This window comes from Suncus etruscus, chromosome 11 (assembly GCF_024139225.1).
Source record: "Suncus etruscus isolate mSunEtr1 chromosome 11, mSunEtr1.pri.cur, whole genome shotgun sequence".
Classification (NCBI taxonomy): domain Eukaryota; kingdom Metazoa; phylum Chordata; class Mammalia; order Eulipotyphla; family Soricidae; genus Suncus; species Suncus etruscus.
The window spans coordinates 93,817,575-93,961,753 of NC_064858.1; the positions used below are offsets into that span (position 1 = coordinate 93,817,575).

The 144,179-nt window shown below is 40.6% G+C and overlaps 1 protein-coding gene across 1 annotated transcript; it reads left to right on the forward strand.

Moving 5' to 3' along the window:
- Positions 1-10,896: 10,896 nt before the first annotated feature.
- Positions 10,897-71,253, forward strand: TBC1D30 (TBC1 domain family member 30). The gene is made up of 12 exons (XM_049782742.1): positions 10,897-11,278; positions 15,923-15,984; positions 17,059-17,124; positions 19,252-19,377; positions 23,792-23,977; positions 28,998-29,166; positions 32,325-32,493; positions 38,941-39,046; positions 57,929-58,041; positions 61,415-61,554; positions 65,337-65,543; positions 70,325-71,253. The coding sequence occupies exons 1-12, from the start codon at positions 11,083-11,085 to the stop codon at positions 71,116-71,118; spliced, it is 2,334 nt and encodes a 777-aa protein (XP_049638699.1). The 5' UTR covers positions 10,897-11,082; the 3' UTR covers positions 71,119-71,253.
- The last annotated feature ends 72,926 nt before the right edge of the window (positions 71,254-144,179 follow it).

The window sequence follows — 144,179 nt, forward strand, 5'->3', positions numbered from 1 at the left end:
CCGATCCAGGACCAAAGGTGGTTGGTTCGAATCCCGGTGTCCCATATGGTCCCCCGTGCCTGCCAGGAGCTATTTCTGAGCAGACAGCCAGGAGTAACCCCTGAGCACCGCTGGGTGTGGCCCAAAAACCAAAAAAAAAAAAAAAAAAAGGGACCTGTCCTTCATTGAAAGGATCAACTCTAATCTTTATTGATTTTAAAACATTTTCATTCTAAATTGTAACTTATTCCTTATACTCATTTTAGGTTTCAGTTTTTAGTTTTCTAGTTCTTCAAGATGGGAAATTAGATTTTTTTTAAGGTTTATTTTGAATCACTGTGAGATACAGTGGCCAAGTTATTCATGATTGAGTTTAAGTTATACAATGTCCAACATCCATCCCTTAATTAGTGCATTAGTGCACATTTCCTGCCACCAATGTCTTCAGTTTGCTTCCTGCCTTCGCCAGTCCTTCCCCCTCGTTTGCCTGTGACAGACATTTCTCTCTCTCTCTCTCTCTCTCCTCACTCTCCGTCTTACTCGCTCTCTCTGTCTGTTGTGTGTGTGTGTCTAGTCTCTCTCTCTCTCTCGTCTCTCCTCTCTCCTCTCTCTCCTCTCTTTTATGCACTCTTTTTCTCCACTTTTTCCTTCTGAACACTGGTTTGTATACAGTTACCGAAGGAGTATCCTGCATATCACTTTACCTCCTTTAGAACCCGAGGTTCTTTTCCAGAGCATCGTTTCCCAACTATTATTGTCCTAGTGATCCCTTCTCTGCCCCAACAGCACTCCTTGCTCATTGTAGCAAGCTTCCTACCTATCTTTCCTGGCCTCAGAGGTTAGATGCTTTTGTAAGATTTATATTTTTGTTTCCTGGGTAAGACTGTATTATCAATATTCCTTTCAGTCTTACTTTCGTTATGTCCCAAATATTTGGAGAGCTTGAGTTTACATTTTCATCTGTTTCTAAAAAAAAGTCTTTTATTCTTTGCTTTCATTATTGATTCATTAGGTATTTAATAGTATGTTGCTGAATCTCTAAATGTTTATGTTTTTCTCATCTTTCTGTTTGTGGTTGATTTCTACCTATCATCATGATATGAAACAATACTTGATATATCAATTTTTATAATTTTGTTGTTATTGGTTTCCCTTGACCATCTCATCTCTATCCTTTAGGATGTTTTGCGTGCACTAGAGAAGGATGTATATCTGGCTTTACTGGGACGTATAGTCCTATAAATTTCATTAACTCAGCTCTTTCAGCTTTTCATTTAAGGGTGTTGTTTCCTTATTGATTTTTTTGTTTGATCTATCAAGTGGTGAGAATGTTTATTAGTCTCCTACTGTTATTATGTCACCATTGATGTGTCTCTTCAGGCCTATTAGTGGTTACTTTATATATTTGAACTTCCCTTTATTTGGTGCATATGGTAGTAGATGTCTTCTTGATGTATGGGTCTCCAAATTACTGTATCATGTCCATTTCTGTCTTACTACCCTTTTAAGTTTGAAATATAATGTATCTTATAGTAAAGATGGCGCATCTCTGCCATTAAGGATATCACTTGTTTATATAATTGTATTCTAACCCATTACTTCGAGCCTGTATTTGTTACTGAAGCTCAAGCTCCCACAAGATCCCACCAGCAAAGTTGTGAAGTTGAGCATCTGTTGGTGACCATTACTGTGACAACTGGAATACAATAAGGTCTTCCACTAACAAGGTTGAGGAGGCCAGGGACATCGCTCAAAGGGCAAGGGTGCATGCTTAGCATGTAGGAGTTATAGTTGCTTTGTGAGGTGTGGTCCCAAAATAAAAACAAACAAAGTCATAAAAATAAGGTGACACCTGTCAAAAATTAACTTGTGTTTTTGTTGTTGTTGTTGTTGTTGTTGATATTTTATCTTGGGGACACATCTGCCAGTGCTTGAGGGCTACTCCTCACTCTGTGCTTGGACCCTGATGGATTGAATAGGGTACTCTCACACATAAAACATGCTTTTCATGTGCTCAGATGAGCATCACTGAGCAGTTGATCTCTTTGGCACCCTGACCTTTGCTTATGTCTTAACAGGTTTTTGCCTTGTCATTTAAGTATTAGGAGTAAGATTAGGAGAGGAGATTGGAGAAGTAGTATAGAATTTTGTCTTGTGTTTGAACCTGTGTTTGATTCTCAGCAACCCATAAGTTTCTCTGAGCTTTATTTGAAGTGACCCTTGAGTTGCTGAGCCAGGCATAAGACCTGAGCACTGCTGGGTGTGACTCCAAAACAAAGAAAAGTAGGATTGGGGAGCTAGTTCATGGTTTAAACACACACATAACTACTGTTTTATATGGAATAATTCAATATTATAAAAGCTTCTTCCAACAGTAGCTTGAGGGGGTCAGAGAGATAGTACAATGGGTAAGGCAGTTGCCTTGGATAGGTTCAATCCCTGGCATCTCAGAGTTCTCTGTGTTCCACCAGGAATGATCCCTGAAAATTAATACAGAAGTAATTCCTGAACAGTGCTGGGTATGGCCCCAAAACAAAACAAAAGAAATTAAAACTAAACAAAATAAACAGAAAGTGAGTGAGGCTTGAAGCTCCATAGGTGACATGGTTTCTTTCTTTTTTTTTAATTTTTTTATTTTTAATTATGAGAACAATGATGCAAAGAAAGAGGACAAGGTAAAGTTACAGTGGAAGGACAATCACCCATAAACAGAGTTCTCAGAAGAAATCCCCTTGCTGACGCCTACATTTTGAACTTACAGTCAAAGAACATTAAGAAAAATAAAACAGAACCCATGTACAATTACTTTGTTCACAAGTCCCCAGATTGTAGCACATTGTAACATTTCTTAGCAGTACACAAAGCAATCTAAAGCCATGAGATTTATGTAACTCCTTAAACATTGAAGGCATAGTGAGTTGTTTTTTTTTTTACATTTTCATGCACATGCATATTAGTTTAAGTTAACATCAAAAGTTTAAGTGGTTTTTTTTTTAAGGTTTAGAGTCAAAGGAGCACAGTAAAATGGTGGTAGAGTGGCAAATATTGTTTGCATAGGCCCACCAGAATATGGGGGACATGGAAAGGAAAAGCCTTGGCCTAAATACAATGAGACCCTACCCCTAAAGTTTCCTGGCATAAGACCAACTCTAGGCTCCAGGCAAACTAGTTTGTTCAATCCAAGTCATTGTCTGTAGTGCCAATACAGTTTTATTTTTCATGCAGTCTCTATTGTTGACATCAGGTTTTTGTATTAAAGATCCTGGAATCTGCACATCCTACATTAAAGTCAGGCTGGTGTGGAGCATCTGCTAGTTTCACCTCACAATTAAAGGGCAATGCAGAAAGCCCTGTCCAGTAAGCAGGTCATTGTTGTTGTTAAGTCTTCTCAGTGTTAAGGGAAGTCTCTTTTGAGTAGGTTGATGTCAGAGCAGCGGTAGGGTCTTCCCTGGTAGAGGATTGCTTCCAGGTGATGTTATAGACAACCTTGGATGTTTCGTAGATGGCTTCTTTAGATCAGGGGTGAATGGAGAATGCCTATTCTTCTGAGGCCTGTACCAGATCATTATGTCAATGTTCAGGGTGTAAGGTCCCATTGCACTACAAGATTTGTGTGTTCCTATCTCTATTAGATAAGAACTTATTTGTATGTATAGTATTTTTCCCATTTTAATGTGCCTATGCAAACAAGAAATAAAGCCACATGGCGTTATCAGTGCATATGGGGGCGTAAGAACACATCCAACAATACCCGTGACTTGGTTCAAACATAAGCATTAAACTGAGGGACTCTTTCACCAAATTCCCTATTGAACAGTTCACAAAGAGAAGATAAAAAAATGGGGAAAATCGTCACTGTATAAGAAAATATTCAGCAAGAGCTATAGCTGTCAAAGAAAACACACATAAAATGTTGAAAAGACATACGAGGGGCCGGAGAGATAGCATGGAGGTAAGGTGTTTACCTTTCATGCAGAAGGTCATCGGTTCGAATCCCGGCGTCCCATATGGTCCCCCGTGCCTGCCAGGAGCAATTTCTGAGCACGGAGCCAGGAAAAAAACCCTGAGCACTGCCGGGTGTGACCCGAAAACCACAAAAAAAAAAAAAAAAAAAAAAGACATACGTGTTCATTTTATGCCTTTTGAAATAATTAGGGGGGTGTTAACTCCAGTGCACACTTTGGTCTGTGACTTAGGACTCTGCAGTACTGAAGTTAAAAAGGCTAAATGTGGAGGAATGATGGTAGAGGGTGAGAGAGTTAAAGAGAAAAATGAGCTTTTGTAGGGGTGTGTGAAAGGGCAGAGTACAAAATGGACATTCTGCATACACAAAAACATAATTCAAGGATAGGGAGTACTATTCATGTATACTGAACATATAGACTGGTAAGAAATTACCAGTGACTGCTTTAGTGCAACCGAGCAACTCTCAGCACCCACAAGTTAAGCCTAGGGTAACCTTCAAGCTCCTCCAAGGGACCCACCTCGCTGGCTTGCCCAGGCATGTGGCCCAGGGGAAGCCCTGGAGATCTGGAGGAAGGCGGTAGAGGGGTGCTGGGGTCAAGTGACATAGTTTCTATCTTGGCAAGGACATCCCTCTGACTCCAGCTCATCTTAGAGGTCCCTTCTTGAGTTTCAAGGGCTTTCAGGGTCAGGTTTTATGGCTAATATGCTGTGCTTGTTATGGATTTTGCAGTGATCGAAGGAGGTGCAGACTCAGGTTCTCACTGTGGGGCCCTCTTTCCTTCTTATGTAGAATTTTCATTCAATTTTTAGTGTGATGTTCTGAAATGGGTTTTCTATTTCTGTGTGAGTTAAATGATTATATAAGCTTTAACTCTTTTCTGTTTATAAAGAAAACTAGTTATTCTCAAAATACTTTAGCACATTGTGTTGTGTTTGGGGAATACAAGGAGTGACTGCTTTAGAATAAGTATGTCTGATTCAAGGACAGGTCCTGAAAATGCATATATAGGAACTGTTGGGAAATAGAAGAAAATGCTGATTTAATGTTAGAAATGCAAAGCTTCTCCATTCCATGCAAAATGCATGTTTTTAGCTTTCTCTGTCATAAGAAGGACAGTGTGTGGGAGACACCATACCTGGTTCTCTTTAAGGATACCTATGTTACATTTTGCTTTTGTTCTTCTCCACCTTAACACACACACACACACACACACACACACTTATACACACACATTACTCAGGGGCCATTCCTGGCTCTGTGCTGAGGAGTGATCCCTGACCATGCTTGGGCCATATATGATACATGGATTCAAACTGGGGCCTTTAGGATGCAAGGCAAATAAATGCCATAATCCATATACTATCATTTTGGCTTAAGTATGCCCACCTTTCAATAGAGAAATCAATTTCCATGACTCAAGAGAAGAAAATAATAGAAAAAGAAAATGCCCTGTATATATAATGTGATATGCTAGATCATTTGAACATTTTTCTTCCCTCCGGACCTCCATTCTTTGTTCTACCCTCTGCTGTGTTTCTTCCATAAGGGGAAAATAAAATGGTCGAGTTGCTCTTCAATTGGGGTCCTGGTATCTGTGATTGTAGAATTAATGAAGTGTTCCACTCTCCAAGGTCCTCCCAGATGGAACTGGGGGGAGTGTTTGCTTCAGAGGGCATTGGCTATAGTTACTGTCCCTTTAGTGTTTGAGAACTATTTAAAGACCTTCAGAAGTAGAGGGACAAGCAGAGAAGAGAGGAGTGGTTTTATGCCAGCAGACCCTTGTTTTTTTATTGGCAGGTGTGCAAACATGCACCCACCTCCTGCCCTCTGTGATGACAGCTGTCAGCCTGACGCCTGGAGAGAGTTCTGACCCGCAGGGACTTGTGTGCTCCTGGACAGCTGCCAGTAAGCTCGGCAGCTGGAAGGATGGTTCCAGGCCCCTTGATAATTATCACCATGAGTTCTGTTTAGTCCCTGAAGAGGAGCACGTAGGCTCTCTTTAGCTCCAGACTTGACTGCTAACAGAAATAGCTGCAGGAGGAAATCACAAATGTTCCATACCTACTCGATTTCTTCTGGAAGTCTCTCTGGGACACAGCATTTTTTTCTGACTTTCTTTCCCCTTCTGCCTTGAAAGGATTTGTTTTCTCTCCAGAATTAAAGATGCCAAGAGAGCCCAGGGATCCCTCCTGCTTTCTTGCAACCATGGGCTTCCATGGCTGGATTAAGAGGTCTTGGACTCAGACTTCCAGGGTGTTCACTCTAAGCACCCACTTAATTTGCTTCCAAGGATCAGGTACTCAGCCAATAGAAAGTTTCCTTTCCCCAAATCCAGTCTAAATCATAACTGCCTGGGCCATGCCAAGGCACTATGTGGACAAATGTGAAATCACTGATAATATAGGATTTCACAAAAATCCTTAGATTAGAAAAGGGGGAACTACATTGATCTGGTTGGAACACTCCACAGCTGAGATTCTCAAGTAAAGTCCATGTTTTCTTTGCAGGTTGACTTTAGATGACATCTTTTGCTTTTGGAAAACAATATTTCAGACATGAATAAGAAACTATGAGTCATATAATAAATATAATTCAAGGCTTGTGCCACGACTGCTTTTAGAGCATTGTATTTTAGGGTTTGTTTAATTATCTGTTTGCTATAAAAGTTGGCACTCTTGACTTGTCCTCGCCAGTGTAAACAAAATAAGATTATTAAACCTCTCCTGTAATAGTAGAAGCTTATTATTATTATTATTATTATTATTATTTTGCTATGTAGTTTACATTTCTATGTCATTTTAAAATAGTAACTTTGCAAGGAAACTCCTTTTGTTTTTTTGAGGGGAAGATAAGGGAAGGGGACTACTAGTGCAGTGGTTAGGGTTACTCCCAGTGTTGTTAGAGCTGTGCAGTACTGTTGTTTATTTATTTATTTATTTTTGGTCACAACCGAAGGTGCTCTGCAGTTACTCCTGGCTCTGTGCTTAGAAATCGCCCCTACCAGGCACGAAGAACCATATGGGATGCCGGGGTTTGAACCACTGTCCGTCCTGGGTCAACTTCATGCAAGGCTAACGCCCTACTGCTGTGCTATCTTTCTAGCCCCAGTACTGTTGTTTAAACTCAGATCCAGTGGTGCATGTTTTACCCATGAATGCTGAACTGTTTCTCACAGGTCTCATTAAGAAAACATTTTCATTTAACAAGTGAGTTTTTCTTGGAAATATCGAGGGGAGGTGTAATAGAATTTCCATCTAGAAAAGTCCACAAGCCCCTGTCAGCCAAGGCACAAATGAGGGTTGCAATTGAGAATCTAGACCGCAGTTTTGGCTGTTCAGGAATTTGCTGAATATAGCACATTTGAGTGGGGGCAAAATTGTGGATATTGATTGTTGGTAAATGGTCAGTATGCTCTGTCCTCTGTAGCAAAGACTATATAGAAAGTCAATTGACAGTCAAGTGTGTGCTTGGTAAGCACAGTCAGGACTGAAGGAGGAAGGAAGGTTGGAGTAGCCTAGGTCAGCCAGTCCCAGGGCTGATCCAGCTTTGGTGAGCAAGGCCCATTGTTCCAGCTCTTGGCTGTTGAGGTTGTCTTTCCTGCTTGCACAGAGCCCCAAAGGGAGTGTCAGTAGCCTCCCTTGTATAAAAGAGAACAGAATCCTCTATAAAATTCAAGTGGAAAAGCATTCTGGGAGCTGAGACTGTGTGTAGTTACCAGGTTATTCTTATTGTCCTTTTTCCTTCCACGCTTAATCTCCCTTTAATTTTGGAAACTTTCATTCTCAGAGATCTATTGTGCTTTAAAAACTTGACCCAAAATGTATCTGACCAGGCTCTTCTCTCATACTCATCACAGGTAGGATAGCCCAGAACATTCTGTGGGCAACTTCTTAAGAGAAAGCGAAAGGAGAACAAATATGTACTGAAAGTATAAAAGTGTCAGGCCACTGAGGCATAGATTCCATACCTGAGCATGGTGTAAAATGTTGGGAAATCGAAACTAAACAATGACTTCATCTCCGAAAGTGATGAACTGAAAATTCCTCTGTTGGGATGATGGAAATCTTTCAAGAGGTGCTTAGTGGGCCTGGTAGATATTTAAGGGCAACACTCTTGTAGTGATAATACCAGCAGGGCTTGTGAGCCTGCAGGAAGACAATATGGTGCTTGAGATAAACTTGTTTGGTTACATGTAGGGCAAATGACCTAACTCCTATCTCCTGTCCCTGGAAAAGTATTTATTTTCAGGTTTGGAACCATACCCAGCTGTTTTCGTCAGGATTCTGAAGAATTTACATATTTCTTATCAGCCTAGTTTACTTTTGAAAAGGACTATATTCAAGAAATATACTTACATGTGAAATATATATTCCATCGCTATAATTGTACCAATCCTGGCATTGCTATCTCTATCTGGAGCATTTTACAAAGCCCAGAGAATATTGATTGAAAATACATATGTCAGAGTCACAAGAATGACTTTTTGGGAGATTCTCTTAATTTAGACTTCTTCAACCTTTTTTGGACCCATGGACTGGAGCCTTTCTTGTACACTGGTTCATAGTGTGGTAATTTAATTAAGGTGACAATTCAGTGACTTTCGATCTTTTTTATGAGGTATACTTCAACCGTATAGTTTGGTCTGTTGTAGCTCATGGTTTTAGGATATCATTAGGATTGTATTGCATTTAAAGGGTTGGAGTAATGGTACAGTGAGTGGCCGACTGTTGCAAGTCAGCCCCTGAAAAGGTTGACTGATGGAGGGATGGAGGATGAAGTCTTTCCCCTCCAGCTCAGAGCACACATCTGACACCCTGTCCAGCCAATGGTTCTGAGGTGAAACAGCGGGTAAACAGCTCGCAGACAGTCAGGCTTGTGGAAATATTAGCTTTATTCGGTGGACAAGACTGAAGTCCAAAGTCTCAGCCTTAGTTCCAGCAAAAAACCTCTCGCCTTCCACAGACCCTTGTTTTTATCCCCTAGAATCAGGTACCACCCAATGGTGGAAGCAGAATCAGGTACCACCCTAGGTTCAAACCCAATACTACATATGGTCTTTTGAGGCCCATCAGGAATAATCCCAAGTTTTGCTGGTGTGACACAAAGCCAGGAAAATAAAAACAAAATGCATTAAGAAGACAATAGTTTTCAATCAATTATTATTGATGTCCTTATTGTTCTATCTTTCACTGGTAGTAGCTTATGTAAGCCTTTCTCATGTCCTTTTGACATCACCTTTTAATCATTGGGCGCTTCTATCCTTTCTTCAAGATGTTTCAAACTTGTGATTTTTGGCAGTGGTGGTTGGGGCCTGCATACTCCAAAGGAGAAGAGTGGGGAATGGTTTTTAGAGATCACAATCTGGGATATAGGGATACTTATTGTTGCTAGATTGTCCTCAGTTCTAAACCTAAAATATACATCAGTGGATGTATATATATATTTTGAAAAGACAAAAGATGAATTTACAGTAATTTCTCATTTAATTATGCTACTATAGAATTAACAAAATTTCATTTCTTGATTTCACACTTGTCATTTCTGTTACAGTAAAAACATTTTGGTTGCTTGACATTGATTAATTATTGGCTTTATTCTTTAAAATATTCATGGACCATAATTTTAAACTAATATCAATATTAACAGAAATAGTGTGACTGAATGACATACAAGCTATGTCTACAGATTTTTTTTAAATCTTGAAATAGGTACCAAATTGATGTACAGGATAATATAACTGTTTTATAAAGTAACTTATTTTTGTGTGTATTTATGTTATCAATGTGATATAGATTTAGGTTCATTTGTCTTCACTTATATTTAGTCTTTTTATTTATTAGTATTAAAAGTATAACGTCATTTATGTATCAAAACTACGCTTACACAACACTTTGAAAAGGTCTGTTTTCTGGGGCTGGAGTAATAACACAGTGGGCCTTTGCCTTAAGCTTGTCCTATCAGGGTTCGATCCCTGCATCCCAAATGGTCTTCAGAACCTACCAGAAAATACTTTTTTGAGTACAGAGCCAGGAGTAATCTGTATAGCCCCCAAAACAAACAAGATGAAAACAAAAAACAAATAAATAAGAAAACCTTTGTATTTCTCCCTACATTTATACCCTCTAAATTCTCCCTGTCCTTTTCCCCCCTGTTGTGTGTGTGTAAACTTAGGATCCCATACAGGCAAGACATGTGCTCTATACTGAGCACTCCCCCGCCGCTTCATTTATTTTTTATCTTATTTCTTTTAATTATTTTTGTGGGGACTATCCCCTGAAGTTCTCAGGGTGCTGGGGTGGGGTACCCAGGATCAAACCCTGATTGGCCTTGCAAGCCTTTCTTGCTCTGGCCTTAAAACTGCTTTGAAACGGGAGCCCCCACTCCACCCCAGTTTTTATTTTGTCTTCAAATCCATGCTTCCAAGAACAACCACCAGGATTTCTTTATTCCTTAGGTGCTTCCCAAGCCTCTCTTGAAAAGCTAGCAAAGGGCACCCATGGTAGGCTGAAGCTTAGACCATGGAGTCCACCTCTGCCTGCACGGGCCTCAGGGTGCTAGCTGTGCGTGTCTATCTATCTATCTCGTCTGTCTGTCTGTCCATCTGTCTTCTGTCTGTCTGTGTATTGTGTGTGTGTGTGTGTGTGTGTGTGTGTGTGTGTGTGTGCGTGCGCGTGCTGCGGTGCCTTCCTACCGGAGCATCATCTCTCAGCACCAGAGCCATGCTTCCTTGGGTCTTGGGTGCCTCCCTTCAGGGATGCTGCCTGGACTCCGAGATGGTCCTCGCAGGGTCGGAAGGGCTCCCAGATTCTACAGATCTAGGACCACCCGGCTGCAGGTGCTCAGCCCCGCCTGCACACAGGGGTGATGCTGGGATTGGGGGCGGGAGCGCAGCCGCTTTCTCCTCCCCTTCCCTCCCCTCTCCTTCCCTCCCCAGCTCTGTGCTGCCGAACCCTGCCACTCCGCTCCGCACTGCAGTGCCCGCTGCCAGCCTAGGCGCTCGGAGGGAGCGGCTTGCCTTCCCCGAGGCTCCGCGCGCATCGCATCCATCCAACCTCTCCAAAGCGCTCGCTGCGCGCACAAGTCCCCGGACCCCCAGCCACCTCGGGCGGGGTGGCTGGGCCCCGGAGCGCGCTCCGATGAGGCAGGACAAGCTGACCGGCTCCCTGCGACGCGGGGGCAGATGCCCGAAGCGACCGGGCTCCGGTGGTGGCGGTGGCAGCGGTGGTGGTGGCGGCGGCGGCGGCGGCGTGGGCACTATCCTGAGCAATGTCCTCAAGAAGCGCAACTGCATTTCTAGGACCGCTCCCCGGCTGCTCTGCACCCTGGAGCCGGGTGAGGCTAGGTCCCGGGGCTGCAGAGACCCTGGGGTCCCCGAGAGCAGAGCGGGTGCGGCTACAGCCTCTCTGCCTCATTCGATTGCACCTTGGCTAGGCCGGGGAGCGTCCGCTGGGAAGCGGGAGTGTGGGGAGAGAATGGTTTGCTGGGCTCAGAGAGGCGGGGAGGGCAAAATAAAAAACACAGCCGGGCACCCAGCTGGGCAGCAGCGACCCACTGAGGCCGGACTCTCTGCTGCTGCTTCCTCTGCACCTCTCCAGCTGGTGTAGACAAGGGGATCAGCTGGGAGGTGGTGGTGGTGGTGGTGGTGATGGTGGTGGCGAGCTGCGACTGAGCTGGGCTGCAATGGTGCTCTGGGCTTGGAGAGAGAGAGAGACGTGCAGAGGCATACAAGGATGCATGCTTGTTCTTTGGAGAGGAGGCAGTGGCTGCAAAGCTAAACTCAGGTGGTGCATTGTCTGGGGTCTCTGGTTAGGAATGCCAGGTCAGCAGGGTTGGAACTCTATCATGGAATATGTATGTATGTATGTATGTATGTATGTATGTATGTATGTATGTGTCTGAGCCCAGCAAGCAGGAATCTCTCTTCGCAGGTAGGATCTTAGCTGCGGGGTACAGGAACGGGCTGGCCTTGCAAAATTACCGCTCCCCAACCCCCATGCCAGCAGCCTGTGTTTACACTTCTCTGCTTCTCTAAGCTGCGGAACTCTGCTCTACCAGCCGGCCTGGCTTCTTTCCCCTTGGGTCTGACGAGCCGCAGCCCTGCCCTGCACGGGTGCCTGTGCATTGAGGTTTCTGGCCTCTGAGGGAGCTGCATGTGCTGGCATCGGTGTTTCAGCTCATCTGTCCCTGGAGGGGCTCCCCACCACCCTCCCTCTGCCTCCCAGATCCTTGGGGGACCCGCTATCCCCGAGGCTGCCTGGGGGAGACTCTGCCCAGACCCTGAGTCCCGAAGGGTGCTGAAAGCGTCACTGCTTTTCCGAGCGGCACTGCTTTTCCGACCTCGTGGTTTCTGTGTATTGTTATTTTTTTCGTGTTTTTTTTTTTCTCCCCAAGGAAGTGTCTAGTTACAGAGTAGGTTGTATTTATTCACTGCCTTCCTTTACTCTTTTAAAAAAAAATCTTCCCACGTTCAGAGTGTTTTGTATTTCTGAATCCAGAGCAGTGGTCATTATCAGATGAAATGTAAATCTCTGTTCCCTTTATCCAGGGAGAAGAGGTGAGGTGAACATGACCTGATTTTAGCTTTTTATTTATTTATGTTTTGCATGCCGGCAGCGGCAAACGATCAATCCCACTTAAATCCAATCCCAATTAAACCTGGTGACTCATTTTTTTTTTTCTTTGATCATGAGAAAAATAGTTTGTGGTTTTGACTCACCCCAGCCAGGTTTCAGCAAGGTGAACAATAAGATTCCCAGCAGGTGCTCTGCAGAAGTCAAGGGAGTGTATTGGGGTTTCTGTGCAGGGAATCCTCAGGCATTTAGGTGAGTTGAAATAAATCAGAGCAGGGCCGAATTTCCAGGTCTTTGTTAGAAGAGAAAGCCAACGTCATGCCTTTACGCGCCTCCATTCAGCACCCGGCATCTGGACAGCAACCTCACCAGGCGTCTATCTCATTAGGCTTTCGATCCTGCGCCCCAATTGGAGGCACTGTATTGCCATTGTCCTGAGGCAGAACTTTTCATCGAAAGCTTCTCAGTGGCGAGAATCTCTGGAGCTATTTAATATACCGCCAGGGGAAGGCAATATTGCCTAAGTAAACTGCCTTGAGGCTTTAAAGCTATGTTTTGATTTGAATAGGTACCTTTGCTACCCACACTCCACCCCATCCCACCACCTCCACTCCTGCCAGAGCTGTGAGGCCTCACCTCTCCCAGACAACCACTGCCCTGAAATGTTCCACCTAGAAATTTGGTACAGGTTGGGCCTTAATTAAGTATGACCTGGGAACTACCGGAGTTAAACCCTGGATGGGGCTGGGGGGTAGGTGGAAAGTGGAGAATAAATGGCCCTGGTGTTTTGAAAAATATCAAGGCATTGATTGTATGTCTAAGATTCTCTACCATAGCTTGATTTGAAATTTTAGGATTCAGCTCAGGTATTCAATTTCCAGGACTCCAAGGAGGGTTTCTGAATACTATGTTGGGTGTAGGCAAGTCAGACACATTACTTTCCAGTTTCTTTTTTTGGGGGGTGAGTGGGTTTCCACATCTGACCATTCTCAGGGTTTACTTCTGTCTCTGGTATTACTCCTAGTAGTACTCAGGAGACCATAGGGGCTGCTTGGGATGGAACCCGGGTCTGCCACATGCAAGGCAATCTTCCTGTGCACTGAACTTTCCTCTAGCCCTTCTTTCCAGCTTCTTGACATGATTTTAAAAAAGACAAATCTATTATTCTAATTTTACATATTCTGGAGAAATTCTAGTTGTAGATTAACTCTGAACAGTGAAAGTTGTGGAGCATGCCTACTGCATTTTATTGCATAATCCTTGCAAATTTGTTTTTGGTTTTGGGTCACACCTGGCAATACTAGAGGGTTACACCTGGTTCTGCACTTAGGCTTCACTCTTGGTGATTTCTGAGGGATCTATGGGATGCCAGGAATAAAAGCAGGGTCAGCTGGCTGCTTGTAGGCATAACACCTTACCCACTGTATTATCTCCTCTGGCCCCCTTGTTGAAGATTTTATGCTCAATTTATTTTGCAAAAAATGTGGGATGTAACCATTAGATGCTTTTTTAAAAGATGTATTACTTAAAAACAGGATGGGGGAAGTTATGTGGTAAAAATATAATAGTCTGAAATCAATACCATAGAAGGAAAACAACATGAATGAGAAGCTAAAATTATAAAACTTACTATTATTCATAATACTTGGTATATATTGGTCCATAGCTTTTAAGTAATAAAACCTTTTAAAAGGTAAACTGAAATTATAGAAGAAAAATATGTTATCTTTTCAGATTTAATTCTATTAAAATAGATTTTAAGCGGGAACACTGTTCTATATTTTCACTTGAATAACTTTGATATTTCTAATGTGAAATTCTGAAAAAGTTTAATATTACTGTACATTTATAGCTTTTATATTTCTTTTTTTGTTTTATTTTTGGACCACACCCATTTGATGCTCAGGGGTTACTCCTGGCTAAGCACTCAGAAATTGCCCCTTGCTTGGGGGGACCATATGGGACACCGGGGATCGAACCACAGTCCTTCCTTGGCTAGTGCTTGCAAGGCAGACACACTACCTCTAGCGCCACCTCGCTGGTCCCACTTTTATATTTCTATTAATTGACTTTATAGGCTTTGAAATTGAGTTAAAAAAGTTTATCTATAGCCATATATTACTTAGAATTAGAGTCCAGCTCTATTTTTAACTTGTAGCCTGTAAACAATCACATATAGCTTTATCTTCAATGAATAGTTATATAAGGCAGAATTTAAAGACCTATGAAAATATACAAATTGAATTGCTTAAATGGATTAGTCTATGAGTGACATATTATTTTCATAACCTCTGATAGGCTTCAAAGTATGCTTAATAGACATATTGACCTAGAAAAAATCTGTATAGTGTTTTACAAATGTTTTACTGTTTTACAGATATTTCTTGTTTGGGTTTTGGGCTACATCCATCAATGCTTAGGGGTTATTCCTGGATCTGCACTCAGGGCTTACTCCTGGCAGTGCTCAGGAGATCATACGGGATGCTGGGGATCAAACCCAGGTCTCCCGCATACAAGGCAAGCTCCTGACCCACTGTTCTACCTCTTTAGCCCAGTTTTACAAATATTTTAAAGACTGTGCTAGGTAACTTATACTTTATTGTCATAATAATTCATGAAAATAAATTATTATTGTTTTTAATTTATTATTTTGGGAGTCATACCTGGTGGTGCTCTGAGACTCTCTATTTTCCTGACTCTATCTCAGTGGGGACCAAATAGGTGCTGGGGATCAAACTGATTTCTTGCATACAAGGCAAGTGCCTTAACCTCTGTACTATTACTCTAACCCCTACATTTTAAAGATAAAGAATAGGACTGGAGAGACAATATAGGGGCTAAGACACTTAACTTCCCTTGCCACTGACCCCAGTTTGATATCCAGCACCACATGGTCACCTAACGTTGCCAATATGAACACTGATCACAGAGCCAAGAGTAGCCTCAGAGAACCAACAGGTATGGTCCGTAAATAAAGACAAACAAAAGAACATATTCCTCCATGCACCCCACTAAACAGAATCAAGATGGAGACTAAACTTTTGTTTAGTCAAACTTTTTGTTTGACTGTGTGAACTAAAGCTGAATAGAGCCTGTGTGACTCCAAGCCCATGGTGTCACTTCTCTGTTTTGCCTAAACACATGCGGAAGTTGCTCTCCTATATGATTAGCTTCATGCTTTTGTTTTATGTGCTCTCAGAACAGTTGCCAGACCCATCAACAGGAATGCCAAAAAAATTCTTCATTCTGTGGCTATCATGTCTATTTCAGTTAGTAATATTTATCTTTTAACAAAGTTGGTGCCATTTAGTCAAGAAAAGTTTGAAAACTTTATGATCATGGTATAAGGCTCATTTAAAAAAAGTTATGTTCCCCTAAATTAACATTTATCTATCTTTCTTTTTAGGAGTAGACACAAAGTTGAAGTTCACTCTTGAGCCATCTTTAGGTCAAAATGGGTTTCAGCAGGTAACATTTTTCTTTTCTTTTTTAAAAATATTTTTATTTGGGGATATTTACAGGGTGCCTGAGATATAGTCTCAAAGTGGGAAAATTAACATATGCATACAAAGTTGAACCTGGTTTTTTAAATTATAGCTAAAAGTAATATGCAAGGGCACAGATATCCTGGGCTTATACTTTTACTATATTTTTTTACCTTTTTAAAACTTCTTTGTGGGCCACACTCTGCAGTGTTCAGGGATTACACCTGACTCTGCTCAAGGAACACTCCTGGAAGGGATTGGGGACCATATATGGTGCCAAGTATCAAACTCAGGTTGGTGGCCAGCAAGGCAAGCATCTTCCCCTTTGTTCTGTATTTCCTGCCCAGAAATTTGCTCTTTATAATAATAATAATAATAGTGCCTTTATGGAAAAATATTAAAACATGAAATTTTTGTTATTTTGAAATTATAATACTTGTTTCAGTTTCAGAATGGGGGCCGCCAAACCATTATATATACATCTATCTATCTATCTATCTATCTATCTATCTATCTATCTATCTATCTATCTATCTATCTATCTATCTATCTATCTATCTATCTATCTATCTATCATCTATCATCTATCATCTATCTATCTATCTATCTATCTATCTATCTATCTATCTATCTATCTATCTATCTATCTATCTATATTCAAATGACTCACAGAGGTGTTAAGGGTACTTTAGAAATGGGCCTGCGGGTAGTCAATCCATCAAACTAGACTTATCTAACTGAAAGTAGCTTTGACTGTTTACCCCAGTGTGTTGTAAACATTGCGCCATACTCTGCAGGTGTCAAGATGGGAAAAGGGTTGGGGCTAGAGGGGTAATACAGGAGGTAAGTTTCTTACCTTGCTTGCCACCAACCCTTACATGATCCCTGACACTGAGTTGGTCTCCCAAGCATCACCAATGGCTGATGCTTCCAAGCACAGGGCCAGGATTACCTCCAGATGTCCCCCCTCTCCCTGTGGAGTGGCCCAGAAAAAAAAGTTGAAAAAGACTTATCCACATTAATTTAATCACTTTACTATTATTTCTTCTGTTTCTAGTGGTACGATGCTCTCAAGGCAGTTGCCAGGCTGTCAACAGGAATACCGAAAGAATGGAGGAGAAAGGTAGGCAGAGGCAGAGGGCTAAAATGCAAAGGGTCATTGTGTCTAAATGCCCTAGTGTCTAAAATGTCACATAGGATAATGTAGGTTGAGCCATGTGTTGCCCATTTTTCTTCGGTATTTATAGACTGAAGTATCGACTGAATACTTTTTCTCTATATTTATGCCACATACTATTCTGGAGATGGGGGATACTAACACACAGTGAAACAAATATCCCCAAGCTTTTGTCTTTGTGGAGTATATGTGGATTTAATATAAAGTATGTCAGATGGTGATATATGCAATGGATAAAAATAAAGCAGAGAAAGGAATAAGGCAAGTGTGGGAGAATGGGAGTGAGGAGGTGGAATTTTAAATAGCAAGGTGACATTTGAATCAGGCCCTGAAGGGAGTGAGCTGTTGGTCTTGCCTCAGCTTTGGGGTGGAGTACTCTAAGCAGGTGGGGAGATACCCTTAGGTATTTTTGCCTTTCAGACAAATTAGATCAAAGGGAGAGATGAGCTTGGGTGACAGCTGCCTAGTGAACAAAGGAGAAGCAATTGCAGAGATGGTGTTAGAGGTAAGGTGATGAGACTAGGGAGATGCAGTTTTGAAGGACCTGGAAAGTCAGAGTTGAACTTTCACAGAGTGAAACATGGGAAGGATTGGGAATTTGTTGTTGTTTTTTTTTTTTTTTATCAGTAAAGTGACATGGTACAATTTACATTGGAATTAAAATTAAATTTTCACTTAGGTTTTTAAGTGTGGCTAACTTGAAAATATGAGGGATAAGAAGACCAGTACTTTCAGTATTTGGCAAGGGATAGACCAAGACTGAGGTCATGGATTTGGAGAGTCATTTGGTTTTAAGATACTGTATACTTGATATACTTTTAAGATATACTTAAAAGGCTGAGATGGCACAAATTCTATTTGGATTGAATATAAGGTATAACAGCAATGACTTTAAGAGTTTTATCTGTGCTGCTGGGTATGTAGAATTATTGCTCTTTACTTAGATGGGAAAGCAGGTGTGTGTGTGTATGTGTATATTGTTATGATGGTGATTGATTGGGCGATTAATTTTTGGATCTGTTAAGTTTGAGATGCTTAATTCATATGTAAGTTGAAGGCATCCTGTGGATATTTGAACATGATCTTGGTAAGAGCCTAACTGATAGGTTTCAGAAATTTAATCAGTGTTATTCTTTGTGAATTAGATTCAACTACTAAAATTTGAAATATTCTCAACTTAAGAGTATGACTTTAATACTTCTAGAGTTTGCAATTCCTTAAAATAATACCTGAGAATTGATATAGAGACCAAAAGAGATAGTACAGATAGCACATAGCCAAGTGACCACCAAATGATCCAGTCAAATGACCACAAGGAGTGATTCTTGAGTAAGAGCCAACAGTAAATCCTGTGCACTTCTAGATGTGGCCTCTTCAAAGAAGGATATTATTAAGTATTGCTTTCAGAAACAATTTTTGAGGGGCCGAAGTGGTAGTGCAGCGGTAGAGCTTTTGCCTTGCAAGTGGTTGACCCAGGACAGACCTGGTTTCGATCCCCTGGTGTCCCATACAGTCCCCCAATCCAAGAGAGTTTTCTGAGTGCATAGCTAGTAACCCCTGAACATTACTGGGTCTGGACCAGAAACCAAAAAAAAAAAACCAAACCTCTTTAAGTGTGGTTTGCTTTGTGCTGTGTGTGTGTGTGTGTGTGTGTGTGTGTGTATAAGAGAAAGAGAGGGAGAGAAACAGAAAAAGAGGTGTGTATGTGTGACACTTGTCTGAGTATCAATGTTAATTTAAATATAAATTAAATTTAAATATAAAGTTTATAATAAGCTTACCCAGATAATATAATGAATGAAGTGAAAAAATTATTGAAAATTTTTTCAATAGCATCTCTACTAACCAGGTCAGTGACACATATGTAGAACTCAATATATATTAATTTAAAGAAAGGCTCTAACTGGTACTGAACTGGTACTCGAACATTTTTTTTACGTTCTGGTAGATTTTTACATGAGAGCTATTTAGGGTCCAGTTGTCATTTTTTTTTCTTGAATGTAATAAGTATTATCTAATTAAATGGTGAAATTATGTATCTTACTTTACTTTTTTAATCTATTAATATTTTAGGTTTGGTTAACTCTGGCAGATCATTATCTGCACAGTATCGCCATTGACTGGGACAAAACCATGCGCTTCACTTTTAATGACAGGAGTAATCCTGATGATGACTCTATGGGAATTCAGATAGTCAAGGTAATGGACCCAAACCTGGCCGTATTTTCCCAACTTGGAATATACACCTATCTGTTTCCTAGACAGGGGGTTGACCTTGTCTACCTTTTGATCTGCATGTCTATATTTCTTCTGTTCTTCATTAGCTAGTAGCTTTTTAGTGAAAAAATTTGACGAGGTCTTGTTTCATCAATTTAAATGCTGCCAATTGAAAGAAATATTTATTCATATTTAAAAATAGATTTTGTTGACAGGGGTGGGGGCTGGAGAGAGAGTAGAGCGGTTAAAGCACTTGTCTTGAACGAGGTCAAACTGGATTCAATCCCCAAGATTTTATATGATCCTCTGAGCACCTCCAGTAATGGCTCCTGACCACAGAGCCAGGATTTCAGCATACTGTCATTCCTCAGCATACTGGTGTAACCAAAAAACAAACAAACAAACAAAAAAATCCCAAACAAACAAAATAATTTTGTTTTCTCTTATATAACAGAGACTGATATTCTTTTCTTCCCCTTTAGCATGGTCATTGTTGTCAGCTAGAATTCTGGGAGGGGCTGGGGCCTTGCAGTGATGTCAGGAGGCTCCAGCAATCTCACCTCTCAGACAGATAATTCGTTCAAGGGTTTAAGGATGTGGTGCTGCATTGTTGGGGATTACCTCAGTGGTGCTCAAGAGCTCTGTTCAATTCTTTTCTTTCTTTCTTTTCTTCTTCTTTCTTTCTTTTCTTTCTTTCTTTCTTTCTTTTCTTTCTTCTTTCTTTCTTCTTTCTTCTTTCTTTCTTTCTTTCTTTTTTCTTTCTTTCTTTCTTTCTTTCTTCTTCTTTCTTTTCTTTCTTTCTTTCTTTCTTTCTTCTTTCTTTCTTTCTTTCTTTTTCTTTCTTTCTTTCTTTCTTTCTTTTCTTTCTTTCTTTCTTTCTTTCTTTCTTTCTTTCTTTCTTTTTCTTTCTTTCTTTCTTTCTTTCTTGGTTTTTGAGCCACCCCTAATGGCACTCAGGGGCTACTCCTGGCTATGCACTCAGAAATCACTCCTGGCTTGGGGGGACCATATGGGATGCCAGGGGATCGAACCGTGGTCTGTCCTAGGTTAGCTCATGCAAGGCAAACGCCCTACTGCTCCAGCCCCGAGGAGCTCCCTTCAATTCTTGAGGCCTATTTAAAACTGGGGTCAGGCATGCATCTTTTATTTTGTTTATGTTTTTGGGTTTTGGGCCACACCTGGTGGCACTAAAGGGTTACTCCTGGTCCTGCACACAGAAATCACTCCTGGCAGACTCGGGGAACCATATGAATTGCTGGGGATTGAACTCAGGTCAGCCATGTGCAAGGCAAATGCCCTACTGGCTGTGCTACCTCTCTGGCCCATTATACATATTTTATTTTATTTTGGTTTTTAGGCTACAACCAGCAGTGCTCAGGGCTTACTCTGGCTCTGTGCTCTAGGATCACTTCTATTGGTGTCTGGATGATCATATATGGTACTGGGGAATCTAGACAGGGTTGACCATATGTAAGGCAAGTGCCATAACCACTGCCTATATTGTTTCTCTGTTTATTTCTTTCCTTTTTTTGGGGGGGGGGCACACCTGGCGATGCTCAGGAGTTACTCCTGGCTGTCTGCTCAGAATTAGCTCCTGGCAGGCACGGGGGACCATATGGGACACCGGGATTCGAACCAACCACCTTTGGTCCTGGATCGGCTGCTTGCAAGGCAAACACCGCTGTACTATCTCTCCGGGCCCTATTTCTTTGTTTCTAGGCTTTTTTATTTTATTATTTTTCTGGTGGGGAGGCATACCCAGATATGCTCAGGGGTAAGTTATTCTTGAATCTGAATTTAGGAATTACACTTGATGATTCTCACACACTTGATGGTTTTTAGGTGACCATTTGAGATGCTGGGGATCAAACCCAGGTCTGCCATGTGCAAAGCAAGTTACTATAGCTCCAGCCCCTAAGCTGAGCTCTTAAAAGGAATGTTGTCTTTTCTAAATATTGAGGACCAGGGTTTGTAGGGAGAGTACAGGGTGTTAAGGCACTTGCCTTGCATAGGGTTAACTCTGGTTGATTGTGGCACTACACATAGAACCTGGAAGGGCCTCTAAGAGCAAAATAATGTACAGCAGGCTAGCATTTACCTTGCATGCAGCAACCCAGGTTGAATTTTTGGGTACAGAGACAGGAGTAAGCCCTGAGAACCTCCTGGTGTGTGGCCTCTCCCCTAAAAAAACAGTTTAATAAATTTTGACCACCAGAAAATGATTTGGAGATACTTTTTTTTTTTCCAAGGGGTCAGAGTTAACTAAACCTGTTAGTCTTTTTTTTTTTAAGATAAATTCTGGGGGAAAATAGGTTGTTTTATATTTCAAACTGGCAAAACCTTTGCTCTATAGATATTTCAGCTGTTTATGTGGTTTAAGAATGTTTATCAGGGCCTGGAGAGATAGCACAGCGGCGTTTGCCTTGCAAGCAGCCGATCCAGGACCAAAGGTGGTTGGTTCGAATCCCGGTGTCCCATATGGTCCCCCGTGCCTGCCAGGAGCTAATTCTGAGCAGACAGCCAGGAGTAGCCCCTGAGCACCACCGGGTGTGGCCCAAAAAACCAAAAAAAAAAAAAAAAAGAAAAGAAAAAAAGAATGTTTATCAATATGAGCTATTCCACATTTGAAACCTTTTTCTCTAAGCTGTGAATTTAGGCAGTGTACATTTTTTTAATGTTTATTTTGTTTTTTATTTAAACAAACTTTATTACATACATGATTGTGTTTGGGTTTCAGTCATGTAAAGAACACCACCCATCACCAGTGCAACATTCCCATCACCAATGTCCCAAATCTCCCTCCTCCCCACCCAACAGTGTACATTTTATAAGAATCGCATTACTTAGATCTTGTATTTTGTTACTGAAGTGAATGCTATGTCAGTGAAAAGTGACTTCAGCTTCTAAAAGCCATAGTCTCTGCTTATAATTAAATTATAGATATTGTCCACATTAAGTATTAAAGTATAGCAAATGTTCCGTACTTTGTGCATAAATTTATAAAACAATTTGGATAGAATGTTTTTTTAATCTTGGGTAGAAGGATTTTTCTGTTTTTGTATATGATTTGCTTTGCTGTTTAGATTTTTGTCCTTAATATGTGGAGTTTTAATATTAAATATCATTTTTAGTAGAAAGAATACAGTTAGCATCTAAAGTACATTGTAAAAGGACTTGTATCTAAGTATATTATTAAATTGTCCACTTGTATGTAATTCTAATATTATTTTTGTTAGTTCTGAGTCATTCTTTGTATTAAATCTGAAAATCTTTAAATAGATTTGCCTGATAGATTTTTCTTTCTTGTTTTTTTTTGGCCCACATATGGCAGAGCTCAAGGGTTACTCCTTTTTCAGTGCTCAGGGCTACTTCCAGATCAGTGTCAGCGGTTACTCTTTGGTGCTGGAGATCAAACCCAAGTCTCCTACATGTAAAGTATGTGCTCAGCCTGCTGTACTATCTCTTTGGCCCCAAATTTGCCTGATGAAAATTTCCCTTGAAAGCCTCCTAGGGACTGAGAATATAGCTCAGTGGTAGAATAGTTGTTTTATATGAGGCCCTAAATTTTGATTCTCAGCACTCACATATTTCAAGAAGAGCAATCAATTATATTTCAATAAAACTGGGAAAAAGATATCTTCCTCAACATATGAAAAAGCATTAAAAAAGTGAAAATTGGGGCCGAAGAGATAACACAGTGGTAAGGCATTTGACTGACCTGGGATGAACCTGGTTTGATTCCTAGCATCCCATATGATCCCCTGAGCTTTCCAGGAGCGATTTCTGAGCACAGAGCCAGGAGTAACCCCTGAGCATCACCGGGTGTGGCCCAAAAATCAATCGATCAATAAATAAACTGCTAAAGAAAAAAGAAAAAGAAAATTAAGAAAAAATATTATTTTACTCATCTATATAACAGGCTTATGCATTTGTAAAAGACAAATCACACCATTTGTTTTTTTTCCTTTTTTAATAATATCTTTATTTAAACACCATAATTACAAACATAATTGTAGTTGGGTTTCAGTCATAAAAGGAATATTCCCCCCAAAAAGAGAATACCCCCTTCACCAATGCAACATTCCCACCACCAATGCCCCCTATCCCTCCCCCCACCCCCTGCCTGTATTTGAAACAGGCATTCTACTTCTCTCACTCATTCTTAACTTATCAAAGCCAACCTAGAATGAATATTATATCACTTAACACAAAATGTAAAAATCTTACAACACTATAGATGCATATATTCCTCCTTTGAACTAGTAATGTCATGAAATCACACCATTTGTAAAAAAAACGTTTGTATTAATAACTTAATGTTAGAGGCAAAGTAATAAAGACACTTAATTTGGAGTGGCTATGAGAATTTTAAAAGAATGTTTCCTTCCCATTTTAGGATCTTCACCGCACGGGCTGCAGTTCTTACTGTGGCCAAGAGGCTGAGCAAGACAGGGTCGTGTTGAAGCGAGTTCTATTGGCCTATGCCCGATGGAACAAGAATGTTGGGTACTGCCAAGGCTTTAACATCCTGGCTGCACTTATTCTGGAAGTGGTGGAAGGTAATGAAGGCGATGCCCTGAAGGTGAGAATTAGCCCCCGTAGAAGGCAAGTGAAGGATGCAATATTGCTTGGTACATGCAACACACTGGGAATTGATTACCTACACCCCAAGCATGTATGTAGGTGCAGCTAAGGGACAGAGCATTTGTCTTACCTGTGGGAGGTCCTAGTTGGAGTCCCCACAGCACAAAAACAAAAAGAGGGAAAAAAAGGATTAGAGGGTGCTGAGAAACTGTGTATTTATATTTCTGTCTCTAAGGAAATGAACTGTGGCATGAAATGACATTATCATCAGTTGTGACTCTAATGGTTATACATTCAATATGCAGGGAAGGTTGGGCTCATGAAACAGCTCTGATGCAAAGGAAAATATTGGCTGTCAGTGATTTTTCCAGCAGCTATTTTGGCCTCTGCCAAAATGTTATGCTCATTAGGGAAATAAAAAGCGTTTTCACTGCTTTTCAGCACTTTCTTGCTTTTATTTTTTTCTAAAAATTTAAATATTAAAGCTCTCTCGTTATTTTATGAAAGATACATATCTGAGCGACAATATAGTGGATAAAGTCACTTGCCTTGCTTGCTGCTGACTTGAGTTTGATCCCCAGCATTTCATATGGTCCCCTATTGCCCCTACCCCAATTCGCCCCCCCCCCAAAAAAGAAAAGATACTTAATTTGTGATGGAGAGTGTTTGATCATACCTGGTAGTGTTTATGGCTCTATGCTCAGAGGACTAGATGTAGTTTGGGGATCTAACTGGAGTCAGCCACATGCAAAGCTTACCCTCCTCTATACCATCTCTGGCTCCAACATTTGGATTTTGACAGGTCATCTTATTGTTCCTTGGGTTTGCTTTTCCTGATGATCATGAAGTGGAACATTTTTTCCCGTGCTTTCTTGCCTTTATCCCTCCTTTAGGTCAGATGTCTGCTAAGGTTCAGGTGTTTCCCTTTTTTGATTGCCATTGTGATGACCAGTCACATGCTTGAATCAGGTATTCACCAAGGGTCACACATGTACACTTTAGTTGCAGTGTTTGTGAGGGTTCCATAGTTGATGCTCATGATTCAGATATGATGTGTTGGAAATGGCACAATGTCTCCTGCAATGCTGGTAGGCTCAGACCGGGCTTCAGGGCAATATCCTGGAGTAGACTTTAGTCTAGGCACTTCACCACTGTTGATCAAGGATGCCTTTGGTCTCTTGTCTTTGTTTATTTTGTGTTTTGGGGCCACATCTGATGATGCTCTGGGATCACTCTTTTTTTTTTTTTTTTTTTTGGTTTTTGGGCCACACCCGGCGGTGCTCAGGGGTTACTCCTGGCTGTCTGCTCAGAAATAGCTCCTGGCAGGCACGGGGGACCATACGGGACACAGGGATTTGAACCAACCACCTTAGGTCCTGGATTGGCTGCTTGCAAGGCAAACACCGCTGTGCTATCTCTCCGGGCCCTCTGGGATCACTCTTGATAGCACTCAGGAATCACTCCTGGAAGCATTCAAGGGATCATATGGAGCTTGGGGAATGGAGCCAGGTGTAAGACAAGCATCCTCCTGCTGTACTATCTTTCCAGTCCTGACCCTAATCTTAATTTTCTTGACATTTTCTTCACAGTAAAGAATTAAAAACATTTTTAACAGACTAGTTTATTGAAGATTTCTTTTTGGTTAGCTTTTTTGTGCCACCCCTGGAGGTATAGTCCTGGTTCTGTGCTCAGGGATCCTTCCTGATGTTACTTGGGGGACCATATGCAGTACTGGAAATTGAACACAGTTGAGCACAGGCAAACAAAACAAGTGCCTTATCCCTGGGACTATCTCTTTGGCTTTTTGGCTTTTAGATTTTTTTTTATATAAGACTTGGAGATGTCTTTAAAATTTTTTTAGTGCCAGGACTTCACACATCAAGAGTCTAGTTAGATATGTGAGATCACTATATCACATCCTAGGTTTTTGAGATACCTTTAGTCACAAAAATTAGCCTAATTGAAAATATTTTGTTTGTATTTATGAAATTTTGACATACTTATATATTTATTATATTATAATTAATAATATTATATAATATAGAATAATATTAATATATTAATATTATTATATTATTTCCTTGAAAGTTTATTCAATGACTTAATACTCTTACAGATATTTATGAGAACTGAGTTATTCAAATTTTTTAATAATATCTTTATTTAAGCACCATGATTACAAACATGAGACTATAATTTTTTTTTTTTTGGTTTTTGGGCCACACCCGGCAATGCTCAGGGATTACTCCTGGCTGTCTGCTCAGAAATAGCTCCTGGCAGGCACGGGAGACCATATGGGACACCGGGATTCGAACCAACCACCTTTGGTCCTGGATCGGCTGCTTGCAAGGCAAACGCCGCTGTGCTATCTCTCCGGGCCCGAGACTATAATTTTTTTAATATACTTTTTGTTGTTGTTGGTTTTTGAGTATCACCCAGTGATGCTCATGGGTTACTCCTAACTATGTGCTCAGAAATCGCCCTTGGCTTTGGGGGACCATATGGGATGACGGGGATTGAACCAAGGTCCATTCTAGATCAGCCGCGTACAAAGCAAACGCCCTACTGCTGTGCTATCGCTCTGACCCCAAAACTATAGTTTTTTGAACGCATGCCTTTGGATTATTTTGGGAGCCATAGTTGGCAGTGCTCAGGGCTTTCTCCGGCTCTGTATTGCTGCTTGTGCTCAGGAGACCCTGTACAGCGGTAGGGATAAAACCAGAAACACCTTATTTCTGTACTCTCAAGGCCACATTATCTTTTGATTAAGAGTGCAGCACCCGGCAAATGGTCACCTTATATTTTTGCCTTTATAATACTGTAAATTGAGGCCGGAGCTGTAGCACAGCGGTGGGGTGTTTGCCCGGCACGTAGCTGACCTAGTATGGACCAAGGTTTGATCCCCGACATTCCATATGGTCTCCCAAGCCAGGAGCGATTTCTGAGCGCATAGCCAGGAGTAACCCCTGAGCGCTGCCGGGTGTGGCCCAAAAACCAAAAAAAAAAAAAAAAATGCTGTAAATTTCTTTTTTCCCTTTTTGGGGAAATATGAGCTTTTCATAGGAAACTTCTCCTGGAATCTCTCATTAAGTGGCTTAAGTGGCTTAATTAAGTTCAGGCCCTCCTCCTTCCACACAGATGGAATATATTCCTATTGCTTAGCGAATATTTCTAAGGTCAAGATACATTTGCTTGTTAAAGTCTATTGTAAGAAGGCTAAGAGGCTCCCTACTCCTGCCCATTCCTGTAATAATTGCCTCAGAAGAGCTTTCTCAAGAGGTGCTTTCATTCTTACTTAGTCCAAACTATCACTGTCAGTGTAAAAATTAAAAGAAGGTAAAATGAGACCTTGGTGAATTTGGGAGTAAGCTTTATTTTTTGAAAATAGGATTTTTGAAAAATGTTGAAAACCAGCAGGTAAGACAGCTGCTTCAACATATAATGACAGCTATAATTTTGTTCTTGTTTTTTTTTTTTTTTCTTGGTGGGGCAGGGCAAGATATAGTGGTATTCAGTTTTTATTGTTTTTTGGTTTTGTTTTTTTTTTTTTTTTTGCTGGGGGTTCTAATTCTTGGTTAATTTGGGATTGTGGGCACCTGAGTTTGTACTGCTTCTAGAGCCCTGTATCAAGCTTTACCTGGGTCACCTAGGTGGTCCTTGGGCTACACCTGTTGATGCTCAGGAGATCATATGATCCTAGATGGCTATATGTAATACAATTTTTAACTCCTGTACTATCTGTCTGGCCCCTGTGGGTTTTTATTTATTTGTTATTTTAAAAATTATTACATTTTTTTAACCTAAATATTTTTTTAAGGGGGCACACTTGGCAGTGCTGAGGGTTTACTTCTGACTGTGCTCAGAGATCACTTCTGGTGTGGCTTGGGGGACCATTTGGGGTGCTGGGGACCAAACCCAGATTGGCCTCATGGATGGCAATAATGCCTTTTCTGCTGTACTACTATCTTTTTGCCTCTCTCTTATGATTTTATTTTATTTTTCCCCCATGGTGCTGTGGGCTATGAGTGAGTCTTTTGGGGGAGGAAGACAATAAGCAGTGGTAGTGAACTGACAAGGGAAAGGACCAAAAGTTGACATATAAAACATGTGTATCTTGCTGGCTCAGTCTAAGTGGTTCTTAACATTTTAGAAAATGCAGTACAAATAGAAGTGTCAGGATGAAGTAAAGAATTTGAAGAATGTCTGAGACAATTTTATGAAAGAAAATTCAGACTTTAAAAAATGCCATTTGTTCAAATAAAATCTTGTTGCTGAAAAGCGAACAAAGAGCCAGGAGCACTTTTTCTGATTATCTCGGAGGATGGTGAATGAGCTCCAGGAGCTGCTTAGGGGAAGGGGGTGGGTGTTTCCAGACAGCCACTTAGCTCAGGGATTTTATGTTAAGGTTGTAAAACTGCTGGCATCAAGGAGCCGATATTGAGGCTCCTGCTGATGGAGCATGTCTCCACATCTCCTCCTCGGAGTGAGGCCAATGTCTGTGTGATCAGAAGCACCACGGGTGGTGGTAAACTCAGGGGTGAGTAGCCTGGTGAGTGGCCCATCTAGATAGAAATTTCCGTCAGCAGCAGAAATTGGAGTTTGAATGACTTAGATAATTATGCGGCTTGCTCCTTTCCCAGTGAGATGAGGCTTGAAAATTCAGAACATTTGGTGCTGATACATTTGAATGCTTTGGGCTAACTGCATTTTAAGTCTATTTCAAGATGTTCTTGAATATATTCCATTCAGCGCATGTTTGGATACTGGCTTTATTTATTTTTAAAGTTTAAACTTTTTTTGGGGGGAGGGCACACCCGGTGACCCAGGGGTTGCCCCTAACTCTGAGCTCAGAAATTACTCCTGGCAGATTCAGGGGAGCATCTGGGATGCTGGGGATCAAACCCTCGTGGGCTATTTGCAAGGCAGATGCCCTGCCCACTGTGCTATTGCTCTGGCCTGGAGATTGGCTTTTATGAAATAATGTGTCTTGTTCTCTGTCATTCTCTCTTCCTCCCCAGATTATGATTTACTTGATTGATAAAGTACTTCCTGAAAGTTATTTTGTCAATAATCTCCGGGCATTGTCTGTGGATATGGCTGTCTTCAGAGACCTCTTAAGACTGAAACTCCCTGAATTATCTCAGCACCTGGACACTCTTCAAAGAACTGCAAACAAAGAAAGTGGAGGTAAGGATGACTCGGTGCTCTTAGCATTGAGAATATTCCATTCCTTTGATTCCTGTATGTGTGAGCCTATACCTAGTATAAACACAGTATAAACACATATTTTTAGGGTATTTTTTTTAGTGAGAGTTTGGTACAAAGAAAACAAAAACAAAACAGAAAAAATAGATAAACAGGGACACATATTGTGTCTCTAAATTGTTATTGTTAAGAATTCAGTGAAAAACTAAACAAACAAAGAAACAGAACAAAGGTTAAAGAACTTGCCATGCATACAGCTGATTCCAATTCTAATCCCTGGCACCACACATGGTCCCATATGTACTGCCAAAAGTTATTTTATTTTGTTTGGTTTGGCCTCACATCCAGCGGCGCTCAGGAATTACTCCTGGCTGTGCACTCAGGAATCACTTTTGTAGGTGCTCAGGGGACCATATGGGATGCTGAGGATCGAACCTAGATTGGACACATGCAAGGCAAGAGACTTAATTGATGTGCTCTCTCTCTGGCCCTGCCATGGGTCTTTCTTGAACAGAGTTGGGAATAGCTCCTGAACACTGCTGGGTGTGGCCCTGGCAGCCCTTCTCCCTAAAAGTAAAGAACTACTTAATGAACATTGATAGACCTGTTTAGACCTATTGCTCTAAACCGGATCAAGAGGAATTATTTAAACGCGAGTTGCCAGTGTGATTAAGCACCAATGGTTTCTCTGAAATCACTGAGGTGGAGGGAAAGTGGAATCTATCTTCTCCAAGTTGTGGGAGACAGACACTCCTCCTTTAGACTGAAATGTTTAATGGGGCCCTTTATTTATTCATGCTGAGGGCATCTGGCTTTGCTTGAGAGGAGTGCCAGGTCTCTACAGAGAGCTCCTCAGGAACTCCACACAGCGCCTGCCCTGACTGGGAGGCTTCGGATCGGGGGTGGGGGGGTGGGGTGGGGGGTGGGGGGGGAGCTGAGATGGTTGAGTGGCTATATTGAGGAGCTCTCGGTGGCTTTTGTGCGGTGGGCATCATGCAGCTCGCCACCACATCTGAGCTGTGATGAGACTCACTGCTTGCACTTCTCAACCTGTGCTTAGGCTACCAGAAAGAATTGTTAGAGGTTTTGTTGTGTTTTCTGAAAGTGGCCTCCATATCTTGACCTGCACATTTAAATTGGACAAATTAGTAAAGGATTTTTTAAGATTTTTTAATCTGTGCTCAGAGAACCTGGAAATTTTCATGACACCTGAATGTTTCTCTAAACACAGCCTTCTAAGCCATTGCATAGTTCTCATTGAACTGGAGTCCGGAGCATACCTGAGCAACTCTGTGCATTTTATATAACTTTCAGAGACTCACATCAGGCTTAGACATACATTATTGGCTCCATGTGTCCTCTTCTATATCCTACACATTGTCATTCTACACTTGTCACCTCAGATTGGACTCTGAAAAAAATAACAACACTCCATTCCTTACAGAGAAGAAAAAAAAAATGAGTGAGTACAGGAAAACAGACCTGCTTTTGTTTATGTTTAGGGATATGCATATTTTGACTCTAATGTAGGAGAGAATCATTCCAAATATATAAATACTTCTATTTATTTATTTATGCTCACATCTGGCAGTGCTCAGGGGTTACTCTTGGCTCCGTGCTCAGGAATCACTCCTGGCAGGCTCAGAGAACCATATGGGATGCTGGGAATAGAACATGGGTCTGCCACATGCCAGACAAATGCACTCCACTCCCCACTGTGCTATCTCTCTGGCCCAAACAATATTTTTATTTCATAAAGTACATACTTATGTCATCATGGAAGTGTGACTGAGTTCTCTGATTCCACTGAAGTCAGAAACTTTAAGGTGAGATATAGTCCACATCTTTAGATATCTATCTAGTTGGCCCGAAAAGATAATACCAATACTAATATGCTTGCCTGGCCTTCTGCTAATCTTGGTTCATAGTGGTTCAGCCCCAGAGGCAGTAAGGGGTATCCTAGGATTGCGTCTTGGATACTAGTGTTTTTAGTGTGACTTTGGAGTAGAGTTCTTACATGGCTACCAATGTGAGTCTGATGTATTCAGACTCTGGAGGATGAAGTTAAGATTCTGTTCAGTCCCCTTTGGGCTTCTTGATGGCATTGAGGTTGGTTGGACAAAGCTGTAGGTAGGTGATGATACCTAGGATTTTTCTTTGGGGCTTTAGTCTGGGGTCCTGGCCCCCCTCCGGTTTGATTACTGTACTATATATGGTTCCCCCAAGCATTGTCAGGGGGGGTCACTCCTGAGCATAGAGTGTAGAATAGCCCCACGGCACTGACTGGAGTGACTCAGTCCCCCTGCTTTGGAGACGTGTACAATGGGCTGAGCATATGTTTTGCATGCGGGACGGCTATTCCTATCACCATATGGTCTTTTGAGCACTGCCACAAAAAGAGCTGGGAGCAGCTTCTGAACATTGCTGGGTGTGGCCCCCTAAAAGCACAAAATTAAAAACACTCATGTTATTCAATTTTTGTTTTGTTTTGGGCTTTACCAGTTGGTGCTCAAAGCTTACTTTTGTATTTAGGGATTACTTCTGACAGGGCTCAGGGTACCATATGGGTCAAGGGGACTAATCCCAGGGCTATTTTGTACATGGCAAGCACACTGCCTTTGTAATATCTCTCTGGCCCTGACTTGCTCAAATGTTTTGGGATTTTATAGTTATTTTTTCTGTTATTGCTTAATTATAGCTTAATTCCATTGTGATCTGAGACCTGTGTGTAATTTATGAAGTAGACAAGGCATTGTAATGAGCAATTTTATCAGCAGTATTTGAATAAAAGTAGGCTTCATGAGATTTTTAGTATCAGCATTCGCTTTTGAAAGGCTAAAGTCCCGTTTAGGGGTCCTGTCTTTTGTCAAGAAAAACATTTTTGGTTTTTAACATGTTCTTATAGATAGAGTCAAACTAAAGTCTAGGTTAAAATTTCTGGACTATTAAAAAGAATTTGTAAAATCCACTTATGCTTTTCTATGAAGCAGGAAGGATTAAAGGGAGAGAGAACCAGAATTTAGAGATACATAGAAATCAATCCAGAAATCGAAAGGGTGTTTTTTGTTTGTTTGTTTGTTTGTTTGTTTGTTTTTACCTTGCATCAGTTTTGAAGAAATGTGTTCTCTGTTTTATTTCAGGTGGCTATGAGCCCCCACTCACGAATGTCTTCACAATGCAATGGTTTCTCACTCTCTTCGCCACCTGCCTGCCCAACCACACTGTCCTAAAGATTTGGGATTCTGTCTTCTTTGAAGGTTCAGAAATCATCCTAAGGGTGTCATTGGCCATCTGGGCAAAACTGGGAGAGTAAGTGACTTTTCTCCATTGCTTCTGTTCTGTGGGACTGAGCACAGGCCTCAAGAAATTTTTGTACTCTGATATGTAAAGCATTGAGATTTCAGTGGGAGGAAAGAGAAGGTTATGAAGTTTGCTCAATCATTGTTGCCATCTAAAATCTTGGCTGGCTCATTCTTAATTCTTGTGATGGGAAAGACGGAATCTATTTATTTTGTTTTGTTACTGAGACACTCAAATATACTGAGGGCCTACTCTCAACTCTGTGCTCAGGGGCCACTCCTGGTTGCATTGGGAGCCACATGTAGTCTGAGGGATCAAATTTGGGACTTTGACATGTGAAAGCCCATGCTATCTATTTCTTTATTTTGGGGGGCAGGAGAAGTTTGTGCAACACCCAGCAGTACTCAGGGACTGCTCCCAGATATGTGGTGGGGACTATGTGATGCTGGGGATGTGATAGGGGTCAATCACATGCAAGACAAGAGTCTATCTCTGTATCCTTTCCAGCCCATGAGTCAAATCACAACTTGATTTATTTGAATATTTTGTTTTCCCTTTAGGTCTGTGATAAATGTATAAGTATAAGATATGATGCTTGGTACATAAGAAATAGTAAACATGATACTTCTTTCTTTCCTCAAAAATTAATTTTTGGGGGCCTGGAGAGATAGCACAGCGGTGTTTGCTTTGCAAGCAGCCGATTCAGGACCAAAGGTGGTTGGTTCGAATCCCAGTGTCCCATATGGTCCCCCGTGCCTGCCAGGAGCTATTTCTGAGCAGACAGCCAGGAATAACCCCTGAGCACCGCTGGGTGTGGCCCAAAAAGCAAAAAAAAATTTTTTTGGGGGGGCCAACAAGGTTTAAGATGCTTGCCTTCCATATGACCAACCAAGGTTTGATACAGCTTTCTATGCACTGCATTGTTCTTGCCAGCAAGGAGTAATGCCTGAACATAGAGCCAAGAGTAAGCCCTGAGTGGCCCAAACGCTTAAAAGAAGAATCTGTACAGAGATGTTTCTTTTACGAAAGAGTAATTTTGTTAGTTTGCTTGTTTGGGGGAAGCACCCTGCTTTGCTCAGTAGTTACTTCTGGCTCTTGGCTCAGAAATCACACCTGGCAGGCTTGGGGGAACCATATGGGATGTTGGGAATTGAACCTGGGTTGGCCACATACAAGGCAAACATCCTACCCATTGTTCTATTGCTCTGGTTCCCTGTTTCTTTTAAATTGATTATTTACATTCTTTGCTAGTAGTAGGTTTGAAAAGTCTAGACTTTTTCCATTTAATATTATGACTGTTATATTAACATTCTACCTCTTAAGGTAGAAGAAACATTAGGATAAAATTGTAATGGGTATCTTGAGATACAGAAAAGATTTTAGTGTTTCTTTCCTAGAGCTATAAATCATTTGTGTGGGCACTCATAGAGTGCCTAGAAACTAATAAATCACTGTCAGTATTTTGTTTCACAACTCTTTTAACTAGTCTTTTTTATTTATGACAAGTTGTTCCCTGGGAGAGTTGGAATAGTTTTTACGTCTTATAAGTAGGATTCATCAACTATCAGAGGACATGTGGGAGCCCTGGCTTTGACCCTCACATGTCATTGTCCACAGTTTTGTTAGGTACAGAACCTCAGCACCCCTGGTGTCACCAAAGCAGACCAACAAAATGATTGTATGTATTTTTTCTTTTAAAGTACTATACTAGATACCATGATTTACAGTATTGTTCATGATTGGGTTTTATGCAGACAGCATTCATTTTTAAATATAAATTACTTCCTTGCATGACTATGATAACATAGTTAACACAGTCGATCATAACACACTTGTTTCCAGACAAGTGGGAGCAAAATTATTAAAAAAAGAAAAGAAATAAAAAATAAAAAAGTGTACAGCAACAAGAAAATTTGTGAAAATTATTGTATCCACATCATTGAGTATGATATCATTGAGTCATTGTCAGAAGGTTTAGTAAACTTTTGTTGCTGGTTGATCATTCTGTTACTTTTTTTGTTTCTGAACATTAGGTGGCTTCAGATATACATTGGTGTCTTAATTGGGTGTGTTTCTATGGACAGTATTAGAAAAAAATAGACTTGTCATGCAGTCGTGATGTGGCCACACAGTACAGGAATTCCAATCACTATTGTTGGTACTGAGGCTTTTGTGAAACATGTTTTTGGCCTCTATAACTTCAGGAAGTATGAGACTGTAGGGGGAAGTCTGAGAAGTAGGGCTCAAAAAAGACCTGGTAATGTCAGTCTAAATACTGACATACCTGGAGTTTTGGTCAGAGACTCTCTGCAGAGAGTTATAGATGAATAGTAGTTGGGCCATTGTTGAAGAGGCAGTTGTGGGTGGTGGGTGCAGGTGGTGTGACTTTGGCAGGGTGGGGAGTTGGCTCACCCTCTTCTCCTGAGATTGCCATTTTTAGCTGTGTGGCTGGTGTACCCAGGATTTTTCACAGCTTGGTATACATCTCTTTTGAGAATAGTGTCAGTCTATGGAACTGGCTGAATGTAGACATGGTGTAGTTAGTTTTCATATAAGTATTTTCACACCACACCCTCAACCAATGTCCACTTTCCTTCACCTTTATTTCAATCTTGTATGTATTTTAATTTAACTTAATTTGGTATCTCTGCTGTGCTCAGGGCTTACTCCTGGCCCTTTACTCAGGGCTCACTCCTGAAGGGCTCAGGAGATGATATGTTGGTACTAGGGATTCATCCCAAATCAGCTGTGAGCTTGCCCCCTACCCACTGTGTTATCTTTCTAGTTCAGTATTGAATGTATTTTTGCACATCACATACATCCTTTGCCTTTGTTTTTATAGTGCCTGGCTTTAAAGTTTTTTAGGTAAGTAAATTAATTTATGTGAAAAATGGTATGGTCTTTGCTTATCTTTTCATATTCCCCCAGTGTCTGCCTCTTGCTAGTCCTGTATGCCCAGCCTTGTCATTACCTTGTAAAAGGTGAAGTCACTCAAACTATTGAGCTTGATAGTTTCAGTGTGGAGGAAAGGCAGTTACTAACTAGTTTCTAGGTTTAGCATAATCAAGCAGCTTACTAATGACTAAACTCAATCATATTAATTCTTATGTGTGACGAGAATGTGGGACAGAAAGGAAAGGATCATTTCTCATTTTATATACTCACCTCTGAACTATATAGGGTCAGACATTGACCATAGTCATCCCAAAGATGTCCCATCCATGAAATAGCAACAATCATACCTATAATCTAATACTCATGGGGTGTTTACAATAGATAAGGCACTGTTTTAAGCATTCTTTTTTTTTTTTTTCATTTTTGGGTCACACCCAAGTGATGCTCAGGGGTTACTCCTGGCTATGCACTCAGAAATTGCTCCTGGCTTTGGAGACCATATGGGATGCCAGGGGATTGAACCACAATCTGTCCTAGGTTAGCACATGCAAGGCAAGCGCCCTACTGCTGCGCCACTGCTCCGGCCCCTGTTTTAAGCATTCTAAGTGTAAAACCTACTCTTTTTGTCCTGAACTATTGTTCTACAAGGTATAAGGACTATTAAGTTACTCATTTCACAGGTGTGGGAGCTAAGATACAGAGAAGTAAGTTTGCTCAGTTAGCAGATAGAAGTGTCTGGTTTTATTTTCTTATTTTTCTGAGGGGTTTGGGGGCTAATCCCAAACAGAGGACCCTGGGGGTCACATTGACCAATCAAGTTGGATAGTTTGGTGTTTAGTTTAGTGCTGAATTCTGTGCTGCTGGAGGTTACTGGGCATCACCAGGGCCATGCCACTGTGCTGGGAGGAGGTGAGGATTAGGTTCTTCTTCTTCTTTTTTGTTTTTTACTTTGAGGAATTCTTTATTTAAGCACTATAGTTACAAAGTTGTCCATACTTGAATTTCAGTCATAGAATGTACATTACTCTTCACCAGTGCCTTTTCCCCATCATCAATGTCCCCAGTTCTGGGAGGGTCAGATTTTGAACCCAGGTTCAAAAATTCTTTTGGAAAATGCTTCATATGTGGATCTACCAATAGTCAGCTACTGTTTAGGACATGTAGGGGAAACATGAACAGACTTTTGAAGTATTTAGTGCTTTTGCTTATTATAATTTGATTTTTTTTTGAGCTCGCCAGTTGTTAGGGGAAAATGAAGTTGGGCAGCAATCGTCTCAAGTGCCTACATGTTGCAATTCTATTGAGCAGTTTAAACACATGATCTCACTTAAGTCTACCACAACCCTGAGAAGTGGAAGCTCATTCTCTCTTTTCAAGTACAGTATCTATCTCAGGAGGTTAATTAGCTCGGACAAGACCAGACAGGCCATGTGTTGCAGAGCTGGGACTTCATTCTGGAATTCTCTGTTGTCTTCTTCCCTACAAATTTGTCATTTGGGAAAAATAAGACAGAACAAAATAGCCCAACACATAGATAAGTTCTCTTCATGTTTACCTCATACATGCCTCTTGTATGGTTAGTCATGGGACCTCTAATTTCATCTTGCTTCTGCAACTTGCAGTTTCTTCCTCTCCCTCACAAAGAGCATGCCATGAAGTATGCGAACATACACTTTCATTCATCTTCATGGGCATTTCCTTTATGTCTCTCTCCTCTGCCCCTACTGTTGGACTTGTTTCCCCATGACTGACCCACTGCATTATATTCTTGCCATTATACCCTTTACTTACCATGTCATCTTGAAGCTGAGCCTGACAGCTTGGCTTCTTGAAGCTCCTTCCTGCCTTTTAAAAGCCTTTCTGTGACTCTTATTCTGAGAGGGGTCACCTGGTAGATGACGCCTCTGAGATCAGCTGTCCCCACAGTCACCACTCTACCTGAACCCCCCTGCCACATATACACTCTGGTTTTAGCGGTTCTGAGTGGGGTCTGTAGACTCTTGCATCCCATCTTTCAAATGTTTTTCTCTCTTGTCAATCTGGAGAGTATTTTTCAAAATAGTCTCAAAATAAAAAATACTCATACAAAATACATAATACCCGTACAAAATTCAAAATACTTATCTCTGATATTTATTTTTTTCCTTCCCCCTCACCCCAGAGTAAACTTCCTCACTTTTAAATTTTTATCCTGCATGCATTCTACTTTTTAATAAGTGCTCTGTACTTTAACAGTTTATTTCTGTGATTGTGGCAGTGGGATTTGGCCAGAACTCATCCCATTTTTGTCTGAATGGCTCCCCCAATATTTATGAATGTCAACACACATTTATGAGTAGAGTTATCTTACTATACAAAGAATACTGAACTAGGTAAAATGGGGTTATATGTGATCTTTGCTTCCTCTCTTTCTTTTCTTGCCTCCTGGAAGTATTCAAGTCTAACCTGTCCAACAAGTGACAGATGCCTTATTTATAGGTAGAATCAGAGGCAAGAATGGGGTGTAATCGCAACTAGAAGTACCCTGAGAAGAACTGGAAAAGTCTGCCTGTGAAGACATCCTGTGCACTGATAACACATGCAGATAAAATTTCACTTGACTGGTTTCATTTCAGTCTATCAATGATCTCACTTTTTGTTTGCAGATTAAAAGCAATAGCTGCTACAGTGGGTAGAATGCTTGCCTTACACATAATTGACCTAGGTTTGATCCTTGGCACCTTATATGTTCCCTGAATCCACAGAAGTGATACCTGAGTGCAGAGTCAGGAGTAACCCCTGAGCATCATCAGGTGTGACACACACACACACACACACACACACACACACACACACACACACAAACAAAAGCTTCTCTACAGAGATCATTGTTCTTCAATACAGAGTTGTGGGGGTTATGATTTGGGGTCCCTGGTGGGAATTCTGGTGTGTGGAATGTATCACATGGAAACAACAAAGATGTCACAGTTGTGATGGTAAATCTGGGGGGCCACATAGGAAAGACAGGAATTCATCCTGTAATAAGTACCCTTAAGTTGCCTTTGGTATGTTTTTATCTTCTCTCTGTATACAATAGGTGATGTTGAGAGTGTCTACAAGTAATTTGATTCTTTTTCTTTTTTCTTTTGGGCTATACCTGGTCTTGCTTGGGCTCATTCCTGTCAGGACTTGGACAATGATATATGATGCTGGGGATTAAATTCAGGTTGACTGCATGCAAGGCAAGCACTCTCCTCACTGTACTATCACTCTCATCCCAGATTTTTAATTTTTTTTGTTTTGGTTTTTGGGTCACACCCAGCAGCGCTCAGGGGTTACTCCTGGCTTTACGCTCAGAAATCGCTCCTGGCAGGCTCGGGGGACCTGGGATGCCGGGATTCAAATCACCGTCCCTTTGCATCCAAGGCAAATGCCTTACCTCCATGCTGTCTCTCCGGCCCCCAGATTTTTAATTTTTATTGATTGTTCACCAATTTGATGGGAAGAAGGAACAGATCTATCAGTTAACTGATGGATGGTTAAAATATCTAAATAGTTTCCTTCTCTTTCTTTCTCTATCAGGCAGATAGAATGTTGTGAAACAGCAGATGAATTTTACAGCACCATGGGACGTCTTTCTCAGGAGATGCTAGAGAATGACCTGCTGGAAAGCCATGAACTCATGCAGGTGAGTGAATTGAGGTGCCCCACCTCAGTCCAGAGGTGTAGGAACAACAGAGCTGGAGCAGATGTCCTTGGAAAGGGATCTGGCCATCCTTCTTCTGTAGTTTTGCAGATGTCCAAGTCCACATATAAAGTGATAAGAATATTACTGTGTCACAAAGGTGGAAGAGGAGGAAATAAACCATAAGTATTTGTTTTGCTATGACTTCCAAATGTTTAAAAATCGTAAGGTGCAATTCAAAAGTAAATGAAAAATGAAAACAGACAAACCAAAGCTCCTAAATCACTAAGGGCTAAATCTGATTCTTGATCTTTTTAAATAGATGATTGTAGGATAAAGTGATTTTTTGGGGGGAAGGAAGGACTGAGGATAAATGAGATAAACAGGATAAATAAGCATTTATTTCTTTTGGATAAGTTTATTTTTATTGCTAATTCTTTTTTTTTTTTTGGTTTTTTTTTTTTTGGGCCACACCCTGTGATGCTCAGGGGTTACTCCTGGCTATGCGCTCAGAAGTTGCTCCTGGCTTCTTGGGGGATCGAACCAAGGTCCGTCCTAGGCTAGCACAGGGAAGGCAGGCACCTTACCTCCAGCGCCACCGCCCGGCCCCGCTAATTCTTTTTTGAAAATATCTTTATTGGGCCCTGAGAGATAGCACAGCGGTGTATGCCTTGCAAGCAGCCAATCCAGGACCAAAGGTGGTTGGTTCAAATCCTGGTGTCCCATATGGTCCCCCGTGCCTGCCAGGAGCTATTTCTGAGCAGACAGTCAGGAGTAACCCCTGAGCACCGCTGGGTGTGGCCCAAAAATCAAAAAAAAGAAAAAAAAAAGAAAGAAAATATCTTTATTTAAGCTAATTCTTTTTTAAAAATAATATATTTAAGCACTATGATTATGAACATGATTGTAGTTGGGTTTCACTGATAAAAGAACACCTCCCTTCACCAGTGCAACATTCCCACCACCAATGCTCCCCCATTTGTGTCTTGTTGTCTATATTATTGACATATGAAACATTTGAAGAGTAGTGGTGTTTTCTGGCATGTTACTGTATCTCTGTATCATATTTGTAGGTTAGTAAGATCAGTCACTATAAAATAGGCAGAATCATGTTAACATTCATTCTTTTGTTTCCCCTTATTTGTTGCCCTCATTTTCTCTCCATGTTGCTGGTTGCTCTTTCTTTCGTTCTTTCTTTTTCTTTTCTTTTCTTTTTTTTCTTTTGGGACCATACCGTCGATACCCAGGGATTGTTATTCCTGTTCATTTGCTCTAAAATGGCTCCTGGCTCAGGGGACTGTAAGGGATGCTATTTGTCCTGGGTCAGCTGTATGCAAGGCAAACACCCTATCACTGTGCTCTCTGTCTGGTTCCTTCTTTCAGGTACTTATGCCTACTCGTTGATCAGTGGTGAAATTTTTCTTGGCCTTTAGTGCTTTCTTTCTCTCTAATTCATCTCTCCTTTCTCTTGGTTTTAGACTTATATTAGGTTTCATCCCTCTGGTCATTTTGCTATTGGGTCTTTGTCTAGCAGATCAGAAAAAAACTCAACATCCTGATTTGGGATTTAGAAAAGGGAAACTCACATCTCTTTGCTCATTGTCCTTTGTTTTTTCGAGAATCATTTCTTTTTTTAAGCTTATTTAAAGAAAATTTGTCACATAGTTGATTATACATTTGTTTCCAGATAAGTGAAAATAAAGGTACTAAAAAGATAGAAAGAAAAAATAAAAAAATAGGGCTGGAGCAATGGCACAGCAGGTAGTGTTTGCTTTGCATGTGACCAAATCTGGTTCAATTCTCAGCATCCAATATGGTCCCCAAAGCTTGTCAGGAATGATTTCTGAGCACAGAACCAGGAGTGTCACTAGGTGTGGCCCAAAAGTAAAACCCAAACAAAAAATAGTAAGGATGAGAAGAAAGATAAAAAGAAAATAAAGAAAAAAGTACAGTCACGAGCACATTTGTGAAAACAATTGTATCTCCAATGAAGTCATTAATACAATGTCAGAAGGTTTAGTGAGCTCTTGCTGTGAGTTGTGCATTCTGTTAAATGGGTATGTTCCTATCAGGATGACAGCATCAAACAATTGAAATAATCCTATATATTATTCAAAGTACTTTTACTGATATTATGACTTTTAGGAGCATGTACTCAGCTGCCAGGCCTTCTGGAAGAAGGGAGATTTGGGGCTTGGTGCTCACACTTATTCCAAAAAGCCTTGGTGATATTAGCCCCCAGACCAGTTTACTTAGAATTTGGTCAGATTGATGTCTCTGAAGGGAATTTAGAGGGTCAGTGATGGTGCAGGGCCACAGGAAAATGGTGATTGTGGATGATGAAGGCAGCAGGCGTGGCTTTGGCAGGGCTGGGGCTTGGCCCATCCTCTCCTCCCAAGATGACCAACTTTCTGCTGTGTGACTTGGTGTACCAAGGATCTTTCATGCTCAGTTTACAGCTCCTTTGAAAAAAGAATGAATCTGTGGAGCTGACCCTGTTCAAAAATGGCAGCTCTCTGTTCATTTTCTACTACTCCTTCTCAGAATCCCTCGCTTTTTTTTTTTAAATCTATTTATTTATTTATTTTGGTTTTTGGGTCACACCCAGCAGCACTCAGGAGTTACTCCTGGCTCTCCGCTCAAAAATCGCCCCTGACAGGCTCGGGGGACCACATGGGATGCTGGGATTTGAACCACTATCCTTCTGCATGCAAGGCAAAGCCCTACCTCTATGCTATCTCTCTGGCCCAGAATCTCTCACTTTTTTTTTTTTTGTTTTTGTTTTTTTGGGCCACACCCTGTGACGCTCAGGGGTTACTCCTGGCTATGTGCTCAGAAGTTGCTCCTGGCTTCTTGGGGGACCATATGGGACGCCGGGGGATCGAACCGCGGTCCGTCCTAGGCTAGCGCAGGCAAGGCAGGCACCTTACCTCCAGCGCCACCGCCCGGCCCCCGAATCTCTCACTTTTTAAAAAGTTTTACTTTATATAAAGACCATGTATCACATAGTTGACAGGTGATTGTAATACATTTGTTTTCGGATAGTGAGAGCAAAAAAAAAAAAAAAAACAAGAATAGAAAAAATAAAGAAGAGAAGAAAAATGAAGTATAGAAACAAGCAAATTTGTAAAATTATTTTATTTCCAATAACTTCATTAAGTCATTGTCAGAAGGTTTAGTAAGCTCTTGTTGCTAGGTAACCATTCTGTTACTTGATTTGTTCCTGAATTTTAAGTGACTTCAGCCACTCACTGGCATGTAAATTGGAGTATTCCTATGGGGGTGACAATATTAAATGAAAATGAAGTTCTTATATGCCCATGAATGTGGTTTAGGAATTCAAAGCACTTTTACTGAAATTGAGGCTTTTTGGGAGAATGTTTTTGGCTGCTAGGTCTTCTGGAAGTATGAGAAGATGGGGGAAGGGTGACCACACTCACTCCAAAAATGTCCTGCATACATCAACCCAAATATCTGCATATTTGGAATTTGGCCAGATTGGTGCCTATGCTGAGAGTCATAATGAGTGGTGAAGCAGGGTCATAGCCAAAGAGGCAATTATGGGTGATGGGAGTAGCAGATGTGACATTAGCAGTTGAGGGCTTGGCCCACCCTCTCCTCCTGAGATTGCCAGTTTTTAGCTGCATGGCTGGTATACCCCTGAGAAGCCCTCATTTAACCAACAGTTACTGACTCATCATTGAGATTATTGACTATCTGATTGAAGTTCTTAGAACATTGATTTTAAAATCTCCATTTGTTTGCTAGGTCAGAGGAGAGACTATTCTTTCGTACCCTCCTATCTGTGCTTCTATTCCAACAGTTTGGGTCTTTTTCTTGCTACTCAATCTGTCTCCTGATGGAACATGCTATTTATTTAGCTTCACTCTCAGAAGTAGATTCATGTTGACATTTCTCAAATATAAAGTCTTTTATATGCTAAAGAATGGTCTGATTCATGTGTTCAAAGCAGTTCTGATGTATCATCCTTCACTCATGAGATTTCAATGACTGCTCATTCATTGCCTATAAGACAAAGCTGATTTTCTCATCTGATACACTTTATCTACTATATTATCTTTTCTTTTTAGAATAAGTTGTTTTATTTTGTCACCTTGAAATTACAAAGTCATTGGTTTCAAGTGTTTCAATACTAATCTCATTACCAGTCTTTACTTCCCACTACTAATGTCTCCTCTCGCCCCATTAGCCTCCAACCCACCAGTCTGCTTCTAAGAGAAGTACTTTTCCACATTTATTTATTTAATTTAATTTTTTTTTTTGGCTTTTTGGGGGGAGATCACACTCAGAAGTACTTAGTAGCTACTCCTGGCTCTGCACTCAGAAATTGCTCCTGGTAGGTTCAGGGGACCACATGGGATGCTGGGGATTGAACCTGGGTCTGTCTCAGGTCAGCTGTGTGTTAGGCAAACACCCTACTGCTGTGATATCACTCTGACTCTACTTTCCTTTTTTGGGGGGGGGTTGGGTCATACCTGGTAGTGCTCAGGAGCTACTCCTGGCTCTGCACTCAGAAATTGCTCTTGGCAGGCTTGGGGTACCATATGGGATCCTGGAAATCAAACTGGGGTCCGTCTGGGGTTGGATGTATGCAAGCCAAATGCCCTACCACTGTGCTACCATTCCAGCCCCACTTTTCCTTTATCAAATAAGGTTTTTCACTATAACTTTCAGTACTGTTACTGGAATGGTTTCATAAATGTAACATTTTACCACCTTTCAACACCACCATCTCCTCTTCAGTTGAATATTTTGCTCTACCATAGATGTTGCCTCTTTCCTATCCTATCTTCCTCTCCCATCAAGTGGCATGGAACACTATGAAGCTATTAGGAAAAATGAAGTCATGAAAATTGCTTATATATGGATGAATATGGAGAGTATTATGCTGAGCAAAAAAGAGGAGAGAGGGCCCGGAGAGATAGCACAGTGGTGATTGCCTTGCAAGCAGCCGATCCAGGACCTAAGGTGGCTGGTTCAAATCCCGGTGTCCCATATGGTCCCCCATGCCTGCCAGGAGCTATTTCTGAACAGACAGCCAGGAATAACCCCTGAGCACCGCTGGGTGTGGCCCAAAAACCAAAAAAAAAAAAAAAAAGAGGCGAGAGATAGACAAAGAATGATTGTTTGTGGGATATAAAAAGAAAAATGGTAGGTAATATTATCCAAAGGCAATAGAGCCAAGGCCTAGGATCATTAGTTTGTAGTAGGAAGCTTGCCACAAATATCAGGTGAGTGCTATTAGGGCAGAAAAGTGACAATGATAGTTATCTCCCCACTTTTGATGAGGTTGGATTATTTTTCTTGTAAAGGTCTACAAATCAATGCCTTATATATCTTTGATAATAACCTCTTATCAAATGAGTATAGGTAAATAATTTCTCCTATTCTATTCACTGTCTTTATATTTAGGTCATCATCAATTTCCTTTGAGGTACAGAAGCTTCTTAATTTACTGTGGTCCATATGTTCATCTTTGCTTCCACTTTCTTGTCTGAAGATGTCTTTAGTTTCAATGTCATGAAAAGTTCTTAAATCTATTTTGATTTCACTTTCGTGCTTGGCTTTAGAAACAGATTGAGTTTGTTTTTTGTTTTTGCATGTAGCTCAACAGTTTCCCCAACACCTCTTGTTTCACTTCCTTGCTCCATTTCATATTTTTTTCCTTTATTGAAGATTAACTGATCATATACCTGAGAATCGACTTCAGGATATTCAATTCTATTGTGTTGACCAGAGGGTCTATCTTTATTCCAGTACCATTTTAATTACTTCCACATTGCAGTAGTTCAAAGTTGGGGTGAGTGTATTTCAGCATTGTTTCTATTTGGGATTTTCTAATCCCTTGTTTTGGTTTCTTTATACTCTGCAAAATGAGTGAAATTATCTGGGTTTATTTTTTTCTTTCTGACTCACTTCACTTAGCATGATTTCCTACAGTTCTATCCAAGTTGCAGCAAACAGCAGGATTTCAACTTTTCTCATGTTAAATAGTATTACATTCATTCATCTGTTGTCAGGCACTTGGGTTGTTTCCAGATTTAGTATTTTATAAACAATGATGCAATGAACTCAGGTGCACATATGTCTTTTCATATTCATGTTTATTGTTTCTAGGAGATATTTTTAATTTTTTTTTGTTTTTGGTTCACATCCAGTAGTGCTCAGGGGTTTCTCCTGACTCTATGTTCAGAAATTGCTCCTGGCAGGCTCAGGGGACCATATGGAATGCTGGAATTTGAACCATTGACCTTCTGCATGCAAGGCAAATAAATGCCTTACCTCCATGCTTTCTTTCTGGTCCCTCTAGGAGATATTTTCAATGGAATCTTTAGGGTGTTATATGCAAAATATCATGGAATATGCAAATAGTAATAGTTTTACTACCTCTTTACCAATCAAAATTCTATTGATTACTCTTTCTTGACTAATTGCTGTGGCAAGGATTTACAATATTACATTGAACAGTTGCACAAAAAGTGAACATCCTTATCTTGTGCCTGGTCTTAAAATAATGACTTTATAATTTTTCTCCATTAAATATGGTTTCAGCTATGAGCTTATTGTATAGGGCTTTTACAGTATTTAAATTCCTTCAGTCTCATTTTGCTAAGGAATTTTTCTATGAATGGATGCTGAATTTTGCCTTAATCCGTCCTCTGTATCTATAAAGATGAGTTGAATGATCTGGTATTTGTTTTCTCCTGACTTGTTTCATTTAGCATTACCCCCTCCAGTACCATAGATTTGCAGCAAAAGGCAAGAGTTCATCTTTTCTAATAGCTGAATAGGGTTCCATTATGCGCCTATGCTGTATCTTCATTATTCACTCATCTGTTGTTGGGCACTTGAACTCTTTTCTGATCATTCCTGTTGTGAATAGTGCTAAAGTGAACATCAGCATGCACATGTTTTTCCAAACCAGTGTTTCTGTGTTCTTTGGATGGATACCCAGGAGTGAAATTGCTGGGTCATACTGTAGGTTAATTTTAAATTTATTGAGAAATTGCCATACTGGTTTTCCATAAAGACCAAACCAATTTTAATTCCCACCCACAGTGGATGAGGATTCTTTTTGTATTGCACCCCTGCTGACACTGCTTTCTGCATTTTTGGGGGGAGGGTCACACTGGCAGCTCTCAAGTATTACTCCTGACTCTATGCTCAGGAATCGCTCCTGGCAGGCTCAGGGGACCAAATGGGATGCCGGAATTTGAACCACCGACCTTCTGTATGAAAGACAAATGCCTTACCTCCATGCTACCTCTCCGGCCCCATCTTTCTGCATTTTTTAATACAAGCAATTTTTACAAGTGTGAGGTTCTTTCTACCTTTTGTGAGCAGTTGTCACATACTGCCTCTGTGCAAAATTGTGTCTTGTTTCCTCAATGATTTTTAAATTTCCGTATGGTCAGGGACTATACTGGGCTTTAACTGTAGCAGTATTCTTATGTTATAAATTTATTAATTATTAAGCAAATATCTACTGAGTGCTGTGATTAGTTTTTCATCTTTTTCCTTTCAATAAGTGTGTATGGAATGAAAATACTCATAGATGATTCTCCTTCACATTTCCTTTGCTCGCAAAGTGTCAGCATTTTGCTGTCAGATAAACCATCTATACATAGAGTTTTGGTCATTTTATTGTTCTTAACAAAACTTTCATGCTTTATTTTATTATATTTTGGACAGACCCAGTTGTGCTCAGGGCTTATTCCTGGCTCTGTGCTCAGGGATCACTACTAGAATTACTCTGGAAACAATATTCAGTGCTGGGTATTGAACTGAGGTCAGTTGTTTGCAAGGCAAGCACCCTACCTGCTGTACTATCTTTCTGGCTCTGCTTTCTTGTTATTAAGCACAGTAATTTAAATGTTTTAGTTTTAGGTTCCAGATTCTACATTAACTAACTTCTTCAAGTCTTTGTTGAACATCTCACTAAGTCAAAAAGGCTTTCTCTTGGGAATTAATGTCTGACTTTGTTTGGAAAGACAAATAAGAGTTGTTAAGCAATTCTTGTATGCACATACCTGTGAGGACATGCTGACCATGTATATGTGTATGTGTGTGTGTTGTGTGTGTATGTGTGTTTTGGACAGAGACACAGAGCTAAGCATCCATTTGTGGATGAAGGAGCAATGTGAGGCAAGGCAGGCTAGTGAAAGCTTGAGACTACAGGGACGTAGGTCCCAGGGCCAGAGAATCAGAGAGCCTAGTGCATGGTAAGGATTGACCTCTCTCAGGTTAAGGGTAAAGCTTTTATGATTGAAGGATTTCTAGACTTCTGTAGAAACTTGGGAAAGGGAAAAAGAAGAGCTGTGAACCTGACAAGTTTTTAACAAAAGGAGGGAAATGGCCTTGACTTGGGCCTCTCAAAGGCCTCATGCTAGCAGCCTGACAGTTCAGTACTTGAGCCTAGTGCTGAGGTGCAGCAGTGCCGAGAGCCACCAGTGCTATCTGGTGAATCTTGGGGTGTTATGCTATGCTCTGTATTGGGTGGGGGTTAAATTTTGAGTCTCACATTTGCCACATCTCCCCTTAGTCGTATCTTGTTTTGGGTATTTCCATGGGTACTTCTATGACACATGCTTTGAAAGAGATCAAGAATGATAGCAAAAAGGCCTGTGAGGAGACACTGGGGAGAAGGGGCAGAACAGAGAAACAAATGAGAGGATATGGTCTGTGTGAGGGAAAAAGTAGGGAGACCAAGGAGGCTCACTAGTTTCTCTCTTATAAAGAACATAAGGGCAGCCAGAGAGATAGTCTAGAGAATAAGGCACTTGCTTAGCACAGAACTGACCCTGGTTCGATCCCTGGCACTATAGTCACCCAAGAGCCACTGGGAATGTCCCACAGGGTGCCAAAATAAAAAAGTGAGAGGGTGTGCAGGGGGTGGGAGGAAAAATAAAGGAACTGGGATGGTAGCTCAAAGGGCTGTTATTCATCTTGTATACTGGAATTAAATCTCAGGAGCTGGGGCCGAAGTGGTAGCAGAGTGGTAGGGCATATGCCTTGCATGCAGCTGACCCAGGACAGATGCAAGTCTGATCCCTAGAATCCATATGGTCCCCTGAGCCAGGAGTGATTTCTGAGCGCAGAGCCAGGAGGAACCCCTGAGCACCACTGGGTGTGACCCCCAAAAAGAAAGAAAGAAAGAAACAAAAAAATCTCAGCAGCTGCATTCTTTCTGCTCCCACCAGTTCTCCTTGCCTCTACTTCAGCATCTTAGACTATAGCCCTGGTGGTCCCCTGAACTGTTTGGCCTGAGTAGTATCCTCCTTACTGCCACAAATATTGTACTGTCAGGCCACCTTAAGCAGGCTGAGGATTGATGGGAGTAGGGGATACTCTTGGAAGCACAATTAACCCCCTAAGTAAAAAAGATAATTTGGGGGAAAGGAAGAGGAGTCTGTTGTGAGGTGTAGTTATATTGGAGGTGCACTTTGCTCTGTTCCTGACACATCCAAAAAATATTTCCCACTACTACATCACTGGGATCTATGCTACAATCACAGCTCTGCCTGCAACTCTGTCCCTAGTTACCAGGCTGGTATTGCTTGACAGTCTCTCTGGGAAGTTCCTACTTACCTTCTTGGGTTCTTCTCATGCTCTTCTCCTCATGCCTAGCTAGCAGCCTGCTATCTCAACCCTTAGTGGTGCTTCTGCCTCCACATGCCTTTATAACTTACGGTTTCCAACCTTGATTCAATACATATTGCAGATTGTGTTTTACCACTTGGCATTTTTTTTGACTACTTCATCTTATTCTCTACTGAATACCAAGATCCCAAGTGTTAAGGCCCCCTCTACTCTATATCCTCATGATGCTGAGAGATGAATGCACAGAATCACAGAACATTAGAACTTGAGGCCATGGATTCCAAAAATCAGTTGTATCCAAAGTGCATATATGCACCAAAGTGCATATATGGGTGATTCTGAGGGAAGTGACTTTTTTTTTTTTTTTTTTTTTTTTTTGTGGTTTTTGGGTCACACCCGGCAGTGCTCAGGGGTTATTCCTGGCTCCAGGCTCAGAAATTGCTCCTGGCAGGCACGGGGGACCATATGGGATGCCGGGATTCGAACCGATAACCTCCTGCATGAAAGGCAAACGCCTTACCTCCATGCTATCTCTCCGGCCCCGGGAAGTGACTTTTAAACATCTCTTAGAGAAACATAGACTTAAAAGAAACTTAAAGATCAGTTAGCCTAATTCTATCAATTCTTAGAGAAAACTAAGATATTGGAAATAAACATCTTGCTGGTTTCTTAGGAGGTCTTGATGCAAATGAAGGACCTGGATTCAAATTCAAAACTAGTGCTTTTTTTTTCTCTCAATATACTGCATTACCTTATTTATTTATTTATTTATTTATTTGGGGGCCACATTGAGCCGGTGCTTGGGGTTTACTTCTGACTCTGTCCTCAGGGATCACTCCTCGTGGTAGTCTAAGGACCATTTGGGGTGCTGGAGATTGAACCCAGGTTAGCTGTGTGCAAGACAGGTATCCTACCCACAGTACTATTGCTCCAGGTCCGGATTTACCTAATTTAAATTAGGTTCTTATAGGACCTAGCATCTTTAGAAGAATAAAGTGAAGAATAGGGCATTGTTTTTCATATAAAGTTTAAATAATGCCATAGTAGTAAGAAGTATCATTAGGGCTGAAGATGTGGCAAAGTCTTATAAGTCTGAGACCCCCTGGCTTCCATCCCTGGCACTACATGGCCTTTTAAATACCACTGGGTATAGTATAGATGCTTCCTGAGAATTGTGACAAGTGGCTGTAGGCCCCCAAGAACCATCAAATGTGCTAATCTTTCCCCCTTCACCCCAAAGAAGAAGGTTGATATAGGTTACCCTTGTCTGAATTGAATTTTACTTAGTATCAGGAAGAGAATAAACTTTTTTATTGTTGTAAGAGAATCAAAACGTAGACTGAGACTCAACTGATTAAATTCCATTTTAGTATCATTTCTCCTGCAGAGGAGAACGTCTGGGTGATGATGAATTGAACCTAATTTTATATATCTGATGTTTTTGTATTTCTTGCAGAGCATATCAATAATGGGAAAAACTTTCTTTTCAGAAATGCCTAAATATAAATGTTTAGTTAAATGTATATTGGTCATATGGATAGAAAATAGTCTTTTCAGTTGTCCATGTTAGAGTGTTAAGGAAAGAAATGGGAAAATGTTATGTTAGGCCCCCCTCTCTCCTATATTTGCTCTTAAAAATTAATAGATGGCTATAATCTAATTTCCTTGAACCATAAACCTGTCAGTAGTGAAAAGTGGCTGCAGATAATAAATATGGACTGCAAGCAAGTCTTTATTTATGAGATAAATAGACAAGGGAAATCTCCTGTGTGGACTCCCTTATTTTTTTTTTCAGTTCTGTATGACAAAGTTATCTATCAGGGTTCATACCCCTATACATCACATTTGTCCTTATTATTTAATGGCTGCTAAAAATTGGATAGTACTTAATAAAGGTATTGGGGAATGCCAATGGAATAGTGTGGAATTGTGCAATTGTCACATGGGTGTAGGGTTTGCCAAGTGCCAGGTCATTAGTCTGGATGGTTTACTATTTTCTGGTCAACAATAACCAATAACAGTTGGTTATTGCTTGTTTAACAGAAGGGTCGCACTGAGTGTTAAAAATGGAAGCTGCGAGGCTGGAATGATAGTACAGTGGGTAGGATATTTGTCTCATACACAGTTGACCCAGGGAATGGGGTTAGTTCCTGGTACCCCAGATGGTCTCCTGATCATCACAAAGAGTAATAGTGACCTTAGAGCTAGGAGTTAATTCCTGAGAACTACTGGGTGTGGACTCAAGGCAAAAACAATAACAAGCAAACACAAAAACATGGGTCATGGGGCCAAAGAGATAGCATGGAGGTAAGGTTTTTTGCCTTGCATGCAGAAGGACAGTGGTTTGAATCCCAGCATCCCATATGGTCTCCCCAGCCTGCCAGGAACAATTTCTGAGCGTAGAGCCAGGAATAACCCCTGATTGTTGCTGGGTGTGACCCAAAAACTGGAAAAAAAAAACACCAAAAAAACAAAAAACATGGGTTAGAGAGATAGAATAGTAGATACAGTGCTTGACTTCTACACTGCTGACCCATGTTTGATCCCAAAACTCAGATGGTACCTCAAATATGGCAGGAATGAACCTTGAATACAGAGCCAGAAGGTTAGCCCTGAGCATAGCTGGATGTGGCCCCCAAAATAAACAAACAAAAAAGGGGAAGCTGCCAGCTCTGCAGAGAAGTAGGTGCAATCACTGAAAGGTCTCTTCCGCACTCCCTTGGACATACCAAAGGTCCATGGGTCCCTGGACCCCTGCTGGTCTGCAGGAGTAGAAAGGTTGAAAACTACTGGTGTATGCCAATAACTTCTGGTCCACTGAAGTGCAGGACAGGTACTGGTACACAGGTGTAGAAAGGATAATCAACACTGATCTAGAACAGATTTTGTTTGTTTTGTTTTTTGTTTTTTTGCTTTGGGGTTTTTGGGCCACGTCCAGTGCTCAGAAATCTCTCCTGGCAGGCTTGCAGACCATATGGGATGTAGGGGATTAAACCTAGGTCTGTCCTATGTTGGCACTGTGCAAGGCAACCCACTGTGATATTGCTCTGGCCCTGTTTGTTTTGTTTTTGTTTGGTTTTGGTTTTGGTTTTGGGCCACACCTGGTGGCACTCTGGGGTTACTCCTGGCTCTGTGCTCAGAAATCACTCCTGGCAGGCTGAGACCATATGGGATCTAGAGATAAAATTTGGGTCCATCCAGGGTTGGCCAGGTGCAAGACAACACTCAACCACTGTATCACTCTATCACTCTATCACCCTAGCCTTAGAACAGATTTTTCTAAAATGGACAACTACCCCATTCCAGGGCTTTGGGACCATTCAAGGGGTTAGTGATTGCCTCAAAATAGTACAGTTGAGAATGGATTTTAGATTATTTGCTTAAAAAAGTTAGAGTTTGTGGGGGCAGAGGGAAGGTGGTATTAAGTAAGTATTTCTCTGAAAAAGGGTTGGTAATAATAAAATAAATTTGGGAACCTCTGTTCTCTAGAGGAACTCCCACTTGGAAGGAAGGTCCAACTTAAACTATGTTTAAATTGAATCCTAACCTTAAGATTCTGTTTGTGTGACATTTCGACTCCAAGGTGACTTGTGAATTTTTTCCCTGGAATCTTGTTAAATCTCTGGTGTAAAGTTGGAACCCTCAAGCTTTCTTGGTGCCATGGGAAGACTGGTATGTGCTTTGTCATCAGCTCAGTGGCCCTCAGCCATGTGAGTGCTGAGCAAGTGAGTGACTGTAAAGTCATGGAAACCAGGAACCCTGATTTCTTTGTTACTGGACTGAGAATAAGTGGTAGAGAAAAAAAAAGCATAGACAAAGAGCATGAAAGCATCATGAAATTAGTTTTCTTTTTAGTGAAAGGGTTTTAGCTGACTGACTTTTGAGCTGACCCAGGGAGGGTTGGTAGAAAGTGGGCTGTAGGTCTCATTCCTTTCTTGTACATTTTATTCAGGAGGCTGGACAAAGGAATTTTCTGATCACTTTTTGCAAAACGGATGAAAATAAAACCTAGCCAATTCTGCTAGTTTATAAGTTGCCAGTCAAATCCTGAAAATATGTTTAGAGTAGTTGGGCACTGAAAAATATGTATGTCTCTTTATAGCAAAGGACTTCTTTGCCTGTTAAGTAGAATTTTTTTTTTAAAGAAATTTACTTAGTGTTATGTGGGGATGAGAAGAAAGAGAAAGATGTTTAGAAGAAAGCCAGGTCTTATCCAGAGGGGAGAAAGTTTTTTGGAAAGATCTAGTACTAATAATCTTGTGTGTGTGTGTGTGTGTGTGTGTTTGTGTCTGGGCTCAGAGGCTACTTTAGCTTGATCTAGTACTAATAATCGTGTGTGTGTGTGTGTGTGTGTGTGTGTGTGTGTGTGTGTATGTGTTTGTGTAGTGCTGAGGGTTGGGTCACACTTCTTGACTGGGCTCAGAGGCTACTTTAGCTTGAGAATTGTTCCTGACAGTACTCAGGGTCATGTAGTGCTGTGAGCTGAAGAAGAGAATGGTCCCAGGGTATATACCCAGGATATAGAGAAGATAATGATCTCAAACATCCAGTTCTTCCTCATCTCTTTTATGTAATCATCTTTGCATACCTTAGACCCAATGCAGAGTGCTCACCTGTGTCCCTTGTTTAAAATATAAAATATGAAGATTTTCCCCCAGGCATCCTACTTAAAGACTCCCCCCCCATCTCTTATTCCCAGTCTTCCTACTCTTCCTGTCCTTTCCTCAAATATTCTAGTGATCAAAGGCATCTTATTTCTAGTCTTTGCTTTCAATCTTGACTTCCTGAGGACAAGAACTTGGAGTGGTCTATGACATTTGGCAAGCCAGATGCTCAGGTGACCATGTAATGTCAGAGAGGGAACCTGGGCCTCCCTTATGTGCTCCAGTTCATTGAATTGGCTCTCTGACTCCTAACTTATATTTTGAACTTGAATGAAAAATTTATGGTTTTTTTTGTTGTCTCTACCCTGCTTCTTAATTATTAAGGGGGAATGTTCCCATGAATAGTGTGCAGGGCTGGTTGGACCTTATTTATTGTGTCATGGCCAGATGCTGGTGGTGCTTCTAGTGGGGGCACTGCACTCTGGATGCTAAACAAAGGCATGCAGGGCTAAATTCTAAATGGTTGTATGGTAGATTCTTGGGTAAAGAGCTATTGGTAAAGAGCTATTTCTTTTTTGTTTTTGTTTTTGGGCCACATCCAGCGACACTCAAGGGTTACTCCTAGCTCTGTACTCAGAAATCTCTCTTGGCAGGCTCGGGGGTCCATATGGGATGCCAGGAATCAAACCCAGGTTCGTCCTAGGCCAGCCGCATGGAAGGCAAATGCCCCACTGCTGTGCTATTTCTCTGGCCTTTATTGGTCACTTCTGTAGCATGAAAGAACATGGAAATTCACTCAGAGCATGTTAATAATATGGTCATTGAAATTCTGCACAGCATTTAGAGCATGAAGAGTATATTAAAATATTATATAAAATATATCTACATTCCCACCACCCAATTTAGGAAATAAGGCAATACAACACAATAAACGCTCTCATAACACTCCCAGGGTTCTCAATACCCACTGTCTTCTCTCCTCCCCCCAAGGTAATCTTGATGTTGTGTTTCATTTTTCAGATAAAATAAAGGCAGCTCAAAGATGTTAGGGAGCAGTCAAATTTCACATCCCATATTAATGGGAGCTACCATTGCTTTCTGCTTCTTTTCACAGGGGATCAGTTCTACGGCTAATAGATTATATCGCCTCTCAGCCAATCTGGAATAATCAGACATTATCAGCCTTGACTAGTGAGGCAGATAGGGGGTGCCAATCCCTGTGCAGTCATATAGTTAATGAAAATTCACCAAGAACCTCTTTTGGGGGGGTATTGATGGGGCTCCTTAGCTAGATCCAAGGAGCCATAGGGATACTTCCAGTGATACTTAGACAACTGGCTAGGCAGTTCAGTGCTCAAAGCAGGTGGTAAGATACTGCTCCAGATCAGTGGTGCATATTTTATAAGGAATCAAACTTGGAGTTTCATGTACACCAGGTATTTACTTCAGCCCTTTGAGCTATCTCCCCATTCCCACCTAGAATTTTTTCTTTTTTCTTTTTACTTTCCTTCCTTCCTTCCTTCCTTCCTTCCTTCCTTCCTTCCTTCCTTCCTTCTTCCTTCCTTCCTTCCTTCCTTCCTTCCTTCCTTCCTTCCTTCCTCCCTCCCTCCCCCCTCCCTCCCTCCCTCCCTCCCTCCCTCCCTCCCTTCCTTCCTTCCTTCCTTCCTTCCTCCCCCCTTTCTCTCTTTCTCTCTCTCTTTCTTCCTTCCTTCCTTCCCTCCTTCCCTCCCTCTTTCTTTCCCTCTTTCTTTCTTTCCCTTTCTTTCCCTCTTTCTTTCCCTCTTTCTTTCTTTCCCTCTTTCTTTCTTTCCCTCTTTCTTTCTTTCTTTCTTTCTTTCTTTCTTTCTTTCTTTCTTTCTTTCTTTCTTTCTTCTTTCTTTCTTCTTTTTCTTTCTTTCTTTCTTTTCTTTCTTCTTTCTTTCTTTCTTTCTTTCTTTCTTTCTTTCTTTCTTCTTTTCTTCTTCTCCTTCCTTCCTTCCTTCCTTCCTTCCTTCCTTCCTTCCTCCCTTCCTTCCTTTTCCTTCCTTCCTTCCTTCCTTCCTTCCTTCCTTCCTTCCTTCCTTCCTCCTTCCTTCCTTCCTTCCTTCCTTCCTTCCTTCCTCCCTTCCTTCCTCCCTTCCTTCTTTCTCTCTCTCCCCCCTCCCTCTCCCTCCCTCCCCCCTCCCTCCCTCCCTCCCTCCCTCCCTCCCTCCCTCCCTCCCTCCCTCCCTCCCTCCCTCCCTCCCTCCCTCCCCCTCCCTCCCTCCCTTCCTTCCTTCCTTCCTTCCTTCCTTCCTTCCTTCCTTCCTTCCTTCCTTCCTTCCTTCCTTCCTTCCTTCTTTTTTTGCCACACCCAGTTGTGTTTGTGTTTTCTCCTGGCTCTTTACCCAGGAATTACTCCTTCTGGTGCTTATGAGGTCATATGGGATGCCAATGATCAAACCAAACTCATGTGCATTCAAGACAAGCAACCTACCTCCTGCACTATCTCTCCAGCCCTTCTACCTAGGACTTTTGACTTCTCAAAAACATTTTTTTTTTTGGATTTTGGGCCACATCCGGCAGCTCTCAAGGGTTACTCCTGGCTCTGTGCTCAGAAATATTTCCTGGCAGTCTTGGGACCATATGGGATGCTGGGAATCGACCCTGGGTTGGTCCTGGGTAGGCTGCATACAAGGCAAACACCTTGCTATCTCTTCAGCCCCTACTTTTCAAAAGCTTAATGATAGTTTCTTCTTGTTATCTCTGAGATATTGAATTTCAGTCTCCTCCTTGGATATAAAATCAGTGAATGCTCATGCACTTTATAATCTGCCTTTTATATCTTTTATATGAGTTTCACCCCTGAGGATTCAGCCAACAGGCCTTTATGGTTGGTTCTCTGTGTGAATGTGGGACTCACTGATGTGTATGTGGATCAATGCAGTTCAAATGGCTGTTGTTCAAGCTGGGCTATGAGATAAGACAGCTTAGAGATGACTGGATCGAGGCCAGAGAGATAGCATGGAGGTAAGGTGTTTGCCTTTCATGCAGAAAGTCATTGGTTCGTATCCCGGCGTCCCATATGGTCCCCTGAGCCTGTCAGGAATGATTTCTGAGCGTGGAGCCAGGAGTAACCCCTGAGCACTGCTGAGTGTGACCCAAACACCTCCCCCCCAAAAAAAAGATGACTGGATCATCCTTGTTAGTTGTGTACTTTTGCATAATAAGCAAAGGGTAATTGAAGGAAAGGCATTTGAGGCCTCTCTTACTTGTTCGGAATCTTGGCAATGTGTGGTGAGAAATCAGAGGAATCCACGAAGTTTGGAGTCAACTGTATATGTTCAGAAGAAAAATCACAGTGGACAATAGTTTGCAGGGCAGTTCTGCACCAAAGAGTGATATAGCCATGCAGTGAGGCCTCCTTTTCATGCCCTGCAAGCATTAGCAACTTCCTAAGGCTGAAGAAAAAAAATCCTGCTGTCATGAACAAATCCTACTTCTGGGGAAGTGCTTTTAGTATTTGAAAGGCTTCCCAGGAGAGATGAAAGATAGAGGAATTTGGAGCTGGAGCAACAGTACAGTGGGCAGGACATTTTAATTGCGTGCAGTTTGCCCAGGTTCAATCCCTGGTATTCCATTTAGTACCCTGAGCATCATCAGGAGTGATTCCTGAGTGCAAAAGTAGGAAAATAACCCCAGAGCATTGCTAGATTTGGTCCAAAAAATAAACAAAATTTAGTGGGATTAATCTGTCTTTTCGGGTGAATAAGAACCTGAAGGATTGAAGAAGTTTGTTTGAGCAATTTGGTTCTAATAAAAACAAAGAACCAACCAAAGAGATTACCTTCTTCATGCTGGTATAATAAGATGTAGTTTTTGAAATTCTGGAGGAAGCACATATGCTTTAACTTTATTTATAGATTTTTTTAACAGCCTATACTTTACACTCTGCTACTTTGTTGTCCCCCCCCCTTTTTCTTTAAATATCACAGAAAATAATCTTTACCTAGGACACACTGCATTCACAGATGTTTGATAAAAAATGGCATTTCTGGAAAAACTCGCAGTCATTTACAAGATTACTCACTGAACTTACTTTGATCTGGAACACTGACATAGAATGTCGATAAAAATGGTCAGAACTTTGGAAAATAAGCATTATTAGTGCAGAGTTAATGAGATTTTTGCTACCAAAGTAAGAGGGAGCTGTAGATTTGAGATTGACTATAAATGAACAGCAGTAAACAGACTCCCTATCCCACAGGCCCCATTACCTCATTACCCATTCCCTCAGGAGGAGGCAATATGAGGAAAAAAATGTATTCTTGTGCTTGTTAATGTGTTTGTTTTTCTCTGAAACTGTTCACTAGCTGCAGAAGGAACAATCACTTTCTCCCTTTCACACTAAAATTTATCAAACCGGGACCAGAGAGATAGCACAGCAGTAGGGCATTTGCCCAGGAAGGACCTGGTTCGGTTCCCCCTGTCCCATATGGTCCCCCAGATTGCCAGGGGCGATTTGTGAGTGCATAACCAGGAGTGGCCTCTGAGTACCACCAGTTGTGGCCCAAGGCCAATCAATCAATCAATCAAGGTTTTCTAAAAAATAAAACTTATCAAACCTAGATGCTTTCCTAGGATTGTCAAAAGTTATTTTAGGCGCCCATTTCAGACTTTTCCCCCCCTTTTTCTTTTGCAGACAGTTTATTCTATGGCACCTTTCCCTTTCCCACAATTGGCAGAATTGAGGGAAAAATATACCTACAACATCACACCCTTTCCGGCCACAGTGAAACCCTCCTTAAGTTCTGGGTAAGATCTTTTTTTCCTTCTGGTTTTCATGATGGAAGACTTTACCTTAATTTGTTATTGTAGTTTAAGATTCATGCTAGCCAAATCCTAGAAATATATTTAGAGTAGTTTGGCACTGAAAATAAGTATGTCTCTTTATCATATCAAAGAATATTTTTGTCTGTTAAGTATAATAGATTTTTTTTTTGTTTTGTTTTTGGGCCACACCCGGTGATGCTCAGGGGTTACTCCTGGCTATGCACTCAGAAGTCGCTCCTGGCTTGGGGGACCATATGGGATGCCGGGGATCAAACCGCAGTCTGTTCTAGGCTACCTCTGGCAAGGCAGACACTTTACCTCTAGTGCCACCGCGCCGGCCCCAAGTACAATGGTTTTATTTAAAGAAGATTACTTAGAGTAATGTGGGCATTGGGGGAGAGAGAGAGAAAAGACAGTGAGAAGAAAAAGGAGCAATATAGGGGCCAGAGCTGTGGCACAGAGCAGTAAGGTGTCTGTCTTGCCAGCACTAGCCTAGGACAGACCGTAGTTTGATCCCTGGCGTCCTATATGGTCCCCCAAGCCAGGAGTGATTTCTGAGTGCATAGCCAGAGTAACCCCTGAATGTCACCATTGTGGCCCAAACCAAAAAAAGAAAAAGAAAAAGAAGTATCTGCAAGAGAAAGTTTAGACTTATCCAGAGGGGAGAAGCTAAGAGTACATACCCTGGTGGAGAGGAAGGACCATCTGCAAGGTGGAGAAAGTATGATCCCCCCCACTTCCCTGCATCTTTACAAAGTTGGGCTAATAGTAGGACTTTCTCCCAACTGCATACAGAAATGTTGATCCGAGTATTGTCATAGGCAAAAAGCCTTGAAATCTTTATGGTTCTTTCATATTCATATCAAGAGAATGTTTCAGAGGTGGTACTTCACCAAGTTTGGAACAATTTGAAGGGGTAGTTCACAACTTCAAATTTATTTTACAATATCAATGTTTAAGTATCTCAATAGGTAAAATAGTGTAGAATGTGTATATATGAATAGATAGAACAGATAGCTCATCTAAAGTAGTAGAAGGACCAAAAATTCTCTCCCACACATGCCTTCCCAAACACACGCACAAGCATTTTGTACATAAACTGAGTATATCAAATCAATGGTGAATGATAAGTTAGTAAGTGGTGCTGGATCAATGGGTCTTATTTGGAAAGAAATAAAATTAAATTCATGTCTCATAACACCAGTAAAAATTTCAGGTGAATGACAGAGGTATGATAAACATTTTTTCTATAAAATATGATAGTAAAATTAACTGAACAAAGTGTAGAAGAATGCTATTAGCTCTTTAGAATTAGAAAGGCCTTCATAGGGCCCAGAGAGATAGCACAGTGGCATTTGCCTTGCAAGCAGCCGATCCAGGACCAAAGGTGGTTGGTTCGAATCCCGGTGTCCCATATGGTCCCCCATGCCTGCCAGGAGCTATTTCTGAGCAGACAGCCAGGAGTAACCCCTGAGCATCGCCGGGTGTGGCCCAAAAACCAAAAACCAAAAAAAAAAAAAAAAAAAAAAAGAAATCACCAAGTGTTTTCATAGCTTGCTAAACTTGGTATAAATACCTTAAAATATTATTTACAGGGCCCGAAGAGATAGCACAGCGGCATTTGCCTTGCAAGCAGCCGATCCAGGACCTAAGGTGGTTGGTCCGAATCTCGGTGTCCCATATGGTCCCCAGAGCCTGCCAGGAGCTATTTCTGAGCAGACAGCCAGAACACCGTCGGGTGTGGCCAAAAACCAAAAAACCAAAAAAAAAAAAAAAAAAAAAAAAAAGGCCTTCATAACTGACTTATCATGAATGAAGAAACAACAGAGCAAAAATTTTAAATGACAACACTCTGACATTTATTTCAGAAATGAACTTTGAGTTTGGCTAAAAATAACAACAAAATCTAATTGAAAAAAAATGATGAAAGAGTGGGAATAGAGAGTTTACATAAATGAAACATAAAACATGTACTAAGAGTTTGCTACTCTTGGCTCACTTTTATTCTCTTACATATTATTCTCTCCACATATGGGAGAGATCACTGTACCTCTTTTTCTGATGGACTTCACTCAGCATAATAGCCTCTAATTCTATCCACATTTCATCTTTATTTATAGCTGAGCAGTATTCCATTGCAGCACTGGTTTTATAACATTGGTCATCTAATAAAATATAATGTAACTTAAAATAAAAAGCATGAGGGGGCCAGATCTATAGCGCAGCAGTAGGGCGTTGGTCTTGCACACACCTGACAGAGGGTGGCTTGAATCTCCACGTCCCATATGGTCCCCCAAGCCAGCTGCGATTTTTGAGCACATAGCTAGAGTAACCCCTGAGTGTCACCGGGTGTGGCCTCAAATAAACAAATAAACAAAAGCACAAGAAAGCTTGCTGTATATCAATATGGAGGTTAAGGAAAATTTAAGGCCAGAGAAATAGTCCAGGCTGTGTTTACTTTGCAAAAGGTTGCTTCTGGCTAATCTTGATAGGAATCCCAGATACCACATTATATCTTGAGCATCACCAGGGGTTACGTTGTGCATAGAGCCAGAAAAAGCCCCTGAACATTGCTTGAGCTCATATATCTAAAAATGTAGAAAAGGGACCGGAGAGAGCAAAATGGTAGGGCGTTTGCCTTGCGTACAGCTAACCCAGGACCAAGGGTGGTTCGATGCCCAGCATCCCATCTGGTTCCCCGAGCCTGCCATGGGCAATTTCTGAACAGAGCCAGGAGTAACCCCTGAGTATCGCTGGGTGTAACCCCCAAAAAACAAAACAAAACAAAAAGGTGAAGATAGGAATAGAGAGCATATTATATTTATGTAAAGAGTAAAAAAGTGATAGTAAACAGTCTAATTTACTTGTCCATGCATACAGTGGAGGAATACATGAAAAGGTGATTTATTTATGAAAATGTGGTAGATTTTTGTTTTTGATCACACTCAGCTGGCAGTGCTCAGGAGTCACTCCTAGCTCTGCACTCAGTGATTACTCTTGGCAGTGCTCGAGGAACATATGGGATTCTGGGAATAGGACCCCAGTTGGTCATGTAAAGCATGTAAGGCAAACTGTCCTACCTGGTGTACTATTTCTCTGTCACTAGGTAGATTTCTTTCCCAGTTACATTAATTTGTTATTAGAGGGCAATTTGTTATGGAGGGCAATTGCTGTAGATGTGTATGTATGTATATTTAGACATGTACATTTATTTAACATAGATCACTCCCTAAATGTGGCATTGATTCTATAATTTAGATTATAAATATATAATGTTGTATATGTCCTTTAAATCACAGATTCTTTAAAAAACATTTTAAGTATTTTTATTGAATTTTTCTTTTTCTTTTCCAAGGCGACTTGGTAAAACCAGAGACAGTGATGAAGAGAATGACCCAGATGATGAAGATGCTGTGGCTAATGCAGTGGGTTGTCTTGGTCCTTTTAGTGGTCTCTTGGCACCTGAACTGCAAAAGTACCAAAAACAGATGAAAGGTAATGAGGTAGCTCCCTATTTTGATATTCACAGTGTATTGGATTTCTCTAGCAAATCTGTTTTTATTGTCTTATTGATGTCTATTTCTTGAATGGTTCCCACTATTAAAATCCCATAATTTGTCTTTCCATGCCCCTTATGTTTTGGTGGGCCTATGCAAACAAATGCCACTTTAATACCGTTTTTTACTATGTTCCCTTGACTCCAATCCTTAAGAAAAACAACCCACTAAAACTTTTGAGGTTAACTTAAACTAGTAAGCATGTGCATGGAACTAGAGAAATGTACTTTGCCCTCAATGTTTAAGGAGTTACATAAGTCTAATGTCTTTAGATTATATTGTGTGCTGCTAAGAAATAGTATGTACTACAACTGGGGATTTGAGGGACAAATTAACTGTATTGTACATGGGTTCAGTTTTGTTTTTCTTAATGTTCTTTGGCTGAAAGTTCAAGGCTGGGATATCATCGATGGGACTACGGAGAATTCTGTTTATGGGTGATTGGGCTTCCACTGTAACTTTACCCTGTCCTCTTTCTTTGCATCTTTGTTGTCATAATTAAAATAAAAAAAATCCCCTTCTCTGTTACTTTATAATGCCATAGGATCACTCTAATACATGCTACATGCACAGTACTTCCTTTCCTTACTGATATCTTGACCTACTCATCTGATTCAACTTTTATGCTCAGTTCCTCCTCCAGGATTCTGGCCTATCACAAATGCTTACTATACACTCTTTGAGTGGAATTGAACTCATTTTCAATGGACTTCTCTTCCACTATAAAAATATCCTCTAAATCTCAAACAGTATGGTAATTTCTACCTGAAGTTGGATGGCAAAAAAACCCTATGTGATGTTGATTATTCTGCTTTGTCCATGGTTTCTAGTTGCAAGGAGAAAACTGCCACCTACTGGTTCTATTAGGTCTTCTCTTGAAAACAAAACAAAACAAAACAAAAAACCCAAGTCTTCTACTAAAAGTCCCTAGAATCTAGATCTAGGGCCTAGATCTTTGAGGATAACCACCATGTCTCATAAAACTTTCTCCCTAGCACATGTTCAGAATTTAGTTAATTATTTCTATAGGATATGAACTGTGAAACTTTGAATATTCTAGAAATTCACCTTTGAATGTTTCCCAACTTGATAAAGTCCTACTTAATGTGTGGACCTCTAAGAAAATAAATAAATAAATAAATAAATAAATAAATAAATAAATCTGGAACTCTTGGGTGCAACACTATATCTGTCCATTTCTTGAGGCAAATAGACTTCTTTTATTCTGGCCATTCCTATAATGAGGAAACATTCCTATAATTAGGAAACAGTTTGTACTCATTCTCCTAGGATATTCTTTCTTATCTTGGAAGACAGCTCTTTAGAATTTTATTTTTACTTTTCTAGTTTGAAGAACATTCGCTTTTGCTGAAAGAAGATAGAAGCAAAATAGATGTTAGGCAATTCTGAATTCACTCTGCCATCTGTAATGTTATACTGCCTTCTCAAATCCAGAGCTAATTCTCTTATTTTTGTTCTTCTAGCTTAGAAGCTCTTACTTAACTATTTTGTTTTAAGCTGTATAGGTTTCAATATTTCCCCCAAGTTTTAGTTTTTTTTTGTAATTTGTATTAATTTTAGCAATACTGTTCTGTTTGGTATGTATATCCTTGGGACTTTTTCATCTTTTCAAATGACTTTTAAAAATCTGAACCCAGCAAGAATTCTTTTTTTTTTTTTTTTAATTTTTTTTTATTTAAACACCTTGATTACATACCCAGCAAGAATTCTATTGATTTCATTATGCCTTTTACCTCTCTCTTGCTGCCTGCATTTAAGCTTTTGATTCCTAGCTGTGGGATCAATTTTAATTTGAAATACTTTGAACTTATATTTCTGCATTCTGAGTCTATGTTTCTTTTTTTTCCTTTCTTCTTCTCTTCTTCTTCTTCTTCTTCTTCTTCTTCTCTTTTCTTCTTCTTCTTCTTCTTCTTCTTCTTCTCTTCTTCTTCTCTTCTTCTCTTCTTCTTCTTCTTCTTCTTCTTCTTCTTCTTCTTCTTCTTCTTCTTCTTCTTCTTCTTATTTTGGGCCACACCCATTTGATGCTCAGGGGTTACTCCTGGCTAAGTGCTCAGAAATTGCCCCTGGCTTGGGGGACCATATGGGATGCTGGGGATCGAGCCATGGTCCTTCCTTAGCTAGTGCTTGCAAGGCAGACACTTTACCTCTAGTGCCACCCTCGCCGGTCCCCTTTCTTCTTTTTTAAAGAAAGGCCTTCCCAACTGATGGTGTGGGTGGAGGGAAAGGACCCAGGAATAATTCAAGTGTTGCTCAGACTTGTGGTGGGTCTGACAGTTTGGTGCTTGGACCCCCAGAGCTCTGGGGCTACTTGATCTCTACTGAGAAGTGCTGGTTGGGAGAGGCCAGTAGGGATCAAGGTCAGGGCCTCACACACTCAGCATGTGTTTTACTACTTGAGCCATATTCTAGGCTCCTATTGATTTTTTTTTTAACCATGCCCTTGTGTGCTCCAGAATGACATGACTGTCTTATCTAATCTCATCATGTGTCTTCCTAGTTAGTTTTTTCTTTCTAGTTTTAATTAAGTTGATATTACTGGGTATTTTGTTTTTTAATTTTTTATATCATTACAGTATTTTTAGTTAAAGAAAGTAGATTGGTAATCTGTTTAGCTTTTCTTTGTGTAATATTTTTTAATGGATGTCAGGATACTTGAAGTCTTCCATTAATGTGTAATTTTTGGCTGGTGCTCTGGAAAGTTTCATAATTATACTAAAGAAGCATTATTGTATCCCTTTTGGTATGGGACATCTGTGAGTCTACCCTTCTCTCAAACTTGATTCTCTATTAGATGCAGTTCTAGATAAAAGGTCTGTGTTTCAATAGAGAAAACAACTGTTGCTCTCTCTCACCTACCCTCTTTTCCCCAATTGAAGATATTTCAATTTATACCATATAGTTCTAGGCAGACTGGACCTAACATTTCTTTCCCTTATAAAATATACAACCTAAAACCCAGAAGAACAAACCAATGAACTAGTTTGCAATATTTCTATCATACATAAATAACCTTGATTGTTTAGACACAGTTTTAAACTTGGGTTAGAGACAAATCTGCTAGTGTGTTATCATACCACATAAGACTTAACACACTAAACATACTGTAGTAGATGTGAAGGAGATATATTATGCGAATTTAGAACTCAATATATTGTGATCCAAAGTCTTGGATAATTTTTTAGATTTTATTTATGCTATATATGTAATTCAATTTTAGAAATGGCAGTGCTTTTTAAATCTATTAACAAATCATGATTATAGGACCAGAGTGATAGCGCAAGCAGTAAGACCTTGCCTGCACTAGCCTAGGATGGACCATGATTAGATCCCCCAGCGTCCCATATGGTCCCCCAAGCCAGGAGCAATTTCTAAGTGCATAGCCAGGAGTAACCCCTGTGCATCACTCGGTGTAGCCCCCCAAGAACCCCCAAATCATAATTATAGAATGAACAAAGTGTTAATAAAGTCAACTCATGAACCCTCACAGCTTCTTTTAAACCAAAGTTAAACTAAGAAAATGCAGAAATATTTTCAAGATCAAATGAAAAGAACGACTCTGTGATTGTTGGTAGCTGCTTTGTGGCCATTACAGTTTTCTGCAGGCCAGGATACTCTCCCTAGTTTTGATATAATTAGTAGCTGTGTAGACCAGTTCTCCTGCATGACACAGTTTCTTTGTCTCTTTTCCTTGGAATATAGAACCTAATGAAGAGCAGAGTCTGAGGTCTAATAACATCGCTGAGCTGAGTCCGGGAGCCATCAATTCTTGTCGGAGCGAGTATCACGCAGCTTTTAATAGCATGATGATGGAGCGCATGACCACAGACATCAATGCCCTCAAGCGGCAGTATTCTCGGATTAAAAAGAAGCAACAGCAGCAGGTTCACCAGGTGTATATCAGGGCAGGTAACGTTCCTCTTGGTTTTTTTGACACAGTGGCAACTCTGTCGTTTTGGGAAAGGGATATTGCATGTGCCCAGGATGACCTTTGAATTCTGGGCACTGTGGCTTAGTAGTCACAAGCACAGCTGGTGTGAACTGTTCACATATCTTTTTATCTCATTTTACATTTTATTTTATCAGGTTCCAAAGAAGAGAAAGACTGTGGTTACTCTTTAGGCTCCAAGGACCATACCATTGGTATTAAAGGGCCATCTTTGCTCTGTGTGCTAATGCGGAGAGTAAAAAATGATTAAAATATTCCAAGCCGTGCAATCCTTGGACTTGAGAAATTTTGGAGCAGTTGTATGCTAAATTTTAAGCATTTGAAAATACAAGTTGATTATCAATGCTCTAGCAAATTAACTGCCTGCTAGTCATTCAGTAGTAATAAAACAGATGCTGTGATTCGACGTGATTGGAGAAAAGTGAAAAAGCCAATTTTTGTGCCATGCTGATGGGATAGCAGAGTCTTGGGAATCTCCTGCAAACACAATTTAATACAGTTGCAAATGCTCTTTTCCAAGGATTGCCAAGCTTCTTATTTTGAAATTCCAAAAAAAAAAATCCCAGCAAATAATCTGTTCCATTATTTAATTTGTGCTGATTTGGGAATGGGGTTGTCTTACTTTAAATGAAATCCTAATGAAAATGATGCCTTTCGGAAATAACCAAAATATATTTTGTTATTTTTGGACTCTTTTGAACATGAGACGAATCTTGCACAAACACTGAATTCACCTCTTTACAGGAAGGGGTAGGAAGATTTCCATAGATTATTTATCCAGAATTATTAAGGAAGTAACACAAGAGGAATGCAAAACCATAGCACTTCAGGTTTCAGAACACTAACATTTTAATGCTAAGAAATCTATATACCGGGCCCGGAGAGATAGCACAGCGGCGTTTGCCTTGCAAGCAGCCGATCCAGGACCAAAGGTGGTTGGTTCGAATCCCGGTGTCCCATATGGTCCCCCGTGCCTGCCAGGAGCTATTTCTGAGCAGACAGCCAGGAGTAACCCCTGAGCACCGCCGGGTGTGGCCCAAAAACCAAAAAAAAAAAAAAAAAAAAAAAAGAAAGAAATCTATATACCATATTTTCTGGTATATAAGACGACCCCCTAATTTTACAGTTAAAACATAGATATAGGCCTATATTTGCTGTATAAGACAGAATGTTCCAGTGCTGCAACTGTATGTACCACAGTGAGCCAATCACAACAAGCAAAGGTTCAAAGGTTTTACTGTAATAGACTTCCTCTCTGACTCTGGCCAATATGAGCAGGCTTTTGACAGTGTAGATTCGGTACAGAACATTGTCTCATTGGCATGCATCAAAAGCCTGCTTGGATTGGCTGAGTTAGAGAGGCGGTCCGAGCAGCCTTGCAGTGATTGGTGCAGGATTGAGTTGGAAAAATCGTTTCATGGCAATATCCAGACGATTTTAGTTGAGCGGCATATTGAAATGTTTTTCGGAATATACTCGGTGTATAAGATGACCCCTGATTTTTGGTTGACTTTTTTTCATTTCAAAAGTCGTCTTATATGCCAGGAAATACAGTGTAATAAATCTATATAGGGGTTACCTTGTATCCCGATGATCCAGGTTTGCATCACTGGTGGTATCTGTAGTTCTCTGAACACTGTCTGAGCACTGTCTCAGGGATCATTCCTGAACATGAACACAAAGCCAGGACTCAAACACCACTGAGTTTCCCCCCCAGCAAAATTAAATTTATATATAAATATAAATGCCCCCATGCCCTAAACAGCAAGGACAGCAAGGACAGGTGGTTTTGTATCCATTAAAAAAGTGAGGAAATGAGGCAGGAAGTCTTCATAATTGTCAAGGTTTATAGTGCTGTGGTGAGTGATCAGAAAATATTAGAACCCTTATATTCTAATTTGCATTTCCTTCCTTCCTTCCTTCCTTCCTTCCTTCCTTCCTTCCTTCCTTCCTTCCTTCCTTCCTTCCTTCCTTCCTTCTTTCCTTCCTTCCTTCTTTCCTTCCTTCCTTCGCACTTGGGGTACTCTGGCAGTGCTCTATGTGTAACTCTATTTGTATGTGAGCTGGGGTGTGGGTGTGGGTGTGGGAAGACATGTGGTACCAGGCATTGAACTCAGGGCCTTGCATACGATAGACATATGCACTGCCACTTGATTCAAGTGCTTGGCTCCTTTTTCAGTAGAAAAAGAGGCTACTGTCCATTCTTTCCTAAGTCTTACCAGAATTTCTCCTCTGGCTTGGGCTCCCTTTGCAATACTGGGATGGCATATAAACCTCGGGTGGCATGGTATACAGTTGCCATTGGGAGCTAGCCAAGGCAGCCCAGTACCTTAGACTCATCTGGGGAAGCTGGTTTGCCATGGCCAAATCCTACTTGCTGCAGGATTTTTGTGATTCAGGCTGTATTGGTCTGCTTTTTTGTTTACATATTGATGCTTTGGGTCTACAATGGCCTAAAGTTTTACAGCCTTATTCTTTGCTGGACTGTCCACCTCCTAGTCCTGATCATGGTTTTCTGGGGTTCATTTTGGAGAGAGATAGTTGCTTCAAAGACAACTCGAGTGCATTGCTTCTTAAACTTTAGTGTGTGCAGATGAAACACTTGGGGATATTTTAACACAAGGTTTGGGACAGAGTATGTATTTTCACAGTCTGCTGGAGTTGTTTGAAACAATACTCTCAGGCATGGATATAGGACAAGACTATGTACAGGTGGAACAACTGAGCTTGAGCTAGAGGCAAAATGATTCTTTGTAGTGATTATGTTATCAGCGTTTTTGGCTTAGCATGGGCAGAGGAGCTGAAGACATTTTACACCTGTTTTCATGGAGAAATTTGAACAAATTGGAACAATTTATTCTTTTTTTAATTTTTTAATTTTGAATTATGAGAACAAAAGATGCAAAGAAAGAGGACAAGGTAAAGTTACAGTGGAAGGACAATCAGCCATAACATAATTCTCAGAAGAAGTCCCCTTGCTGATATCTTAACTTTAAACTTTCAGCCAAAGAACGTTAAGATAAATAAAACAGAATCCATGTACAATTACTTTGTCCCTCAAGTCCCCAGATTGTAGCACATTATAATATTTCTTAACCGCACACAAGGCAATCTAAAGCCATAAAATTTACGTAACTCCTTAAACATTAGGCATAGTATTTTTTTTACATTTCCATGTACATGCATATTAGCTTAAGTTAACCTCAAATTTTAAGTGGGTGCATTTAACCTCAAATTTTAAGTGGGTGCATTTTAAGGATTAGAGTCAAAGGAGCACAGTAAAAACGGAAGGAACAATTTATTCTTAGGAACAAATTGGAAATTGGGTGGAAATTTAAAGAAAAAAAACTCCAATGGGACATTGAAATATAAATAGGAGGAGGAGAGAAAGAAAAAGATCATTCAGCAGCATTGGGGACCTAGGCAAATAAAAGTTATAAACTGAAAAAGCGTCTCTTCTGTGTGGTGTTCTTTTTCCTAGTAGCCAGTAGTGACTCTAGTTTTAGAAAAGAGAGTGTGACTTGTGAATTCAGGGTGGGGTTTGCCAGGTCTGTGTTACAAAGGGTTCAGGATACCTGGATTGAGAGTGGGTAGGAGAGGCAACAGGTGAAGTGATCAGACCTGCATTAGCCATCCCATTATTGAAAAGGGAGCCTAAGAAATTCTGGAAAGATTAATTAACCAAAAAACCTGAGCTGGGAGAGTCAAAGAGAACATCAGGTGTTTTCCATGAGAGATGGTTTTGGGTGATGCCCTGAATCGGGTAGTTGGGGGATGTATCAAGATGGGTTAGCTACAGAGATATGAAAGTAGCTTTGTAGGACGGGGACATTAGAGGAGTTAGTGAGCAAAATATTTAATAAAGTTGAGAGTGTGGCCAGAGGAGAAGATGCCAAAGAAAAAAATTTAACCAGAGGACATGGAAGAGCTGAATCAAGATGGCAGGGCTGCAACCTTGGGCCCAGTATTCTGGATGGAGGTCATGGAACATGAGAACCCAGTTGCAACCCAGGAGCGGGTGTCCATGATGCTGTCAGCAGTGGTCTGTAGGAGAGAGCAACTCTTTGAGCTTTCAGAGGACCCCAGAGGCATTTCAAACCCAGACAGGCACATCCTATAGCTATGCTCTCACTGCATTTTTTTTTGTTTGTTTGTTTTTTGTTTTTTGTTTTTTGGGCCACTCCCGTTTGACGCTCAGGGGTTACTCCTGGCTATGAGCTCAGAAATCGCTCCTGGCTTGGGGGGACCATATGGGACACCGGGGGATCGAACCGCGGTCCGTCCTACGCTAGCGCTTGCAAGGCAGACACCTTACCTCTAGCGCCACCTTCCCGGCCCCCTCTCACTGCATTTTTACCACCCTCTTAGCACTTCGCTCAGTCTTCCGGCCTCTCACTTTGTGATTCTTCCCACCTCTCACTTATTCTTTGAACAAGTCTTCAGAGATTTCCTATAAACAGGATGTCAGGTAACACTTAGAAAAGACTGTCCACAGATTGCCTTTGGGGGCCCAGGCTCTTGTTAGAGGCAGTGAGGGGTGTCTAGTCTCTCGATACCCTCCAACTCTAAGGTTGAATTCAGTTTCTGCTGCCTCGGTCACCTGCTTCTGATATGCTCCAGGATATATGTGGGTGCTTTGTGGGTGGCACAAGGGTGATCCTACATGGTGGTGGGTGGGGATGCTCAGTGCTGCTGCCTGGAGTGAGTGGCGTTTCTCACCCCCTTTCAACCTCTCTTCTAGACAAAGGGCCAGTCACCAGCATCCTCCCATCTCAGGTCAACAACTATCCAGTTATCAACCACCTCCTCTTGGGAAAGAAGATGAAGATGTCCAACCGAGCTGCCAAGAATGCCGTCATCCATGTCCCGGGCCACATGGGGGGCAAAACCTCCCCGGGCCCTTATGATGACCTGAAGACAAAGCTCAACTCGCCCTGGAGGACTCACATCCGTGTTCATAGGAAGAGCATGACCAGGAGCAAGAGTCAACTGGGCTGCGGGGACACGGTGGGGCTGATCCAGGAGCAGAGTGAAGGCAGCCGGCCTCAGAGCCGAGGGGCCCCCGATGCCCTTCCCGGGGGTGCAGGAGCACCGCCGGCTCCCGGAGAGGTCGAGGAGGGCAGTGGCAGTGGCAGCGCGGGGCGGACCATTGAAGGCCGCTCCCCAGAGCCTGCATTTGGGGAGGCCGAGGTCGACGTGTCTGCAGTGCAGGTGAAGTTAGAGGCCTTGGACCTGAGCCCTGAGGCCGAGGGGGCCACGGGGGGACACCCCCCCAGCCAGCACTACCTCTCCGAGCTGCCTCCACCAGCTCCTGCAGAAAGCAAAGCCCCCTGCCACACACCTCCCCAAGGCGGGCCCCCTAAGACACCCATCTTTAGCCCTTTCCCCAGCGTCAAGCCCCTGCGGAAATCAGCCACAGCCAGGAATTTGGGCCTCTATGGCCCCTCGGAAAGAACCCCCAGTGTGCATTTCCCACACATGAGCCGCAGCTTCAGCAAACCCGGCGGTGGCAGCAGTTGCACCAAGAAACGGTGATGTGATGTGAAATGATATGACCCCGCAGGTCTGCAATCTGCTCTTCTGTGTGCAAAGGCGCTGAGGGTCAGGGTTCCAGCTGAAGGACTCCAAAGGCTGTTGGGTCACCCAGTGGGGGGATGAATAACAAGGCAGGCTGGCCGGCCAGCCACCCGGCTGCCCTCCTTGCAGGGTGGAGGGGGAAATGTAGTTGGATAGTGGGAGCTAACCACTGGGGATACTCTGCCCAGAAGAGGGGTCTTCTGGCAAAATAAATGGTGTGGTTTTTTTTTAAATGTGAAATTTCCCCCGCAAGCTTTTATTCTGAATTGTGTAGGGAAGATGGTCTCTAGATTCTCAGCCCCTCTTCCTTCTTCCTGTTCTGGAGGCTTTTGGGGTCCCTATAAAAATACTTTTCTATGCCCTCTCCCCCCACTTCCACCCTGCTGGGTGTTAAGCCGCTAGCACGCACAAGATAGTTTGCTAGAATAGGAGCTGAAGAAACAAAGTACCTTATTTTGGTTGTCGTTGTTATTGTCGTTGTTGTTGTTATAGTTGCCAAAAAAAAAAAAAAAAAAAAAGAAAAGAAAACAAAACCGAAAAACAAAAAAAACCCCTTAGTTTCTGTTTTGGCGCCCTGCCAGGGGCAGTGGCGTGTGAGGTTTCCCTCATCTTTTTTCTCTGCAGTCTCATTGAGGCTGATTTTTATTCTGAGGCCAACAAACAGGAGAAAAAACTTGTTAGACAGCAGCCTCAATGCCCCCATCCTCTCTACTTCTACCTGTGAGATGAAAAAAGTGTCATCTGTTGACATTAAGGTTGATCACCAACTTGCAGCTTTTGGGTAGAGAGCGTGAGTTGAGTAGAGTACTGAATTAAGTTAAGCACTTGCTCTTAGCAGCTTGTGACTTCCTGTAGGCCTTCTCCAGTTTCCTTCATTATCAGGGGTGTTTGGGTCCTCAGTAGGACACACACACACACACACACACACACACACACACACACACACACACACACGCACACACACGCACACACACACACACACACACACGTGTTGTCTACATCTGTCCAGAGGCCACAAGCAGCATTTTCAACTGTTACTTGAATGTCTGTTTTGGACAGGAACATTTGGGAGGATTCTTTATTACTTAAAGACTCACTTGTAGAGGAAGCCCCAGTGCTTTTCAAGCTCTCTCTCACCTCTTTCACTTCTCCTCGGGTCCCAGCAGGTCCCAGACTGTCCTGTTTTCTCAGAATGCAGACTAAACCTGGGACTACACACAGGTGAATTAGCACTTCTGCCACCCAAGTAAATAAATACTCTGCCATGATTGAATGTAACTTGAGTTTATGTTTCCTCCAGTGCAGTTGGTGGAGTGAATGCTCTTTGTACACAGAGAGTGGCATTGGCTACATAGGCTCTAAATTTTGTAATTGGTTGAGTCATTCACCATACCCCTTCTCAAAAACAACCCCTTGCCAGGTGCCAACAAGTCCTCAGATGGTATTATACAAGGCCATAGCTGACCTTTTTTTGAAAAATTTCCTTGATTATTGGGTCACACCTGGCAGCACTCAGGGGTTACTCCTGGCTGGCACTGTGCTCAGAAATTATTCCTGGCAGGCACAGGGGACCATATGGGATGCTGGAATTTGAACCACTGTCTGTCCTGGGTCGGCCGCGAGCAAGACAAAAGCCCTATTGCTGTGCTATCTCTCTGGCCCCTATGTCTAACCTTCTTACCTGAAAAGGTAGTTTCCATTTAAAATGCGTCTTGCAGCTGTCAATTGGCTCCTTCTTCCATCCCTTTTCCTTCCACATGAAAAAAAAGGCCCAATCTTTTTCTCCTTTTTTCAGGAAGGCTAAAGATGCAAGTATATATTGATGAGTCAATATGAATTCCAGCTAGTTAGTTAAAAGCCAAGCTAGTTGTTTGAGAGTGTTCTTTTAGAGTTAGTGGTACCCAATATATAATTTTAATTTTAATTTTATTTATTTATTTGTGTTTGTCTTTGGGCCACACCTGGTGATGCTCAGGGGATACTCCTGGCTATGCTCTCAGAAATCATTTGGGGGACCATATGGGATGCTAGAGGATCGAACCACAGTCCATCCTAGGCTAGCGCACACAGGGCAGACACCTTACCACTTTGTGCCACTGTTTCGGCCCCAATATATAATTTTTAATAATAAAATGAAGAACATGCCACGTGGGATTGAGAGCAGAAAAAAAAACAGAATAAAACAGACTGTAAGAAATGCCATTTGATCCCTTTTGTTGGTATTTTATCCCCAGAGGAAGTGAAGACGGACAAAAAATGAGTAATGAGTTGTTGCATTTTGGGCCTGAATTCTATGCCATCTGAAGTTGGCATTGTAGCTTCTCAAAAAGTAGTTGTGCCTGGCTTGGGAATTGAGTCGGTGGAGTGTTAGGCTTACTTTGCATACCACCCCCAAGGACAAGGCCCACTACATTTTCCATGGTTAAGCAAATTAGATGACTGCTCCATCTGCTAAACTCGACAGATGAAAATGATCCTACATTGTATTTTTCTCTCCTCTCCCCATCACGTGAGTCAGAATAGTTAGATTCCCTCAAGTGATTGTTCCTAAAGTCAGCCGCCAGCTCCCCAGGGCCCAGGTAAGAAGGTAGAACCTGTTTCAGGCAGTGGAATTACAGCCCACTGCTGCACACCACCTGTTAGCATCACATGCCATGCCACACACCTGCTTTTCAGTGTTGACAGAAGAAAGGGATGTTTGAAGTAGCTCAAGGTTTGGGATAAGTATTTATGAAATGATTGAATCACTGGAAGGATAATGCTTGGAGGTAACGGTGATCTTGTCAGGCTCTAGTGAAACGGATATTTCCTGTTAAAACACTCTGTACCAGTAAATTACATGCATGCATTGTACCAAATGATCACAATGTAAAATGGTCAGTTCATGATCCTTGTCTACTTTAGAAAATAAATCTGCAGTAGCCTCTACCCTGCAGCATGTACAAAGACAAGTATGAGTTTATCTGCCCTGTTTATCAGACACCGTATGCAACACCAGAAGTACTTACTAAATAGTTTTAGTTCTCTGTGTGTCTGTACCCTGTGGACACTTAACGTTGGAAATTCTTTTCTTCCAGTCTCTCAGTCCTCTTCCAAAAGCCTCCAGATAATTCTATACCTAGTCTTTAATGTCAACCTATGGGCTGTAAACTGTTTTGAATATTGTATCCCCCCCCCTTTTTTGTCTTTCTTGTTCTGAAGAACTGTATTAATTACAAGAACACATGCATAAAGGTTTTCATTGTTGTAGCTCCTGTGCCATTTCTATCTGATTGCCTGCTGAGAATGTTGTCCTGACATTTCTTTTCCTGGTCTCTTTTTTTTCTTTCATCTTCCCCCGCCTCAATCAATCACTGAGCTGCATCTACACCTGCTAAGAACATGGAAAGATGGCTGGCTCCCTGAATATGAGTAAGAAGAATGTGTGGGTGTTAAAATTAGCCTTAAGATCAGTCATTTTCTTTAAAAAATATTAGGACAAAAGGATGCAGCATAGCCACTCAGTCTTATGAAGTCTGGAGGAATAGAGAGTGAGTTAATATGCTCATGTCAGGCAGTTCTTATACTAGTTCAAAACCTCTTTCTTTGAGGCCTCACATAATCATCTGTGACAGCATTTAAGACATTTTGCTCTTTCTAGTTAGAAAATCACATGTTTTAAGAAAATTTGGAAGATAAAGAATATAGCAAATCACTGATTTTCTTGAGTGTGTGATTATATACATATATCATTAACTATAAAAAAAGATTGGTCGAGCATATAAGTTTATTAAGCTGTCTTTGCAGTAAATGTTCAACAGAATATTTTAAAAATAGATCATCGCCATCATCATTAATGGCAATCGTTCATCATCATGGAATTACCAAAGTGTGCTTAGAAACTGATGATTTTCATCCTGACTTTTCTACTCTATTTTGTCTCATGGGGCGCTAAGGACACCTGAATTCAAATTAAAGTTTATAAATCCTGTTTCCATCCCATAAATAACATTATTTGATTCCCTACAGATTCTCTACAGTTGATTCTCTTCAAACACTGGTCCACAAGTGTAGGAATGTGGAAAAACACTAGTTTAAGTTATAACTTATCAGTCTGCAGGCTTGAAAAGACTGAAAGTTAATTTATAGCAGAATATTCTCTCCTATAGTTACATTAAATGCCAGATCCCTTTTTAATGTGAATATTCTGATGTCAGAGAGTATTGTAGAGAGCATCCTGATTACTACATTTTAGTGCACTCGTATGTACTTGCTTAAAGTATGTTAAAACATGGATATGTGAGATATGTGGTCAAAAATATGAATATACAGGGACCATTCCTACTGGTGCTTAGGGCCTATCAGGCCACACTGGGTGTTGCTGGGGTAGGGGAACATTTAGTACCAGGGATCAAGTTCTAGGCCTTACACAAGCATTTGAGATGCATCCCTATCTTGGTAAGTGCATCTAAAGACATGTAGTTTGCCAAATTGCACATGGGTGAAGATTGTATGTACTATTCAAGCAGCAAAGGGGAATGCTTGCTTTTTTGCACCCCAAAAAGAAGTACCAATTTATTTCTTTACCAAGCTATTTATGGTCGTTTCAGGCATTAAATGTTCAAATCCCAATTTCCATGGACCAGTGTGATCTTCTCTTCACTAGTGCCCCCATTTACCCCTTACCACCCTAGTCTGCCTCCTTGTAGGCACCATTTTACTTCATATAGTTTGTTACAACACAAAGGCAAATGGAGTTATCAAAACTTAGGTCAACAGGGGTCAATTTGAAATGATTATTCTATCTCTCAACGATGTTAGCTAAAGTCAGTGTTCAAGGATTTACTGGGCTGTGGTTGGTGCTAATTGACCCTTTGCTGTTACTGTTTAGGCTCACCAAGCTTAGTACTTTACTATGCAATGTTCTCTTCAGATTTCCTGTAATCCTACTAGGCTGACACATCATAAAATTTTGAGATGTCACACAGCCTAGCAGTCCAGGATCTCTCCACCTGAAACAAATTTTGTGGGTTGGCAGTTTGATAAGTTTAATTAAAGGAGCTGGGCCGTTTCTATCAGAGGGTGTAGGAAATGTTGCTGGGATGCTTTGGATCATGCAGAAATGGGGAATCTGCCCCCTCCCCACCATGATGAGGATGCCATAGAGATATGAGCTCAGACCAGACTACCTGGGAAATATTGGTGGGCATTATTTTATTTTCTATACCTCATTTCTGCCTTTTAAAGAAACAATAAGTGAGAAGCTTGCTCAGATTTCTGGTATGTGTCTTTTTTTTTACCAAATTAAGAAAATTATCTTCTATTCATAACTGTTAAACCACTCTTCCAGTCATCAGCAACTATTGAATTTTATTAAATGAGCTCTAATTGCATCCTTTGAGAAGGAGTTTCTGCAACTTGAGAAAATAACTATCAAAGGGGTTTCATGAAAGAATATGAGATATTTTATAATTGGAAGTAATAGCAGTCAAAGGTATTTGTGCAGACTTTTTCAGTATGACATTTATTAGCACTGGTCAGGAAACCATGTGGTCATCTCAGAATTAGGGAATGGTTCACATACAGGATGAACATTGGATGGTTCATCCACCCAATGGATGAGTCATCCATTATCCACAGGAGACAGTTCACACTCAAGCTGTAGTCCCAGGTTGCCACCAGGAATGGCTACTGAAGCAGAGTGGGAAGCAAGTGCTTCCAGAAAGAAAGGACCTAGGTAGGTAGATGGGGACTGGTGGGCTGTAGGCTGGATCTGTCACGATGGATTTGTCTTCTGGAGGACACCTGCAATTGAGCACATGTGCTGTGCTGCTTAGCACGGGTGAGACCCATTGCTCTTTTTCTAAAGTTATGTTCCTTTCCATTTTCTTCCTTCTGGCCCAGAATTCTCTTATCTGAGAGCTCTGCTCCCCAGAGATTTTCACGAATCTTTTAAGTTAAAACAACAATAACAACAAGGCAACCAGAATAGGTTGTTTCTCAATATTCTCACTTTTTGCTATCGGCTCTGTTAAAAGGCTACACACCCTTGGGAAGTAAGTTGATGACTTTCCTAAGGAGCCAACCCTTCTCTGAAGTGAGATAGTGATTGCTGAACTATCATGGACAGCCCATTCCTGGAGAGTTTAGAATTAAACTTGGACAAGTTTGCACTTGGACAAAGGGATTCCCACCTCACCCCACCCTCAACTTGCCTGATATTTTGACTCTGGACTAAAGTCAGCAAACCAAGGGTCAGTGATTTCAATGGTTTCTTCAATGAAGAATGGTCCCCTGCCTCCCACCAGGCCATCCCTATCCTATCCTTACTGCTGCAATGACACATTGTTGACAGAGTAATCACTGTGAAATGAAAAATGCAAAGCGAGTCAACATTTCTTTCTCATCTATATTCTTCTCTCACTCCCTGTTTTATGGAGGATCAAAGCCCAGCATGACTCCTTTTATGTTTCCTTTCCCTGCTGGTTTTCTAGCATCTTCTCTTCGATCATCTTCATTGCTTTGTCATCAGAGCAATAATAACCAGTTATGGGTTTTTATGTGCTAGAAACCAGACTTGTTAGGTTTTTTTTTTTTATGTATGTATGGTAACCCCCTGAAAACATGTTGTTCCTGTATTTCAGATAATAACAGGTGAGTGGGGACATTTTTGGACTGAGGTCATCTATGTGATAAATAGTAGAGTCCTGTTCTATTTAACATCCAACAAACCCAGGCTTGTTGTTGTTGTTGGTGTTGTTGTTGTTGTTGTTGTTCTTCTTCTTCTTCTTCTTCTTCCTTATTTTATTTCCTTTTTTTCCCTCCTCCTCCTCCTCCTCCTCCTCCGTTCTTCCTTCTTTGTTTTGGAGCTGCATTTGGTGTTGCTGGGAAGCTACTCCTAGTTCAGTGCTTGCAAAGTTTACTCCAGACTCAGTGTTCAGGGGCCATGAGGTGCTGAGGATCAAACAGCCTCCTGCATGCAAAGCATGTGCTATAGTTCATTGAGCTTTCTACTTGGTCTGCTCTATTCTTTTTTTTTTTTTTTGGGTCACCGGCAGTGCTCAGGGGTTATTCCTGGCTCCATGCTCAGAAATTGCTCCTGGTAGGCACCGGGGACCATATGGGACGGGATTCGAACCGATGACCTCCTGCATGAAAGGCAAACACCTTGCCTCCATGCTATCTCTCCGGCCCCTGCTCTATTCTTTTTACCAGTCTTACAACTTAGTTCACTTAACAATTTGAAGTTCTCTGAAAGCTCTTGGGTTGTTCTAGCTATATCTATAACCTTTGCTTGAGCACCCTCTTTTGCTTCTGCTGCCTGGGGAATAGTCACTCCATTTTGTTTTTATCACACGCTGAGTGTGGGATTAAATCTAATCAGGGTCACTTTTCAGCAGTATATATTTGGTTTTGGGGCCACACCTGGCAGTGCTCTGGGATTACTCCCAGTTCTACACTCAGAAATTATTCCTGGCAGGCTTGCCAGACTATAAGGGATTCCAAGGATTGAACTCAGGTCAGCTGATGCTAGGCAAATGCCCTTCCTACTATACTATCACCTTGTCCCCTTGAGCAATATAGTTTTGTGCAAGTTACAGGTCATACAGTGGTAGTTGGGGCTTACTTCTGGCTCTGTGTTCAGGAATCATTCTTGGGACCTCTAAGAGGTACTGAAGATTGAACCTAGGTCAGCTAGATACAAGGCAAGAACTTCCTATATATATATATATATATATATATATATATATATAATAATATACCCCAAACAGGAACATTTATTTTTAATTTTTGAGCTACACCCAGCACTGCTCAGGGCTTACCTCTGGCTCTGTCCTCATGGATCATACTCAGTCAATCATTTGCAAGAGAAGAACCCCACCTGTTTGTACTTTCATAGCTGAGGCCCCACATTTTATTTTTTTTAATTTTATTTTAGGCATCGTGTGATTTACAAAACTGATAACGCACAAAACATCCAACTCCACATGCTTCACCAGTGTGTGTTGCTTCACTCCACTCCTATTGTCTGTGAGCCTTCAATTCCCCTCATGCTCCCAAGCTTCCTGCCTCAGGAAAACGAACATTTCAGAGTTGAGGCCACAAAAGTCTTAGTGGAAGTTGGCTGAAGTGTTAGTGGCTTCTCAGGTAGGTGGACAAGGACAACATGGTCAGCAGAAACTCAGAGTAGGAGCAGCTCAGCTCCCCACACTTCAGTGACCCCTGATCTGTTTTTGGGTTGCTCAGAGCCATGTTCTCAGGACAGGCATGCTGGGATCTCACAGGTTTCCTCCCTCCCTTTTCCTTCCTTCCTTCCTTCCTTCCTCTTCCTTCCTTCCTTCCTTCCTTCCTTCTTCCTTCCTTCCTTCTTCCTTCCTTCCTTCCTTCTTCCTTCCTCCTCCCTCCCTCCTTTCCTTCCTTCCTTCCTCTCTCCTTTCCTTCCTTCCTCCCTCCCTCCTTTCCTTCCTCCCTTCCTCCCTCATTTTCTTCTTTCTTCCTCCCTCCTTTTCTTCTTCCTTCCTTCCTTCCTTCCTTCCTTCCTCCATCTTTCCTTCCTTCCTTCCTTCTTCCTTCCTTCCTTCCTTCCTCCTTCTTCCTTCCTTCCTACCCTCCTTCCCTCTTTTCTTCCCTCCCTCCTTCCTTCCTTCCTTCCGTGCCCCCTCCCTCCCTTCCTTCCGCCCTTCCTTCCTTCCTTCCTCCTTCCTTCCTTCCTTCCGTCCTTCCTTCCTCCCTTTCTCCTTCCCTTCCTTCCTCCCTTCCTCCCTCCCTCCTTTCCTTCCTTCCTTCCTTCCTCCCTCTCTCCTTTCCTTCCTCCCTCCCTCCTTTCCTTCCTCCCTTCCTCCCTCCTTTTCTTCTTTCTTCCTCCCTCCTTTTCTTATTTTTTTTTTTTTTTTTTTTTTGGTTTTTGGGCCACACCCGGTGACGCTCAGGGGTTACTCTGGCTATGCGCTCAGAAGTCGCTCCTGGCTTGTGGGACCATATGGGGCGCCGGGGGATCGAACCGCGGTCCGTCTCCTAGGCTAGCGCAGGTAAGGCAGGCACCTTACCTCGAGCGCCACCGCCCGGCCCCCTCCCTCCTTTTCTTCTTTCTTCCTCCCTCCTTTTCTTCTCCCTCCCTCCTCCCTCCCTCCCTCCCTCCCTCCCTCCCTCCCTCCCTCCCTCCCTCCCTCCTCCCTCCCTCCTTCCTTCCTCCTTCCTTCCTTCCTTCCTTCCTTCCTTCCTTCCTTCCTTCCTCCTTCCTTCCTTCCTTCCTTCCTTCCTTCCTTCTTTCCTTCCTTCCTTCCACTCCAAGTCTAGAGGTGGAGTCAGGCAGACAGTCACGGGGTTTCTGTGTGTGGATCAGAAGAAAGGAGGAAAGAAGAGGACTGTTGGGGGACAATGTGGAAAGGTGCTTCAGCTGAAGAGTGCTGGCACCTGCCCCCCTAGAGCAGGAAATACAAATCTCTCTGAGGGTGAGTGAGACAGGGCAAGTGGCAAGGCTGGAGGTGAGTGAAGGAGAGGAAAAGGAAATGAGTGCAGTGGAGAATTCATGCCAAGTGAATGATTTGGGGGTCACACCAGTCAGTGCTGTGTGTGTGTGTGTGTGTGTGTGTGTGCTCTCACGTGATGCCCAGGATCAAACCCAGGTGTCCCATATGCAAAGCATGTGATCATATCATTGTTACCCAGGCCCCAACATGTATATTTAAATAGGAATTGTCATCATTCTTTTCCTTCTTTCCTGGTTAAGGAAGAAGAAATGAGCCTCTATTTTTTTATTTCATTTATTTGAGCTTGTTTTGACTAAACATTGCATAAAATGCTGAAATATGAGCTTCCAAGGAAGAGGCGTCAGGACAGGAAGAGGGCAAATGGCAGAGATCATGCCTGGCACATGTGAAGTTCCAACCCTGACTCACGCCACCCACTGCCTGACACTGCTGGTATCACTTTGGTACTTTGAAACAGTGTCTCCTGTTGCTTCATTTAGAGAAAGAATGTCTTTGTATTGAAAATTTTAAGATGAATGCTTTGAACTTGAATACTCAAAAACTAAAACTAAAGGGAACCGTTGACTAGGAGATGAGAGGCAACTATAAAAGAAAAAAAAACATAGCAATTAATATATTTTAATCTATTTTAAAATTTGATAATTTTGTTTCACAAACTTTTCACTCATTTAAATCAACGAAAATTAAAGCTGAGATACTTTGATTTATGCAGCTTGACTAGCAATTAGTCGGTAAATCCAGATTCAGTAAATTAGTCTTGGCTATACGAGTTAAATGGACGCAGGGCCAGAAATATATTCTAGGTCAAAGTGCTTGCCCTACACTCATATCTTTAATTATTTGGTCTCAGAGACTTTTAGTTTGTCCCAGATAACTTTCCATGGAGTCAGATTGGTATTTAAAATGTTGAAGCATTGGGAATTCCCTTCCATCACTATGAGGAAATTCCCTCCCATCACGTATGAACTTTGAATAGAAATAAAAAATGATCAGACTTAGGTACCAAATCCAAAGCCAATGACAACAGGATTGATATCCAATCTACAACAAGCTAGACACAGAGGGGACCACTTATACTAGCAGCTCGGGGAGCAAAGGAGGAGGTTATGGGATGCATACTGGGAATGGGGGTGGGGGGTGGGAGTGATGGGTGGTGGTGGAGGGGGAAGGACAACATTGGTGGTGGGAATGCCCCTGATTCAAGGTCACTATATACCTAAATTTTTACTGTGAATGATTTGTAATTCACTTTGGTCAAAATAAAAATTATTATATATAAAAAAGAATATTCTAACACCTTTCCCTTAACAACAACAAAAGTTAAAAACAGAGCGAAGTTGTCATAAATAGGTATGACCACTAGATGTCAGTGTTGAATCATGTAACTATCACATAGCAACCTCTGTGTTAGTAAAATGTTGGGAATTTTTGCTCTTGATTTTGTTTCAATGATAAGAGAGAAGGATCCTTTTAATACCACTCCTAGTGCGAGAGAGCTAGTACACGCGATGTACGGAGGCTGAGCACAGAGCCAGGAGTACTCCTGAGCGATAGACTGGGTGTAAATCACCTCTTCCTCCCGCAAAAAAGAACGCCAAAAGACTAACCAAACAAAACCATCCCAAAACAAATTCCCCTGCAAAACCTAGTTTTCTTTTTAAACAAACTGTGGAATGTGGAGTGGTAAGGAACAGCGAATAGTTCTGTCGATTTAGGGCACAGACACTGGCCTAGTGTCTCTAGCACAGGCCACAGTGTCTTAATAGTAACACCTCAGGGTACCAGGCCCTGCCTATGTGGAGGTAAACTTGCAGCTTGGAGTTCAAAACCCTCTCTTGAAAACTAATGCAAAGTCAGAGATCATCAGTGGGGAAGGGTGTAGATCAACTTAAGCCATCTCCTAGTATCACTACCTCCTGGCACACTCTGTAAACCCTGAAATCGATACCTAGGACTGTAGAGCTTTTGGAAAGCATCTCTTTCCACCTATCTCTTCACACAAGCAGAGGTGAGAGGGGTGAGCACATCTGGCTGGAGTGCTCTCTCTTCTACTCTGCTGGGCAGCCATTCTATGAAGGGGCAGTTTTTGCTAAAAACCACACCTGTGTGAAGTCTAAATCATTCACTGGCCCGTTCAATTTCCTTGAGACCTTCCCTAATGATTCTTTCAGGCCCTTTGATAACCAGGTCCAGGAGAATTCTGTACATTATTTATTGAATAACTTTAGATCCAAGGCCTTGTGCTTTGCTATCTGGGACATTTCAATGCTCTTTTTTTTTTTTTTTTTAAAGTCTTTTGTGGAATGAAAGAGAATATTCCCAGTATGAGTGACTATTTCATTGACAAGAGAAGAGACAAACTACTGCATTTGGTCTGGAAGTTTCACATCTAGTAAAGATAAGATGGTATTGGCCCTTTTTGGGTTTTGAGACCCACAAGCCAGTGTTGCTCAGGATGTCCCTCGCCAACAGTTCCTAGGGCACCATGCAGTGCTGCAGGTCGAACCTGAGCCCTGCTCTGTACAAAAGTATGTGCTCCAATTCTTTGAGCTTCCCTCTCCAGTTTCCCATACGAACATTTCATATGTTCAAACCATTTATTTTTCATTTACACATTGGGTTGGTATAAACTTTCTGGGGAACGTTTCTTAAGATCAGCTTCCAGCTTTTTTTAAAGGTGTATATGTTTTAAAATGGAAAATTTTACCACCAAAACCAGACCCCCCTCTCCTCCGATGTCTCCCACATTCATTGATTTTATTTTGGGCTATTTAGTACCTCATGGTTGTCAAACCATGAAACTAGGAGCTATGGCAATAATTCTACTTTATCAATTGTTTTCAGTTTAGGGTCACACCCAGAGTTTACTCAAGGGTTTACTCCTTGGGGGCGACTTATCATGTTCAGAAATAAACCCTGGCAGGTTCATTATAAAGGGTATCATATGGAGGGCCGAGGGTCAAACATGGGTTTGTGCTACATGCAAGACAATACGATTTACACACTGTACTGTTGTTCACTTATTCTGCTGTTCAATTATTCTATATGTGTATATATATATATACATACATATATATATATATTTCATTTTGTGGCCAAAGCTGGCAATGCTCAGGGATTATTCCTGACTCTGTGCTCAGAAGTCACTGTTGGCAGGTTTGGGGTAGGGAAACACATGGGATGCTGGGGAATTAAATCTAGGTCAGCTACATGCAAGGCAAATACCCTATCTGCTATGCTATCACTCTGGTCCCCAATTTTTCTATTATTGTTTTGTTTTGTTTTTCGACCACACCTGGTGACACTCAGGGGTTACTCCTGGCTATGCACTCAGAAATCACTCCTGGCTTGGGGGAACCTATGGGACGCCAGGGGATCAAACCAATGTCCATCCTAGGCTAGCGCGCACAAGGCAGATGCCTTACATTTTGCGCCACCAGTCTGGTCCCTAATTATTCTATTTTTTAAAACATTTGATGTGTTAACTATTCCTCCTGGGATTGTGCCATTTACAGATTTGAAATGTATGTATGTTTGCTCTGACGTCATCCTAATTGCTAAAAGATGACTATTTGTACTTGTTTATTCTACAGGAACTTTAGAAGGATCTAAATAATATTTACAGAATTGGATTCTGCAAGGAATAGGAATGAAACACAGCTTCAGTTAGGGATTCTGTTTCACATCATGTAAAAATGGTACTTAAAAAAAGAATCATGGGGGGCTGGAGAGATAGCATGGAGGTAAGGCGTTTGCCTTGCATGCAGAAGGACAGTGGTTCGAATTCTGGAATCCGATATGGTCCCCCGAGCCTGCCAGGAGCCATTTCTGAGCGTAGAGTGAGGAGTAACCCCTGAGTGTTGCCGGGTGTGACCCAAAAACCAAAAAAAAAAAAAAATCATGGTCTGGAATGATAGCACACAGTGGGAAGGGCATTTGCCTTGCATGTGGCTGACCTGGGTTCAACCCCCAGCATATGGTCCCCTGAGCCTGCCAGGAATGAATCCTGAGTAACCACTAAGCACTGGCCTGAAAACAAAAAAAAGAAGATAACTGAATTCTACATTTTAAGTAAACTTTAGCTAATTTAGGGATACAGATCGGGCTAGAATTCTTCATCTATTTTGCACATATAAGTATGTGAATTTGTTCAAACATCTGGTACCTCATAGTGTTTACGAGGGAAATCAGTAGTCAACCTCATGGAACTAATGCAGTCCTATGGTTGTGCTTTTGTTTGCTTGTTTGTTTTGTTGTGTTGGGCCACAACAGGTGGCGCTTGCGTGCTTTGGAGTAGTCCTTGGTCTGTACTCCAAGAGTCACTCCTGACCAGGCTCGGGGAACCATATATGATGCATGAGGGATTGAAACTGGATTGGCTGATGTTCAGGCAAGCTTCTTAACCTGTTGCACTATCTCCAGCTTCATAGCTGCGCTACAGTTGGGAAACACTGTTGACCATGTTAACTTTGGGAGCTCAGGCATTTCTTGGAGGAACTAGAACTCAAAATCTTCTTTAGTGATAAGTTCTCCAAACTTTCTGCTATGGAGGGCAGATCTGGTAACCTCAGCTTAAGGGGAGAGTGTACTTTTCTAAGAAATTCATCTGTTGGGAACTAGAAATACGGTACTTTCTTCCTTACACAAACATTGTCCTGAGTTCCAATTAATCCTTGACTGCCCACTACGATATCACTTGAAGAAACAACCATGTCAAATGACCCCAAGTACTCAGAAAATGTTAAGGCTAAAAACCTTAATTTGTCTGATGTATGTTAATGTAATGTTAATTATTCTGTGTTTAGATAATTTTGTCTGATAAATTTTTATTATAAGTTTTAGTTTTGCTGACAAACTGAATTTTAATTTTTTGCCATAAATGATGGCACTTAGGGGCTACTACTGGCTTAGTACTCCAGGGTTGTTCTGGTGGTACTTTGAGGGCTAGGCAGTGCCAGGAATTGAACCTGGGCCTCCTACAGACAAAGCCTGGCATCCATCTACCTCTCCAGCCCTCTGATAAGTTTTAGAGTTAAAGACGATTTTTCCTATTAACTTGGGCTCTCAGATATTTATTTTGGCCAATGACAAGATTAATGATCAGATATTTATTATACTTTAAATATTAGTTGTATTGATTTATCGTTTCTTATTTATTTACGACCCTAAATCTTTTAGTTTAAGCTGTGATTCCTTCATCATTAGAAAATAGATGGAAAATAAAATGGAACCAGGACTCTCTACCATGAGAACTGTACACCCATAGATTAATAGACACTTAATTAGTTATGAAATAAATATTTAATTGTGCACTGTTTTTGGTTCACTTGATGATACATTTCTAGATAAGACCCTGAGATCAATCTAGATTTACAGAGAAATCTTTGTCTCTCAGATTTTCATGATTTCATGAGATTGTTTTTCACTTAGCCTGAAAACCTGCACTCACTGATTTCCTAACTGCTTTACTGGCTTTACTGATCTGGCTGCTTCTCTGTCTTTTCGTGAGTTCCCTATAAATATATATGATATATCACATTATATACTACATAATATATTTTAATATGTCATGTGCGATTATATACCATACCTAATTATACTATTATATAATACATTTTTTTTTTTAGCTCAGGTGCTCTGCAGGCTCTTTGCTTGGGATTTATGTCATGGGACTGTAGTGGGACCACGTTGTGCTGTGAGCAAAGCTAGGCTTCCTATTTATTTATTTTAATTTATTTAAACAAGGTTACAAGGTTGTTCATTACTATAGTTCTTTTTTTTTTTATTTACGATAAAGTTGTTCATGATTGAGTTATCAGTCATACAATGTACAACAACCTTCATCACGGTCAATTTCCTGCCCACCAATGTCAAGCAGTTTTCCTCTCACCCTCCCTGATGCCGCTCTTTCCCCATCTACCATCTCAGCCTGCTTCTGGGGCAGGAATTTTACCTTCTCACTCTCTCTCTCTCTCTCTCTTGTTCTTTGGCACTGTGGTTTGCACTACTGTTAATGAAGTGCTGCCATGCATGTCCCTTTAATAGTAGGCCCTTGTCTACTCTAACTGCATTCTTTGCTTTTTGTGGTAAACTACCCACCATGGACTGGTCCTCCTAATCTTCATCTCTATTGTCTCTGGACATCATCACCACATTGTCTTTTATTTTCCTTATATCCAATACAAACCTAGATTTCTGATACTTTGTATGTGCTCATCATGTTGAGCTCTCTCTATGGCCTCATTTAACATTTGGATGCATTGGGGCTCAGTTCTCCGTTCACTTTATGTTTGCTCCCTTGGTGACTTGTTTCAGGCACATGTTTTTAAATATCATTTTTTTAAGAGAATACATACATTGTTTCAGTTTTTATCTCCTTTCTATCCCAAAAGAGATACAAAGATCCAGGGACCAGATAACATCTAATAGATCTGGATGTATCAGAATGTTCAAATGTGGAAATCTGATTAATCTTCTCAAACCTGCTTTCCTCCTCTTCTCTGTTGATGATAAAAGATATTAGCAGTTCTTAAGATTAAAGTGGGCAATGAGGTTCGATCACACAAGCACTGGTCAGGGCTTGAAGTTTTTCCTTCATGAGTAAGAAAAGGTATTAACAGATTTGAGCAAGAACATGAAAGGATAGAGCATATATTTAAAAGGTGTTTTCTGGCCATTTTTGCTGAGTATAGAGACTGTAGGGGCCCATGGACAAAGATCAGGAAGCCCATTCACATAGGTGATTGGGGACCCCAATCAAAGGCTACTGAGACCCTGGTGGCTTGGGTGAAGGTATAGAAGAGTAGAGCAAAGAGTGAGAATTTGGTTTGTATTTTGAAGGTGTCCCAAATGATAAGGATTTCTTGGGTGGAAGGCAGGCTATAAATACAAAGTCTAGAATGACTCTTAAGGTTTTTGGTTTTGAGCAATTGGAAGTGCTGGTGTGATCTTCATCTGAAGTGGGTAAAAATCTATGTGCTGAGTATGTACACATATGAGATTTTGGAGCACCAGCACTTAAATAGAAAATTGGATTTTCTGGTTTAGAGCTCAGAAAGAAGGAAGGTCTCTCTCTCTCTCTCTCTCTCTCTCTCTCTCTCTCTCTCTCTCTTTTGTTTTTTTGTTTGTTTGTTTTTGGGCCACACCCGGTGGTGCTCAGGGGTTACTCCTGGCTGTCTGCTCAGAAATAGCTCCTGGCAGGCACGGGGGACCATATGGGACACCAGGATTCGAACCAACCACCATTGGTCCTGGATCGGCTGCTTGCAAGGCAAACGCCTGCTGTGCTATCTCTCCGGGGGTCTTTTTATATATTTTTTTAAAAAAAATATTGGAATTGGCTACATGGGTTATATACAGTAACTCAAACACAGTATTTCTTTTTACTCTTACTCCTTAGTTCCCATTTACTTTGTGCTGCTTTGAATGTTTAGGGAAGTTTCAGGATACTAGATGCCAGAACTATTGCAATAGCACTTATTTGATGCTGTCTTTCTCTGCTATGTACCCTTCTCTGCTCACAGAGCACTTCTAAGTGCTAATCTACTGGACTCATTCTCAGATAGTTTACATATACAATAGAATATTATTCAGCTGTAAGGAAAAATGAAATCATGCAGTTCACGGCAATGCTGATAAAACCGGAGAATATCATGTTAAAGTAAAAAAATCAGGTGAAGAACAAATACCAGATTAGCTCACTTATCCTGTGGAATATAAAGAAACAAAACAAGGAATTGAACATATCAATGACAAAACCTTGACCTTGGATTATAAAATGAATTACCATGCAGTGAGGGAGGACAATGATCTTCAGACTGGTGTAGGGAGAGTGGTAGAGAGTCTCGGGTGATATTGGGTAGAAAGTCTTTGGTGATATTGGGCTGCAGCAATTTTGTACACAACTATAAAAGCCAATACTGTTGCAACCATCTAAAAGAAATAATAAAATTATTATTATTATTTTTTGGGGGGCCACACCCGTTTGATGCTCAGGGGTTACTCCTGGCTCTGCACTCAGAAATCGCCCCTGGCTTGGGGGGACCATATGGGATGCTGGGGGATCAAATCGCAGTCTGTTCCTTGGCTAGCACTTGAAAGGCAGACACCTTACCTCTAGCGCCACCTCACCAGCCCCATAAAATTATTTTGATAATAACTTTCTTCATAAATTTTTCAGCCCACCTGAGATGAAAATGTAGGTCCCCTTTCATGGCAAACAGAATTATCCACAATGAAATTTTTACCTGTGCTTTCTTGACTTAGAGCCCATTTCTATCTGCTGTGCAGTGTATTTCAGTATTGAGTTTTCCTTCTCCAGACAGAATATTTCACAGTTTCACATCTGTGTTGATAATGTTTAGTTATGAGGAAAGAAGCCCTCTGTTTTTCTGTGTTTTCCACCCTATTCCCTGATCATTGTTGGAAGACTCACATCCTTTAGAAAGTTGACTAAATTAGAATTGCATGTGGCAAGTGACTAAAAGAAAAATTGGCTTTGCTATTCTTCTGAAGTGGGAACATTGAGAAAGACAGTGAATTAGAGAACCATGGAGAGAAACACAATAAGAGCAGCACATATCTGTTTTTAGAACAATTATCACCTAAGTGGGACTGGCAAGACCCAGCCAGGTTTTAGATTCCAAAAGGATGATATTGTTGCTGTCTGGTATTTTGTCTTTAGCTTTAGTAAATCAGTCATGCATTCATGTTTTGTGTCAAAATTTGTTCCTGAATCTTGTTTTAGATGAATCCGTGACAATAATTCATTCAATGACACTTGGATTTGCATGCTACTTAACAGTAACTTACTATGTAAAAAGTCTCTCTATACCTTCTGGCTTAATCCTGAGGCTGTGCAATGTAGGATAACAACTTACTTTTCCTTCTGAAACCTCTTCTAAGGCAAATTGCCCCTTACCTTAAGTTTTCTCTGCTAATTCATGTGATTACTTGTTAAAAATAATTATAATTATTGAGCACTTGTTACTTGACAGACGCATGATTTAGTAAACATTTCTAGCCCAGAAGGAACACCTAGAAAAGCAACAAAATCAAGGGAGTGATAGGTCTTAGGTCAGGCAAACTAAGATGTTTTGAGACTCCAAAAGAAAAATTCAGGAGAGAATTTTAAGAAAATTGTGCTGGCAACTAGTTGTGAGATTCCAAGAGTTAGTAGAGAACAAAAGTGGGGACAACCCAGGAGTAACTTGATGGGAATAGAACTATCATAATTTTCATCCACACTAGAGCACACCAGCTATATGAATACATAGTCAAAGTGAACACAGTATGCCCTATAAACAAAAACTATTTTATTTTGTTTTATTTTTGGCCACACTCAGCAGTGCTCAGGGTTTATCCTGACTCTGTGCTCAGGGACCCCTCCTGGCAGGGCTCAGGAAACCATATGTATAAAACATGGGTCAGCTGCCTTCAGTGCAAGCACCCTACCCATTGTATTATTGCTCCAACCTATAAATACTATTTTATTTTATTTACTTAATTCTGGTTTGGGGCCATACCTGGAGACGCTCAGAGGATGCTCAAGGGTTACTCAGGTCTCATACACTCAGGAATTACAACCGGACATGCTCGGTGAACCATATTGAATGCCAGGGATTAAACTCCAGTCAGCTTTATGCAAGGTAAATACCTTACCCAGGTACTATCTATCTCCAGAAAACACTATTTTTTATTGCAACTTTCTCTATTTCCATAGTCTATTAAATTATTCTAAATTAGTAATATATAACACATATTTCTCAGTTGAAGCTAAATTTTTGAATCTCCTCCTATAAAGAACACATCCTTTCCTTACTGCACCCACACTTTTAACTCATTTTTATTTCTGGTACCTATAAACTGAAACCATCCCTGTGCTCATTAAAAAAAGAAGGAGGAGGAGCCAGAGAGATAGCACAGTGGTAGGGCATTTGCCTTGCACACAGCCAATTCAAGATGAAAGGTGGTTTGAATCCCGTCATGTCATATGGTCCCCTGTGCCTGCCAGAAGCAATTTCTGAGCATAGGGCCAGGAGTAACTCCTTTGCGCCACAGGGTGTAACCCAAAAATACAAAGAGAGAGAGGGAAAGAGAGAGAGAGAGAGAGAGAGAGAGAGAGAGAGAGAGAGAGAGAGAGAGAGAGAGAATTGGGTGGAGTGGAAGGACCAAGCAGGCTTGGAGTGAGCTGAGTTTTGAAGATGAGTAAAATCAGGAATGGAGTGGGAATGTTTACTGCACATATTATGTGCTATTATGCGGCATATCTCCTTTGCCTGGACTGTCAAACAATTCTTTTCCTGTCTGTAGTGACAAGAGTGAAAGTGGAGGGAATTTTATGTCCTGGTCAAGGAGTTTTGGAAATGGTTTATGTGATGCATAATTAAGGAGAAGAAGGGACAAGTTTAAGAAGTATTTTTTTCCATTCTCCTGATCGTTAAAATGCATATTTATTATGAGATGTAGAAAATAATAGAAAATTATAAGACAGAAAAAAATCACCCAAATGTCAATAGAGAGCGATAAGATCTCCTCATAGTATAGAATTCTTGTATTTGTTGGCTGCATATTAGATAATTTTAGGTAAGGTAACCATCCTTTTTCTGGAGATAGGCCAGCAAAGTGGTCTTTGAAGAGCCAGAGCCAACCAGGTGAGAGTGACTGGCCACCAGTGAGCACTTGCTTGTTTTTCAAGGTCGCCCACAGAGAGAGCAATATTGTCTCCCAGTAGAGATTTGTTCCTCTGCTAAATGATGTGTGCATTGGCAACTGGGATATAATGGCCTGTTAGCTATTTTACAGCCAAGATGGTCTTGGAAGTGGGTGGGAGGATCAGAAGTGATTCAGACTTTCACAATGGCACTGGAGAACATTCATCAACACTCTCTTCACAGCTGAATGGGATGGTGCAAGTGAGACATCTGGGAGGGTGTGAGTGATGCAGAAGACTAGAATGAAGGGGTTCAATGAGGGCATCTTTGTGCCTAGTTTAATGATGTTATATGTTTGTTGCTAATATTAAGTTAAAAATTTCCTCACTGAGAATCTGATTGAACCCAATTTTAAACTGTCTGTTCTCTTTATTTATTTATTTTATTTTATTTATTTTTTGCTTTTTGGGCCACACCGGGTGATGCTCAGGGGTTACTCCTGGCTATGTGCTCAGAAATTGCTCCTGTCTTGGGGGACCATATGGGACGCTGGGGGATTGAACCAAGGTTCGTCCTAGGTTAGTGCATGCAAGGCAAATGCCCTACCACATGACCCACTGCTCCGGCCCCTGTTCTCTTAATAATTTTACAAGATTTTAATAGGTCGGTAGCTAAATTAACAGAATGCCAGACATGTGCACTAGTTAATAACTTCATTGATGATTGCAACAAGTTCTTGTGTGCTTTGAAGACAATTGTTAGAACAATATTTATTCTAAAGGACTAGTTGAAATAGAATTCTGGGAAACAATTGTTTTGCTTTTCAAAATTAAAAAAGGTCGCGTATTGTGAAGAGAGGGTCTAAAGTTTCAAATTGGGACAGTTTGAATTTATAAACATGAGCTGAAGTAAATAATCTGAAAAAAAAATGTCTCTTCCCCATCGCTAAATTCTTGAGGTTCTTCAATTTTTTTGGTTTGTATTTGGAGCACACCCAGTTGTGCTCAGTCAGGGCTTACTCTGGTTCTATGCTCAAGGATCATTCCTGGCAGGCTTGGGGGACTATATGGAATGTGAATTCAGGTTTACCACTTGCAAGACGAGTGCTTTGCTGCTGTAATATCCTCCCCTACTTTTATTATTTTTTTGAGGTAAGGTTCTTTATAGTAGTATTAATGTTTATGCTTTTGGTATACAAAGTTACCACTAACATTCCAAGAATCCATCATCACTGTCCCTTTAAACTTCTAGTTTCCTTCTTTCAACCCTTCTTTCCTCACCCTTTGGTAACCTCAGTTCTGTTGTTAAGAGTTCAAGGGTTGTTTCCAATACACCTTGTCCATTCTCTTTCCTTCTTTCCCTATATTCTACACAAGAGTGAGTTCATTAGGCATAAGTTCCTTCCCCCTGGCTTATTTTGCTAAACATGATACTTTCTAGTTACATTTAAGTTGTAAAAGATAAGATTATTTTTTTCAGTTTGATTTACAAATCACTGTTTGATTTACTGTGATGTACAATACTAGATGATAGCATTTCATGTTTCAAAATCATGTTTTCCACCAGGGTTCTCTGTCCACTTTCCTTCATCATTGTGTCAAGGTTTACTCCCTCTCCTTTTCAGATACCCCTTGGTAACTTCAGTTCTGTGACCAGTTTTCAGGTTCTATTACCTTGGGACCTTTATTATTCCCTTCATGTATTAATATACTTAATATTATTCTTTTAATATACTTCTTTATATTCCACATATGAGAGAGGTCATTTCACGTCTTCCTTCTCCTTCTGGCTAACTTCACTCAGTGTGATCTCCAAATTTATCCACATGGTGGCAAATTGCATAATTTTATCATAATGGTGAGTAGTATTCCATGATGTATGTACATTCCTCAATTTCTTTGTTCACTCATTGTTCCTAGGTTGTAGAGTTGTATCTACTTGTTATGGTAAATAGTGGTATAATGAACATAGATGTGAGTGCATTTTTATATGTATATATTCAAGTTAATGTTTTTGTGTTCTTTTCTTTGTTTTTGTTTTTGGGCCACACCCAGTGATGCTCAGGGGTTATTCCTGGCTATGCGCTCAGAAATCACTCAGAATGTGCTCAGAAATTGCTCCTGGCTTGGGAGACCATATGGGATGCCAGGAATTGAATGGAGGTCTGTCCTGGATCAGCCACGTGCAAGGCAAAAGCCCTACTGCTGCACTATCGTTCCAGCCCCTGTTTTTGTGTTCTTGAGCTAAATGTCCAAGAATGGAACCACTGGATCTTATGGGAGTTGTTGTTTGTTATTTTTGAGAAGCATCTATTATTTTCCTTACAGACTTAACTAGGTAATATTTGCAGTAACAATCAAGACTGGCATTCTTTTCTATTTTTCTTGGTTGTGTTAGTGACATCAACATCCATCTAGTTCATTGACAGTTGGATTAACCAGTTTCCATCCTATTCAGAATATGCTTGTTACTCATTGGATGGAAGCACCTTTGGACTGGTGTCTTAGACCACCTGTTCTCCTCCCTTGGGTGTGGTCTTTAGGTTCCCAATAAAAGCCCCTGGGGTTTCAGGGAGAATCAGCTTGTGGTTTTGGTTTTCCACTACTAAATTTTCTACTTGCTAGTCTTTTGTTTTGTTTTGTTTTGGGTCACACCCGGTGGTGCTCAGGGGTTACTACTGCTGTCTGCTCAGAAATAGCTCCTGGCAGGCATGGGGGACCATATGGGACACCGGGATTTGAACCAACCACCTTTGGTCCTGGATCGGCTGTTTGCAAGGCAAACACCACTGTGCTATCTCTCTGGGCCCTACTTGCTGGTTTTAGGGCTAGTGAGCAGAAGGCTTGCAGTGGAAGTCCATGAACCTATTTTATCTTCATAACTGTGTATGGATTATTTTCTGTTTTGGCGTTTATTTCCAGACCCGTGTTTGTCCAATCTCCACGAATTGGGTCATGAGGCTTCTGTTTCATCTGGCATGAGGAGCAAGGACCCCGTCTACAATTGGTAAAATGTTTCCTGGAGTAGTCTCATGGTTGCTCCACCATGGAGTTTTAAGTTAGCTTTTATTTGGTTCAAAGTTATGACAATTGCTTGGTTTTGGGTTGAGAGATGCTGGCCTCACTTCAGATATATTGCTATCTTCTTTATTTCAACAGTCAAGATAAAACAAATGGATGTAGTAATTTATACTTTGTCTATTCTGGAAGTGATTCTTCTCAGCATTATAGTTTGTATGTATCCTGAAATGTAAAAAAATTCTAGCTATATATTTTAAACTGCACCAACTGTTTCTGAAATGCTTTCAACTGTTTCGATAGCACTCCCTACTGTTTCTAGAAAGCAAAAGTGAATTCCCAGTTGTCACACATGCTCAAGCCAAATGCCCTGAGGTTGGTAATTTTCCACCCCCCACTAGCACAAGGCCAGAGGAGTTGCCAGACACTGATATTGATTTACTGAATGAAACAAATGCCAAAAAATGAGATAGTGACAGCCCAATTGAATGCCGAGTCAGAAAGCAGATTTGTAAGGTTACCACTCACTCCACCCCACCAGAGCATCATAGAGTATGTGGGATGAACCCCACCCCACCAACTGCAGCTCGATAGAGTGTAGGATGAATCCCACCCCACTCCCACCATAGCTGTGAATCCTCAAAAAGTTTTACTAACACAGACCCAGAAGTAGCTCCCTTCCATCAGGAAAACAATCAACCTCAACCTATGTGGATTTAAATATGGAATATCTCAGTTGATTTAAGAAAGTGTGCTCGGAGTATGGTTCCCTTTCTCAGTTTTGTGTTGAATTCTTTGGTACCTGAAGTGATGGTGGGTGTTGGACCCACCAGGACTTTAATACAATGGCTAAGACCTGCTTGAGTGCTTCTTAATTTTTATAGTGGAAAATGTGGTTTGATGAAGGAGTTAAAACTAAGCTCAATAACATAGATCACTATGGAAGGATGGTTACAGGAGTTCTATTGTCTTATGGAACTTTGCTAATAGGAGAAAGGGAGTTTTCAGAAACAAATAAGCAAGCAAAATTACTCCATGCTGTTTTGGGACTTATCAGAGAATTTGCATTGAAGGCTTGGGCAAAAATTGATGCTAAACAAATCTAAGGGTAGCTATACAAAGATTTTCCGGGGAGTTTCTGAGCCATATGCAGAATTTCTGGGGAAACTGACAGATGCTAGCCAGAGGCAGGTTAAGGACACAGTAGCACAACAGGTCCCGACGAAAATGCTAGCTTTTGAAATTGCCAATTAAAATTGTCAGGCTATATTATGTCCCATTAGGGAGAGAGAGGATGTCATGGGATTTCTACATGCTTGTAGGAATATTGGAATCTACAATTCTTCTGCTCACCCCCACCCACCTGCTCACCACTGCCACTGTCCCTTTATCAACCCATGATACAGATAAACTCTGGGGAACCAGAATGGATATAATTATCTTGTTAGAGGACATTGTGGACTCCACCCAAGAAGACCACCTGGATTTTTGCCTGAGTTGCAAAGAATTCCATAGGGCTGGAGATTATTTCTCATCTTCTTATCATATCCTCAGCCACTAGGGGAAGGGTCCAAAACCAGTCCCCCAAGTTTAGGTTAGATGCTTTAACTGTAACAAATGGGACATTTATGTAGAGACTGTAGGACGCCACTCCTTTCTACTCCAGTTCCCAGACCAACCCTTGCTAGACCAAGAGATAATCATCCAGTTTCAGGAAACTGGATCAGGAGCCAATCCTAGGCCTCACAAAAACAGGGTACTTTTTTTTTTTTTTTGTCTAATTCAGCTTCCCAACCTAGCCCAAGAGAACTCCACAGCATGAACTCATTAAAGCCTGACACTTCAGGAAACTGTGCTCTTGATACACCCTGCTCATAATACCATACATAACCAGAATTAACCATAATATCATCTCAGTGCCCTTACAAGATAAGATCTGGCATAAAAGGGCTGATTCCTTCAGAAACTATGGGCTTAACAATAGAGAGATGTCAACTGACTCTTCAAGGTATTTCTATTGGGGGGGGCGGTTTGGGCCACACCCAGTCATGCTCAGGAGTTACTCCTGGCTATATGCTCAGAAGTTGCTCCTGGCTTGGGAAACTATATGGAATGTGGGAATCAAACTGAGGTCCATCCAGGGTAAGCCATGTGCAAGGCAAATGCCCCACTACTGTGCTATCGCTCTGGCCCCAAAGGTATTTCTATTTTTCTGGGAATTTTAGATTCTGACCATGTTGGAGAAATAATAGTTCTTGTTTTTATGCCCACAGTTTGGACTTTTAAAAAAGGTGAAAACTTAGCTCAAAATTTTTATTACTTCCTTATGCTATGCCTAGAAAATCAGAAAGCATTAGGGAAGGGGGTTTTGGACATACAAACCCTGATGCTTCTGCCAATCTCTTAATAGCTTTTACTGTTAAGCTTAAAGAAGAAAATCTAATGTTAACCCTAGAAATTAAGGGAAGGAAGTTTGAAGGAATGTTTGACTCTGGTGCTAAAGTTTCTAAAATTGCTTTAAAACACTGGCCCTGCAATTGGGTCTTGCAGGATATACCTTATAGCCTGGAGGAAATAGGTGGTGTTTTGCCTCCAGCATCTGCTTATCAAAATCCTAGGTTTTCTTAAGTGCATGGGGCCAGAGAACCAGAAGGCTGTTTTTCTATCACATGTAGCTCCAGTTTCTTTGAACCTCTGGAGGTGTGGATTGTATCACATCCCTCACCCAAGCCCCTCTCATATCACCAGCTCAGATATCTCGCCTTTTTGACCCCACCCCAACCCACTAGATCCTTTGTTTTGCCTTTTTAGGGGGCCACTGGGTTTAGGCACCTGGAACCAATTCCAATAGAATGGAAATAGAATGATTCAATCTGTATTCCCCAGTAGTCCATGAACAAAATATTAGAGGCACTGAGAAACTTAGTTGATGAGCAGCAAAAACTGGGGCATGTTGAAAGCTCCTTTTCTGAATGGAATCCCCCAATATTTTTAATACAAAAGAAATCAGAAAGCTGGAGACTTTTATCTGATTTAAAAGCTATCAATGCATCATTGGTTACTATGGGGAAAATTACAGAATGGCTTACCTTCACCAGTAGCTGATCCAAAAGAATGATCTTTGATAATAAATGAAAAGACTAGTTTTTTTGTTTTGTTTTGTTTTTGGGACCACACCTGGTGATGGTCAGGGATTACTCCTAGCTATGAGCTCAGAAATTGCCCCTGGCTTGGGAATCATATGGGACGCCAGGGTATCGAACCTCGGTCTGTCATAGACTAGCGTGGGCAAGGCTGTGCCACTGCTCTGGCCCCTAAAAAGACTTTTTATAATATTTCCATTCATCCAAAAGACAGAAAGCACTTTTTGTTTTCAGTTCTTTCTCTCAACATGCAGTGGTTTTAATGGATGGTTTTATCTCAGGGCATGGTGAACTCACCCACAATGTGTCAAAATTTTGTTGATGTGGTCTTACATCCAGCTTATAAAAAGTTTCTCCAGGCATATTTGGTCCACTATATAGATGATAGATTGCTGGCCTGCTCTATGAACAGAGAATTATAATGTTTGTATAAATATGTCATCAGTTATTTCCCCTTTGCTGGTTTAAAAATATTCACAGGGAAAAAATTTTAGACTTTGCCTCCATTTTAATACTTGGGTTTTGTATTGGAGCATACTTCAGTGTGTCCTCCAAATATTTCTATCTATAAGAAAAATATAAGGACTCTTAATGATGTTCTAAACTCTTAGGTTTTTGAAAAATTAGATTTGTCTTTCCCTTGGGATTCCAAACTCTGAAGTCAGCAACTTACTCAGCACACTGGAGGAAAACTCAGATTTAAATAGCCCCAGGTGTTTTACTCCAAAGGCCCAACAGGAATTGGATATTTTCCCCCATAGAATGGCTCCAAAAGTCCTATCTTTCTAGATTCAAACCTAGAGAGAAGGTCTGGCTTTTAATTTTTTGTACTCCTCATTCTTTTATGGATGCTATAGATCAGCTGTTTGGGTCTTTAGAATTGAGATTTTTGTTTGTTTGTTTGTTTCTGGGTCACACCCGGCAGTGCTCAGGGGTTACTCCTGGCTCTATGCTCAGAAATTGCTCCTGGCAGACTCAGGGGACCATATGGGATGCCAGGATTCAAACCACCATCTTTCTGCATGCAAGGCAAATGCACTACCTCCAGGCTATCTCTCTGACCCCATAGAATTGGGATTTTTTTGTTTTGTTTGTTTGGCTTGGTTTTGGGACCACACCCAGTGATGCTCAGGGGTTACTCCTGGCTATGTTCTCAGAAATCTCTCTTGGCTTAGGGGACTATATGGGACACTGGGGGATTGAACTGTGGTTCGTCCTAGGTTAGTGTGTGCAAGGTAAATGCCCTACTGCTTGTGCCACCACTCTGGCCTCTAGAATTGGGATTATTTAGACAACAAGCAACCTTTCACATTTGTGTTCTATTTAGAATTGATTGCTGCTCTTATCATCAAAACAAGCTTTAGGAAGTGGTTTCTTTGTTATGTTTTGATCCTAAAATAGTAGTCCTGCCAATTCCCAAAAAAGCAAATAGAATGCATATTACCTCTCAGTGAGCCCATAAAATGAACCTTATTAGATATTTCAGGAGAAGTTTTTTTCCATTATCCACCTGGAAAGGCCTAGGTTTTTTTCAGAAGGACACATTTTGTAATTTATTCCATTATCCATTCCTCCCCTATAACTGATGCCCTCATGTTTTACATTGATGGGTCATCATCAGAAAAAAAGTGGTATCACTGGCCCTTCATTGACCATAATAATGCCTACAAATTACAAGTCCACTCAACAAGTGGAAGTTGCTCCTTTAAATTACTTATCACATTTCAGAGCCATGCTATATAATAAGTGATTCAGCCTATGTGGTTGGACTTTCCCCTAGGATTGTCACTGCTTCCATAAATGCCCTTATACACATGGCTCAAGAACTGCTTCAGAACTTTCAAGCTCTTCTGCAAAGATGATCTGAGCCAATCTTCATTATTCACATAAAACCCCAATCTGGCCTCTTATGGCTGTTGGCTGATGCTGACTGCTTACCCATGGCAATATTTAAGTCACCTGCAGAAGAACGTGCAGTGCTACATACAAATGTCTACCGCCTGCATGTAAACTATCATATTCCATGGAGGCAAGCCACAAAGATTGTCATGTAGCTAATCATCTTAAGAACATACTCTGGGGGCCAGAGAGATAGCATGGAGGTAAGGCGTTTTTGCCTTTCATGTAGAAGGACGGTGGTTCGAATCCCAGAATCCCACATGGTCCCCTGTGCCTGCCAGGGGCGATTTCTGAGCATAGAGCCAGGAGTAACCCCTGAGCGCTGCCAGATGTGACCAAAAAAAAAAAAAAAAAGAACATACTCTGTTTTAACAACCAGAGCACACACTCTGCTTTCCCTAATCCCGTTACCCTGTTTTCCCTAAAGATAGAAGCACACACCCTATTGTAATCTCCTCTCACATCCTACCTGATTGGCTGACTCAGAGTCCATACCTTACTCTCCACCTTACTCTCCCCTAATATAAGTATCCCTTTCCCACCTAAAATAAATATAGTAACTCTCCCAAAGTGGCTGGTAGGACTTCTTTGTGAATGCTCTGATCGCACATTATTGCTACACTTTTCCAAGGCCAGTTCAAATACACAGTTCAATGTTTCTTTTGTCACCAAGAATCCTGAATATTTGCAATCTTTACTCATTTATCTTTGCCCTCGACATCTACAGGTAAATGCATCTTCCAATATTACCTTAAATTAGTTTTCAAAGAACTGAGAGACAATAATAGGGTTTAATGCAGCCACTGCAACACCCAGCAGGATTCTTTATTTTATTTTATTATTGTTATTTTATAACATTTATTTAAGCACCATTATTACAAACATATTTGTAGTTGGGTTTCAGTCATAAAAAGTCATAAAAAGTACAACTCCCTTCATCAGTGCAACCTTCCCACTTCCATTGCCCCCATTTCCCTCCTTCCTCACTCCCTGCCTGTATTCAGGATAGGCATTCTACTTCTCTCACTCACTACCATTTTCATGATAGTTGCTAGTATAGCTATTTCTCTAAATGCACTCACCACTCCTTGTGGTAAGCTTCATATCATGGGCCAGTCCCTCCAGCCCTCATCTCTATTATCTCTGGGTATTATTGCCATACTGTCTTCTATTTTTCTTAAATCCCATAGATGAGTGAGACTAACAGCAAGATTCTTTAAAAAGGACAGAAATTTGAAAATTACCACCTGTACTCCTAACACATCTAAAAAGCTTTTATGACAGCAAGTGGATGAAAAACTACAGACCTGCCTGGACTTTCTTTAGAAAACCTTGACTTGTCACAGTACTCTATGGGTTCTAAAACTACAACTTATTATGGGTTCTGAAGAATACAACTTATCTGTTTTGAACCTGTATGGTGAAAAGGAAAAGGGTCATTCCACACCCTATTGTAAAAATGTGTCAAGACAATGTTGGTTTAGATTTAATGATCACAAACTACAGCCATGTTTGTAATCATGGTGTTTAAATAAAGATATTAAAAATAAAAAATAATAAAATAAAATACCGACACTCATTTAAAATATTGATGATCAGGAAGTTTCCAAAATCTCCAACCTGTCTGTGAAATCAGCAGCTTATATTTCTTTTATGCTTCAAAGATAACTGCAGCAACATACAGATATTTAGATTAAGCAGGTGTTCAACTAACATTCTTTGTAGATGTCTATAATAATGTTCTAATGTTTTTACCAACTGAAATGCTACGGAATGCATTTGGAAGCCATGGACGCCCACTACAGTGCCCACTCTTAGAATGTTTCAATGTCTTATTTGGTAATGGGTATTCCCCTGACTCAATGTTAATATGTACCTAAAATACTATTGTGAAAGATATCTAAGCCATTATGATCAAAAAATTGTGTTTAAATCAGAAATGTTCTTTGACTTACATGTATTATTTATCATATTAATTATATTATATGTTATGTTATGTTACTATATTATGTTATGCTAGTTCACCTCAAGATGTTAATCAATTTTGTCTCTTGAATAAATTCTTACAGTAGAAAAAGAATATTTCAATGTCTTAATTTTAATTGTTATGTTTATAATAATCTTTTTAATGTTTTTGTTCAAAGTGTTCTTTGGAGATAGAGTTTGAAAGCCCTAGTCAGGGCACATTTCCCTATAGTTAAAAAAGTGTTTGTCTCGGGGCCGGAGAGATAGCATGGAGGGTAAGGCGTTTGCCTTTCATGCAGAAGGTCATCGGTTCGAATCCCGGCGTCCCATATGGTTCCCCCGAGCCTGCCAGGAGCGATTTCTGAGCATGAAGCCAGGAGTAACCCCTGGGCGCTGCCGGGTGTGACCCAAAAACCAAAAAAAAAAAAAAAGTGTTTGTCTTTGTGCCCTACTAACATGTGGTAGAAGCTCAGTTCACCCTGTTTATATGATGGTTCAATTACTACAAGGTGAAAAATTTATTGTCTTGTTAATTTTATAAATAACTAGATATGCATGGCTAGAATGAGACAATAGGTATGCCTTAGCCAATGATTATTGAATCATTAAGGATAATTATTTTTAGACTTGCTATATATAAGAATATTATGACAAACATTTTGTAGGACATGTAGGATATAGAAAATAGAACCCCACTGTGATACTTTTGTAAGATGTTCTTTAGACTTAGTATGCCACAGGCATCTTTCTGTGTGAAGAAATATGAAACCGGATCATCACCTGTTTAATTATGCTATGCTGAAACTTTAGGTGATTTCCAGTTTTTTCCTACTGTTATCCAGTTCTATTTATCCAATCTGTTCAAAAATATTATTTTCAGGGGCCTGAGAGATAGCACGGAGGTAAGGCATTTGCCTTGCATGCAGAAGGATGGTGGTTCAAATCCTGGCATCCCATATGGTCCCCCGAGCCTACCAGGAGCTATTTCTGAGCTTAGAGCCAAGAGTAACCCCTGAGCACTGCTGGATGTGACCCAAAAGCCAAATAAAAAAGTATTATTTTCAATATTTTCCTACTATTATAAATAGCGATTAGACAAATATCTGTGGGCACACATCTTCATCCACCTTTCAATTGTTTGCTTAGGATAACCACCTAGAAGTACCCTCGTTGGTTATTCATTTTGTTGAAGGACTTTTGTAAAGATTTTGAACACATAATGCCAAATTATCCTTCAGAACGAGGGCATCATTTTTACAACATTTTCAATGTGTGTGGGTTCCCCCTTTGGGCCACAGTGGGAATTATGAATATTTAAGAACTGGAGTAGATATATTTTGTAGACTAGTGTCAGACTTTCACCACAAATACCACAGTTTCTCTGGGAAAGTGTGTCTTACTTAAATAGTCAATTTAGAAATAGAATTTTCCCCAAAGTGTGGGATGATTTGTGAAAATTACTCTGGAGTCTTTCTTTGACACCATTAATTAGAACAATGGACAAGGGTGTAAAGTGGATTCTTCCAAGTTGGCTTATTACTATGTACCAAAGGACCCTGAAAGAAAAAAAAAATCTCTCATAAAGAAACCTTGATAGACGTGACCTCATAACAATATTATTCTTTTCTTAGAATATTTATTATATATGAGTTGAGTAAACAGATCAGTATTTAGAACTATACCCAAGATCCTTTGAAAGAATTCAGTGAAGAAGATTAATTTAATATGACTTTGAATCCAGCAAATTATATTTAGACACCGACACTAGAAATATGTAGACAGATTGGAGAGAGTTCAGAGAAAAGCAATAAAAATGATGAAGGGAGTGGGGGGGACTGATTTATGAGGCAAGATTAAAGAAACCAAAAACACAGAGCTGGGACCCAGAAATGACTTCAGGGAACATGATAACAGACAACAAGTAGTTGAAAGGTGTAAACCACCAAAGCAAGGACTTATTTAGCTTAGTGCTAAAGGAGAAAAAAAAAAAAAAAGGTAAGAAAAAGAAAAAAATATTCCCCCAAGCAAAGTCCTGAATCCACCCCCTCAAAAAAAGTGCAAGAAAAATAAACTTCCTAAGCTATGACAGTGAGGTGAAATGAGAGGTGAGACTAATTTATTAGGAGGGTATCCTGAGAGTGGTTAGTAATTCTTTTTGACTGGAAACACTTAGCACGAAACAGTACTCACCTCTCCACCTCCCCACCTCCACCAGGAGCAAATTTTAGACAGAAAGCAAGAGGGCAGACATTCAGGTTAGAGGAGGCAGAACTCTGGAGCCTTTCCACATCGTTACCTCATTGGTGACCAAAGGTATTCACTGCCTGGGTCCCGCAAGTAAAGGAAGCCACTCATCCCTTTCTCATTTCCTGCCTTTAATACCTCTTTAAGTTAACACGTTTAATCATGTCGAAACATATGTTTCTTCCATCAAGTCTTTGCACTTAAGTGTCTTAGTGACAGAGATGGAGAGCTCAAGCTATTGTTCAGAAAGACAGTGGAGATATTTCCAGTCAGTGCCTGTTTGAAATTGTGATGGGAGACAAGGGAGCTCTGAGTGACACTCACACCAAGTCCAAGAGCATGTCCTCACCTAGTGTTCTGTCCCAGAGTTCATTCTGTTACGAAAATGCAAAGGCTTTGTTCTTCAAGAGGTCACAGAGAATAGCAGGCCCTAGGGGAGGTGGAGAAAACCTGCAATTGCCCATTTGGGGGATATGGTCTTGATTTGATCTCCTTGTTCTGCTGTCAATAATAGAAATTAATTTGCTTGGATTTGCTCCAGCCCGTACACAATTATCCATGAAATAGGGAACAGACAATAAGGGTCATTGAGAGGAACACTCTCACACACACATACCTGTTTAAGTATATTAGCCTTTCATGACTGGACAACAACAGTTATCACATGCTCAGTACCGGAACCAGCATTTAAAGTCTAGATCGACCACAATTAATGGCACTTGGACTAGATTGTTACTAAACTTGTAGTTGGTAGTTCAATGTATGAGGGGGAAGGGTAGGATGGAATGCCATCTGTCATTGGGCAGGTGTATGAGAGAGAGAGAGAGAGAGAGAGAGAGAGAGAGAGAGAGAGAGAGAGAGAGAGAGAGAGAGGAGAAGAGGAGGAAGAAAAAGAGACACACAGAGAGATAGAGAAAAGAGACTTTGAAGCATTTTTATTATCCTGGCCAGATGTAGCAACTTCTCTGTTTATAGGATCCTGATCAGACTCTGAATCTCTGTCTGTCTGTCTGTCTCCCCCCCCCCTCTGTCATTTTTGGGGACCACAACCAGAGATGCTAAGGGGTTTCTCCTGATTTTGTACTCAGGAATCACTCCTGGTAGTGCTTGGGAGTGCTAGTGATTGAAGCCTGGTTGGCTGTATGCAAAGCAAATACCCTACACACTGTACTATCACTCTGGTCCCTGGTTGGATAATTTAATCCTTCTAAATCTTGATTGCTTTATCTTTTTTTTTTCTATAAGTTTAATTCCAATCTCAGAAAATTTGTGTGTGGATATGCCTATAAATAAAAAGCATGCAATATGTTTAGCCAGTTTACTTTCATTTTACTTTTTCTTAAGCTTAATTTTTTAAAATAATACCTTTATTTAAACACCACGATTACAAATATATTTGCAGTTGGGTTTCAGTCATAAAAAAGAACACCCCCCTTCACCAGTGTAACCTTCTCACCATCAATGCTACTCATCTCCCTTCTCCGCCACCCCCTGCCTATATTCGAGACAGGCATTCTATTTCTCTCACAAAGCTTACCACAAAGAGAGGTAAGTTCAGTTAGAGAAATAACTACACTATCAACTATCATGACAATGAGTGAGAGAAATAGAATGCTTAGCCAATTTTATACAAAGCAAGTACCTTCAATATTTGCAATAATATTCACCTTTCTGCATACAGAACTCAAAGGTTGTTCAAAGGTTAACTTGTAACGTTTATTTGAAAGGGAATGAATTTCACTGCTAAAAGAATTTTTAAATATTTTTTATTATTACTATTATATTATTTGGGTTTAGAGGCCACATGTTTAGGGGCTCAAGGAACCATGATATTTGGGATCAAAGTTGGGTCAACAGCATGCAAGATTAGTGCTGTACCCTTTGAACTATTTCTATGGCCCGAAAAGAATTTTTTAAAGACTAGTCATGAATTATTAGGAGGTATGTGAGCTTGAAATTTTTATTTTTTAAATTTTAATATTAAACATAATTAATTTGGAGATGTCTCCCAAACATCTCTCAGGGTCTCCAGGGGTCATTCTTAATGATACTCTGTATACTGAGAAGGATGGTTCAATATTTGGGGGAGCAGAGAGGAGCTGCTTGAGCAAAATGGTGCTCAGAGGCATCCAGGGCTATGTCTGGTGGTTTGTGGGAGATACTGTGCATTGCTAGAATTGGAATATGTACTGCATACTTGTGCATGTCCTGACCTCTGAGCTTCTCTCTGCTCCTATTTCATCAAATTTTATTTAGAATCATAGTTCTGATCATGTCATGCTTACCTAGAGCCCATGTTTGCCTCTAGGTTCATAGCTAGTGATCACAGGAAGAACTTTAAATTTTTTCTTAAGGTTGGGCATACTTTTACTCCCTTCTTCTCTATCATTTTTTTCTGCATAGTTTTCAGGTTTGAAAGACTGTGCCATCAAAATATATGGCAGATAAAGGTGAAGAATATGGGCAGACTTAGGTGAAATCATTGTAGAGCTTCAGGAAATAGGCACATGAAGAGTTTTGATTAAAACTAATGTGGAGGCCAGAGCGATATAGCACAGTCGTAGGGCATTTGCCTTGCATGCGGCCAACACAGGACAGACCCTGGTTCGATTGCCAGCATCCCAAATGGAACCCCCGGCCTGCCAGGAGCAATTTCTGAGCACAGAGCCAGGAGTAGCCCCTGAGTGCTGCTGTGTGTAACCCAAAAACTGAAAAGAAAAATAGTAAAAAAAAAACTGATGTGGATTAAAATATCAGTTCAGGGGTTGAAGAGATAGTATAGTGAGATATCAGTTCAGGGGTTGGAGAGATAGTATAGTGAGATATCAGTTCAGGGGTTGGAGAGATAGTATAGTGAGAAGGTGCTTGTCTTGCATTTAGTCAACCCAGATTCAATTCCAAACATTTTATATAGTTCCCTGAGCACTGCAAGGAGTGATTCCTGATTACAGAGCCCGGAAAAACCCCTGAGCATTGCTAAGAGTGGCTCTCAAGCAAGCAAACAAACAAACAAAAAGACAGTTCACTATCCTTGCAGCCATCACAGATTTGTGAAAACTAGAGAATGATTCACGATGTCCTGTGCCCTACCCACAGTCCTCTCAAACATTAATGTCCTTTTGTCTATCTAGATCAATATCTGTGCAAAAGGACTGGATTTCCAGTCAGGTTCCTGCTGACACACCAACTATGGCAGCAAATTCTCTTTGGTTTAAGTATCATGGAAATCTGTTTTTGTTTGTTTGTTTGTTTGTTTTGGGCCACACCCGTTTGGTGCTCAGGGGTTACTCCTGGCTAAGCATTCAGAAATCGCCTCTGGCTTGGGGAGACCATATGGGATGCCGGGGGAATCGAACCGCGGTCCTTCCTTGGCTAGCGCTTGCAAGGCAGACACCTTACCTCTAGCGCCACCTCGCCGGCCTCAGGAATCTGTTTTATTTCAACTGCTGTCTTCTGGAACTTTAGCTCTATGTAGATAACTGTCTGATTATTTTGATACTAATATCTAAAAATTGAAGTATAATTATATAGTTTGAGATATCTAACGGTCTGGCATTTGTGTACATTTCAAAATGATCAACACAAAAAGTCAGCGTTCCATCTTAGCAACTTTCCAATTTGTAATGCACTATATCACTGACTATAATTGTGGTGCAGTACATTGCATCTCCCTGATTTTTAGATTAGTATCTCTAATACTGCTTATATGTTTGCAGCAGAAAATTTTGCTTGCTTGGGATGATTGGGATGAAAGTGAGAGAGAGAGAGAGAGAGAGAGAGAGAGAGAGAGAGAGAGAGAGAGAGAGAGAGAGATCTACACAGACATGAATTCTATTTCCTTTTCTAGCTTAGTTCTGGGATTTTCCCATGTGCATATTAGACTGACCAAAGGCAACCTTTTCATTTTCAGTCTAAACTTGTTGGAAGTTATCTTAAACTCTGAAGATGATCGATTTTAAATATATTTGTTGGGAGTATCAATGTATAATGAAAATAGCTGTCATATTGGGAAGAACAAAACAGGGGGGGTTCTGGCTCATTTTGGTTACAGGGCAAATTCCCTTTCTGGGCCTCAGTTTCTTCATCAAAATATATTTCTGGCAACTGGATTAAATTTAGGCTATCTGGGAAGGGAACATCATTGCTTTCAGTTGATCTGTGAATGTATTTCTGAAGTTCCCATATGGTTTCTGATTTCCTAAAAGGCCTTGGAATGGACCATTATATTCTTAGATAAGTAGGCTTTATAAAACCTCACAGATCAAGTAGTTAAAATGAGGTTCATCTCAGTCTTTGAGTCCACCTTTTCTGTTCTACTTTCTCTGTTTAGATTGATTCAACATAAGCAGTTCCATGGTACAATGGGAATGAAAGGAGGTGAACACCCTAGTGGTGAGGAATATCTTACTACCTTTAGAGAACTTATATGAAGATGAGCTTCATGCATTAAACCACTTAAGGATGTTCAGAAAAGGAACTACAGTGAACTAAGGAAGCACTAAGGAGGTAGCCAGCACATGACTAAAGAAATTCTCTTCATATCATTTCCTCCCCAAACCAAGGTTCAAGTGACTTGGATTGCTCACGGGTCTCCAGAAAAAAATGCACATGTTTACAGCAAAAGGTGTGTCTAAACCTCTAGGTGTCACTGGACCTACTGTTGGGAATCCCCTCTGTGGGCCTGGCCTGCCCTCCTCTCATTCTGTCCCACTAAATCCAAAGGGAATATTATAGCATGAACATATTGAAATGTCCAATAAAGCCTGAAAACTATTGGCTTGGATGCAGCTGTCTCTCACGTCAGACAGATCAGGGGCAGTTACACTTTCGCAACTTATGTGCTCGTGTGTGTGTGTGTGTGTGTGTGTGTGTGTGTGCATGTGCGCGCATGCACATGCGTGCTTGTGTGATTGGAAAAGCATGATGTCAATACACTCAGAGTAAGTGGTCCTTGTTTCTCCCTCTCTTCCTTCCTTCCTTCCTCCCTCCCTCTCTTCCTTCCCTTCCTTCCTTCCTTCCTCCTTCCTTCCTTCCTTCCTTCCTTCCTTCCTTCCTCCTTCTCCTTCTTCCTTCCTTCCTTCCTTCCTTCCTTCCTTCCCTTCCTTCCTTCCTCTCCTTCCTTCCTTCCTTCCTCCCTCCCAACCTCCCTTCCTTCCTCCCTCCCTTCCTCTCTTTTTCCTTCCTTCCCTTTCTATACCCCTTCCTTCCTTCTTTTCTCCCTTCTTTCCTCTCTTTCTCTCCCCCTTTCTCCTTTCCTCCCTCCCCTCCCCTCCCTCCCTCCCTCCCTCCCTCCCTCCCTCCCTCCCTCCCTCTGTCTCTTCTTTTTCTTTTTTCTTTTTGGTCACACTGAGCGCTGCAGGGGTTACTCCTGGTTCTAAGCTCAGAAATCACTCCTGGCAGGCTCTGGGGACCATATGGGATGTCAGGATTTGAACCACCGTCCTTCTACATGCAAGGCCTACCTTCATGCCATCTCTTCTGCCCCATGTCTGTCTGTCTTTTTTTCTTTCTTTCTTTCTTTCTTTCTTTCTTTCTTTCTTTCTTTCTTTCTTTCTTTCTTTCTTTCTTTCTTTCTTTCTTTCTTTCTTTCTTTCTTTCTTTCTTTCTTTCTTTCTTTCTTTCTTTCTTTCTTTCCTTCTCTTTCTTTCTCTCTCTCCTTTCTTCCTTACTTCCTTTCTTTTTCTTCCTTCCTTCCTTCCTTCCTTCATTCCTTCCTACCTTCCTTACTTGCTTTCTTACTTTCATACATGCTTTCTTTCTTACTTTCTTTCTTTCTTTCTTTCTTTCTTTCTTTCTTTATTTCTTTCTTTCCTTCTCTTTCTTTCTTTTTTTCTTTCTTTCTCTCTCTCCTTTCTTCCTTCCTCTCCTTTCTTTTTTCTTCTTCCTTCCTTCCCTTCCTTCCTTCCTTCCTTCCTTCCTTCCTTCCTCTCCTTCCTTCCTACCTTCCTTCCTTCCTTCCTTCCTTCCTTCCTTCCTTCCTTCCTTCCTTCCTTCCTTCCTTCCTTCCTGCCTTCCTTTCTTTCTTTCTTTCTTTCTTTCTTTCTTTCTTTCTTTCTTTCTTTCTTTCTTTCTTTCTTTCTTTCTTTCTTTCTTTCTTTCTCCTTTCAACCATCTATCCTTCCTTCCGTCTTTTTTATCATTCCATCTTTCCTGTATTTGAAGCCAGTACTACTTGGCAGTACTCGAGAGAACATGCAGTGCTAGGGATTGACCCTGGGACTCTGGCATGCAAAGCATGGCTCTAGCTTACTCACTGTCATTTCCCTGGCCCTTCATGGGATTCTTTCTAATGCTGTACCCAAAGAACTTTCTGGATGCCTCTTATCTTCTTCTTCTTCTTCTTCTTCTTCTTCTTCTTCTTCTTCTTCTTCTTCTTCTTCTTCTTCTTCTTCTTCTTCTTCTTCTTCTTCTTCTTCTTCTTCTTCTTCTTCTTCTTCCTCCTCCTCCTCCTCCTCCTCCTCCTTCATACCATGAAAGGACAAAGTTATTCAGGATTGGGTTTCAGGCACACAACATTTTAACACTGAGCCCTTCACAAGTGTTCCCCTCCCTCCACAAATGACAACTCACACCCATTTGCCTTCCCACTAGTTTGCCTCTAGAGCTAGTAATTTTATGTGTGTGTTTATGTGTGCCTTGTAGTTTGCAGTACTGTTACTGATAGAGTTTCATACATAACATTTTCAGCACTTTCAGCACTATCTCTTCTTCCTGCTTGAACACTTCTCTTCACCATAGTCCTTGGCTTCGCCCCATGCTATCCTCCAACCCAGTAAAATAACATATTGCCTACTGAATATCAGTTCTCATGTTATTTCTATTGCCTTTGAGCAATAGAAATTTATTATTCCACCACTATGTTTCTTTATATCCCACATATGAAAGAGATCATTCTGTGTTGATCACTTTCTCCCGAATTAATTTCATTCAGCTTGATTTTCCAGGTTCCTGTTGTAGCAACAAATTACATAACTTTATCTTTTCTATTTTTAAATTTTTAATTTATTTTATTTAAAAAGCATGTATTGCATAGTTGACCTAGCTGATCATAATACATTTGTTTCCAAATAAGTGGGAGAGAAATGATTACAAAAGAAAGAAAGAAAGAAAAGAGAGAAATAAGAGGACAACAACAAGAAAATTCATGAAAATTATTGTATCTTAAATTAAGTCCTTAAGTCATCGTCAGAAGTTTTAGTAAGCTCTTGTTAGTTGACCATTTTGCTACTTCATTTGTTTCTGAACATTTGATGACTTTAGAGAGACATTGGCATCTAAGTTGTGTTTCTACAAGAGATGACAGTATTAAACAAAAACAAAGTTGTCATGTGGCTGCAAGCACTATCATGTGGTCCAGGAATTCCAAACACTATTGCTGATACCTCAGCTTTTGTAGTGTGTGATTTGGGCCGCCAGAACTTCTTGGAGTCCAAGAAGGTGGGAAGAGAGAGCCTGCAAGCACTTACTTTAAAATAGTCCTGTGATATCAACCCAAATACTGGTATACCTGGAATTTTGGCCAGATTGTTGTTTCTGCAGAGAGCTGTAGAAAAATGGTGAAGTACGGCTGTTGGCAAAGCAGTAATTGTGGGTATTGGGCAGTACGTGTGGCTTTGGCAAGGCGGGGAATTGGCCCATCCTCTCTTTCCAAGATTACCAGCTTTCAAATTTGTGAATGGTGTCCTCATAATTTTTCATGGCTTGGTTTACATCGCTTGAGGACAGAGTGCATCTATGGAACTGGCTGAGTGCAGACATGGCAACTGCATTTCTGGGTGTCAGTTTTATCTTTTCTTATGGGCATGTAATATTTCACTGGGCATCTATGTATCAAAGTTTATTTATTCTTGAACATTTGGTTTGTTTACAGATTTTGACTATTGTGGATAGTACTGTAAGGAACACAGTATTTAGAAGAACATGCTATGCCAGGAATACCCGAGACTCTGGCATGCAAAGCATGGCTTTAGATTACTCATTTTCCTGGCCCTTCATAAGGTTCTTTTTAATGCTGTGCCCAGGATGCTGCAGAAAATGTCTTTTCTCCAAGAAGTGGAGCTTCTGGGTCATATGGAAGCTTAATTCTTAGATTTTTTTGAATATTCATATTGCTTATTAGGAAAGCAAAACTAGTCAACATTTCCACCAGCAGTGAATGACAGTTAGTTTCCTTACTGTCACTTATAGACAGTAAGTAGCTGTTCTTGTTTTTTTGATAAAGTTAAGTTTCTATGGTGTGAAATGATATCTTATTGTTGTTTTGTTTTTCATCTCCCTGATGATTAGTGATGCAGAGCAATTTTTTTATGTTGCTTTTGGCACGTAAAATTTTTTATTTCTTCTGTGATAAAATTTATGTTAATCTCTTCTCCCCATTTCTTGATGAGGTTTTTTTTTTTGTAAACGTCTTCCAGTACCTATATATCTTTGATTATTAACCATTTATCATATGAATTAATTTCCTCATTTCATAGGTTATTTTTGTACATTGGTCATTGCTTCCTTTGAGGTGCAGAAACTTCTTCATTTAATGTAGCCTCATTTGTTTATCTTTGCTTCTACTTTTGGTCAGTGGTGTTTCATCCTTGAAGATACCTTTGGCTACAAAGCCATGGAGAGTTCTGCTTACATTTTTCTCAGTGTACTTTTTGGTTTTAGGTCTGCTATCAAGATCTTTAATATGTTTTGATTTGACTTTTATAAATGATATTATAAAATGAGCTCATTTTCTGGCCTGTTGCTCACGTTTCACTACCACTATTTTTTCAAGAGGATTTCTTTGCTGTACTTCATATTTTTTGCTCCTTTATGGAATATTAACTGATCATATACTTTGGGACCTGCCTCAGGATATAGACTCATCTGAAGTCTGTCTTTGTTCCAATTCCATGCTGTTTTAATTAATCTCGCTTTGTAGAACAGTTTGAAGCAAGGGATAGTGAAGCATCCCACCTACTTTATCCTTGGGATTGTGTTAGCTATTGGAATAGGGATATTGTTCCATAGAAATTTTGGAGTGGGGTTATTGTTTCATATGAATTTCAAGAGTGGTGGATGTATTTCTTTGAAAAAATGTCATGAACCTGTACAATATTTTGGAGAATATTGCTATTTTGGTAATTTTTTAATCCAGTCCATGAGCTGGTGATGTGTTTCTATTTTGTTGGGTCTTCTTTTTTTTTTTTTTAAGTTGAATTTTGTAGTTTTTCTATTTAAAAGTCTTTTACCTTTTTGCTTAGACTGATTCTGAGGAACTTGATTTTCTGAGGCACAATTGTGAATGGGAAATTTTTTCTTTAAAAAAATACCTCTTTCTTCTATTTCCTTATTTGTATGTAGGAAAACCAGGGATATTTTCATGTTAATTTTTGAGGACTCAGGTTGCTTTTGGAGACTAACTTTATCCCCAGACCCAGACTCAGAAGTTGCATCTCTATTTCTGGTTCCTTAAAACACAACAGCCTCAGCTCTCCTCTTTCCCATCATCCTTGAAGGCTAATGACTTCTATTTGATTTAGAGATTTTGCTGCCAACTTTAGGTCAATACAAGCTGAAGGGAATTTCTTTCTTCAAGTTCCTAGAATATTGGTAAGTTATTCATGCCCTGGGGCCTGGCATATTGTTCTAGACTTGCATTTATAGTGGCAACTAAAACAATCCATTGTTCCTTAACCACTGATTTTTTTATTCACTGCTAGTCACTTTCCTTTTTCTAACATGATTTGTCCTTTTGAGTATTATCTGCTTATTTTCTCTAGATGTAAGTTGCCATAGAGAAGAATTCTGCTTATTGCATGTATCTCTCTCTCTCTCTCTCTCTCTCTCTCTCTCTCTCTCTCTCTCTCTCTCTCTCTCTCTCTCACACACACACACACACACACACACACATACACACACACACTTATGAGCTAGGTTGAGGATCTCTGTATTATAGGCACTAATAAAAAATTTATGGAAACCCAGGAGTAAAGTTAGGTTGGAGAAGAGATCTGAACCTGAACTGGGATGTTAGCAGAAGTCAGACACTTGGGTGTCCAATAATTCAAAATTATTTTCTAAGCAACACTTTATGCTTGCTACTGTGCTTGCTTTAAATCTAAGTTTGGTTTAGATCTGGAGTTTACAGATCTAACTTTCTTCTGCCAGTTTGCAACTGGGGTTAGACCAAGTCACTTAACCTCTCTGTGTACCAAGTAGGTTAGCTGATATTCCATTGCCTCATGGGCCAGTTGTAAAGATTAATTGGCATTTATAGAGTGCTTTGAGATCCAGAGATGAAAGGTCTATTTCTTCTGCCAAATCGCATGATTACAATAATGTGGCGAGGATGAATGATTTAGGGCTTATGAAGGACTTTGAAGATGAAAAGAGGCTAAGTCTTATTATGATTTCTCTTTGCTCTGGGGGCAGTACTGACCTGGAGGTTTATGTGCCCCTGAGCCTTTCCGGCACCACGTGGATTCTGTCTCTTTGTCTTGTCCTTCCCAAGAAGATACACTGACCCTCAAGGTTTTATTTTGCCTACTTTCCAAAAGAAAAATCAAAGGCAGCATCCTGCATTACAGAAACACAACTTCAATGAGCCTAGAGCAAAGGGAGGAGGAGGAGGAAGTCGTAGAATAAATTTTTCTCCAACATTCTCATCCCAGGATTTATTTCAAGTTGCTCACTGATTGTTGGCACCAATGACTTCTATTGAAGAACAGAGTGACTCCCTCAACAAAGTAGAGCTAAGTAGTAATCAAGCCAAAGGATGGCTCGAGGCATCAATTTGTTTGATGTTAGATTTAGAAATAGGTTCAGAGATAAAGTTTCTAGGGACAATTAAAATAGTTTCAAATGAAAGACAACATATTTGCCTCCTAATATCCTATGCCTTCCTGGAGTTTTTTTTTCCCTTTCTTTCTCCCACAGTACAAGCACTCTAGAAATAGGACAGAAGGTAGAGCATTTGCCTTGTATGCAGCAGACTTGAGTTTAATTCTTAACACCCCATATTGTCCTGAAATCATCTAAATGTGCTCCACAAGCACAGAATGGGTATGACCCCAAAACCAAAAAGTAATACAAGAAAATAAAAGGAGTGTCTCTCTCTTTCCTAATGACCCATTCCTAGAAGTGGAAACATTACATCTGGGAATTGCTTGAATGGGAAAGGAAATAGGGCTCTTGGTCTAGCAGTGGTCCTCAAACTACGGCCCGCAGGCCACAGATTGTATTTGTTCCTATTTTGTTTGTTCACTTCAAAATAAGATAGATGCAATGTGCATAGGAATTTGTTCATAGTTTTTGTTTTCACTATAGTCCGGCCTGCTAACAGTCTGAGGGACAGTGAATTGGGCCTCTGTTTAAAAAGTCTGAGGACCACTGGATAGAACTTGGGTGGGGCCTATTTTATAATCTTACTTGAAAGGACTCTAAGCTGACAATATTTTCAAAGCCCTTTTAGGGGATAACATGTGTTAACAGTATTTGGAAATAAGGATGTGCTACAGTACCCCCAGACTTCCTCTTCAACCATCCCTACAGTATGGGTCACTTCCCAACTGTTCCAAAATGATAGGCCTCACAGAAGAATCAGTGCTTTGTGATGTCCACCTTTTTGGGTGGTTTGCTACAGATATTTAGGTATCTAATTTGGAGAGATTGACTCTAGAGGCAAGGCACCCAGATGGGACCTGGTTGGTTCTATAAATAACTATTCAAAAGAAACCTCCATGACCAGAAGGAGATTACAGTTTTGAAGTTCCAGGCAGGAGGTAAATTTTAACTTGATCAATTCTTTTCAAAATCCGATTAAGACACAGATTTGGCTAATCTTGATCTTTCCATAAACCTCTAAACCTTCAATCATTTAAATCTTAAGTCCAAATGTCTCTTGTTTTTTCAGAGTATATACTTGATAGTATCATCTAGGAAGTGTGGTATGGTCTCACTGATAGAGTGCCTTGCCCCCACTCCCACTTTCTTGCTTATTTTGTAGAGGATCAGAAGGGTGGCTTTTGAAGAAAACAGAGGACACACAATTTATTTCAACAACACCCCAATCCACCAAGTCTCTCTGAGACTTATTTCTGAGAATTGTTATCACTGTACCAAAAAAATTGCTATTGTCCTAAGCTTCAAGTAAAAGCTGTAATTCCCTGCCTTGCCAAAATGCACAAGCATTTCTAGACAGAATAAATTGTGTCTGAAGGCCATAGATCTGCATGCCAATTTGAGAAAGCCCCACATCCAAGTGAGAGTGGGTCTGAGAGGAAAGTTTTCATCTATTCTTTCAAAGCCTTTGAATAATTCACTCACAGACAGGCCATTCAGTGGCATAATTGAGTTTTCCATTTCTAAATAGTGATAGAATAACAGTTGTTTGATCCAAAATGCTGTCCCAGAATATCCCATTTCTTGGCAGGCCTTTTTACTGACACAACTGACCCCTACTAGATTTGGGTAATATTTCCCATTCTCTCCAGTAAGATTTTTGAAAGAAAACTTGATGAAAGGTGCTTTGTGAAAATACTGCCATGTTTCACAAAAATATTGAACCTTTATGCTATATTGTTTTCCAAAAAGTTATGGCCCTCAGAATGTCAAAAGTTGTATGGTATTTCAAGCAGTTTCTCTCTATATTTTAAGAATTTATTTAAGTTGCCTCTAATGATTGTTCCCAGTAGTCGACTATATATCTTGTTTTTGTTACGTCTGATTCTAAATTTATATAAATTCAACAGTGGTTTGGTGAGTATAAATCATAGAAAGGCCACATGCCAAATTAAATGCTTGTTTCTTTTTCTTTCTTTCTTTTTTTTTGATACTGAATAGTTTTGACCTTTCCCTCTTGCCCAGAAGAAATAAATATTTTTCAATAAAAAATGTTTTTTGATGCGTGACTTCTGAAGAAGTCTGAGGAGGCAATGATTCAGGGGGATCATTTGCAAAAGAAACATAAAAATAAAATATTAATATGAACAGGCACCAGCATTCAGGCATTTGTTCTCTAGAAGAGAAATGCTGCTACATTTCATTTCTTTAAGCCTGCTTTCTAACATTGTTGTTATCTCTGTCTTCCTTATTTATTATAGGCTAAGAAGTCAATGGACAGAAAGAGCATCTGGTCTTAAAATTTATTTTATTTGTTAAATTTATTCCTTGTAGTCCGGTTGGAGACCTGGGGAAACTGATGATCTGAGGTATTGTTTAGTCTCCTTATTCAAATAAGTGGAGATTCCTCCAGGATTCAGTGACTGCCTGAAAAGCCCTCTGCACTCTGAATCTCATTGGAGAATTCACCTGAAAACATCTGGACACTCATTAAACTACCAATGGGCTGGAAAGATAGCAAAGAGGTAAGGTACTTGCTTTGCATTAATTCTGACCTTAGTTTGAATCACTGGAGCAATGTATGATTCTCTTAGCATGCCAGGGGTCATTCCAAAGGACAGAGCAAGCAATAGTCACCGTGCACCACAGGGCATGGCCCAAACAACCATACTGTTTAAAGAAAAGAAAAGGAACCCCCCAAAAAATTAAAAAAAAAAGAAAAGCCCAGAAATAAGAGAGGGAGTGACAGAGAAACAGAGAAAGTACAAGAAAGAGAATTCTATGATAGGAGAGATATAATACAAGGGAATAAGATGCTTGCCATGCATTCAGATGACCCAGTTTAATATATGGCTCTGCATATGAAGCTGGGAACACTGTCAGGAGGGACCCCTGAGCACAGAACCATAATTAGCCCTTGAGTATAACCAGGTATGTCTTTCCAGTCCCCAACTTTGGGTAAAATAAGCTTTAATTTTTGAGTCAAGTAAGAATACAAGAGTACCGCATCTTTTGAACAATAAGTAACTTTTTGAATATTAGCACATTTTCTGGGGAGAGTGAGGTTGGTTGTTTTTTTTGGGGGGGAGCACACCTGGCTGTGCTCAGGGGTTACTTCTGGTTCTGAGCTCAGAAATTGCTCCTGGCAGGCTTGGGGACCATATAGGATGCTGAGGCTCAAATCCAGGTCTGTCCCTGGTCAACCGCATGCAAGGCAAATGTCCTACCACTGTACTATTTACTCTGGCCCCTTGAGAGTAAATAGTTTTATGAGTGTGTGCAAGAACCACACTTTGGGAGGTGAGATTGACTCCAAAGCCAATGCTCCCTTGCTGTGGGTGCCATGAGCTTGGCCCTTTCCTCAAAGCCCAGCACAGGAGTCTGGCTCGGGACAGGACTATGCCGATTTATCCAGAGCAAGAAAGGGGGAGCTCCTAGAAGGTACCAAAGCATGATGTGCAGTGAAGTTGTACTGGGGGATTGGGGCTGAGTGAGGGAGTGTATTCTTTCCCAAAGGGGCACTGTGACCTTCTCTAGTACGAAGTCTGAGGCAAGCAACCACATAGCCCAGTGCTGTCAGATATTTACAAGTCTATTTCTCAGTGTTTAAATGTCAGTCATTCAAAAATTTGAGGAACGCTGCAGAAATGCCTCAAAAATGTTCGTGGGATAGATCTTTGGTTTGCCACCATTCTGCTGGAGCAGTGGTTCTCATTAAGTACAAGCATAGCTATCCTCAGTTTAGAGCTGCTGTGGAGGCTTTTCTTTTGCTTGAAAATGAAATCCCAGAATGTATAACTAACACCCACGATTCAAAAATGCAAATGTTGCCTTCACTTGAATCATATGAGAAGAGACTGATTATGAAAAATCTGTGTTTTGGGGCCAGAGTGGTGGCACAAGTGGTAGGGCATTTGCCTTGCACGTGCTAACTGAGGACGGATGGTGGTTCGATCCCCTGGTGTCCCATATAGTCCCCCAAGCCATGAGCAATATCTGAGCGCATAACCAGGAGTAACCCCTGAGCATCACTGGGTGTGGCTGAAAAACAAAATAAATAAATAAAAATTTGTGTTTTAACATGGAAAGGCCCAATATACAAGTAATTATTAGAAATCAGTTATTAGAGCCTTCACACAGTTCCAAAAGTTTCATTAGGAATCAGGATTGTCCCCTGAAAGTCTCAACGCAAAAGAATTTTGTCTTGCATTGTTGGAACTTTTCAATCTCATCTCTGTCCTGGACTGACACACAGATTACATTCAGTTCTGCTTTTATGGGATGACACTTAAGAACTATGGGAAGAGTTTTCTATCTGACCTTTCAAACCTGGCCTAGAATTCCTTGTCTTCTTTCTGTCTTTTTTGGCATTAAAGTTTCTTTTATAATTCCTGACATAGTTCACCTTCTGGTAACATTCCCCCCAGCCCCTCGACTTCATAGGACATGTGCATGCTATTTGTCCTTTCCTCAATCCCAACTCTAACCCTCATCAATGGGTGAATGGAATCAGCCATGATTGCTGTGACAAGTCATTTAACAAGTGAGCACTTGATCCAGTGTTTTGCTCTTCAGATGAAACCTATGGCAGAGACCTTGGAACTGATGGCACCACTGTATTTTTCTCTTTGGTCCTGATGGATCTCTATTTATAGCAATCCAGTGTAAACCTTGGCAATGTTCTTAAGTCTACAAAATGTTAAAAAACCATTTATATTAAGAAGTTTTGTATTTGGTTTTATTTTTTTATTGATATTATTAATTTGGTTTTGAGGCTACATTTAGTGATGCTCAAGAGTTACACTTGGCTCTCTGCTCAGAAACCATGCAATACCAGGGATCTACATGAAAAGGATTCTGTATATAAAGAATCCTACATGTAAAGAATCCTAAATGTAAAGCATTTGCTCAACCCACTGAATTGTCTTCCAAGCCCTATGCATTTTGTTTTAAAATACTTTTAAAATAGTACTCATAGGTATTACTACATTGCATAGTTATATAGACTTTTGTCTATGTAACTGTCACTCACTTTTGTCTATAAAACTGTAACTCACCTACTTACTCCTCCTAAATTACCTATGAAACTTCAAAATGCACTCTTTTAAATTCAGCTTAGCTAAAAATGGAAATAAATAAAATATCAATTCATTATGAAAATCAAAAATTGAAATTGAAGGGGCCAGAGAGATAGCATGGAGGTAAAGCATTTGCCTTCTATGCAGGAGGATGACGGTTCCAGTCCCGTCATCCCCTATGGTCCCCCGAGTCTGCCAAGAGCAATTTCTGAGCATAGAGCCAGGAGTAACTCCTGAGCACTGCCAGGTGTGACCCAAAATTCCCCAAAAATGAAATTGAAAATTTATCAAAAGTTTTTTGAAAATTTCTTATAAAAATTTAAATTTTTTTTATGTTGGAAGTTTTGGTTCGGGCCAATATGTGGGACATACTAGAAGTCTTTGTCTATTTGGTCTGCTAGAACAAAATGCAGGTGGCTCATAAACAAAAGACATTTGCTTCTTAAGGTTCAGAAAAGTAAAAAATCAAACAAAAGGAAAAGGTGATGGGTGATCTGGGGTTGCTGAAGGCACTCACCTGGCTAACAGATTGGAACCACTCCTGGCATCCTCACATGACAGAAAGTTCGAGAGAGATCTCTGTCATCTCTTTTATAAAGGTTCCATTCTTAGAATCTAATCACTGCTAAAGGCCATATCTCCCTAGACCATCACACAATCCACATATGAGTTGTTATTTAAGTGGGGGACATAAACCTTCAGCTCAGTACATCTGGAGAAAGGGGTGAAATGAGGAGAGTGGAGCATGTACTCTAGTTTTTGTTCAAATTATTTTTCAGACCAAATTGTTTCCCTTTATAAACACGAGGACATATTTCCTCTGTTTCAATGCATCTGTATGCTTTATTTGATTTATCTCTGTTGATAGGGTGCCCATTTATCACTTATTTGTGTGTTTTTCCACATCCACTTATAGAGGTTCAGCTCTCTTCTATGGTTTGGAGTAACACTGGACACACAGGCCTTACCTCAAAGATCCAGCATTTTGGAGGTAGGCAGAAAGGTAAACAGATGAGTTAACTCACTGTGCTCAGCTACAGTATTATCAAATGAGATGGATGCATAAACAAACTCCTTGGAACTTGGACTACAGAGATCAGAGAGCCTCATGTAAAAGCAAAGGAGTTTTCTAAGATGAGATGGAATTAGCCAGGTGAAGAAGGGGCTGCAGTAGATTGCAAAGTAGCGGGGGGGGGGGGGGGGTAAAAGAATAGAATGAGGGGCCGGGCGGTGGAGCAAGAGGTAAGGTGCCTGCCTTGCCTGCGCTAGCCTTGGACGGACCACAGTTCGATCCCCCGGCGTCCCATATGGTCCCCCAAGCCAGGAGCAACTTCTGAGCGCATAGCCAGGAGTAACCCCTGAGCGTTACCGGGTGTGGCCCAAAAACCAAAAAACAAAAAAACAAAAAAACAAAACAAAACAAAAAAGAATAGAATGAAGCTTGAAGCACATTTCCAAGAAAACCAGTCCTTGCCTTTGCTTGAGTGATGGCTGTGGTGGGGCCAAGATCCTTCTATTCAATGATGAGTGGCCTCTAACAGTATACTTTCTATTGCATGTGAATGTCCGCATAGTTTGCTTGTGGCATTCATTCAGCCAAGTTTTTTAAGCTTGGCAAAGAGCTTTAATTTTTCTCATTTTCCCACTGAAGCACTTTTCTCCTTCTAGTCATCTTGGCAGTACACAAGGAAAAGGTAATATTTGAATAGACTCTTTCTAGATCTCTCTAAGTTAATCAGTCAGGGTTCTGTATTGAGCATTTATTCATGGCAGAGCTCTACTGAATCATCCTCTTTTCTGATGATGTAGAGTAGAATAGAAGACGGGTCATGGGAATAGAGAGAAAGCACAGTGGTAGGGCATTTGCCTTGCAAGCAGCCGATCCAGGACCAATGGTGGTTCGAATCCCAGCATCCCATATGGTCCCTGTGCCCTCCAGGAGTGATTTCTGAGCAGAGAGCCAGGAGTAACTCCTGAGTGCTTCCAAGTGTGATCCACAAAAAAACAAAAACAAAAAAACAAACAAAAAAAATGGGTCATGTCTTTGTTACACCAGCCCAGATGCCTCATGTCAAACAAATGGTTTAAACCTCAGTTTTTTTTTATATAGGAAATGGGAATAGAATAACATATATACTATATAATTGTGATGATATGAGGTAATGATTGGCTTAGTAAAACATTTACTCAATGAATATTTGTCTTTACCATTTTTTTTAAGTGTAGATGGAAGAGTTTACTTCCAAGCTATGTTTGGGGAACCCAGGATCCACACCAGCCAGTACTTAGACCACTGGGCTGGATGTTGAATGCTAAGGGGATAAGGAATATCTTAAAAATGCTTGACTGGAGGGACAGTACAATGAATAGGGAGCCTTCTTTGTTTGCTGCTGACAAGGGTTCTATCCCAGGCATCACATATGCTCCCCAAAGTACTGCCAGGAGAAATCCCTGAGTTCAGAGCCAAGAGTAAATCCTGAACATCACTGTGTGTGACCCTCCTCCCCCCAATTATATTGACTCAAAGCCAGAGAGATAGCACTGTGGATGAGGCATATGCCTTGCTCCTTTCAACTTATGTTGGATCCTCAGCACCATATATGGTCCCTTGACAACTGCAAAGAGTAATTATTGAGCAGAGATTTAGAAGTAAGTTTTGAACATTACTGGGTGTGGCTCCAAAGTGAAAAGATATATCCCTTTAATATGTGATACTCCATTAATTTTAATTTCATAATCATTGCTAGTCAAGGGAGTGTCATTATAAAGTCCTTCTAAAGGGTATCCTTTCAATTAGATGACTCTCTACTAGAGTTCCTAAGAAGCTTTTGAAAAATCCTGATCTCTATACAGATACTCCTCGCTTAAGGACCAAGTTCAGTTTCAAAGACTTGATCATTAAGCGAATTGATCATTAAGTGAGGAACTGCAAATACTGTATACAGGAGTACACTATATGCATAGTACTTGACAGTACAGTATTCTGAATAAGTAAAATAATGAGAAAGATCAAACTGAAAACTTCCACATGTTTTAATTAGCACAGGTTCTGTAATTTCCACAGAGTACTGCAATATATTACAGAACATAAAGTTAGTAAAGTAGGTACATTAAAGCACCAAAAACCACAGTACTGTACTGTAGAGTGTACAAGATAGAGAAAAGAATATTTAAGATAAAATAATGGTGAAGAGATGGTTGTAAGTGTGAGTGGTCGTTAAACAGGTAAGTCGTTAAGCGAGGAGTATCTGTATTCTACCTCCCATATATATATTTATCTATTTATTTTGGGTTTTGGTCCAGCCTGGTGGTACTCAGGTTTACACCCAATTTTGTGATCAGGAATTACTCTTAGCAGATTTGATCTCCAGCTCCATGTGGTGATGGTGACTGCACATGTGTTAGATTGTGTGCAAGATAAGCAACCTGTTTACCATGCTATAGTACTGGTCCTACCTCTGATATGTTTAATGAAAACTGCAAAGAACTGATGTTGCTGTGAGGATTCTGAAATGAGAGCTATAGTAATATAGAAGGAGTTTTGTCCTTGATTTCTAGCTTTAGGCAAATATTCAAACATGAAGATGTATGCTTCTAATTATGTTTTTAATTAGAGTAGAAATGTGTGTAAAGCTCTTTCGTTGAAATGCATACGAAATCTATTTTATGGAACCATATGCATAAGACTTTTTTCTTTCTACTCAATTCCAGTTCAGCTTTGGCCTTCAATCAAGAGAAGCCACTACAATGAAATAGTTCTGACACTATGTGAAAATAGCTATCCTAGAGTGTGTGTGTCTTTATTTATGTCAGGCTTTCCAACAACTCCCACAAATAAAACCTGCTTTTGCAATGAAAAACATTTCAAAATGGAAGAGGGATGTATGTCATGTTGGCCTCAAAAATAGCTCAAGCATAATGATACCAGTGTGGGAGAAGCTTTAAAGGTCTAAATCTGCATAGGAAATACTTGTTGATTTTATTTCACAATAATTGGAGGAGAAATATAACAGTATTTTTAGAATGACAATTTCTTAGTGTGTACTTATTGAACTCCAACATGTGTGGTCTGTTAAAAGGAATTTCATAAGAAAGTTTCCTAACTCATAAATATGTGTAAATGTTCAGAGGACTAATAATTATATACGTTTTTTGGTCACTTACTTTTTCTGGGCCACACCCAGCAGTGCTCAGGGGTTACTTCTGGCTCTGCACTCAGAAATTGCTCCCAGCCTTAAATAAATATTTTTTTTAAAGAAAAGAGTTTGATATACCTACCAGCAAGAAAAAAATAAAAAAAAGAAATTACTCCCGCAGGTTTGGGGGACTATAGGAGATGTCGAGGATTGAACATGGGTCTATCCCAGGTTGGCAGCATGCAAGGAAACACTCCCAGCTGTGCTATCACTCCAGTCCCTATTTTGGCTTTTTGTTATTAGTGTAAGTAGATATTATTCCTTGTTAGAAGCTTTGGTATCCCCCTAAAATGATCACTTTCATGGTTGCATAATATTTTTCACTATGAATACATAAGAAATTTTAAAACTAACATCTTTTTGTTGGACATTTAAGTTGTCTCAAACTTTTCCTATTCAGGTAACACTACAAGAATGTCTTTGTTCACATGTCACTTGCCTTGCTATAATTTTCTCTGTAAAAAGTATTCATAGAAGAGGAACTATTGAGTCAAGTAGTACTTATAATTGTAAGAATTTTGATACATAGTGCTAAATTATATTAATGGCTGTACCATCTTATTCTTAGTACAGTTTTTCTTGTTCAGCACAATATTTTCAGCAGTAGAGTATTGATTTGTAGAGATTTTAATCTGTAGAGTAGTTAATTTATAAAGATTCAAGGTCTAGAATCTCCTATTAACTCGGCAAGCAACATCCAAACTCCCAAACTCATTCTCAAAGTGAAATTCTGGCAAAAGCTAAATGTGTTTTGAAGCAGCAAGAATATAGTTAGAGGATAGAAGATAAAGCAGTAGCTAATAATTGACATAGAAGAAATCAATACCTTTTAGTTGCCCGGTGTATAACTCAACCTATGGGACAATGAGCTTCCTCCAAAGAAAATTCGAGATTGAAAAGAAATTTTACTCAAAAATCCATTGAGTATTGTATTTGAGAGTGGCAGCATTGAAGCATTCCAGATGGTGTTGTCTATTCTTTTGAACCTTCCTTTTGATCTTATTTAAATTTCCTCCTCATTTCACCTGTTTTGGGTTTATGGCCGAGAAAACAAGCAGGTGAACATATTAACTCCTCCTTAAGGCACCCCTAGCCTACAGGAAATTTATGTTCAGGTCAGGAATCATATAACATGACTACATGCTTCACATTTATGAGCAAGTTAAACAACAGGGAATTTTATACTGGGATTTATGACACAAACTTGTAGCAGGCACATTGTGAGGTGAGAAGGAAATTTAAACAAGGGAAAGAAAGATCTGCTTATAATATTGATTCAAACTCTTCAACTGATGGAAAAAACATCTAGGAATTTTATGCTGAAAATTGCCTCTGAGTTAGACAAGGAGTAGGAAAACATAAGTGTTATAAGTATGTCACTATTCCTTCCTCTCTTTCAAATGAAGTCATTTCAGGTTTCTCATCAAACCTGTATGTAGGCCAACATTGTCTAAAAGCATTTAATAAGATAGTTTAGCAATATTTATCCCCATTAATTCCAGGAAAGGGAGAGAGAATAAAAGAGACACATGTGTTGAGCGGAGAGGGCAAGACTTCTACATTCCCTAAAACATTGACCTACACCTTCTGCATTCATCCCCACAGCTCATAAAAGCAGCACAAAGGAAAGCACCAGCTGGAATCATTCAGCAGGGCAATGACTTTCAAAGCTGGCAGCAGGTGGAATATACATCAGGGGTCCTTTTTTTCCCTTCAAATAGTCCTTGTTTTTAGTGGGAAACAATATGGTTCTTATATAGTCAGTAAAGAATAAGTTCAGGGTGTATGCCCTTCAGCAAGCAAGGCCGATGATTTGCAATGATTCCTGTATCACACTATCACAGAACTATGCACCTCTAAAGAATTAAAGAACGAGTGGAGACCAGGTGTGACTTAGTAGTAGAGTGCCTTGCAGGCATGAAGAAATTAGATAGATCCCCCACGCTGCCCACGTGCTGAGTGCTATCTCAGTGTCATATCTCAGTGCTCAATCTTGAATGGAAGGGAATCAAGTGTGTGATCTACCCAGTTAAAATACACAAGCATCACAACCAAGTGTGTGAGCAACCCCGTGGAATGTGTGTGACCTCCTCCTGTCATGACTACAACAAAGGGAAGGGAAGGAAGAAGATCAAATAAATAAATCATGTATTGAAAGACATTTTGTCAGGCCTGATTCTTCCCACCTGTGCAGAGGACCATAGGCACACAATTTAATGGTTAGAATAATGTCAAAGTCTTGGATCACTTGTACAGTGGTTGCTTGGAAAATGGTTTCTCTAGGTTTGACCAACTTCTTTATGATTGTTACTCATTTGGTCAGCAACATCAGTACTTTACAATGAGAGACTGTCTGATCCCCTTTGCAAGTTCCCAGGATGGAAAGGAGGCCAATTGGTATGACAGGCGAACTACAGAAAGAGAATAAGTTTGAAAAGAGTCTACAGTTGGAAAATTGTTGAGAAATGACCCTCTTGGGCACATAGGCTGCATTTGACCTGAGGGAGTGTGAGGAAGAGTTGATTCAATTGTCTTATTCCTATTAGTAACATCTTTTCCCCTTAAATTAGAAAAAGGGTTTTAGTTTCCATGATTTACGATTTTTACATAGTATTAATGATAGTGTCATGCACAAAACATTCTAACACCACACTATCCACCGAAGTGTTAATTTCTCTCCACCACTGTCTCAGAATCCCATGAAACTGTGATGCAGTTCCATGAAATATGTCCTTGCCCTGCCTCAACACTCCTAACAGCATCATTGACTAGGAGCAATTCTTATTCTCATTCTAAAAATAAATGGCTAGAAGTGGTGGGTAGAGAGGACTCCTAACTTCTGTATGCTGTGTGAGTTCAGGAATTCCAGGAAAGTTCAACAGGCATCCATGTTGCAAGAATTCTGGTAATATGTTCCTTGAGGAGAGAGAGGTTCTACAGTTCTCTTAGGGTACAGCACACAGTAGGAGTTTAACAAATAGGCCATGTTTCTCATGACCAAGTGGTAAGGCAGGGGATGACAGCACCAGTTATGACAACAGCAAGACATTTTTGCTTGTTTATTTTGGGGCAATACCCAAAGTGCTCAGGCTTACTTTTGACTCTGCAAACATGGATCTCTTCTGGTGGTGGCTGTATGTGGTACTGGGAACCAAACCCAGCTAAGTTGCATGCAAGGCAAGTGTCCTATTGGTTGGAAAATAGCAGGAGAAAAACTCCAATGTTCTCCAAGGAACACTTTAGCTCCAGGGACTTAGAAGTATAAAACATAATTCCTGTCATGAATTACTACTTTTCTCTGGGCATTAGGGGTTAAAATGAGACAAAGGGAGGCTTATTGAAGGTTACACTGCTAAAAATAATTGGAGTAAACTTAAGAGTCTAGGACTATCCTCAAGAACAAATATGAAGTTGGGTCTCACTGGTTAAATAATGTATGGCCTTGGGTGTGCTCTTCAAGGCCACCAGAATCAGCTGGAGGGGAAACCAAGATATCTTGTGAAGACTTTGGAGGCACAGATGGCTGCCCCTATCCTTGCAAAGTTTCTGATGCAGGGGATTTGGAGAGGAGTTGAGAATTGTATTTTTAAGAAGTGTTTGGAAGTTGCTGAAATGTCCCTCTGGGTCTAAGTTTTGAAGAACTGTGGCTTAGAGGGAAAAATCACATATTGGTACTAGATAAAGCTGTCTGTCTGTCTGTCTGTCTTGCTGTGGGACTTGGTGAGGCCAGATTTTCCTTAGCACCTCATATTTAAATAGATAAAAAAAACACCTGTTTCTTAGCAATGTTAGAGTTGAGTTGAGTGAAAGGGCTAATCTATAGCAGTTCTTTGCTCCAATCCAGCAGAACTTTACCAGCTCCCTTTGGAAAATCCTCATACAATGAAATCTATTTGAGAGTTTCTGTTTGTGTGAATTTAGCTTGTGATAGATTGATTTTCATGACCACTTTTTCTTTTAATATATTCCCCAAATTGTCTCTCTTACACATTTACTCTATGAATAAAATAGTTTTAAAAGTATATTTAACACCAGGTATTATTCTTTAATAGAGTAGGATAAGAAATCTTCAGACAAACCCTTAGCTGGAAAGGGGGTATTCAAACCCAGACCTAGACTCTTGACTTCTCAAAAAAATTTCTTTTACAGTATGGAAATATTTTTAAAAATTATGAATTGAATTTCAACATGATTCAGTCATTCCAAGTATTGGTTTCTATGCCCAGAAACCAGAAATGTTGCCTCAAAAAGGTATTTGCAATAATAATAACAAAGATCTGGAAAGTACCCAAATGGTCAAGAAAAAAGAGTGTAGAAAGAAATTGTAAGAAATAGAGAACAGAAGGGCTGGAGAGATAGCATGGAGGTAAGGCATTTGCATTGCATGCAGAAGGACAGTGGTTCAAATTCTGGCATCCCATGTGCTCTTTTGAGCCTGCCAGGAGCAATTTCTGAGCACAGAGCCAGAAGTAACCCTTGAGCGCTGCTGGGTGTGACCACCCCCAAAAAAAGGAAAGAAAGAAAAGAAACATTACTCAGCTATGCAAATAGATAAAAATATTACTGTTTGTGGTCATATGGACATAACTAAAGCATGTCATGCTGCATGTTTGATTTTTGATGTGCCTCATTATTATGAATACACACCAGTTAGTATTACTCCCTGAATAGTCATAAATACAGATTATTACAATCTCCAGTCTTGAATCTAGAGTCTTTGTTGAAAATGTTAAGCACTTGTAGTTAACTTACTTCACCTGGATAGTTTACTCTACTCATTTTATTTACCAGAATAACTGGAAAAAGCAAGCCCAAAGTCCCTGCCATGATGGGAGACACTTTAAATGCTTGCAGAAAAAGTATGAGCTTTGCTCTGCCAAGATAATCTTAATCCCTTCTATTCTTTAATAATGGGCCTTTAGCAAAATAGCTCCTTAAATGAATAAATAAAAGAAAAAAGAAAGAAAGAAAGAAAAAGAAAAGAAAAAAAGGAAAGAAAGGAAGAGGGGCTGGAGAGATAGCACAGTGATAGGGCATTTGCCTTGCAAGTGGTTAACCTGGAGGTTTACTTTCAGGTCGATTCCCAGCATCCCATATGGTCCCCCAGACTGCCAGAGACAATTTTGAGTGCAGAGCCAGGAGTAACCCCTGAGCACTGCTTGGTATGGCCCCACAACCAATCAGTCAATAAATAAATAAAAATGAAGTTAAAAAGGAAAGAAAAAAAGAAAGAGAAGGTAAACAAAAGAAAGAAAGAAAGAGAAAGAAAGAAAGAAAGAAAGAAAGAAAGAAAGAAAGAAAGAAGGAAGGAAGGAAGGAAGAAGAAAAAAGACTTATTTCATGACCCATTGTTTTTTTTTTTTTTTTTTTTTTTGGTTTTTGGGCCACACCCGGCATTGCTCAGGGGTTACTCCTGGCTGTCTGCTCAGAAATAGCTCCTGGCAGGCACGGGGGACCATATGGGACACCGGGATTCGAACCAACCACCTTAGGTCCTGGATCGGCTGCTTGCAAGGCAAACACTGCTGTGCTATCTCTCCGGGCCCTTTTTTTTTTTTTTCCATAAAAAATACTTCAGAGGTCAGGGAGAAAGCTCAAAGGGCTGGAGCAGGAGACCCCCAAATTTGACCTCCTAGAACCACATGGATTTCTTGAAAACCACCAGTTGAGCCTTGGTGGTCCTCAGCATCACTGGCCTAAGCTCCATACTGTCAGGCCCGAGTAAAACCAGAAGTGTTCCCCTCCGTAGCTCCTGAGTACTTCTGGGAAGCTTTTTCTTCAATAAATCAGGACAGAAATTACTCTGAATGAGGAAGGCCACATGGATGGGCTGTCAGGGTGGCGAGGGTGCAGACAGAGGCTCTGGCAGGACTGTGGTCTGGCAGGCATCCAAGGATGGCTGGCAAATTACCCACTCCAGCTAGCTGGCATTCTTGAGGGCAGCAAGTTCTCTATGGAAACATCTGGGAAGAGCAGCCAGGGATGTCATGGTTCTAAGTGGGTTACAGGTTCTGAAAAGATGATGGTCCCATCGCCACTTCTGTTGCATGGCCTGCAGGTTATTGATTTTTACCTTGAAACCAACTTCAGCTTGCTAGGATCAACACAACACTTCCAAAGACAAACTTACTTGTGCTAAAAGTATTTTGGCAAATAATAAAGAAAAAAAATTCCCAAAGGTGACATATATCAATCAGAACCAGTTCATTTCCTCAGGTGGCATATTCTGAACGGCCAGTACCTATAGCTTACCTGCGGTTAATATTTTGACTATCACCCAGTGGTTTCTGAAATTGAAACCACAAAAATATTTTCTTCTGACATTTGGCAATGTCAGTGGGCTCATGACATGGTCTGTTCCTAAAAATTTGTCAACACCCTACTGCTTGTTTGATATTGGGAAAAAACATGGGTTTAACCCAGATTTCATTCAGGAAATAACCACTTACCTACCACACACACTTTTTTTCATTCTCTCCTCAATTTGAGGCACAGCAGCAGAGTAAAAAAAAAAAAAAAAAAAAGGCAGCCTTAGAATCTACTGATTAAAGAGGAAATCTATCCTCTGGTTAACATTTCAAACAGGCAGCCAGACCACCTTTATGAGTTCTTTATTAAAGAACCATTCTATTTCAGGGGCTGGAGAGATAGCAAAGCAGTAGAGCATTTGCCTTGCACACGACCAACCCAGGACAGACGGTAGTTCGATTCCAAATATCCCATATGATCCCCCATGCCTGCCAAAAGCAATTTCTTAGCACATAGCCAGGAGTAATTACTGAGAACTGCTGCTGCCAGATGTGACAAAAAAACAAAAATAAAAACAAAACAAAAAAGCACCCCAAGAAACAAAAGCATAAACAAAAGAACAAAGAACCATCCTATGTCAGAGAAATCAGGTGATAAAGGTAAGTCTGAGCTTGAATTTCAATCAAGCTCGCTGTCCATGTATAAGAATATTTGAAAATAACTAAAGAGTCTTGATTCAAAGTTACATTCATCCAGGCACTGACGGTTGCATGATGAGCATCTTATGTGGTACAATGTTCAGAACAGTAGGACCTGGGAGAAGAGGGATCCAATGAGACCCACTCAAACATCCATTTTTTATTTCCCAAAGCTGCTTTGCTTAACAATGGCAGACCAAACTGGTTCTTTGCCTCATGCACTATGCCAGTCTGCTACTTTTTGGACAAAGTATTATGCTAATACAAACAAGCAAAAATTATCTTTTTTTTTGCCTTTTAGTGGGAATTAGGATCCTTGATATGTAAATTAAAAGCAAATACATTCATTTCTCAAAAAACAAGAGAAGAAAATGATATTTTCAAAGTATACTTTCATGCCTAATGTTTGTATTCACAGATATGGTTCAAAGACACTCATTTCTCATTCAGAGATTTGGTCAACTGGCACCATAATTTCTATTTATAATAGAATAAAAATTCTAGTATGTCCCAAATAGTTTTTGTTAGCAATACGAACAGAATGAAAGTTGATTTCCCCCTTCACTCTTTTTGTATCTTACACCAATGAAATATTTTTCAGTTTAATTCAACATGTGTTTATTAGCCTGTTGCTATATTCTTGGAATCATGTTAGCTGTTGGAGTATAAAGATGAGTGATCAAAACCACATGTCAGACCTGTTTTCATTAGCAAAATATTGCACATGTTCTTGTAGGATGTGTGTGCTGTAGATGAGAATTGGGGTGAGGAAAAATAAAAAATTTTAAAGGAAGTGTCATTAAAGTTCTTTGATTTAAAAAGTTTAAAAAAACCTGAATGATCCCAGTGGAGGAGTTTTCTTAGTGGACGATAAGCAAGTACAAGTCACAATAGACTCTCAAATAAAACCCACTCTGTGGCCTTCCTTCTCAGGCTCCAGCATAGAGGGTTGGTAATTTGCCTTTCTGGGGTGTAACTCAAGTACTCACACACTTGAATTTAAGCTGGAATCCCCCAACTTGTTTTGCCCCATAAGCAGAGATCTGTTCGTCTCAATGAAACCATTCTGAGTGTTCTCAAGAAGTTAGGGTTCTTTGTCTCCCTTCTTCCTATCAAACAAAGTGAGCTCCACTGCAGTTTTAGTTATATGTTTGTTTTGTGGTGCTGGGGATAAAACTTACCATGTGTGTTCTACTCTTTTACTGTACCCAGGATTGCTCTAGGCAATTTTCAAGGGGAAGAGAATAAAGTCCACAACTTCTAGAAAATAATGGGATTAAAAGAGAATAGAAAAAGAAAGAAGAAAGCATTGAATGATTCCCTTGATGTCCAGATGACACTTTCTGCCTGAGAAATGTGTGGTTATTCTCTGTGTTGATTCAAGGGGGGTGGCTTTAGAGTAATCTTGTGATGAATTGAGTCTAAAAATACAACCTTTCGGTTTGACAGTTGCTTTCTATCCACATCTCAGTCAGCCACCTGGGGGCAGCATCTCAGTTTTGAACATTCACATATCACCTGATTTCCTAAACAGAATAAAGTTCAAGAGATCAATTTGTCCTGGCTGACATCTGCACACGTGTGTGTGTGTGTGTGTGTGTGTGTGTGTGTGTGTGTGTGTATAATAGTTTTCTCTTCCCTCATCGTGATTTAATATAAATCCTCCACAATTTCCCCATGAGGAGCATTTGGGTGTTACTGTCATGTATATTGACAATAGTCCTGGTCTCATCACTCCTGGCTTGTCATGGACTTCATGACATGGTCTTATTTATATAACTGTTTGTGGTCAAATTATGAAATCATAACTCCTCAAAGAAAATCTTTGAGGACAGACTACACAGTCTGTTGATATTTACTAAGAACTGTTAGAAGCACTGAATTCTGCTGCCAGTGTTTCCAAAACACCACCCTATGATTCGACCCAGAGATTTCAGTCTTCCCTGGTGAATAATTTGTTGACTTGAAGGCTTAAAAATTCCTATGGGGTGAAATAAAGTGGCTACTCACACATCACCACCCCTGCCACCAAAGAGACCTCAGAGTTTTGTGTCCTGTGGCTACTTCATTATGACTTAACCCATTAGAAGGCATTTGAGAATAAAACATCCTACTGGTTCTGATTTATTTAACATACATTACTAAGTGCCCACTGGGTGCTGGTCTCTGCCTGAGTTCTAGGGGTAAGTGGAAACCTGATTTGGATCACAAAGTAGAAATGTGTTTCTTGCTTTCATTTAAGAAGAAATAAGACAAATCTTGAAACTTTTTATATTTACAAATGTTCTCAGAACATAGAGGCAGAGATTATCATAGGTTTTCACTTAATGTGAAGTTAAATGAGTAATTTTCCAGGTATAGGTCTCTATGTCTGGTCACTAGTTGTAGCCAGTGTGTAGAGGTTGTTTATAAAAATCCTTGTATACTGGAGATACTAGAGAATGTTGTTAGTTTGAGGAGATGCCTTTCTATGGACAATTAACAAAATGAATGGCTCTGTGGTTGCCCAAACCTCAGATGAGTTTGTTAGGGTCCTTTGTAAACTAGCTAAGCTATTCTAGTGATTAAACCTACTCTAAAGTAAGTCAAAATGCTAAGCATTGTGCACAAAACACAATACTCTTTGGAGCTTAGAGTTATTAAAGAAACTCATTTTGCATTATTGAGCTTTGAACTGCACTGTATGTAGCAGAGAAACAAACATTCTTGGTAAAGAATCCAGGTGAGCAAGGAAAGGCCTTAGAAAAATCTTTTGAGAACATGGCCTAGTACCAGTTTCAGTCCCCAGGTAGTTAGGTGTTTTGTCTTGGGCTCTCTGTGCCTTTCACCCAAAGATTAGGAGTTTATGAAACTATAACATCAATCAAAAGTTCCATGAATGCAGAAATTGGGCGTTCCTTTGGTAATCGCTGAATCCTCAGCACCTGGGATAGTCTGAGTCTTTGGCACAGATTACATGAAACAAAATAACCATAACGTTTATGAATAAACTTACACAGAAAGTTGTATTTAAGAGCCTTTGTCGGGAAGCACATCTGCTATTTGCTTTGTCATTTTGGAATTCTGCTTACTCTCTGACATTTTTTAAACATTCAATTAAATATATTTGTGGTGCTAAGAATCAAAACCAGCACCTCACACATGTGAGGCAAGTGACCTACCATTAAATGACAATCCCAGCCCTTTCTGGCTATATTTTGAAAAAAAATCTAAGTAATATTAGGGTCCAGAGTTGAAGGACAAGATCACACAATTGAAGTAAAGCAAAGCAAGATTTTATTCCATCACCAACATCTGGCCAGTCAGGGCTATCTTCCAGAGAGGCAACCCCCACAGTGGGATAGTAACCAACTTATATAGGGTTCATACAGGGAAGCTCATAGTTGGGAAATGAAAACTTAGCCTAATACGGGATGACCAGATGCCTTGGGCAGGTATGGTCAGATGCCTTAAGTGGTTCCTTGCAGTTTATAACTGGATCTTGCATTATGCCCCAGAAAAGTGAAACTTACTCTCAAGGACAAGAAACTGTTTTCTCTTGTTTACAACTCAGGGCAACTCAGGGTCCTTCATATTCCCTCATCTTTTTATGGACCTAGGTCAAAACTTTGATGCCTAACTGAATTCCTCATCCAGGCTTCTGTCTATGGGCACATAGTGGGACCTTAATACCAGCATCTTAACTTCACCTATACGAGCCTGAATAAAACCGGTTGAGGAGATCTGTGGCACATAATCAGAAACCCCAAACAAATCGTGAAAGTCAAAGTTTAGGAGAGGGATCCCCAGAGTTACAGTTTGACCCACAAAGCTTCCATCCACAGGTAAGAGTCCAAGTACGGTCCACAAACAAAAGTGGTGTTCATTCCAGCCAGTCATCTCCTGGTCACGTCTGTCAGCAGGAGTATCAGAATAACCCTGCATTCTGCCATGATTCTGGGAGCTGAGTCAGCTGAATCAGCAGGAGGGTCCTTCTTGTCTGGCCCGGTGACTCCCCACCTTGAGGAAAAAGGCAGTTTCTGTGTCTTCAATTTTTAAAACTTTAACAACTGTTAGAGTGGAGAGGACAACAACATAGGACCCTAAAATCCAGTTATCTGGAGAGACAAGCTGTGAGGGGTGGTTCCCTCCCTGCATTAGATCCAACAGAAACGCATCCCATATCTGGTGCTAATTATTTTCAGGATAGGCTGTATATATGCTAGGTTTTAGTTAGTTTCATTGTTCTTGTCTATACTCCCCTGGCAGTTTACCTTCTGACCTTCATATTTTCCCTAGAGATTTCACCACCTTCATCATCATTAGGAGTGTGTGGGTGAAGGTCCATTTTCTGTAAGTTTATCAGGCTGGCAAAAGGACTGTAGACTACTTGAAAAGGGGATGCACTCTCATGCTATTTTAGTTTTTAGGAGGTTCTCTCTGGAATGGTGACACAGAAGTTAAAGCAACTGGAGCAAAGCATCATAGCACTATACGTGGATCTAAGTGAGATCACACTGCTATTCTTCCTCAGGAAAAGCTCTCTGGTATTATACAGGTGTTGCCTGGAGAAGAGGCCTAGTGCTCTCACCAGGTTTAGTAAAAGCACATCATTACTTTATCTACTGTCCCTTTCAGCCTAAGTCCTCCCTGGTAAAGTTCTGGTTTCCAATATCCTCATCTGATTACTGATAACATGTACTACTTTATGTTCTTTTGTGACCAGTCTGCTGCAACCAGTAAATGCACCAGAATGCATTTAATTCAGTCAGTTACAGAAAAAAAAAAAGTGTTTCTCTCCACCTTTACCTTAAATCTTACCAGATGGCTGAATAAACTTGGCTTGTTCCTTTGCATAAACCCAGAAAGACCAAAAAGTATCCATTTGGGGCACTCCTTTATTTATAGAGTTTCTGGGGATTGATTAAAGACCAGACAAGTGGTTTATTAATAAAAGCACTAGTACTTTACCAGTCACTTTAGGGCTACCCAGGTTTGACTGAAGTAAAGATGTGAAAGTCAGTTTAGCGTGATGAGATTGAAGTGGCCCTGGGCCATCCTCTGTAGGAATGTGTTGTTAGGAGGGAGTCTATACAACCCTCTTTCGGGTTGGGAGACACTCTGAACTCTAGGACTTTTCTCAATGCTGAGAGCAGGGCTTAGGCTATGGCCAGTCATTGCAGATCTAAACATTCCTAGATGACTCCTGATATCCTTAGGCCAGTCTGCCTTCATGGTCTCCCTGAGGTTAGCAGAGTACTTGTAACAGTACCCATTATTACTGGACCTGCCCTATCATTTAACCTCAAACACTCACAACTCTGTTTCCCTGGAAGAGGACTCTGGGGTCCCCTAGCTAACTTTTGCAATTTCCTGTCTCTATGAGAATTAAAACCCACTACAGAGAGAAAAGCTTCATGCCTATATTTAGGAAAACCAACATAGTGTCATGAAGCATAAACAGTACTGAAGGTGCCAAGAAAAGAGAAAAAGCAAATGTTTTCCAAATTACAGGGCATACAGAACAACACTGATACATATAATTTTGTTTTGTTTTGATTTTTGGGCCACACTCGGTGATGCTCAGAAATTGCTCCTGGCTTGGGGGACCATATGGGACTCTGGGGGATCAAATTGCGGTCTGTCCTAGGCTAACATGAGCAAGGCAGACGCCTTACCCCTTGTGCCACTCTTCCGGCACACATCATACACATCATTTTAAATTCCATTCAGAAAACCTTGGTTTCCTGCAAATTCTAAAGGTATAGTTTTTCTAAGAGCACTATAACATGAATTTAGAGCACCTAAGCTCCTTTTCATAGAATTCTCTATATAAGAGCATTAGATAATGTCTAATTTAGAGACATACTAATAACAATCCTGTCTGACCATACAGTTTTTTTCCTTAGTACACATCCCTCAAGCCTTCTGCACATCCCTTTATATTTATTCTGTAGCTTTCTTCCAACTGGTCACACTTTCACAGAATTCCCTTCCTTACCACCCCCCCAACAGTCACAACTCCATCCAGTATTTTCTTGCACTTCTACACTTTCTTTAACCTTCTCGTCTCTCTTCATCCTCTGACTGAGCAGTCTCACTCCCTTGGCCACTGCTGACACCTGCATACACCCAGCTTGGAGCACCGAACAAGGTCATTCTCAGCTCTGTGTTCCACTTTCTTTTGGTGCCTTTTTGGGTATCTTCCTCTTTCCAGGGCACACCAGCTTCCCAAGTTAGCAGCTTAGAAACCTGTGCTGTAGCTCTTGAAAGAAAATTTGGAAATGTCCCAGGTCAATTTGGAAACAAATTGCCTGATATTCTAATACCTAGCAGGACCAAATTGTCTTTTATGGTACTTACTGAAGACCTTTAAGTTATGTCTACAGATTTCCAATCTTTTGGATATTCACAATCATGATTCTTTAAGATTTGCACACTTAAAGCTATCTTAAGGCCAAAATTAAATTTTATGTGTCAAATTAATATGGGATTGAGTTACATTAACAATATACTGCCTTCCCATAATTGGGAAAATAAATTATCAATCTTGTCTGAAAAAAGTTAACACAATAATTTGCGATATTTTCTGCTTACCTCTTCATTCTTAGAAATATCTTAAGTTCCTCTCCAGTTGAAGGTTAAAGTGGCCCATTTTTCTTCAGTCAGTTATCAAAAGTTTACTCATTAGTATGCAGTAATAAATTCTTTAGGTTGCTGAAAGGGGGAGGGGCTAGGAATAAATTTTCCTCTAGTATAAGAGCAAATTCTGATCCATAATGACTAATAGAATCAATTCACAATATTTTAAAATTTATGTACTTTAGTAGAAACCACTAAATATTAAATCTGCTCTTTGTAGATCACTTGGATTAAGTTTTAAAATGTTATTTATAGATGACTCCTTGTCTTCCCTTAACACTGAGAAGACTTAAACAACAACAATGATCTGCTTACTCAACAGGGCTTTCTGCATTGCCCATTAATTGTGAGTTGAAATTAGAGGATGCTCCGCACCATCCTAACTTCAATGTAGGATATACAGATTCCAGGATCTTCAATACAGAAACGTGATACCAACAACAGAGACTGTGTGAAAAATAGAACAGTATTGGCACAATGGACAATGACCTGGATTGGACAAACTAGTTTGCCTGGAGCCTAGAGTTGGTCTTGTGTCAGGAAACTTCAGGGGTAGGGTCTCCTTGTATTTAGGCCAAAGCTTTTTCTTTCCATGTTCCCCATGCTTTGGTGGGCCTATGCAAACGATAATTGCCACTCTAACACCATTTTTACTGTGTTCCTTTGACTCTAAACCTTAAAAAAATATCCCACTTAAACTTTTGAGGTTAACTTAAACTAATATGCATGTTCATGGAAATGTAAAAAACTATTATGCCTTCAAGTTTAAGGAGTTACACAAATTTTATGGCTTTATATTGCTTTGTGTACCACTAAGAAATGTTATAATGTACTACAGTCTGGGGTCTTGAGGGACAAAGTAATTGTACATGGGTTCTGTTTTATTTTTCTTAATGTTCTTTCACTGTAGGTTCAAAATTGGGGTGTCAGCAGGGGGATTTATTGTGAGAACTCTATTTTTGAGTGATTGTCCTTCTACTGTAACTTTACCTTATCCTCTTTCTTTGCATCATTGTTCACATAATTAAAAATAAAAAATATAGATGATTTCTTAACAAAAACTCAATAAATGCTTAAAGCTGAGGAATTCCTGAGGGACAATAAGACAATAAGAGAGAACTTGACTTTTGGCATTATCTTTTTTTTTTAATTTTTATTTTTAATTATGAGAACAAGGATGCAAAGAAAGAGGACAAGGTAAAGTTACAGTGGAAGGACAATCACCCATAACATAATTCTCAGAAGTCCCCTTGCTGATATCTTAACTTTGAAATTTCAGCCAAAGAACATTAAGACAGAATCCATGTACAATTACTTTGTTCCTCAAGTCCCCAGATTGTAACACATTATAATATTTCTTAACAGCACACACGGCAATCCAAAGCCATAAAACTTACGTAACTCCTTAAACATTACAGGCATAGTATTTTCTTACATTTCCATATACATGCATATTAGCTTAAGTTAACCTCAAATTTTAAGTGAGTTCTTTTTAAGGATTAGAGTCAAAGGAGCACAGTAAAAATGGTGTTAGAGTGACAATTGTTGTTTGCATAGGCCCACCAAAATATGAGGGACATGGAAAGAAATAACCTTGGCCTAAATACAAAGAGACCCGACCCCTGAAGTTTCCTGGCACAAGACCAACTCTAGTCTCCAGGCAAGCTAGATCGTCCAATCCAAGACATTGTCTGTAGTGCCAACACACTTTTATTTTTCACACAGTCTCTGTTGTTGGTATCATGTTTCTGTATTAAAGATCCTGGAATCTGCATATCCTACATTGAAGTCAGGATGTGGAGCGTCCTCTCCTTTCACCTCACAATCAAAGGGCAATGCAGGGAGCCCTGTCCTGTAAGCAGGTCGCTGTTGTTGTTAAGTCTTCTCAGTTTTAAGGGAAGTCTCTTTTGAGCAGGTCAATGTCTGAACAGTGTAGGGTCTTCCGTGGTAGAGGATTGCTTCCAGGTGATGTTATAAACCAGCCTGGATGTTTCGTGGATGGCTTCCCTGGTTCAGGGGAGAATGGAAAATGCTCTTTCTTCTGAGGTCTGTGCCAGGTCGTTATGTCAATGTTCAGGGTGTAAGGTCCCTTTGCACTACAAGATTTGTGTGTTCCAATCTCTATTAGATAGGCTCTTACTTGTATGTATATTAATTTCCCATTTTAATGTGCCTATGCAAATAAGAAGCAATGCCACGTGGTGTTATTGTCGCATATGGGGGCCATAAGAACAATTCCAATTATTCCCATGATATGGTTCAATCATAAGCATTAAACTGGGGAACTCTTTCACCAAAATTCCTCGTTAAACAGCTCAAAAAAAGAAGATATAAAATGGTTAGAATTGTCACTGTATAAGACAACATTTAGTAAGAATTATAGCTGTCAGAGAAGAAACACAAAATATTCTAAAGAAATACGTGTCCATTATATGTATCTTGAAACAGTTTGGGGTTGTCATACACAATGCACAGTTTTGGACTGTGATTAGGATTGTAAACTACTAAAGTTAAAAAGAGTAATGTAGGTTAGTGACTTTTGGGAGGGGGTTAGACAGTTAAGGAGTAAAAAAGAGATTCGTAGGGGTGTGGGAAAGGGCAGAATGCAAAATGAACATTCTGTATATGCAAAACATAACAAAAGAAAAAGAAATACTCCTAATACATGAAGTACATGCGGGGGTGTGAGCCCCCGCGCGGTTCTGTAGTTTTTGGATGCCAAGGGATGAATTTCTCACCCCCTCCCCCCAGGGCCCGATTAACCAGGCGTGACCCTGAAGACCCGCCTGGTGTGGGGGGAATCTTGTTCGCCTGGACTAAGTGGTCAGCCCAGGGGTCCTATGGCTAGCTGTCCTGCCCAGAGCCCCCATCATACCAGTCAAAGGCACACGAAATCCTGGCATGTGGAGTGTTCTGAGCCCAGCTGAGCCTCTGGAGTTTTTGGATGCCAAGGGAGGAATTTCTCACGCCCTCCCCCCAGGGCCCGATTAACCAGGCGTGACCCTGAAGACCCGCCTGGTGTGGGGGGAATCTTGTTCGCCTGGACTAAGTGGTCAGCCCAGGGGTCCTATGGCTAGCTGTCCTGCCCAGAGTCCCCATCATACCAGTCAAAGGCACACGAAATCCTGGCATGTGGAGTGTTCTGAGCCCAGCTGAGCCTCTCTTTTGGCATTATCTTTCTCAAAGTCTTCTTAGCCTCTTTTCCAGTGGTTTTTGACCCCTCTAGGCCCGAGTTTCCAAAGTCAATGCCCAATGATTTAATAATTCTTTTCTACGTGCCAGAGCCCCTCTTGCTGATGTTATCAGTATCCTAGCAATCTCTAGCCAGCATCCACTATTGAGAGGAGAGAAGAGACAGGTGGCAGATCACAATAACAAACTCATAAGTGAAGTAAGACAAAGCAGTTCTAAAGACTTTATGTTCCTCTGTCCCTACCTAAGAATGGTAGGAAGGCAGCTAAGGTTGGTCAAGAGAGACAGGATGTCTCCAGGGAAAATTGAGCTTTGTCAGGTGATTGAGACTGCCCCAAATTTCTCTTGACCCTTCTACGCTGTTCTTGAGATATTTCTACGCGAGCAAATAAGGCAGTCTCCTTTGTAACAGACTTTAAGATTAAGTTATATGAGAAAGACAGACACAAGACTCAACCACAGGCACACAACACAGCACTACACACAATTTTGCTGAGTTCAAACAAAATTACACCAACCCTAAGGAGGTGGAATTTTCCTTATAGTTCGCCTGACTCATAGTCATGACCAAAATGAAGACACAAAGACAGAGAGACACAGAGTAACTGGGGCCCCCAGTGGAAATCAAACCCATGAAGTCCCAGGTGGTACTCAAACCCACATATTACCCTGACTACAATGTTAGTGTATTATCAAGTGGGACTCAAACCCATGAAGAGCCTAGTAGGACTCAAACCCATATGGGTGTCACCCCCAGTGATGATGGCAGTGAAGTTTGCCTCCCTAGTGGAGGAGGGGTGTTCTCACACAACCTTCAGCCATGGGATGGAAAACTGCATCCAGTTTCTTCCCCTTGGGATCCTGAAATAGTTTTATTCCTCGTAGGCTTCCACTTACTCGAGGAGGTCTCAAAGTATATATGAGGACTTGGTAGTTATGTTGGTGACCTAGTCTTTGTAGTTTGATCCTGGACAAGCCCCAAATTAAAGATGCCCAGAATTGAAGGACGAGATCACACAATTGAAATAAAGCAAAGCAAGACTTTATTTCATCACCAACAGCTCCAAACTGGCTGGCCAGGGCCATCTTCCAGGAAGGTCACCCCCAGTGGGATAGTAACCAACTTATATAGGGTTTATACAGGGAAGCTTATAGATGGGAAGTGGAAACTTAGCCTTATATGGCATTCAGATGCCTTAGGTGGTTCCTTGCATTTTATAATTGGATCTTTCATGATGCTCCAGAAAAGTGGGACTTATTCTTAAGAACAAGGAACTATACTTGTTCTGGTTCACAAACAAGAGCAGTTTAGGGTCCTTCACATACTTCTTAACACCTACCTTGAATTCCCAAATATTAATTTATTAATTTAAAAAATAGTTGTACTCCTGTGTTCACTGCCATATGAATCACAGCATTCAAGATCTGGAAACAAACAATATATGCAAGAGCAGATGAGCAGATAGAAATGTTGATTTTTTAATATAATTTTTATTGTGACCAAAGTGAATTAAGAATCTTTCACAGTAATATTTAAGGTATATAGTGACAATGAATCTGAGGCATTCCCACCAGCTGTGTTGTCCTCCCTCCACCCCTGTTCCCAGCATGAATCCCATATCTCCCTCCTTTGCTCCCTGGACTGCTAGTGTAACTGGTCCCCTCTGTGTATAGATTGTTGTAGATTGGGTATCAATTTGGTTGTTGTTGACTTTGGGTTTAGTGTTTAAATCTGATCATTTTTTATTTCCACTCAATGTTCATACAACTGTTTGGACCTGATACCATCCATTTCCTCCTCAATTAATGAGGCAGAACAAGATGATTCAAGTTATATGGTTCTGTTGAAAAATAAAATACAAACAAAACAAAACAAAACAAAAAAATAGGGCCCGGAGAGATAGCACAGCAGTGTTTGCCTTGCAAGCAGCCGATCCAGGACCAAAGGTGGTTGGTTCAAATCCCGGTGTCCCATATGGTCCCCCGTGCCTGCCAGGAGCTATTTCTGAGCAGACAGCCAGGAGTAACCCCTGAGCAATGCCGGGTGTGGCCCAAAAACCAAAAAAAAAAAAAAAAAAAAAAGAAAATAAATAAAATAAAAACTAGGAGGAGTGTGTCTAGCAGTTATAAATATCAATTTAAAAGGAGAAAGGGGGGGAAAAGAAAAACATAACAAAAACAAAAAACAGAAAAAGCAAACAAAAAACCAAAACCAGCAACTACAAAAATCACAACAGCAACAAAAAACAATAACCAAATAATAATCATGAGAACAAAAAAAGCGGGGGGGGGGGGGGAGAAGGAGGGCTGGTGTGGCAAGGTTTTGTGCTTCCTTTTTTTGGTAAAGGCACAGTAAGTATTGGGAAAATTAGAAATAGAATTCCCTTGGCCTAAGAGATACAGGGTTTCTCCACCCTTGAAACATACTGTTATGGGAACAACTACAGGTTCCATACACTCTCATTTTTATTCTCCAAGGTCTTTTTATGGTGCCAGGAAACTTTTCGTTCAGTTGTGGTTGATAACGTCAGGCCTCTGTAACTAGAGATCTTGGTATTTGCACAATCATAGGACTAAGCCTAGGATAGAGTTTTTCTTTATGGTTCTAGAAGTTCTGTTCCATCAGTGCTGTTGTAATTAATCTTCTGTAATTAGTGGTCTTGGTTTCTGCACAAATCCTAGGACGAAGCCTAGGATAGAGTCTTTAATTATGGTTCCAGAAGTTCTGCTCAGTCGCAGTTGTCAAAGTCAGACCTCTAGAATTAGAGATCTTGGTTATTGTACAAATCCTAGGCCAAAGCCTAGGTTAAGGTCTTTCTTATTGGTCCCAGGATAAGTTCTGCCCAGTCATGATTGTCAAAGTCAGTCTTCTGTAGTTAGCAATCTTGGTTTTTGCACAGATCAAATGACAACATGTCTTCATTTCATCTTACCATTAGGTGATGATATAGGATATCCTGCTCTTAGATCAAGTTGTGAATGCTTTCTTGTTGTCAGGATGTCATATCAAAACTGGTACAAGTTGGTGCCAGAGCAGTATTAGGAATTTCCCAGGGGGGGTTTAGTTCCTGGTGCTGTTACAGGGAACTGTGTCAGTTCTATGTCAGGAATCTAGGGTTCAGGATTTGACAGTCACTGTCTGATCACATGGAGTGTAAGTTGGGTCCACATGACACAGGTTCAGTGTGGAAGGAGGCCCTGTATTATAAAATGTATAAGTTCTTATCCCTAGTAGATATAAACTTATTTCTATAGATTAAATTTCCCCTTTTTTCATATGCCTTTGCAAAAAGGAATGGTGCTATATTATATTGCTGGTGCATTTTGGGGTAAGAATGACAGGCTACACAATCTCTCTGCCTGGTTTTTACCTGAGCTTTTATCCCAGGCAAGACTTTTACTTGTAGGTTTTTGTACCAAGCAGAACCCAAACAGGTGAAGCTAAAGTAAAAATATATAGAAAGAGAAGAAGAGAAAAAAATAAATAAAAATAATTTTTAAAAAAGTAATTAAAAGTGATGTAAGAGGCTACCTTACATTTGGGAATAAACAGACTAAGATATTATTGTAGAGGTATTAAACATATAAAGGAAATATAGGCTTCCCCATTAAGTCTTTTTTGTGTGTGTGTGTGGTTTTTGGATCATACCTGGCAGTGCTCAGGGGTTATTCCTGGCTCCAGGCTCAGAAATTGCTCCTGGCAGGCACAGGGGACCATATGGGACACCGGGATTTGAACCAATGACATCCTGCATGAAAGGCAAACGCCTTACTTCC

Excerpts from the sequence above, each read along its gene's own strand:
- TBC1D30 (XM_049782742.1), top strand. The coding sequence starts at position 11,083 with ATGAGGCAGGACAAGCTGACCGGCTCCCTGCGACGCGGGGGCAGATGC. Across the intron at positions 29,167-32,324 it reads TGCAAACAAAGAAAGTGGAG|GTGGCTATGAGCCCCCACTC; the intron begins GTAAGGATGACT and ends GTTTTATTTCAG. Across the intron at positions 32,494-38,940 it reads ATCTGGGCAAAACTGGGAGA|GCAGATAGAATGTTGTGAAA; the intron begins GTAAGTGACTTT and ends TTTCTCTATCAG.